Source organism: Metopolophium dirhodum, chromosome 4 (assembly GCF_019925205.1).
Source record: "Metopolophium dirhodum isolate CAU chromosome 4, ASM1992520v1, whole genome shotgun sequence".
Taxonomy (NCBI): domain Eukaryota; kingdom Metazoa; phylum Arthropoda; class Insecta; order Hemiptera; family Aphididae; genus Metopolophium; species Metopolophium dirhodum.
The window spans coordinates 9,518,151-9,637,439 of record NC_083563.1 but is presented as its reverse complement, the minus strand read 5'-3'; the positions used below and the strand labels follow the sequence as shown (position 1 = coordinate 9,637,439).

General features: G+C 29.2%; 6 protein-coding genes across 12 annotated transcripts; 3 read left to right on the top strand and 3 right to left on the bottom strand.

Moving 5' to 3' along the window:
• Positions 1-2,022: 2,022 nt before the first annotated feature.
• On the bottom strand, positions 2,023-61,141 carry LOC132942679 (unconventional myosin-XVIIIa-like). Of its 5 annotated transcripts, XR_009664306.1 has the most exons (24): positions 60,787-61,141; positions 48,631-48,733; positions 48,068-48,298; positions 47,322-48,002; positions 47,192-47,260; positions 30,442-30,642; positions 28,051-28,227; positions 27,769-27,975; positions 27,388-27,687; positions 27,157-27,304; positions 26,867-27,086; positions 26,264-26,679; positions 26,023-26,182; positions 25,769-25,952; positions 25,485-25,694; positions 25,191-25,412; positions 7,660-7,932; positions 7,495-7,584; positions 6,617-7,018; positions 6,360-6,514; positions 5,941-6,064; positions 4,417-5,877; positions 3,929-4,016; positions 2,023-2,212 (listed from the first exon to the last, which is right to left on the bottom strand). XR_009664306.1 is itself a non-coding variant. In XM_061011277.1 (23 exons), exons 3-23 carry the CDS (start codon positions 48,269-48,271, stop codon positions 3,996-3,998), a joined length of 5,925 nt encoding a protein of 1,974 aa, XP_060867260.1. In that variant the 5' UTR covers positions 48,272-48,298; positions 48,631-48,733; positions 60,787-61,141; the 3' UTR covers positions 3,589-3,995. The 5 variants fall into 5 exon arrangements, 4 of the variants coding, with proteins under 4 accessions (XP_060867260.1, XP_060867261.1, XP_060867262.1 ...); XM_061011277.1 differs by lacking the exon at positions 2,023-2,212 and having other exon boundaries at positions 3,589-4,016; XM_061011278.1 differs by lacking the exons at positions 2,023-2,212; positions 47,192-47,260; positions 47,322-48,002; ... (1 more) ...; positions 48,631-48,733; positions 60,787-61,141 and adding an exon at positions 36,232-37,309 and having other exon boundaries at positions 3,589-4,016.
• A 236-nt stretch (positions 61,142-61,377) lies between these two features.
• LOC132942681 (protein phosphatase 1D) lies at positions 61,378-64,458 on the top strand. Its single transcript, XM_061011281.1, is given in 6 exon segments — positions 61,378-62,100; positions 62,102-62,177; positions 62,240-62,374; positions 62,448-62,866; positions 62,932-63,254; positions 63,324-64,458. Coding segments are annotated over 6 exon segments (1,737 nt in total). The 5' UTR covers positions 61,378-61,875; the 3' UTR covers positions 63,883-64,458.
• Positions 64,459-67,664: 3,206 nt separating this feature from the next.
• Positions 67,665-77,887, top strand: LOC132943302 (myotubularin-related protein 6). 3 transcript variants are annotated; one of them, XM_061012235.1, is made up of 11 exons: positions 67,665-67,972; positions 68,257-68,473; positions 72,718-72,997; positions 73,075-73,232; positions 73,345-73,470; positions 73,524-73,658; positions 73,725-73,857; positions 73,947-74,179; positions 74,246-74,496; positions 74,569-75,073; positions 76,531-77,887. In XM_061012235.1, exons 2-11 carry the CDS (start codon positions 68,303-68,305, stop codon positions 76,675-76,677), a joined length of 2,139 nt encoding a protein of 712 aa, XP_060868218.1. In that variant the 5' UTR covers positions 67,665-67,972; positions 68,257-68,302; the 3' UTR covers positions 76,678-77,887. The 3 variants fall into 3 exon arrangements, with proteins under 3 accessions (XP_060868218.1, XP_060868220.1, XP_060868219.1); XM_061012236.1 differs by lacking the exon at positions 67,665-67,972 and adding an exon at positions 67,984-68,189; XM_061012237.1 differs by lacking the exon at positions 68,257-68,473 and having other exon boundaries at positions 67,666-67,972.
• A 3,623-nt stretch (positions 77,888-81,510) lies between these two features.
• LOC132943185 (forkhead box protein K1-like) lies at positions 81,511-93,184 on the top strand. Its single transcript, XM_061012051.1, has 4 exons — positions 81,511-82,344; positions 83,896-84,046; positions 91,749-92,059; positions 92,698-93,184. The coding sequence occupies exons 1-4, from the start codon at positions 81,618-81,620 to the stop codon at positions 92,835-92,837; spliced, it is 1,329 nt and encodes a 442-aa protein (XP_060868034.1). The 5' UTR covers positions 81,511-81,617; the 3' UTR covers positions 92,838-93,184.
• A 10-nt stretch (positions 93,185-93,194) lies between these two features.
• Positions 93,195-96,784, bottom strand: LOC132943184 (T-complex protein 1 subunit beta-like). Its single transcript, XM_061012050.1, has 6 exons — positions 96,609-96,784; positions 96,173-96,488; positions 95,301-95,633; positions 95,012-95,240; positions 93,561-94,117; positions 93,195-93,496 (listed from the first exon to the last, which is right to left on the bottom strand). The coding sequence occupies exons 1-6, from the start codon at positions 96,609-96,611 to the stop codon at positions 93,324-93,326; spliced, it is 1,611 nt and encodes a 536-aa protein (XP_060868033.1). The 5' UTR covers positions 96,612-96,784; the 3' UTR covers positions 93,195-93,323.
• A 1,613-nt stretch (positions 96,785-98,397) lies between these two features.
• Positions 98,398-102,254, bottom strand: LOC132943031 (uncharacterized). Its single transcript, XM_061011801.1, has one exon. It carries the CDS (start codon positions 99,765-99,767, stop codon positions 99,237-99,239), a length of 531 nt encoding a protein of 176 aa, XP_060867784.1. The 5' UTR covers positions 99,768-102,254; the 3' UTR covers positions 98,398-99,236.
• Positions 102,255-119,289: the final 17,035 nt, after the last annotated feature.

Here is a 119,289-nt window from a genome sequence, read left to right as displayed (position 1 = left end):
CACTTATACCAATATTACACTTTAGTAATTATTTATCACAATTGTATTTCAAAACAGAACAAGAAAAATAATATCATTTTAGATTCTGATTTCCGAGCAGAGCGAGTTGGTACTATTAAGAGGTAAAAATTGAAAATTCCCAGTACTTTTCATAATAATAATCGGGAAATTAAAAAAGAATAAGAAAATACAAGAATTTTTACGCAATACCGGTATTTGACAAAATAAATATTGTTTTTTTGGTGTAGTCGATGCTAAAATTTTGTTTTAACTAGGAAAGGGTTTGAAAACAGTTTTAAAGCGACGTTTATGTTACTTGGATTTTTAATAGCAAGAAGCTTATTTTTATATCTCAAACTGCGCTATACTAAATTATTTAAATGGCGATCTATACGTTGATGGAAAAAAAAATTGGAATATGTTAATTTTTTCGAACCAAGGTATTGGTGACATACCTGTTGATGGCTTTTTTAATACAAATTTTACTTTTAGGAAGTCTGTGGTGGAACGATTTCCGAGCAAACTTCAAAATTAAACTAGATAGTTTACATCACCGCCGAGTAACAATTTTACCCAAAACAATTTGTAAAAATGCTTGATCTAACTAGGAAAGGGTAATAGGGTTTGAAAACAGTTTTAAAGCGACGTATATGTTATTTAGATTTTTAATAGGAAGGAGCTTATTTTTATATCTCAAATTGTGCTATACTAATTTATTTAAATGGCAATCAATAAAAAATCGATATTTTTTTTATGGCTATAAAGCTCGAAAAGTGTCAAAATGTTATCAAGTATAGTAAATACTGTTATTAACATCTGGGGGAAATTTAAACGATCGATGGTCTATCATTTTTGAATTACACCAAAAAACCAAAATAGATTTCGTCAAAAATTGGTATTGCTTTGCTCCGATTCTATAATATCAAGAATCAAAATATGTACAGTATATGTAGCTATTATTTTGATTATAATTTACTAGTTGGATAATTAATATAAATAAGAAAATTATTCTTCTAATAAATATTTATTTTAAAACACGTATTCAGTATTGTTTTGTTTTAAATTACGTTACACTACTTGGTCATAGTATGATAAATTATCACCCAACATCCAACCACCCACCCACCAAATAGTGTATGTGTTGCTAAAGCTAGGATCGCCGTCACTGGGTGTAGGTTATTCAAAAACAAGTAACTGTACATTTCTTAACCTTGTCTTCCGTCAGTTTTACTTCCCTTCTATGCATATGATTAGAGTACCTGCATAATCGATAATATAATATATACTCTTACATTATAGCGATGCCAGACCTACATAGACCTGTAGACTTACATAGCTTACAATTTAGCTGTTTGACAAATTCAGTGAAATGTTAAATCAACAACAAATTTCTAACTGTATGGATGAAGGGGCTATATAGATCTATTTGTACAATTTACCAAAAAAAATTTACAAATTCACAAAAAAATAACGCATGTATCGTTATTACTTGTCAGGAAATTAAACCGAGTGCGACTTTCGTGGTAAAAATATAATATTTTTACTGAACTAGAAATCAAACAACACCGTAAACACGAGGGTGATTCATCGACCATACTCGCCATCCTTTTATATATTTATAATAATGTATTCTATGATAACATAGTTGAACATATAAATATCAAAATAATAAAGAATTTATCAAATATTCAAATACATTTTGTCTACCGAAAGTCTGACAATACAATTACTGAACTACCTATGTCATATACTATGACAGTAACCAAGAATGTAATATTAAGTAATCGTTTTCAACAGCAATAAACTTTAAAGTTTAAATAGCTTATCTAAATTTGTTTTCTCTTTATGTGTGTCTTCATTATTAAGTCCATAATATTACAGAATAAAATCAGTTATTGTCTAAAGACATTATTTTTATGTTTGTCTTGTTAGTTTTTAATAACAGCATTTATTAAACACCAACTACAATCGCAAGAACACATGAATATAAATTTGAATAAAAATATGACATAATTTAACGCGTGTTAAAAAATGTAATTTGAATATTTTATTTACACAATTCTCTATTTAATTTGGTAAATATTCGGTGGATATAATAAAACGCTGAAATATTTTGATGGCTTGCAACTTTTTCAAATTTTTCGTTTTTTAATATTTCAAAACTCGTGTAGTTTTCTTATACGCGGATACCTGGTCGCTGGTGCTTGGTGCCCTACATAGAAAAGAAACATAATATAGTATAATAGTACGCCAATGTCAATTGAAATTTCTAAATATCTGTGAATATGATTTGTAAGGTTCGGATTTCGATGCATTTGCATATTTTTTTCTGGAATGCTTGACACGATGTTTTCCAAGATACAAATGCGTTTCAACTTAACAAGTACTCACTATATGCTAACAACGAATTTTTTTGCAATTTTCGAGTTTTTTGACGTTTAAGAGCACTTTTAAATTTTTAGGGCATTATTATTTTTTTTTTTAGAATTTTTGAACCGATTTCTAGTAATATTACCTATATAAATAAATATAATCATAGGCGCAATTTCAGTTTTTGACTTGGAGGGGCTTTACATATTAAAATGAAACAGACGCGTGGGGCGCTCTGTCCCCCACACCCCATGTTAAAATACCTTTAAAATATATTACTTAATTATAATAATATACAACATAAGTGTAATATATAATTTTTCTCAACCACTTTTCTATATGTAATGTATATATTATAATTATACTGTATACACTATACATCTATCTATTACTGCTGATACCTATGTACAATATTTTTTAAACAAATTTACGACATTTAGTTACTTATAAATATATTACAATTGTAACCGAAATTGGAAATTTATAAAAATAAATACTTTTATCAAGTATTGACTATATTTTTGACAAATTTAAATGTTTTCAGTAATATATATGGTAATTACTAATTTGCAATACTATTATTAAACCTTTATTATAAGTTCTGAGGGTGGATCCGATTATATACTATCAAAAACACGTGAATATTGAATCGTTCTTTAAACTTTATATTCTTCAAACTGAAACGTTTACTATATTAGTAGATTGGGTAGTTATTAAAGGATTTGATACTTCAATTAAAATACATTTTTTTGGAGAGGCTAAATTTAGTATTGGAGGGGCAAGCCTCTCCAAGTCCCCCCCCCCAAATTGTGCCTATGTATATAATATATAAATATTAAATACACATGTTGTACTCAAACATGTAACAACATAAGGTTATCTGTTTTTTAAATAAAACAATTTACAAAAATATTTTGATTTCTGAAGAACTCCGTGGTCAATCGCAGGGATTCTTTTTTAGGATTTCTTTTATAGTAAAAAGTCATAAATTAATTTTTTGAAAGGGCATTTTTCGTTATTTTTAGGTCATTTAAATCCGAATTCTAGTGATTTGTAAATGGTTGAGATCGAGATACATGAATCAATTAGTCATCAAAACTAAACCATTATCAAATCAAAAGCGCACTGCGAGTGTATCAATGTTTTTCTTTGAGCAGGCACCTAACCGATAGAGCATGATTCGGGAAAGTCACGTAAATGCATTACTACACACGGTAATAAGAAAAAAATTATAACATTTTATTACATAATACAATACAAATTTTGTAAAATCAGTACAAAAGATTATAAATAGGTCAGTGAACATAAAAAAATCTTTTTTTGCGTCGGTGGACGGGTTATTAACGAATAAGATTTTAGCCACGAGTGCGTTCACCCATACGATTGATGGAAGACACTGGGAAAGGGAATCATTAAGTAATTAGAGAGCTACAGAGGGATAGTAAAAATCAGTAAATCACAATCGTATTTATGTATAGGGCACTTAAATATAAATATAAATAATAATAATAATAATAATATAACTCACAATTAACTATTAAGTAACTGTTTTACATACATGATTTATAATAAAATTGTATTTAAATAATACTTTGGTGCAAACTCTTCAGGAAATTTACTAGTCATCAATTATTTGAATCCACGTTCTGTAAAAAAACAATAATAACGCACGTAAATAAACACACATGTTACAAATTTAATTTTATAAATCAATATTCAATACCCCTGCAGTACATAACGTTTTTTTAACAACAATAAATTGAAAAATCGTTATATTTAAAATTTCCAACATGGCTATTATTTTAAAACACTAGAGGGATAAGTTTACAGTTTTAATATTTGACGTGAATTGACTTGCGAAATCGCACTAGGAAGAGTGGATAAGAATCCACTACATACACATACGGTATTAAATTATGAAAACTGCAGTTATTATTTAATTTTTGGGAAAAAAAATATAAGAAAATGAAAAAAGGAACTCAACATATAGGTAAATACACATAAATATACATTCTGAGTCCTATGGCCAAAATAAAAACAACTCACTTTTTGCTGCTGTAGGATCGTGGTGTTCCTCGCGCCCTGGTTGGCTAAGAACGTGGTTACCGAATCGTCGCTATCGCCGTCCCCACCGTCGTCGTCGTCGTCATCGCTGCTCGACCGGAATTCGTCGTCATCGTCATCCAGATCACCAGTCATTGCAGCCTGCAGGTCGTCGATGCGCTGCAGCGCCAGCGCCAGATCAGATTTAACGGTGCTCACCTCAGACTCTGCCTGTTCGGCTCGCTTTTCCAGCGCCCGTTTGCGGTTCACGTCCGCGGACTCCCGGGACTCCCTCTCGGCCATCGATTCCCGGGCCTCCCGCAACGACCGCTGCATTTTGCGCACCGCCTCCTGAGCGGCGTTCTCCTTGCACTGAGCCGTCTCTCGTTCGGACTCCAACCGGTCGACGGTCTCCTTCAGCCGGGCTATCTGCACCTCCAGTCGGGTCCGGGTGGTCAGCTCCAGCTGCAACTTGGACTCGAGCTCGGTGACCCGGAGCTGCAGCCGCTTCAGGTTCAGCGATCCGGCCGGGTCACCGTGCGTCTCCATGTTGTCTAACCGGAACGTCAGCTCAGCCAGCCGCTCCTGCAAGTTGGCCCGGTCCGTGTCCAGCTCGGCGATGCGACTTGCCTGTTCCTGTTGCACCGTCTGCTCGGCACTCAGCTGTTGCACCGTACCCCGGTACTTCTTCAGTACCTCGGCCAGCTCCTCTTCGTTCTCGTCCAGCTGGCCCTGTAGATGGTTCTTGTCTCGAGCCAGACCGGCAGCGCGCTCCTCGGCCGTACGTTTGGCCACTTGCGCTTCGTCCAACGAAGCAGTCACCTCCGCCAGATCAGTTTCAGCTAGGGACCGGGCCTTGAGTGCCGAGTCCCTGGCGCTCTCCGCGTCCTCCAGCTGATTTCTTAACTGCCGCATAGCTATGCGGTTCGCTTGGCTGTCACTCCGTTGTTCTTGCACCGTCTGTGCGTCTCTTAGCAACGCCTTGAGCTTCTTCATGTCCCGACGGAGACGAGCAATCGATTCCTGGTCGTTCATGCTCCGACATCGTTCCCTGTCCTCAGAGTCGACCAGCCGTCTCTCTAGGTCATGACGCTCCCGGATCAGCGCCGTCCTCTCTTCGTGCTCGTTTTCGATCTCGCATTCCAGCGCCTTGATCTTTTTTGCCGCCGAACACCGAGTCTCCTCGTTCTCTTGTTCGCGTTGAGCCAACTCTCTTCGATGTTCCTTCCTTTCCTGTTCGAGTCCCATCTCCAGACGAGTTTTCACCTGCTCCAGTAACTGCACCTGGCCAGCAAGATCGTCAAGTTCTTCTTCTTGGTCTTTGAGTTTACTCTCCAGCTGGTGTTTGGATCGCTTGAGTGCTGCGACTTCTTCCTCGGTGTTGCCGCTAAACGTTAACTCCTGTAGCTCGCGATTCAAGCCAACGACTTTCTGTTCCTTAAGCTCCAACTCCAACTTGACACTCTGAAATTGAAAAAAAAATTATTTATTAATTTGATTATTATACGTATTTCTAAAAAAACGTACACTTAAAGTTTGCTCCATTGAAAATTTATCCGACATGGCCATATCTTTTTCTCTGGTAATTTTTTCTCTTTGAGCTTTTTCTTTTTTTAATTCCTCTTGCAATGAATGCAACTCTGTATCGAATCTAAAATAGTTATTCATATAAATTTTACAATATTACACGATACATGTTGTACAACTAAATCAAATCATGCGATTGTATACCGTTAATCCGATAAGAACTCAACTAATTAATATTAATCCACACACTTTTTTTTATGAATAAATTAATCGTGTAACGCGCAGGTTATAATCATAAATGGGCATTTTAATTTCAATCTATAGAATTATATTATTGTATATAGGTATCATACCCGGCACATAATGTCCAATTTTATTTCTTTAATTATTTATTCGTTTGATAATATTTTTAAACTTACTTCTTTTGTTTCTTTTCGAGTAAATTATTTCTTGAGTTGCTTTCTTCCAACATAAGTTTGAGGTCGTTTGATTCAGAATTCAGCTTATTAACCTTTCGTTTCCATTGGGCTACAATTTGACGTTGTTCTTCTACGTCTTCGTAAACACCAGCCAACTTAAAAATTATCATTATTATTATTAATGTGTTATGTGCAAAAAATATATTTAAATATTGACTTGGGTGAAAAATAAATCAAATATATGTATAGGTACTCACTTTTTTTTCAAGCTGTTTTTTCATGGCCAATAGTTGCTCCATGTCGTCATTATGCTGTTGCTGTAATCGCTTCTTAGCATACTCTAATTCACGACAAACGCGTTCATATCGTCGTCTATAATACTGGTCACCCTTATCGCTATTCACTACAGCACTATCGTCATCACTCATTGTTCCGGCTACGGACGACGACGATGACATTAACGAAGGATCGGTAGACCTCATGCATAGCAGCTGCATTTCCAATTGTTCATTAGTTTCAGCCAACCGGGTCTTGACGGTCTGTGTCTCTAGTAGCTCTTTTTCTAGACGTTGTCTTTCAGCCGATTCAAACTGTAACCGCTCAGACACCATAGTTACTGTGGAATGCTCCTCGGCTAAGTCACCAGTTGTTTCCGCCAACTAAAAACACAACGCAAGGATATATTTTAAATGCATGTAACTTACTGAAAACTGAAATGGTAACCGTGGACCTTATTCTCGTGGAGAAGTTCGAGAAGTTTAGCGTTAAATTCTGACCTATGTTCTGTGGTGGAGTGACAAGACCGGTATGATAATGGCGATAAAGAACGCGAAACCGATCGCGACGGCGTTACGCCGTATCGTCTTCTCATTAAAGCCGGCGTGAACATTGTTGTTACGGGAATGTATGAGAACGTTAAATGAGCAATGTTTGAGGAAGTGTCGGTCAGTTGAATGAAACAAGAGTTCGTCTATTGTTGTTATACTCGGTCTCGTCTTAAAATATCGGTCGCATAAAAATAGACCGGCCCCGGGAGAGGAAATTAAATGCGTTTGGCCGGAGACCAATTACCAAACGGCAAATACTTTAATGCAAAAAATACATGATCGAAAAGTTTGAAGAATTTACTACTTACTCTCTGTTCGAGTCTGTCGTTATCCATTTTCAACTGTGACCGTTCCTGCTCCAACTTGTCCACTTTATTCCTTAGTTGCTCCAGTTCGTCCTAGAACATGAACGGCGATTTCAAATAATAAAAAACTTACAAACAAAAAATCTCATTTTTAGCGTAGATACTCACAGATTTTTGTTTCAGTTCGTATTCAGTCCGATGAACGTTAAGCAAGGGTGTGATTCTGACCAGCAGCCGCCACCATGGCCAATCTCTTACAACCATAAATTTTTTAACATTTCGCTGTATGCACCGTACAGCGATGTCGTTTACTTTTCGTTTAGCGTAGTCTTTTCGAGCAAGATATCCACGACAACGGGCTTGTAACTGAGTAAAGATGCCAGATAACTTTTCGTCTCGCTGAGTTTCGAGAGTTTGTAAGACATTGGCACGGAAAAATATCTGATAAAAATAAATAAATAAATAAATAAATAAAAGTTAAACGATTATTACACATTTGATAGTTTCGATTGTTTCAAACACACAAAGAAATATTAGTTATTTTGTAGTATAATGTAGTACGTGATAATTTGTGTTGCATTTATTATTTGAAACCTGTATCAAGAAATATTCGTGATTTTTTTGTAAAACAAAAATTGTTTTAATCTCTTAAACCAACGACGTTAAATCAGTCATAAATAATTGTAAAACTGCATATCGTGCATTCAGCACATTTATGTAAACGAATAGGTAACTACCTACAATATTTGACATGATAAGAATGTAAACCATTAAATAAATTAAAACCAAAAAAAAACATTTATCTGATTACAAAATTCCTAGTATAACACTTTATGATTAATGCATACTGAATAATGTATGTAAATTTATATGCATATAATATATAGGTACCTATAAGAAAAAAAAATATTCGTGTGATAAAATATTTTTAGACTTTAAAACTACTTTTTCCACGTGTTTCACATTGTATAGTGAGTGTTGCGAGATAATATTTTCAATACTTAACCAGTATTTGTATGTAAATAAATAAGTATAATAAATAAATTAAGTATACATGATTAAATTGTGGACATAAAAATCGTACCGTTGAAATTAAAAAAAAAACCAAATTCAATGATCATAAATGATCAATAGAAATACATATACTTAATAACATCTTGTTTATTTTATAATTTATAATTATTAAAATGTTAAAGTTTTAAATAAATAAACTTATGTTTTAATCAAACATTTTCAGTGAAGTAAAACAAATATTTTGAACATGTATAATGGTCTTATCTATACCCGAGGAAAATTAAATATCTACTCAATGTTTTTGTGAATTTGAAGCATATCACAAATACGTTATTATACATATACGTTTTTAAATAACTATTACGAGAAATGTATTGATTTTTGATTATTTTTTGAAGTATTCGTTGAGTAAGAAAAAATTACTAACGGATTAAGAATAAAAGTGGTTTTAACGTGATACATTTTGATCATTTACCTTGACTTCAGTTATTTATTTAAGACGACCTTTAAAAATTATTTTCAAACTAAACATTTATAAACTTGGGCATTTTATGTTTTCTTTCTGTTTTATTAATATATAAATTACAAACCAATTGAAATAATATTTTTTAGTACGATTTTATGTCAAAAACATGCAATTTGAATTGAAGATTGACCATAAATTACTGTTACTATATAATAAAATTTTTTACTTTTTTTTACAATTTTGTTTAGATGAAACAAGTTTTATCTTTCAGGCCTTATTATTTAAACGGTTGACATAAGTTATTTTAATCATAATAATTCAAAATGATAAAATATTAGGTAGGTATTTGAAATTATTTTATATTTACATTTGATCAACAGAGACATTTTTTATTGTATGTCTGATTCAATTTTTTTAAATGTCTTCTAATTGCATTTCTATAATAGCTTTATGTACCTATTAACATTTAAAACTTGTCATTCCAATATGAATTATTATTAAATTCAATAAATATTTAAAATGTTTTATCATTATTATGATTCATTAATTCTTGTTATGCGTAACTTTAAACATTCTAAATAGGTAGTCAGAAATCACATATCGGGTACAAACATAAACTCAATAATAATCTGAACTCAGTTTTTTTACTACGACTACTTTTTATTATTTCATTCAAATGTAATAATTAATAACACACCACAATCGTGAACCGAAGTGAACGAAGTGGGCCGAGTGCTCAAAATCAGGTCTCTGCATATCCTGTCCGACTTTTTTAATAGGTGGATATATAATTAAGTACAAAACCAAGTTGTAATAAATAATAATAATATTGTATTAATATTTACCATACCAATAGTGAAGTATAAAAATATATATTTATACAAATAATTACGTAAAAAAGGTATTGAGCCAATCATTTTTTAAGACAGTAATTACATGTTTACCGTCATAATAATAAAATTTTAAGTTTAAATTTAAGATGGATATTTATTATTATTTATTATTTATTATTTATTAATTAATTCACGGAATAAAAAATTCCTTATTTAGTACAGTACATAACAATAATTCAGTAAAATAAGATAGCTAACATATACAAGGGGTGATGGCCTAAAAAATACAGCAGAATTACAGGCACAGTAAATATATACTAAAATAATTAGGACAGATATTAGGTATGTGTTATAAATAAATATGAAGTTTTTAGACAGGCGTATAAAGAAACAAATATAAATTGAACTATATTATACCATTCAACATAAACTCTGATTTGAGCATTAAATTAATATTTTAGTCATTCCAAACTTAAGGGGATCGGTGGAGGACAGTTTTTAAGGAGTTAAATATAGGGAATTTTCAAATTGCATGCATGCAGGTCTTGTAAATGTGTGCGTAGTAAGTGATCATTAGTGTGTGTCGTGTGACTATATATAAAAGAAATAACGGAGCGCTCCCACACGCACATGTACAAGTCACCACCGTGAACGGTCAACAATTTATGTTAATTTGTATGAAATTTTGTCCATCCATCGAATTAATAATGCGATAATATTTCAGAAAACTGATATGAATTCGTTATGTCTACTTGAGATCGGTCAGTCCACATTTTAAGATCTCTGATTTAAAATCCGAATAATCAACGTTTAAAAATTCCGAAATCGCAAAATATTCAAGCTAAATTTATAGTTGTTGGGAGGGGAAGGGGTGAAATTGGGAACAGTGAACTGACCGAACTTAAGTAGACATAAGAACGAATTTAAATCAATTTTAAAAAGTATTATCGCATTACTAGGTTGATCAGTATGATGGACACAAGATTGGTATGTTTTGGCTAAAATAAAAATAAAAACGGTTATAATTTCAGGGCTACAAAATATTTTATTGACACAAAGACACGTGACATATTATAGTATGACAACATATAAAATAAATATTATACACGTATATGGGTTTCTTGTGTGTTAGTTATGTACTTATGTATCGGAATGAACAACTATAATTTTGTGTAAAAGAACTTCAAGAACAATATAAATGAAGAATCCAAACCCCTAAAGTCTCTTTAAATTGTGTCTCATCGTTATTCGTTACTAAAAAGTTTGAATGTATCGTTGGCAATCACAATACATTCACTGCACTCTGTGTACCGTATTATAGTAGTGTGTGTTATTATTATATTCGTATTGCTACGCATACTAAACAACTAGTAAACACAACATACGTAATTTATCAACGTTAATAAATTAAGTACGTCATCTATTTAACACCAAGTTATACGATTTGCACGTAGGAATATGGCAGCAATATAAGTATTTTAACTTTTAAGTGATATTTTGTAAACTGATGAGATGTCTTATATCTTTCTACGAAGTTATAGCTTAACATGTATGACGTATACCTACGTATGTTTTTTTATAGCTACAGCTTAATGCTTATCATTGACTCATATTGACTCAAGACTTCGTACTTATACCGAATAATGTTATTTAATGTCAATTTCAGCAACGTAAATGTTACTATCATCTTATGGTTTTCTACTCAGAATATAACGTAGAAATCGAAATATATATATATGTATCAATTTTCTAATTCAAATTATTGGGAGTATATTATGATATAATAGGTACCTATGCATTGTTCTTTTGTCGATGGAAATTATAATATTTAAAAATTGATTATTTTAATAAAAATTATTAGATATATATTTATAATAATTTCTACTAAATATTTTTATAGACACAATTTAAAATGTTGTTTAATTCTGCGGTGTAATAGTACATTCACATATTGTGGTTTAGAATTGAATATTATACATATTTTGTTACTTCAATAGGTAACTGTAGAAACCTAATATTTATATCGATTATCATAAATAGTTTGCTCAAAAGGTAGGTAATCGATGTATGAATCGATGTATGTTGTGTACACTGTGTGGTGGTACAACCTACTACATTAATTGTAAAACTTAGTCTGTCATAAAGGACTATTTGTTGAATGTAATAATAGTGTTTCAATGTTATTTATGAAAAAACATAATTATTTAATGCAGTAATATAAAACGATTAAAACGACACGGATAATGGAATAAGCGATAATAGTATAATATGTACACTTGACTTGACTTTTTAATTGTTTTATTTATAAATACCTGTCAAAAGAGTAAGTGCCTATAGGTAATTAAAAAAAAAATACTCACAAGCCAGTATTTTATATTTTTGTAATTTATTCATTTGATTTTATCGTGCTTATTTTATATAATAGGTATGACAAAAAACAAAGTTAAAATTCAATTTTGAGCTAATAAATAAATAATAATATATATATAATATAATGGGGTACGTATGCGACACCATATAAGAGAAATAAGAAAATAATATTATTATTAATTTCTACAAGAAATCGTTGAAAACCGCTATATTAGTTTTAATGTACCTATTATATGTCCTAAACGTTTCTTCGTCGATTGTAAATTATGTAATATCATATTATCGGCGATTTACCATTCGAATCGTTATGAAAGATATACCTAGGTAAACTTATCCAATAACAAATCGATCGACCATGAGAGTTTTTATTTTAACGATGCCTTTTCCCGCATTACCGAATGCTCTCAACCTAAGCGTTCATAATATACAAAATTGGCGTTGCAGTCGGACAACCGTCTAGCACAATTATTTGCATTCCGTCTCACAACATACACGCGAGCCCCGTTATATGCACTACACATATACGTTATACGATTATTGCATTTTATCCTATATATTGTAAAATATGTGTTTTCATGGTACGAGCTGTGAATAAATTATAAGCGACGGCCGCCTCTTCTGTATTATAGTGCACGTCTTTTAAACAGACCGGCAAACCAGTTTGTATTTTTTATTTTGTCCAGATTAATCCAGCCGATGCGGCATAACGGGAAATCGCATATTTGTTCTGGCACGCGAATCGATAAAAAAAAAAAAACAACGGACACCAATATCAATCTGCACGCGTATAGAATAATATATGTTTGCGTTTCCGTCAACATTTTGTGCGTATTTTATTGTAATAAGATATCATATAAAGAGAGCAAATATTAACATTTCAATGACCCCAAAAAATAAAGCGTCATTTAGGAACGCATCTCGCGCACGGAAAAATCACATATATTCGCATATTGACGCGGGAGTAGTGCTGCAAACTGCAATGATGTGCATCTCCCGTCATAAACATAGTAATATAATGTTTTTTTTTTTTTTTGGTACATTACGCTACACGAGCAGCGGGTTTGTACACTTGTTCTACAAAAATGCTAAGACTACACTCGAAACTAAATACTTATATACATATTAGATACGTAGAGATGCCTCCAAAGCGTCGCGGACGCAGAAATTTGCTTTTTAAAAGTTCGCAGTGTTTTATATTATTAGCAGAAAGCGAACGTTCACCGAATTTAGACACTATAGGTCTATAGAGTGTAAGAAAAAACAATTTTAACCGTATTATGTATTGATTGTAGGCATGTTGCCAACTAACAAAATCTTTTTTTGTAATTTTTTTTTTTCCGTACACGTGCGAATAGAATAGACATTAGTCTCACACACACTTTTAAGGGGTAATATATAGGCAATTTTAAAGAAATTTAAATAATTCGAAGATTTTTAATGCTAAGGGTGTCTTTTTTCGTTCATTCAGACCGATTAGCAAAAAAAAAAAATATGTACCTACTTTAATTTTGAAAAAATTTTAGAATTTGTTTGTTTTTTATCTGTGTAATATAAGAAATTAATTTTTAGATCATTACAGTAAAAGTAAATTTTTAAAAACGAAAATTAATTTGGTACTACAGTAAGTTTTGTCTTCTGTGTCATTTACATAAATTTGGTTTCTAAAATGTGACTAAAGCGCTCACCGAGTGGTTCTTTTTCGCGAGAAACGGTTTCAACAAACAATTTATATAGAGGCGTGTGGCGGCGTCCTCTTAAGCATGCACATATAATATTATACGGGGTTTTTTCATCCCCGTTCATGTTATTGGTCACGAAATACCGAGTAAAAATACGTTTCATATATCGCCACAAAACGGGAGTCCCAACCTTGTCGTCGTCGTAACCGCAACAGTCCTCGACGGTCTCCACGCTGTTCGGTTCAGTGGACGAACACTCTGGTATCGGTGACAGGTATCCAGCCATGGCAGCGACCGGCTTCGGTCCGTCATTTCCTCCTCCGAAATGACGGCGAATGACCACCACGGGCACGTCTTCGTCGTCGTCTTGGTCCGGCTTTGCGCGCGTCAAAGCGGGACAAGACTTCGCCGAGGCGAACGTCACCAACCGTTCGAGTCGGTCTTCCGGTGCCGTCAAAATGTCGTCTTCGTCGTCGTCGTCGTCGTCATCGTCATCGTCGCCTTCGCAACAGCCGTCGGACGACGCCGACGACGACGTGGACAACGGCGGCGGCGCTAGCGGACTCGTGACGGACAACAGTTGTGACGGTCCATCGAAACCGTCGTGAGGTTCAGGGGCACCAAACACCCACGAGTAGGGTACCGCCGCGGACGTGGATATAGTCATCGTCTCCTCGACCGACTCGTACCCCGAACTGTGAGGCGAGCCGGGCTTGTCGTCCGGTTTGTCGATCGACCGTCCGCCGCAACAAACCGATTTCTCCGAGTCGGAACTGCTCCCGCAATCGGAAGACACTGCGCTGTCCCCGCCACCACCGACAGGAAGTCGGCCGGAAGACAACGATGCGGTTGTCGGCCGATTTCCCTGGAGGCCGCGGCGGCGGTGCAGTTCACCCAACAGTTTCTCCTGTCGCCTCTTGATCTCGTACTTGACGACAGGCGGCGGCAGCGGAGGCAACGGCGGCGGTAGCGGCTTGACCACCACTCCGCGATCGGGCACACGCAAGGGTTTTGGTATCCGTGTTAGGGTGCGCGGAGGCGGTGCTGGCGGCGGTTGCGTCTGAAACTTTTCGGTAATCTTGGACACCGTCCCTTTGACCACGATCGGGACGACAGCACAAGCAGAAGAACCCGCGGTGGAGGCGACGAACGGCGAACGCAACTGCGCGGACGTCAACCGTGACCGGCCGAGCAACGCTTTTTTCGTCTCACGCACACGGGAACCGCCTCGGCCGCCAGCGGCCACATGATCGGGAGGCATAAGTGCGTATGCAAGCAGCAACGGGACGACGCGATCCAGCGACGACGGCCACTGCGTCAACAGTACCGGCACCACGAACAGCGACGAACAACACCACCACCACCACCACTGCCACTGACGTCGCGGTGACACTACCGGCATAAGAAGGACACAGGCCGACGACGGCGACACATCATACAACAACAATAACAACAACAACAACAACAACAACAACAACGATAACAACAGCAGCGGCACTGCAGTATATAGTGTCACATACGTGACATATCACGCGTATTCGACACGAGCATCGACAACCACACATCCGGCGCGTCCGGACAAATCGACATAACTGTCCGTGTGTCCGGCGGCCGCGGCCAATGTCTCTCGCTGGACGTCCGCCGCCGCCGATGCGCCGTTTCGGTCCATTCACGAGCGCGCGTCGTACACACGTCGAAAACTGGTTTCGCGCCCGAACGACGACCTTCATACGCGTCGTGCGAGATAATGACCAACGAGTGCGTATAATAATAATAATAATAATAATAATAATAATAGACGACTAAAGGTATTAGGTATATATATATAAATATAGTATAATTGGTACCCGCGACGATTGTATATAATACTCAACAATCGTCGTGCCAAATAATAATAATAACGCGTGGAAAAAAAATCGTGACATTCCTGTAGCGAATATATATATATATTTATCATATTTACCTATATATAGGTACGCCAAAAGGTGCTATTACACGTTGATATATAATGTCCGCTGAACATCCCCCCGATGTTATAAGCTTACGAACGGGCAGGGGGGAATATCCACGCCTTGAGCCGCGAAACGAGTTATTTCGACGACCTAAAGTCATACTCGTCGTGCACGCACACATATTATAAGAGGTAGAGGTGTGTAAACACAGTTGGAAAGTCGAATATTGCCGAGGAATGCGCGTTTTGTTTTTCGTAAATCTAGTACGCGACCCGAGAGTAGGTACGCCGGCAGTATAAATAGGCATTATACCTCGTATAGTCGTATTGGCCTGTACACTTATACATACATACATACATACAACTGCAGGTGGAACATCATTAAAGCTCTTTGCTGTCGAAATCGACGCCCCACGATCGCACACGATTTCCCTCTGACCCAAAACTGACAGAAGCTTACGGCGCCGTATAACGTTTAACCGAAGCGTCGTTGTTATTAATATTTATTTATTTATTTATTTTGAAAGACGACTTCTTATTATGTACATGAAATACGCTATATGGGTGATCTTGAATTCGTTAAAAATATTTTTGGAATTTTTAAATATATAATATAATATACTCAAGGACCATTTATTAAAGTTCTTGAATTTTTTTGTACTACTTAAGGAGTGACTGTAGTGATACAAACTTCTATTTTTAAAATATGCATGAAAGTAGTACAAAAAGCCTTAATAATTTTAAAACAGGGTCTTTAAAGTTTAAATACCTATACATTTAAAAATTCCAAGATTTTGAATTACTGCATTACTGAATAAGAAAAGGGATCAGCATGATTAGTGAAACACCCTGCATAGAGAATAAAAAAATCATACTCCTATCAATATAAAACCTATCAAGTATGTCTCAGCCTGCGATTCTTCATTTGTAGATGTAAACTATTGTAATACATGGGAGAGTAATAAATAATAATTAATATGAACACGTATGTCCGAGATCAGAAATATTAAGGTAGACAATAAAGTATAGTTGCCGGTTCAAAGATCTAATTTTTATTTTTGGATTAATAACCAAGAACATTTTATTGAATAAGGGACGGGAAACGGTTAATGAGGGCGCGTTTGTTTCTTCTTTGGTTTTTGTCAAAGTTGTTTTCAATTTGTCTTTGTAAAAGACTAATAAATTAGGTATAAATATAATTAGGTACTATATAGTTGATAAAAAAAGTTAAACATGATTTTAAATTACAATTGTTTGAAACGTAGAATATATTATAATAACACAGTGGCTGCATATATATTTATCGACTGTATTTAAATCAAATATTTTTTTTAAATGTATTTATTATAAGAATATTTTTAAATTGTTAAAATTAACGCCTTACAAATATAGTAAAATATACCTATGGTTGTAATAACGTTATACACGAAATAATCCAAGAAAATTGCTTCAAAATTATATTGAAATGGAAAATTTGTTTCGAACAAAATTATAAACATAAATTTATTCTGCTTCGATAAAAATATATGTTATTAATATAACTATTACTTATAGGTAGTAATAAAACATTTTTATGATGTCAATATCTAATTAGGAGGAGAAAATATCAACCTGCTGTTTGTATAAGCAATTGTAGAATAAATTATAATAATTATGATTCACACAACTAACATTCAAAATTGTCAAACTGTACCAATATAGTACATTATGTCTAATGTTATCTTATAAAATAATTATCTTGAAAATTAATAAATATTCTATAAATTATAGTGGTATTCATACATTTTATTTGAAATGTTTTTATTTACTCTACTTTAACACTAGGTATATATTTATGAGCTAATGGAATACACATAAAAGAAATTTAAAGGAAAAAGTCGTCTAATTTAAAAGATATAGTACGACAAAAAAGTAATTTATTTTCATCGAAGTTTTTTTTATGCATATATTATATTATATGTATTGATTATTTGCAAAATTTAACCACGAATGATAAAATCATCGATGCTTAACTCTATACGGAAATTAGAACTTGCTAATTTGTGCTGCCCGGATTTTACTACCTTACACAAACTTAAAAAAGGTGGATAAGTGAATGTCGCTCTGCTGTACAGTAGGGTACAAGTGGGTCACTGTAATGGATGGTGTTAAATTTGAATTCAATGATATAATATCATTGTATAAGAAAAACGATTCTGAGCGAAAACGGTCAGTCAGCCTATGATATTACCAAGTATATTTGATGATATTATTGTGAATAAAGTAATTTATATATAACCTATTTACGTGGAGCCTTGTTTTAAATTTTAAATCCTTAGCCATAAAAGTTAAACATTTTATACATTTTTAACCACAAAATAATTAATAAATTATAAATTTGATAAATGTTGTCAAAATTTGAACTTTAAATGCTTATAAAAAAAAATTGTGCCTATGTATTTTTAATATTTTTCAACTGCTATTAGAACGATATATCAGGAGCCTTATATTAAATTTTCACGCTTTTTTACCCAACAAATAAAAATTTATTGTTATTTATAGAAAAAAAAACTAAAAAAATTGAAAACTGACAATGTCCGTAAACAGCTCAAAAAGAGTCAAAATATTTTCAACATTTTATGGTGTATAGAAAATACTAATATGAACATTCAGTGAAATTTTCAAGTATCTACAGTCATTTGTTTTTTAATTACAATAAAATAAGAAAATTGTTACATGAGAAATCGAGTAAATATCAAATGTTGTAAAAATATAAATTTCAGACGCTCATAAAAATTTAATTTAAGTTTCTTCTAGACATTTTTTTTTTGATAAAGGTAGACAAACTTATGAGTAATCTTATATTACATTTTCAAATCTTAGATTTAAAAAGAAAAATTTTTATGAATTTCAACTCAAAATAATTTGCTATTTTTCGTGATTTTTCCGTATTTTGTCAAAATTTGAACTTTAAATGCTTATAATTAAAAACTGTGACTAAGGATTTTTAATTTTTTTCATCTGCCTTTGAAACAATAACCTAGGAGCCTTCTATTAAATTTTCAAGCTTTTTTACTCAACAGATAAAATTTTATTGATATTTATAGAAAAAAAAACTAAAAAAATTGAAAACTGACAATGGCCGTAAACAGCTCAAAAAGAGTCAAAATATTTTCAAAATTGTATTGTGTATAGAAAATGCAAATATAAACAACCAGTGAAAATTTCATGCATCTACGGTCATTTGTTTTAGAGTTACACCAATAACCAAAATCGATTTTGTTAAAAATCGATTTTGCGTAAAAATTCCCGTTTTTCCTTAATTTTTCTTTTGTTTTTCACATCGCTTTTGAAAACTACTGGGAAATTAAAATTTTGACCTCCCCAATGCACCAACGATATTCACTTTCCCATCGAACAAGATACTGAAGTCGAAAATCGAAGCATTATTTCGACTACTTATCGTGTACACAGACACAAAAATAAAAAAATAAAAAAAAAAATAAAAAAAAAAACACACATCATTGTAAAATCAATACATTCATCGTTTCACTCAGAATCTAAAATAAGCGTGTAGCATAGCAAATAGTAATGTTTTTAGGACGGATATAAAACAATATGATAACAAATTGCTAATACGGTGAAGCTAATTAAGTGCCTGATGAATCAGATACGTACAATTTTCTAAAAGTTATGTATTAATAACAAAATCAGTACGACAAAACGTAAACTGTTGGATATTATTATCTTTTCAAATTAATTTATATAATATAATGAGCACGTTTAAAATAATTTTAAAACCATTATTAGCTAGTCTACTGTACAAGAAATTTTTTTTCATAGTAAAAACAGTACCATAATTTGTTAGGGTAAAATTTAAAATTGAGTTGAGTAAAAATCATTATTTTTTTATTATTTAATTATGTTTACAAAGTTATTATTTAGTATTGTAAATAAAATATTGAATAAACAAAATCATTTTATTAACATATTATGATATACAAGTCTATAAATTAGTAATAGCATTGAGTATAATATATTATACATACTCTCTGCCCTATGGTAATAGTTAATGATTACTGATTAGTACATTATGATGAAATAAAATAAATATAAATTAGGGCACCTAGCTACAGAAGTAAAATATATTATCTAATACTCAACTTTAAAAGAAAATAATAATGTCTTATACAAAATATATATACAATTCTTTGGTGTCTCTGTCTATACAATTATTTTTACTTTTTTCATCTCATTGCTCAGACGTGCATGACTGTGGTTATGTCACTTATTCATATAATAGAGACAAGGTCATCGTCTCTTCTTTTTTTAGATACATAAAAAGTTATCAATTTTCACTCAAAGTATTTCCATTGCTTTTTACGATTACGAATTCTATACGTATTTTTTTATTTTAGTACACTCATTCCCGTAATAAATTGAATGAAAACGTCCACAAAAGTAAACTAAACTCGAATTCGTCGTATTTAATAAGCTGCATCTAAGCTTGAAAATATTATCCACACTCGTTAAATACTAAAATGTTTTATTTGCAAAGATAATATCTCACGGTGTCTTTAAAAAAAAATGTATAGGTACTTAGAAAAATTACTTTAGGTGTTCTAAACACTAATCTATACTAGTACAAACACATGTGTTCATATTAAATTTAAAAGTGTAATGTTCTGTATTTTCTATTATTATATTTTAACACAGTCTCACACGTAATAAAACGTGGGAACGTTAATACCATTATTGTACATCCAACAATGTATACAAATTATTATGTGTTAATAGCACATCATTCTCTGGCAGAATCATCGCGGCATAATATAATGGTTTTATAAATTTATATTGGACATTTAAAACGGTTGTCGGGTAGAGTAAGAAAAAAATATAACATTATAATATTAAATAGATCCGTGAGGCGGCACAGATAGGCATTACGGAATTTCTGAAATTATAATTGTATTAGTAAAATAGTAGAATAGAATGCATACGCATAATATAAAATGGGACTTGAACCCGAGTTGATGTCGCAAATCAACCAGACTCGTTACTGATGGCGGGATCATCTAATGCAGTGATGGACAACCCTAAATTACCAGTGTCAGTTTTTCAAAATTAAAAGTTCAACAGGTTAAACATTGTATTCGAATAATTTTTTCCTCATATTTTTAGATAAAACAAAATTATCAATTTTAAAACGCTGCACGAGCCTTTCCAGCTTAGGTATGTTACACGAGGCACCCAATGTCGAGAATAAACGGCAATTGTATATTTTAATTGTGTGTATTATACTATGTACCTATTGAATATTTTACATACACGTATAAAAGTAGGTATGTGACTTTTATGTATTTCGAGTAGTGAGTATTGTATAAATAATATAATAATATTATATACATAGTATGTACAGGATTCACAAGTGTGCGGTGTGCCTATTTCATATTGTCAATATAAATTATTGCATAATATTAAATATACGATTGTCAATACTCGATACACATAATAATTATTAATGATTTATCTAAATCAACTAAACAAATATTTGCAATGTGACAAGTACAAACCGACAATACATTTTGGGTTATAACTTAGGCAATAACTAACATGGTATGTACTACCTACATACATTTCTAAGTAAAGACGTGAAATATTAGATAGTTATTAATTAAAATTTGAGTACGATTTGACTTTAAATTTGATTATTTTCAGAGTTATGGGACAGTTTCGCTTTCCGTTCACCGACTTACAACGAAACCATCATCAGGCAACAGGTATGTAACATTTGTAACCTTCTATATAAAAAAGTAAATATCTGAGAATCTACATAATTCATCAAGAGGTTGACTAAAAATTAGATTTAATTATAAATTGCATATAATAATTTAGTATTATATTAAATAGTTTTAAATAAAAAATTTTGGAACTCTGAACAGTTCATAACTAATTAAATTAATAAGTAATGTAGGTATTCAAATATTCAATCGTTTCTAATGTGTATGAAAATTCTTCTATAAATACACATACAAGCTACAACTACAGTTAATTTAGATTTCATGAGTATTAGAAGAAGTATTAGAAGTATTAGAAATACAATGATTGATGGATACAACAAAATAAAACACACGAAACAACATAATAAAATAACTGGAGGACTCGGAAGGAACATCAAGTATAATTGTATATTTTTTTAGAAAGCGGCACATTCAAAATTTTATACGATACAAATTCGTTTCATGATACTAACAACTCAACTAAAAAATTGTATGTTGCATATTTTTGAATAATTTACTAAATGTATATGATTTTAATTATTAATGCATATTTTGTTTATAATTTATTATAAATCAACAACAAACAAATTTCAATACTATACCTACCGAGTATTAAATGTTATTTTTTTATTGTTGGCCAGGTATTATTTAACATTGATTTAATAAAAAAAAATTATTTTTACAAACAGATCATAGCCTCCATAGTTTCGGAGGAAGTAGGATCTAATTAGATACTATTGATAAACTGTAGCTAATATAAAAAAATATTAAAAAAGCACAATCACGTAAACAAATTTTCAAAAATTACGCACCGGAATCCCTTTACCTCCAGATGCAATCATAACTCATTGGGGTACCTGGATTAATGCCGTATTTAAAGAATAATTATGCTTTTTCTCTAGTATATTCCTATATAAATACATATTATACTATCTTATAAATAAATAATTGCATATTATACTGCATATATTTGGCACTTTTTTTAGTGCATACGTAAATATTTTATAGATTTTCAAAGCCCATAAAGTTCCGAGCCCTATAGATTCATGCAATAAAATGTTTAATTCAACTACTGTACGCATTATTTTTATTATTATTAAATATATACAGACTGATATTATAACTGTACTCGGAAATATATTCTAAAACATTTGCCATCAACTTTTAACAGTTAGCCACCAGTGTTATCAATAAAGTGCCAAATACAAAGACGTGCACATATTCCTAAGGATTTTAATATATCAAATAATATTTATTTGTATACAAATTATGAATAGGTACACCCATTTTATCATTATAATACTTGGCACACTTCGCGCAAATATTATAAAAAGTAACATGATATCTAATCAAACCATAATCAATCACCAAGTATCGCTGAATTTTTTTTACGAACATAAGTAAAATATTATAATAATTAAAGACCGGATTCTCGTGCAATTGCAACATTTTATTGAGTGTCCCAAAAAGTATAAAAACAAGTTATAAATCCGAATCAAGTGAAGTAGATTAATTTAAACGAAGTTTAAAGATAGATAAATAAGATTTTATCAGTTTTTGAATTAAAATAGATATTAAAATTTTTTTCATTTAAAATGCACGAATTCATATTTTATAAAAAAGGTTTTTGGTTCATGATCTATTATTACAGGTATTATACATAATAAATATTAATATAATATTTTAATTTATAATTTCTGTTACCTACGTTATCATTCTTATTGAACTTTTATGTTTAATATAATACGATATAATAAAGATAACGACGATATTATATGTCTAGTATGTAAATTTAACTCAAATAGCATATATAGTGGAAAAAGTAGGAGATGGACTTGGCGTCTTAAACGAATTGGAAATGAAAACGAACAATAAATACTTAATGAAAAATGTAATTCATTGTTTGATAAAAATCCTGAATAGACGATATACGATCTTTTAAACAATACAATACTTCATTAAATGGAAATTACGTAAATGTAAACATATATCTTGCTATTATAAGCTGCTACAAACCAAGTTTAAAGCGTGTTTTCACAACTAAAACTCGTATTGAGTGAAAGAAGACACAATTTCACAGAAAACAACTTTGAAATGTTAAAACACATGATAATAAATTGTAATGAAATGTTGTAAATCAGATTATTCTTTATATTATACATACTACTTATACACAATAATAAATAATAATATAAAAACCAAATAGTAATAACCTAATAAAAGTCAAATTTAAATTATCTTCACAAAATTATTGTTAGGTATATATCTAATTCTTAATACAAAAAAAAATTTAGTTTAGATACTTGTTTTTGCACAATTTAGCATTATTTTTAATTGCATGTTTTTCAGGTGTTAGCTGCACAAACATCCGGTAATTATAGTCAAGCTTTTTTTAACTCTAATGAATATGTCATACGTTTGAGGCTACTTTAGTACTTTTAATGCAGTTATTTGTAATTATTTCCTTTTACTATGCAGTAAAATAATATAACCAACTTATGGTTTTAGTAACCATTTAAAGTTTTACGCTTAAATGTCATAAGCAGTTTGTACAATATGTTAATATAAAATTGTCGATTTTTACAAAATGTTATTTATTATACATATGCTATAATTCTGGAATGGGTTTTAGAGTGAGGCAATAAAAAGTAAGCCATTCACCACATCACTGAATGTAAAAAAAAACATATTTTTAAATATTTATGAGTTACTCTTGTCAAAAAAGTTAATTATTTAAAAAATGAATAACTACTAAAGAAAGATAAATTAATTGTTATTCTTTTTGGAACCGAACCTGAATCGGAACTCATACTTTATTAAGGCCCATCCATAGTTGTTATTATTTTTAAATATTTAAAAAATTAACACTTTTAAATTGAGTCTTGCTAATAATAATTTATTAATAATATCCCTTATTTATTAGAATAAAGCTATGTATGATATATATTATATAGTATGTATTTTATCTATTGTCTTAATTATTATTTTACAAATATTGCAAAATGTACACCTAAAAATTAGCCTCAAATATGAAACCTGGTAAAAGACAATACAACCAGAAACTACAAATATTTTACACTTGTCAAGTAATTGTCGTTTTTTTATGGTATACAAATTTACTTTTAAAACAAAATATTACGCATCAATATAAATTTAAATTTCATGCTTTTACAGACATTTTTAGATACATGTACCTATTACGTATAAATAATAATTAGTAAAAATTAACATTCCACATGTATACGGTGTTTAGTAAGAATACTCAAAACATTCATATTATTTATGTTATGACTAAAAATAAAACAGAATAAACATAACAATTAATAATATAAATAAAATTGTTAGTACTCGGAGTTTGATTATGAATTTGGCTGATTCATCATACTATAATATAGTCTTTATGTGATAATATTTCATACTTATATTTTATATTTTATACTATTCAAACATTAATGTAAGCAAGGGTGTCAGGGAGTATCTAAAAATAACAATTTGGTTAATTCAAACAAATAACCTATATTAACAATCGACAAGTAATAACTAAAATATAGTATTAATTTATAGTAACTAGACCTTTAGATTTTACTAAAATATGTATAGGATATTAATAAATAATATTTTACTTACTTGATTAATTCCAATTTTGTACAAAGATTCATCTATATCAGCTTTGCTCATAATCTCAGAAACACATTGTCGATGATCTTTAATTGTGTTATTTGAATCATCAGTTTTTAAATTAGTAGGCAGAAATGCAGCAAACTTGCGAATAAATTCAGCAATAAACATAGAAATTGGAAATCCTTGTTTATAAAACCGAATAGTAGGTAAAATATCAGCACCACGCATCTAAAAAATACAACATTATTGTAATATTTACATAATTCAAACAGTTTTTCAAAACTGAATAGTAAAATGTACTTGTTGTCTTAGAAGTGGTATGTCAACAGGTTCTGGATTTGGCTTATTGGAATTAGGGCTCAACGTGATTGATTGCAGTTTATTATACATGGAATTGAAAACTCTAGTAGCTGCAACATCAGTGCGGTTAGTAAAACCAGCTTCATGTTGTGCAATAAAACAATGAACAAAGTGCTGTCCAGTCCTTCGCAAGGTTTCAACTAGTCCATCCTAGCAAATTAAATTACAATACATAACGCAATGTTAAATGTATAACTCATTCAATTATTTATTATAATACTAACCACCGCAAATCTTATTTGAACACATGTTAACTTTCTTTTCAGTGTTGCTGCAGTACTGAGACTACCAAATGTAGCCCGTCGAATACTAGACATGCGTCTTAATGACTGGGTTCCGTCTACAATTGCTAGTGTACTCGTAAGACCAGCACCTCGATTTTTGGAGAATACAGTTGAAATATCAATACTGTATGAAAAAAAGTAATTTACATAAAAAAAATCTATACAAAATTATGAACTGACATTATTTTACTAACTTGGATGAGTCATGGAGTAGTGCTATTGCTGTCTTTGCCATACCATCACGACACATATTTATCCATCCATTAATATTATATGTAATTGGAATGGTTTCACGAAAATGAACCAAAGTGAATTCATTGGGTTTATTACCGTTCTTTAGAATATTTGAAAATGCTGAAATTGTAAAAAAAAGACACACATTAATATATCTTTGGACCAACCTATAAAAGTAATCTATTACAAATTATAACTAACATTTATCATTAGATATGTTTTGGATTTTTTCAATAAGATCTTGATCATTTGAATTAGTATCACCAGCTGTATCATCAAGAATTCTCAATAAACCAGGGCATGGTTCAGGCTTTAAATCTACCATTGATGGACTGCGACCAAAACCAACAGCTCCTTTAGCTCCAATAAATAATTTTAACATGTGATCTTCAGCACAAAACTCAGCTTCATAACTAGCAGCTGTTTCCACCTTTTCTATCTTATATTTTTCTAATGGAGCAACAACAGCATAATTATGATAACTCGATAATAGTCGCTCGTGAAGATAATTTGTCCAAAAATCAAACATGGTTAATGCAGACTTTGACTTAACAATATATCCTGGATAATCTGGAATTATAATAGAACAAAGAGAATGGATGGATGGAGCTAGTTTACTGAAAAAAAAAAAAAAAATAATAATAATAATAATTAATATTCAGTAGGTATAGTGAACAAAAATATACAATGTATGTATAAGGTTTTATACATTATAAAATATTTTCATAGAAATTGAAATATACAGATACATTTAAATATTATATGTATATTAATATAATATACATAATTATAAAATAATTTTACCGATTAATAATTGATGCTACAAGGTTGAATGTCTCTGTATACAGTCCAACAATCAAAGCATTTAGTTGGTCGCCAATATCACATTCAATAAATATTTCCACATCTGGAAATACCAAGCTAAACAAATCATCAGCATTTCCTGCGCCAAGACATTTTGCAGCTCGTTTTGCTGCATCAGAATTGCTCCAAGTCCATTGTACTTTATCTTTGAATATACTATCTAGATAAAAACATACAATGAAAATGTAATAAATATAAATTATTCATTTTAGATTTACTATATTTGTCACCTTTTTTAACTATTTTTGTGTGACTAAGATGTATAATTGCAGCTAACACAGCATAAATTGCTTTGAGTTCAGTGTTTGAAAATCCAAGAATCATCATAGCAGATTGAAGATTAGTGAACTCTACAGCTGCTTGACTTTTATCAACTCCCTAAACAAATAATTTAATTTTACAGTAATTTAAGTAATTTTTTAAAATATTTAATACTTTATTATTTATTACTTATTACACACCTTCAAATCATCATTGATTTGATCTAAATATAGTTCTTTACGTAGTGCAGGAATATTTTCTATACCAGCTAGTAAGTAATAGAATACATGAAAAGAGAATTCATTAGGAGGATGATCAATGAGCCTCCATTTGTCATAAAAATGCATTTGAATGGACATTGATGCAATTTGTCCACCTTGATCTAAGTCAATGCTATATAAATGTACAGATCTAGTAGCATTTGGATTATTTGTCGTCGCCGCATTTCCAAAAGCTTCTAAAACTGTCCACATGGCTTCAATCTTTTCAAGAGTAACAACCTAAAAGTATATTTAGAAAATGAATCGCATAAAATCAAATTACTTTAAATATTTTAAAATATACAGATTATCCTCTATTACCTTATTAGGAGATACTGCTGTTTGTACAAGGTATTGTAGTAAATGTTTACATGAAGTTGATTTTCCACTTGCTTGACATCCCATAGGAATTAAAGACTGATCGCGACGTGTAGTTACAGCTGCCATGTATACAGACTGTGCCATAGCATAAACATGAGGTGGTGGTTGTTTATTAATCTTATGAAGATTTTTAACCATATGCATAACCTCAACCATTACAAAAAATATTTTAACTATAGCAGTTAATTTCATTTTATTTTAAGTCACAAGTAATGTGTTTACCTTATCAGTGTATAAATTTAATGGAGATCCGGGATTAACAACTAGCATTGTGGGTCCAGCATATGAGTGGATAAGATTTGAAGTATATCTACTGCGTATTACATTTAAAATACTAGACTCATTTAAATAATTTAACTGTGATAAATCTTCAGACAACTGCATTTTTACTGGATTCATCTAAAAAAAAAAATCAATAAATGCACTACGACAAATTTATGAGTTCAAAATTATCTTTAAGACAAATAGTTGTTCCTGGCTTAGTTATATACTTTATACTTTATAGTCTAATGTTTGTCCACATGCATACCAGCTCACTTACTAAAAATATTATATGCTTCTTTCGTACATTTCAAAGCGAATATAACTATTTGAATGCTTAATAGAAACTAAACATTTAACTTTTAAAATTGTACTTAAATCAGCCTTTAATTTGGATTATCTCAGATGTTTAAGGAACACATCAACAATAATTAAATTATTGAAATTTTAGATTTAGGCGAACAGACAAATATTAGTTTATGTTTTATTTTTAATTGCCCAGGAATTTTCAATGAGGGAGGGGGGATGGATGTTATAAGTAATAATACATTTAAATTAATTTTCATGGTAATACCAAAATAAGGGTCTTCATGTTTCAAGCCATCCAAAATCATTTCTAGCCTATAATTTTGTACATTTGTGAGTTGTTCTATAATTAATATTAATTTAAATTATAACATACTAATACCAAATTATTTAAATAAAATAACACCATAAAACTGAAAAAATATACTGCATCTTTAAAAATGAACTAATAAAAGAGGGTATTTGGAAGTCGCTTTGCTGTATAGTAGGTTACAAGTGGGTGACTGTAATGTATGGTGTTAAATTTGAATTCAATGATGTAATATCATAGTATACGAAAAACGATTCTGAGTGGAGACGGTTGGTCAGACTAGGATATTTAATATAATATTTACGGTAGCCGTATTTTGTGACTAAGGATTTTTAATATTTTTTAAACGCCCTTGTAACAGTATATTAGGAGCCTTGTATTAAATTTTCAAGCTTTATTAGCGAACAAATAAAATTTTATTGACATTCATAGAAAGAAAATCTAAAAAAATTGGAAACTGAAAATGTCCGCAAACAGTTCAAACAAATCCAAATATTTTTAAAATTGTATCATTTATAGAAAATGCTAGTATAAACAACCAGTAAACATTTCATGTATCTACGGCCATTTGTTTTAGAGTTACACTAAAAACAAAAATCGATTTTGGGTAAAAATTCCCATTTTTCCTTAATTTTTATTTTGTTTTTCCGGGGCTTTAGTAAACTATTGGGAATTTCAAATTTTGATCTCCCGAATGCAACAACTATATTCACTTTCCCGTAAAATAAGATACTGTTGAAGAAAATCGAAGCAGTTTCACTGCCCCAAACGGTGATGACAGACAGAAAAATTAAAAAAAACACATAATTGTAAAATCAATACATTCATGATGAGGCTCCGCTCAGAACCTAAACTAAAAAAAGTATAGGAATTGATAAAATAAACATATGGTGTATATTTCAAGTATCTACGGTTATTCGTTTATGAATTACAAGAACATAAGAAAATCGCTATATAAGAAATCGGGTGAAGAATACTCAACGTTGCAAACTTCAAATGCTCATAAAAATTTAAATTGACTTACCGGTAAACATTTTTTTTTTTTATGAAGATAGACTAACTTATGAGGAATTTTGTATTAAATTAAATTTTTCTAACTCAAAATAATTTGCACAAAATTGTAACGATGTATTTTTAATATTTTAAACTGCCATTGAAACAATGTATTAGGAGCCTTGTATTAAATGTTCAAGCTTTTTGACCCAACAAATAAAATTAATAATTAATAAAAAGTAATGACTCTAAAAGAATTGTAATATCTAGTTGTTTTCTGTATAGGTCGACAAAAAAAACGACAATTTAGGTGGGGGATCTAACCTCCACCCCCCCCCCCCCCCCCCAGAGCACGCTCCTGCATATATTAGGTAGTCCTTTATGAAATATGAACACATTTAAAATTGAACACCAAATACATATTATAATATTATACTATATGTCAATATCTTTATTCTTTAGTTTACCAAAATAATAAGGTCAACTATAAAATTAGTATTTAATTCGTTATTCTAAAAAAAATGTTCTATTTAATTAATTTCAGTAAAGTAACAATTTTTATTAAAATAAACTTTGTTTTAATACCGTAACAATGAAACTTTTCTAGAAACCCAACGTTTTTTTAGCGATTTTTAAACGTTTTTACCACATTTTTTAGTGCTTTAATGTCCGTTTTTTAACAAATTTCCAATGGTAAAACAATAAATATACCAATATATTAACCAATCATACTTTCAACTTACCTTTTCTAGGCTTTCTTCGTCCACGTTATATTCTTTACCACCAAACACTTTAACCAATACTTTTGATGAACCGTCAGAAGTTTTTTTCCTTGTGTATTGTACAGGCGAAAATCCTTCATTGTGGACTAACCAATAAGCATCAGTATCAGGTGAATTTAATTCGGTTGGTGAATCATTTGATTCCGGTTCCGACTTTGAAACCTAAAATAAAAATATAGGTATGTATAAATGCATGGTTTTACTATGGAAATATATACAAATTATGTTGATGAATTATGATAGAATATTTGGAGTAAAATAAAACGTAAATAACCACTTCGGGTGGTAACATTCTCCGATAATTAAGAGAAAGTGAAAGAAAGTATTGAAAGTATTTGAGCCATTTGGGATTATAGGGTAACTATATTTGCGATTAATAATTAATCAAACACACACATTTCACATATACGCAAAGGTACCAATATTATACAACTGTTAAATTGTTATTATCAATGGTCAATGGACTTTGTTAACTTAGACAAACGATTATATCATTTAATTATAAACAAATTATATATATTATAATTATTTAAAAGTTATACAATAACACAAAATGTATTAAAACCAAAATGCATACAACAAAAATATGTCTCTATAATAAAAAGTTGTGATTTTATTCATACAATTATTAATGAAAAAAAAATATATTACGTTAATAATAAAAAAAAACACATGAGATAATAGTGAATAAAAAACAGTGTCAGTATGTCTGGCCTTAATGGTCAATGACCGCAACTGCATCTGCTCGAGAGATAAGAAAAATATTATCCTAAAAAATTTCTTAACATTAAAATAACAATGTGAATTAAAAAGTTCTCGGAAAGGTAATATTGTTAACAGGGCACACTGGTATAATTTTTTCTACTTTTTACTCGCGTATAATATAGTTTTAACCTCTCACCGTATTTCACTCATTATTGTGATTACATTATTGAAATTAAGGTATTAAAACCTTTTATAACAATTAAAGAGGATAACATCATCTGTGTTTTGTCAGAAGCTTTGTTTAATATTTTTAATTTTAAGAAAGTTATTAGTACTTAGAAAAATAACTAACAAACTAAAAAAAAAAAATATCTATAACTTTCTTAAAACTCAAAATATAAAAAAAAATGTCTGGATAAAACATACACATCATCCTTTAATCATATACTTTGTTAAAACAGGTAAATAATGAAACTTAATTTACTGATAGAGGTTTTTACTATTATTATACGTGTGTAAGGCAGTGGACAGTTTTAAAGACAATCCATCAATCCACTTTTTTTTAATTAGATGCGTACAATATACTTTTTGAGAAAAATTAAAAATTGTATTTATTTAAATCCAAATTTTGTTGTTATGATATATTTATCAGCAATATATCATCGTCAATAAATATAAATATAAGTAAGTACTAAGTACCTAAATGTAAAGAAACTATATATCATAGATAAACAATTGCTCAGCTACTAAAAGACAAAGGAAAAAAATATTTCAGATGTTTTAATTTTTAGCAGTTGTTACAACACTATAATGTCAGTTTTTTAATACAGATGCAACTGTATATTGTACAGATATTTTTGACCCTGGGTGAAGTACAATACAATTGTGAATAAACAAGAAACTATAGATTAGATTACCATGTTAGATGTATTTATGATCCTTGTTTACGTTATTATTTAAATTAAACTAACAAACGTATACATACTCGTATACATATTACGTACACTATAATATGCCAAAACATAAACAAAAATTAAGCGGAAAAAAACATTTGTTAAATTATTAATACATTTGTTAAATAGATATAATACATGCATTTTTGAGCTTTAAACTTAAATTATTATTTTTTTTTATTTCTTATAATCGTTTAACAGACACGAAACAAATGTTATTCGTAATACGTTATTGACTATTACAAAAATAAGACGTAAACAATAAATTAATACATTGTATAAAGTATCAATGATATATTATATTAGAATAAGTACCAAAAGAATAAATAAATAAATTATAAGAATAATAACATAATGACTAAATAGTGTATATCATGCATGGTACCTATGTATGGATAATATGTAGGTATATATTGTATATTGATATTATACAGTCGAATCGAGATGACTTAAACCTCGGTAACTCGAAACATTTTTAAGTCGAATTTATTTTTATTTCCTTTGGATTCGAGTTATCGAGACTCGACTGTAATCGGAAATAATTGATCCATCCTTAACTCATTAGATAACAATTAAAAACGGAAAATAAACTTTATAATATTTTTAGATAGTACGTAATATGTACCTAAACTCATAGGCGTAGTTAGGGGGGTCTTAGCCCCCAATTTAAATAATAGCCCCCACGAATCGTTACATGTCTGCCCCCGAAAAGACTAAATCCCCCCAAAATATTTAACCACCCTACGCCTATGCCTATACTGTGGCTCGTCTAAATAATTATAAAGTTAATTTTTACCACAAAATAATAAATACCTTTTATATTGCATTAAACTGCAATATCATTTACCATAGTTAAGTTAGGTTAATAAAAACAAAAAATTGTAAGTACTTATGTTACTGATGCATACTATTACTACCCCTCTTATGGATTTTCCAACTTTATTTGAACCCTTGAATCCGCCTCTGATTACTAACTAATTTCTTTATTGTCCCTTGAAGTACTATTAAGTATAAGTTGTATTTTAGGTGTATAACTCGAAACATTTTTAAGTTGGATTTATTTATTTCCCTTGAGTAATCGAGACTCAACTGTATTATAGGGAATTATATAGGTAATTATATATTATATAGGTACATATAAATATGGTTGTAGATAAAATAAAAAACGCCTTAGATTCATTTCGTTTACAATGTTAATATGGTTTAAGAAACAATGTAACGTTTAAACTTCAGAATACGGTTTTGGTTGTTTTTTTTTATCGGTTCGGTGATTTTATATTTTATTCCAATAAATACATCTTCCGAAAAGCATAAATTTAAATCAATGAAGCATTCACTAAACAAATAACTCGTTAAAAGGATAATATATTAAAGTATACCCAACTAGTAAGGGAAATAAATTTAAAAAACCAGATATATACAACATTAATAACTTGTTTTAACTTGATTATTTCAATTGCAATATTGTAATGTTCAACAAGTTGAAAACTGACCAATTGACAAATTGACAAATTAATTTACTTTGGTGGCAAGGAAAAAAACTATAAAAATATTTAACGCTGTTTCAATAATAATAAACCAAGATTTACCTATCAATTAAAAATTAATTGACTAGGGTATTGGGTATTACTTATTAGTTATTATATACCTACACTATGTTATAAAATAATCAATTTTAAATGTATAATAATGCAACAGCCAACGAGCGCATTCAATAAGTGCGTTGACGTGTAGTCATGTATAGTTTGGCTTTTTTAACGGTTCAATTGAACCGTATCCAATATCTTATAGGTTTCATCAATATATCAAACATTTAAATCCATAACTTTTTTTTATAGCTAAAAATAAACATAGTCATGTATTGGATATTTTATCGAGCACGAAGTAGAATTTAACGTTTAAACTTATTGTAACGGAAAACAATATAATTTAAGAAAAAATGTCTTTTAAATATTTGGATAACACATGTACACAAAGAATTAAGATTTTAAAAGATAATAATTTCGACTGAATTTCTTATACACACTCGAAAAGAGATTCTTAAAAATCAATCCCAATAATATGTTCGCCTAATTTTAAAAATTACATCATTTTAGGATATCTATGTTTTTATATTAAAAAACAGGTTTTTAAAAAAATATAAAAGGATTAAAATATTAAAAATAATATTTAAGATAATTTAAGAATAATATCGGTTTATATTTTATATAGCTAGTATATATATATATGAAATATTGAGTTGATAAATATAATACCACATGTCCAAAGGCCCGTGGAGTACGGATAACAACTATTATTTGGGAAATAATAAAATAAAATAAAATGAGAAATATAGTATATACGGTCCATGTAGTCATGTGGCATGTGGGTATAATTTTTCGATTCTGTACGAGTATATTATATACTAGCAATAAGGTATTTGAATGATTTAGGTTTGATCCTTTTACCGTGATAAAATCGAAAACCCAACATAATATAATAAAGTAAATGAGCGAAGAAAACAAAACTGGTAAATGCGCGTATTACAAAATTATATACAATATAATATAGGACATAGATACACACACGAGGTACACGACACACACATATTATATATATTCTAACAAGTGTGAGAAACGGGAATATATTATTATATTATGTAACATAATCTTTCCAAATGGTCAATGAGGTCAATAAATTCTTATGACAGCAGTACAATAATAATGGCGACCCGTCCGAAACAATGCATACGGCTTTTCATTAACATCAACGAATCCCGTTATATTAAATCGTACGAATGTAAGTAGGTGTACAGTTTTTAAAGTCGCCGCGGTTTGTGCGAACAAAATTAAAAACTAAATAATATAACCTAATGAAGCGATAACTTCCGGAAAGCCGTTTTCGAATTGTAAATTGTTAAACGCGCATAAAAAAAACAAAACGTGCGAGCATAATTTTATATCATAATAAATGTATTTGTGAGAAATATATGTCTATTATTATGCATTTATGGCGAGTGCGATGGTCGAAAGTCTGAAAACGTGTATTTATCATGATCGTAAAGTGTCGTTTTTATTTATTCCCAGACCGACCGGAAAACGGTCCAGAACCAGAGAACATGCATAATAATACAATATATAATATATACCTACGACGCAATTGTCGCGGGCACGACAGAAACGGATCGCAATAACGCCCAACCACGTGTAGGCATGATATATTACGAATATTATAATAACATATTATTATCACTCCACATAATATAATATATACATTCCCTGCGTACGCCGTTGCGGAGACGTGTCGAATACGATTCGATTTTTAGTTTTCAAAAACCAGTCGCACACACCTATACCTACAAATGATATATTATAATAACGCTCTGTATGTCACCCTCAACAACGATGCAAACTGAATAAAGTATATTATTATTATTATTATTATTATTATTACTATTATTATTATTACTATTATTATTATTATTATTATTATTATTATTATTATTATTGTTGTTGTTATTATTATTATTATTATTATATTAGATAGGTGACTTTTATAACGTTTTTCTCACTCTCTGACAATTTTTGATGCATGTCACATGAAATGTGTTTCAATAAAGTCGGAAAACATTAATTAACACTACCATTTTTTAAAAAAAAATTCATTACGCAGCCGCAATCAGATACTATGTAACTTATTTAAAAATGTGTATGTACCGTACATGAACAAATATTAAAATTTCCAACTATAGTTTAGGTAGGATTTTATTTAATTATTATAATATTTTACATGCTCATAACTGGCTTAAAAGTTTAAATATCGCAATAACCCACGAGGAAACACCGATAATATTCTTACAATCTCATCTTTATGGTTGATAGTAAGGAAATTCACTTTATTTAAAAAGATTATTACACAAAATTGGAACTGTTGAACACAAACTTGCTATTTCGTTAGTTCATAGGACGGAGACAACATGTTGTCATGTGCACATGCGGATGTGACGTTCTCTTAAAGTTTATATATATAAGAGTGATCCCTATACTCACTACAGATAATATCTATATCACCCTGTATATACCGTATATGTAAGCGTTTACAGTGGTGTATATACCTTAACACGTTCGGCGGACGTGGGCCGACGACACTTGTTGGACGGCTGCGGTTTCCTGCTGGAGCCGCCGACGACAGTCGCCACCGTTTTCCTGGATACTGAGGGCGGGACCGGTTTTGGTCGGATCGAAATAGCTGCCGACGGCCGGGTGGCTCTGGGGCAATGCGAACCGGCGGCGGCGCCGGACGACTTGCCGCGGCCGGTGGCCATGTCTTTGGCCAACACCATGGCCGCGGCCGCCGGCGCCCCGGACGGCTGTTGGCGCTTCCGACCAGGGCCCGCCGTAATCCCTTCGACGACGGTCGGCGCAGTTCCGGCCCCGCGTTTTAATATCTCGCCGACCACTTTGGGCGGGCCCGCCGACCGCTGACCTTGCAGTGCGCCCGGTGGCATGGTCAACATGTTTCGTGGACGGCCGGGGAAAGACGACGGAAACGCAGGTGGACCATCCGCGGAACGACGCGCAAAAACGCGAAATGACGTATAATAATATGATATATTAAATTAAATACATCAACCATGCAGGTATGTATTTATAATTATATAATATTTTTTTAACGCACGATTATTGTTTAGGTAAATTTATTATAGACGCATATAATAACAATATTATTGTAATATCGATTACAAGACACACTATGCGCGCTTTTATTTGCGAAAAATGCGCGACGCTCGACCGGTAAACACCACCACGATACACGCACGCTGGCTGCCGGCTCGACAACGGTCCCCAGAGCGACTGGCACGCGGACGGAACGACGGCGACGACGGCACGCCGCGAGTACGTACTGGCGGCCCGCTGCCGTATATTATATAGGTGTTGTGTGTTACTGCCGTGTTCCGTTTGATTTTTTAGATTAGCGCGGCCGGTTGTGTGTACATACGGCCGCCGCCGCCGTCAATGAAACGCACACTAGCAGTGGGATGGTTGGGGGGAGGGCGTGATATTCCACTCCCGGTGACGACGACGGCGACAACACTAGAATCCTAATGAAACGATAAACGGCAGCCTAATTGATAAAATATTAACTGCACCCGAACTCTGTGAAGAACCACATCCGAAAGCGCGTCGCCGGCCGCCGACCACCGTCGCGGTCTCTAAACGTATTTCACAGTCGTCGTCGTCGTCCATAATATCGCTGCACTCATTATATACACAGCATAATATTATTATACGCCCTGAACAAAACGTTATTCATTCCGTCCGACAACCGTCCACACGTTTTCTACTTTACGTTGCGTGTGATTCTGCTTCAGACACGCCAATAATTATTATTGCCTTTGTTTTCGGTTTACATTCAGGCTCGGTGACATACAATGACATTCTAGGCGCATTCAATGACTTTTAAATACATTACCGATTTACACCAATTATACATTTATACCGAACTGTATATACTCGGTAATAGCGATTATATTATAAACTGGCAACTATTTTAACAATAATTGCACGCAATACTTTATGCTAATTACAAATACATACCAAGGTTTTTCAATTATTATTGGAATATCTGTACCTAATAATTGAAGACTAGAACTATAGAGAACCCGAACAAGCTGTCGTTATATTATGATTAAAGCAAAGTGTACCTATGTATATATATTTATATATCAAAATTAATTAAAATAATGGATGAATGTAAAAATTGTAATTTTTTGACATTTTTATTTAACCTAACAAAACTGTAAATCTATTATAATTTATATTATAACAATTTCTAAATAGATGCAAACATATACTGTATAGGGCTATTACTGTAGGGACTTCGATTTTTTACAGAGATTTTTATATATTTAGGTAAATTTAATTATTATACGTATTATGTAACCTTAGTAAGTTATGATCCTACTCTAACTCTTCTTCTATAATCATTAGAAATTAATTTTTACTAGCTATAGGTAATAAACGTATGTATAGCTTACCATACTCATCTATTGAACATTGAATTTAATTTTAACTAATTATTTTTATACTTTCTTTGAAAATAACAAATTTGAAACTTTGTACCAATTCACAGTTCACACTATTAATGTTAATGAGTGGATGATGTAGCGAAAACGATTTGCCCAAGAGTTGAACAGCACGAAAAAGAGCGGTAAAAAGAGACAGGCCGACAGAATGTATACCGAGTGGTTATCCGATTGCTTGTGAATACGGTATACAATGTGGACCACGGTCGAGGCGGATAACTTTATGCCAGGGTATATTCCATTGTTGAGGGGATTGTCATGTGCATATGGGTTAAGCCTTGTTTCCACTAACCGTGTTGTATAGAGTTGAATACTATGAATATAATATTCAACGTGTATACATTTAGTATCTACCCACAAATTATTATTAAATATACGGAAAATTACACGACATGGTGTAGTAGAAACCTGGCTTTACGTTACTGACGATCGGATAAATACAACAATTTACGTTGGTTACTGGTCAGTTTTAAAGGAAAACGGTGGCCACCCAACATCTGAATCGTTCTTAATGATTTTATAGGATTTCAATCAAACCGTTAACTTATCGTCCGTTTTTCAAAGATTATACGAACCGAGTTAGGCGTGTTGAGGTAAGAAACAGTCATCTACATTAATCACGGGTTCCGTACTAATAAAGGACGCCTCTAATGTCTATGACCATTATTTAAAATATATTGATGGTAGTTGCCTATAATGTTGTAAATGTGTTTATGGGTCGCGCTCGTTTTAAAATAAATGGTTTGTTAGTTTTTAACAAATATTATTATCTTGTAGGAAAACTTTTTTTTTAAATTAATCTCATTATTTTTCACCGAACATGTAGCAATAAATACGTAGCGAAAAGTACTGTATCCTGATGAGGACTGAGGTCATGTTGTTAACTAAATTTATTTTTCTTACCTATTTAATTATATATTTTGTAGGGGGGGGGAATTATAAGCTCTCATAGTCTGATTATCTCATGAATGTATTTTTTTGGATAAAACATCTGAGAACTATATTATAAGATTGCAATATCAATGTTGAACCTATTATATTCCCACCACGATACCACGTCATGCATCACTTTGTAATTCTCAGTCAAAAATTATTATACCATTACTGAATATATAATTTATTATAATGACTAATGCAATCCCGTAGATAATAATTTGAACATTTATTAATATTATAGATTACATATTATCGTTATCGTTAAAATGTACCTATCACTAAATAAGCGATTGGTATGTTAAACTGATTATCCTCAACAGTGTAAATAGGCAACATAATACTAAAACGTATAGATGACGCATTTAAATTTATACATTTCACTATAACTCTTTATCTCTATTTATATTTTCATTAATTATAATAATTTATCTCGAATTATTCATTTAAAACATAAAACGTTTTTTAACTTATAAACCCAAACTGTAGGTATCTAACTATAAATAAATAGTCTCTAAAGGCGTAATAAAAAGTTACAAAATAGAAACATTATATTATGATGGATAATATTTTTAAATTTATTTTTTTGTCAATGAACACACATAAATATTTTCAGTTTTAATTTTGTTTAAGAGGATGCTACCCATGCATTTGTTGTCTCCGTCTTACACATATACGACATACAACATTTTCGTTCACTATAGTTTCAATAGCGTGCTGTTAGTTTTTCTATTAGAGTGATTTGACCTATTACCAATATTTTAGATAATAACATTATCTGTGTTTAAGCGTCGGCTTTTATTCGATAATTTAATTTTCCAGCCAGATATGAGCATTTCAAATTTTTGATATTTCACATACCCATATCTCGCTTGAAAATGAAAATTTCAAAAAATCGGCGACGCTTGAGCACAGATAATGTTCTTACCTAAAAGTCTTATAATAGGTCAATTCACTCTAGTATCAAAACTAACAGCACACTATTGAAACTAGTGAACAACAATTTGCTTTGTCGTGCGTGTGTAAGACGGAGACAACAAATGTATGGGTAGCGTCCTCTTAATCTATGCGAATATAATATTATATATTCAATATATACAATTATAATACCTATGTATATACAAACGTATGTTTTGTAACTTCATTTTATTTAAAATATTAGACCAATAACTTCGGGTTTATTTTTCCGATGGATGAAAACTAATATATAAATATTATAGTTACAAATATTATTTTTACATTTTTGTATTGGAATTCTGTAGACCTACCAAAAACATAACTTACAAGGTTACACTTAACATTTTTAAGATAATATATCATAAATAATTGTTAACTGAGTAAATTATGAGTCGTCCAAATGGCATTTCCGTAAATAGAGTTTAAGACTTAAGTGGATAAGGTTAAGGTATAAGCAGAGCAATTCAAATTTTAATTAATATAATAATAGTAATTAATATTAATATATTTGTATAATATACGATATACCCCTGTATAATTGTCTATTAATTTGTTTATTTATTAATTAATTCAACAAAACATTACTATAGTTAGACAAAACCCAAAATTTTTTCAGTAATATGACTTTCAAATTATTAAATTAATGTAATATATTAATATATTGCTTATGATATTGAATATATTTATACAGTCATACCTATGCATTTTATTACAATAAATTCTAATTTAATCGTGTTTTTAAATAAAAACCAGTTAAACAAAATTACAAGATTTATTTGCAAATAAATAATATCTATATTTTTATCTCTACACAATGGTAAATAACCGGCATCTTATACATTGAATAAGCGCACTAATGATAATAAAAAGAACTTTTTTAATTGTTATCCTTAAAATTATTGAAATAATCCTACCTATGAACAAAGACAACATTGTTTCTTTTGAATTTTATAATAGCACGTCAATTCGCTTTAATATAAAAATCTAATAAGACTAAACATATATTTGCTATGTAGCGCGCTTATAAGACGTATGTGTAAGACTCATATTAATTTTATAAGTATTTTGTTTCATTTATTATTATTCAAAAGTTGTAATTTCTATAGAAAATTTACTTTCTCAACACCAATTATTATTATCCAGATAGCCATACTAATAAGATTTAGCCATACTAATAATTACTAACCGATGTAATTAATGTTCTAAAGGTAACATAATATAATGATTTATATGTCAACAAATAAGAATATTCTGATTTCTGATTTTACCTACCTATATTATTTTTGAATATTTGAAAATGACAACTAAGTTTTTCCTATAATCCACCAACTCTACCCTAGTACCACTATAGTGTGCAACCTTTTGTGTACCACGATCCCCATCATTCCAACGAAAATTAATATATACCTTGGTATATAATACAGTGTACATATTAATATATATTATTTATTTATATTAATTATAAACGGGCTTGTGTCCTATAATGACCTAATAAGTACAATCAAAAACTACAAATACATTGGAAGAAGACATTTTTAAATAGAATCTTTGTTAAATATCTATTAAATTAAAACTATTATCTAAAATATTTGCTGCACTTTTTACTTTTTAGCACCATATAAAAATACACCAACAAACTCTCTAGATCCAGTCCAGAATCCGACCATAATCTCAAAACGTTTGGTCAAAAGTGATTATAAAAAGAGTTATTAACTTGAATAAAGAACACTATTATATTATATTGACATATTCAATCTTTATTTGATGAAAATAATTTAAATTTATATTTTAGTAACCGTTAATAATTTGTATATTGTTCATCTTAATACATAAATATTATTAGTATAATATAATGATCAATAGAAAACTAAGAACTATACAATGAATGTACGTAGGCAAATTCTATGACCTTCAACTATTTTTGAATACCTGCCATAATGCCATCACATTTCCACCAAAACAAACAACATTGTTAAATATTTGCTTCTTTGTGTGGATACATATTATTATAATATTATTATATTTATAGTGTATATTGAGTGTATTATTATGTATTATTTTAATTAAAATTAAATGGAACATTTAATACAACAAACAAAGAAATTATTATTTGTTTATTAACCTTCTGTTAATAGAAAAAGTCGACTAAAATTTAATAAAGTAAATTTATTCACAATAGAATAAAATGTAATGTCTATAAATAGCACAAAACATGCCAACATTTTTTGAAAATTATATATAATGTCAAAAAAAAATTTCTATTGTTATCAAAACTTTTGGATCAGCAAAAATCTTCCAGTTTTCAAATTCAATATAGTTCTGGCAGAAAACTGGATTTAGCTAGTAGACTTTGAGCCCCAGGTAAAAAAATCCTGTTCTTTTCTTTATAATTGGGAAAAAAACTAAAAAAAAGGTGGATAAGTGGATGTCCAGTACAGTAGGTTACAAGTGGGTCACTGTAATGGATGGTGTTAAATTTGAATTCAATGATATAATATCATTGTATAAGAAAAACGATTCTGAGCGAAAACGGTCAGTCAGCCTATGATATTACCAAGTATATTTGATGATATTATTGTGAATAAAGTAATTTATATATAACCTATTTACGTGGAGCCTTGTTTTAAATTTTCAATCCTTAGCCATAAAAGTTTAAAATTTTATACATTTTTAACTACAAAATAATTAATAAATTATAAATTTGATAAATGTTGTCAAAATTTGAACTTTAAATGCTTATAAAAAAATTTGAGCCTATGTATTTTTAATATTTAATATTTTTCAACTGCTATTAGAACGATATATCAGGAGCCTAATATTAAATATTCACGCTTTTTTACCCAACAAATAAAATTAATAATTAATAATTATTGATATTTATAGAAAAAAAAACTAAAAAAATTGAAAACTGGCAATGTCCGTAAACAGCTCAAATAGAGTCAAAATATTTTCAAAATTTTATCATTTATAGAAAATGCTAGTATAAACAACCAGTAAAAATTTCATGTATCTACGGTCATTTGTTTTAGAGTTACACCAAAAACCAAAATCGATTTTCTCAAAAATAGATTTTGCGTAAAAATTTCCGTTTATCCTTAATTTTTCTTTTGTTTTTCACGTAGCTTTTGAAAACTACTGGGAAATTTTTACTTTTGACCCCCCAAAGTACCAACTAGATTCACTTTCCTATCAGAAAAGTTACTGTTGAAGAAAATCCAAGCACTTTTACTGTCCTAAAAGGTGATGACAGACATAAAAATAAAAAAAAGAAAAAGAAAAAACACACATCATTGTAAAATCAATACATTCATCGCTTCACTCAGAATCTAAAAGTACGGGAAAACAGGGAATTCTTTGACAAAATTAGTTACTTTATTTTGTTGCACATAAAAAAGTATTTCAAATTCAAAACAAATAGAATAATTTAAACATGCATTGAATTATTATTTACCTTCTGTAAGGTGGAGCTGTGGGGAAGTTGGAGGACTTAGACCCCCAAATCAAGTCCTCATCAAGTACAAATAACGATTTTTTACAATTCTAAAAATAGACTTTTAAATTATTACTAATCTTTAGCTTTTGTTTGGTTCTGATTTCAAAGTTCTAGAACAAAGTGGGGGTGTCAACTTTACAAGCTCAAAAGTTTATAGCGGCCGCCTGAAAGATTTGCAAATTTCAAAAAGGGGCTTTCAAATACTTGCAAATCATTAGCTTTCGTTTGATACCGATTTCCAAGTTATCGGTCAAAACTGGTGGGCTTCGTGAAGTTGGCCCATCTTAAAATTTTTTGATTTCACGGTGAAAGTTTGAACTTGCAAATTCTAAAATAGGCTTTCAAAAACTTGCAAATAACATACAAAATAATGGCATGGATTTTCAAAAAATTGCAGTACTTGGGTGGGTATGGTACCTAATCAGTACTTAATTTCACGACCGTTTTTACTACCCAAAATGTTAATGACAAACAGAAAAAAACACGCATCATTATAAAAACAATAGATTCTTTCACTCTGCTAAAAATCTAAAATAAATTCAAAATTTAAAATGGCTATGAATATTTAATTCAAAATAATTTTCATATTTTTGTGATTTCAACGAATTTTGTAAATTATTATGGATTACTTTCAACTTTTGACCAAGCGAAAAATCTTTTTATTTTAAAATAGGAGTCTATTAGTCAATTATGTATTTGTACAGTTGTACAAATAAAATAATAATTAGGTTGATTTAAATTAGGCACTGTGGATTAAAAGACAATTTAGTCTCATTCGGTCAGTTTATAAATGCATGAAAACTAGAAAAGTGTAAAATGTATTTTATTGCGTTTATACCATTTTAGTTGACAGGGCTCCAGCGTATTATGTTTAAAGGAGGCAAATTTAGGCAATTCACATGACAACATTTGGCTATGTCTATGTGTAAGTAATAAATTAACATTAGTGTGTGTTTCCGAGAATCGCTGTAATTCCGCGTCAGGCAACCGCGGCGATATATTGTTACAATGACAGTTGAAAGATGTTAAAAATACAATCACAATTTTTTTTTGTAAGTATTTAAAGTTCAAATCTTAATAAAATACGTAAAACTAACGAAAATGTGCAAATTATTTTGCGTTAGAAATTCATAAAAACAAGATTCCTCCACATCGTTTGAAGTTCATATTTTTACAACATTGGATGTTTACTCGATTCCCCATGTAGCGATTTTCTTATTTTGTTGTAATTCAAAAACAAATAACTGTAAATACATGAACATCTCACTGAATGTTTATATTTTCATTTTTACACTATAGTTTTGAAAATATTTTGACTCGTTTTGAGCTGATAACAGAAATTTTCAATTTTTTTTTGTTCTATAAATGTCAATAAAATTTTATTTGTTGGGTAAAAAGCGTGAAAAATTAATACAAGGCTCCTGATATATTTTTCAAATAGTAGTTGAAAAATATTGAAAATACATAGGCATAATTTTTTTTTATAAGCATTTAAAGTTTGATTTTTGACAACGATTATCAAATTTTAAGTTTTAAAATGATTTTGTAGTTAAAAATGTATAAAATGTTCAATTTTTATAGTTAAGGATTGAAAATTTAAAACAAGGTTCCACGTAAGTAGGTTATTCTGTAACCAAAAAATTTTAAAAATATAATTGGTATACAATTCGACACTGACAAACCGTCTCCGCTCAGAATCGTTTTTCGTATACAATGATATTATATCATTGAATTCAAATTTATTACCGTCTATTATACAGTGGCCCACTATTGTAACTTACTGTACAGCAGAGCGACATCCACTTGCCCATCTTTTTTTTTAATTTAAAATTAGATGTGCCCAAAATAAATACAAAAGTAAAACAATTATTTCATGTGATTTTTGAAAAATATTTTATCAGAGTTCTTCATACCTGCATGTATAAAAATAAAAATTAGATATTCCGAAATATGATTAATTTACCACCGATTATTGGCATAAAACGTATGAAATATACGTATGCTGCGATCCCCTTAATATGTTATATATTAATATGTTCTACGAACAAATAGCTAGTGATATTTTCCAAATTTACCGCAATTGTATACAATTTTAAATTTTAGTTGTTACCTTAACTGTAATACTTTTTCACTAATCTATTGTCCGATACAGCGATACCTATCTATTTTGGGTGTAATATGTACGGTGTAATAAATAAACAAAAACTACTTAATAGGAAAAACTCTCGGGTCTAGCAGAATTATTTGAATTTGATAACTGTTTTTATCATCTGAAAGAATTAGACTTTTTACAGTCTGCATTAAACTCCAATTGTTTATTTCAAATATTGGTATAAAATAATTTGTAAAAAATTCTTAAAATTGTCTTTTTTCCAAAAACATTATAAAGTTTAATATTTAAATATTGTAAAACGAAGTTCAATGCAATCTGTAAAAAATTAATTTAAAAAAAAATAATTAAAGTTGGTTGATTCCACAGGGCAGGATCATTATTCATGTAGAACATATATTTGAGGATAAAATGACATTATCACAGAACGCCTTGGAAAGACACCACATACTCGCTTTTTTAAGGGGTTTGATATAGGCAACTATTTTTACTAATGATAATACTATACTACATGGCGACATAGGTACATCGTTTATCATGCATCAATGTTATGTTACTTAATAAAAGCGATTTTGTTGATTCTTAGTTTTTTCTTTTATGATTGTCAGTACTCTATATTTGGATTTATCGGTACTATTGACCATTCACTTCTCCCTATTAATATGACATGATAGTTGATAAGAAAACCTACCGGAGGTGGATCTAACCCAAAAATATCATCTCAAATCAAATTTTTTAATTGTGTGCTAAACCGAATAATTTATTGTAAATTTTTTTGTGGTTAGAATAAATTATAGGTTTCCAAATTATTTGTTAGTTGTTTTCGTTTTTTTTTTTAAACTAGGTTTGACTTTTAAACTGAAACTGAATACCTAAGATTCGGTTTAATTTTTTGAACTTCAAACAGTTCTACACCATAGATAATATAAGACTATATAACCTAATTTTGTATTGTAACATTAATAACTAATTTGGGTAGCCTTATTATTTTTGAGTCATTTTTCATCAACATCTATGGCTCTAAAATAAAATTTGACTAAACAAGAATCATTAAAAATATTATTATTATTATTTTATGTACGTTTTCAACATTTTTCAAAAACAATAAGTATTTATGACTACATTTTGAATGGACTAAATAATATTGTCGTGTCAAGTTTGGTACCAACATGTTTATCCAGATGTGGACTTAATACATAATATACAAGTTACATCACCGATGTATTTCCATAGATAATATAATATAACCTAACCTAACCTAACATAACATAACATATCTTATATTATCTATGTTCTACACTTCTATCTAATACTTCTTTAAAATGCACATAACTTTATGTGCAAATAACAGTTGTTATTTGTATTATTAAAAAATAATCTTAGTTCCAACCCTCATAAAGAAGGTTTTTAACTAAAATAATAGGCTTTTCTACTCGCAGTCATATTATAAAATATATTGTTTATTTTAAATGATTACAAAATAACTGTTTACTTACTAAATTATTTCCTTTTTGACTGCTTAAATATGTTTGACTTAATTCATAAAGCTCCAAAGCTGGCTCTACCTACAAGTAATATAAATAGTTAATAATAACAATGCCAAATGATAATTCTCATTTAATTTACCTTAACAGTTACACTTGTTTCTGATGACTTGATCATATCAATAATTTCATCTCTATTTTTATCAGAAACAGGACTACCATTTACTTCTAGTAATTTATCACCAGGAAGAAGTCCAGTGTAATGTGTTTTATCTTGTCCTGGTTCAGCAAAAATCACTGGTTTCAAACTTTTTGCTGCATTTTCTGATACAAGACCACGTCTTAAAGAGAACCCAAAATCACTACCAGGGCCTGCTCTTCTATTAATGGTCAATATTCGAGGTTCTATCTTTACAATTGGAACATATGGGAGTTTTAAGTTTTCATCAAACTCATCAGTTAAATAATCATTGCCAGAAGGACTAAGGTTAAACGGTGTAGCAAAACTGCTATTTGTTGTTGAGTCTGTTAGACTGTCAATACTTAATACTCTTGGAACATTTTCATACACGATTAATTCATTTTTTAATGTATTAGTTTGTAGAAGAGAATCTGAATCAAGATCCTGTAATGGTCCATGTTCTAAAATTGGTGGAGGTTTAAGAATACCTCTGCGAGGTGGAAGAGGAGGGGTTTGAACAGATTCATCAGTCTCATCACGATTTAATGGAGCAAAAAAGTTGGCACTGTAATCTGCAGTTATTCCACTAGGCAATTTTTGTTTTTCTTTACGCCTTGTACGTAGTTTTAATGATTTCCTCACCTGAAAAATTATACAAAATAATATATAAATCTATTTTGAAACAATATTATAAATGTTTTTCTCACCTCATCCAATCTTAACAAATCATCAGAAGACATGCTGAAACCTTTTTCTTTTTTTTCCTTGTCTTTACGCATTTTTTTCATTTTTTTTCTTTGCTCTTTTTCTTCAGATTGGTTATTGGATGAACCCTGTGACCCATATCCAGAACTACTTCCATTATTCACCACATTGTGGGAACCAGAACTTTTTTTCATAAAATTGAACATCACGATTGGCACTGGTAAATTATGACTCTAAAAATGTTTTAAAACTTACATTAATATCTTTTGGTCCAAACATAAATTATTTGAAATGTCTATAAAACATGTGGCTTTCTAAGTAAAAATGAATTTTAGAAAAATTTTTAAAATGTAAATATGTAAGAAAAACACTAAGTTAATTTCTAACACTATCATATGAATCATTTCTTCACATCTAACACTATAATATATTCAATAATAGTTAATAGTACTACATAACAAATACATATCTTGAGTTGGGGAAAACATACAACAAATATAAGATTTTATAATATGTATATAATACGTGCACATCATTATTATTTTCTACAGACAACAGTTCTTACCTGAAGCTACTCTGTTATTCCAAAAAGGCATTGAACCAACATTCTGGTAAGATCAGAAGTGCATTTAAAATGAAACTAAGCTTAGTAATCATGATTTTTTGTTCTAAAAAAAAAATAAAAAGTTATATTTCATGACAAGTTAAGTTGATTATTTTTAAATATATTAAATATAATACGTATATATACAGAGTGTAACAGGACTATTTGACAAATATAGCAACGTTTGTAATGGCAATTTGTTAAATAGTCCTGTTTCACCTTATATATATATATATATATATTATAAAGGTACATATGATAAATATTTTACATTTATAGAGCAATCCAATGTTCGGTAGTTATCAAATTAATTAATTTATAATTATAGATTTACAATAACTGAAAATAAACTGATCATTGATTAATTATTAAATACTAATGGTAATTAATAATTATTAAGATACTGGCACAACAAATTATTTTCATCCAATGAATACTCATAGGTTTAGAAAAAAAATTTAAAAACTACATTTAACTTTAAAATATTATTATTATTTTATTTTTTAGATATCGTTGAATACAATATTGACAGGCATTATTTCAACTTACGTTTGTAGGAATTATCAACATGCATAAACCTTCTAAACAAGTCTTCATAAAAACCGAAATTCAATCACGGTTTAATATTTAACTAAGGAACAAATAAATTGTTCTAGTAACTACATAAAAATAAAATAAAACCCTTTATAATGCCTATAGTATTATAACAAGAATTAAAGCATTATATACAATTTTTAAGAACACGGATAAGTCACTCTGTTGTATGGTAGTTTTAGAATAATATACCATTGAGTAGGTAGGTCACAATAATGCATGTGTTAAATTGAATTTCGATGATAGATCATTGCATATTATACAAAATGCTGATACTTTATTAGCCTTATAAAGAATATTTTATAACTTATTTATTCATAATACTATCAGTAGGTTGAACTAATTTTTTCCAAAAATATAATTATTCATATAGATTAATTGTTTTAATATTAATTATTTTAAAATTATATCTAGTAAGTATCTCACTAATAATATATAGTGATATTTAAGAAAAAGAAAAAAGTAACTGATACATAAAAGTTGATAAGCAATAACAATTGTTATCAATAATAATGAAAGTTATACACAGCTGTTGAACTGGATAATTTTTTAAGGTTGTTTTATAAATTCAGATCAAGGTCTCGTATCCATTCGATAGTGTTTGTACTTTGTAGTCAGTAAAGTTAGTTAAGTCCTTCTAACTATCATTATATTTTCTTATTTGTCTTATTTTTTTGATTGTCATATCCAAACAGAGTTTAGGGGAATGGTAGAAGACGGTGGCTTAGCCAGGAATTTTGTATAAGGGAGAGGGGGCTAAGTCTCAGAAAAAAATACAAATACTACAAATTTGTCAAAATATGTCTTTTAAATACAACTTTTATTTTTTTAAATTTTAGATTTATTTAGATAAAATCCTAAGGTCAACACAGTCAATGTGAAGGGGGCTATAGCCCACTTAGCCCCCCTCTCTACGCCACTGGTAGAAGAACCATGTGAGTTAAAAGGTTGGATGATGTTGATAACAGTATATTTTTTTAGCAGGTTTTTTTTCGTAGCAAGTATTGGTTCTATTTTTGAGCTTAGCAATCTTTACTAAAATAAAGTATTTTTTAGGGAATCATTTATACCATACTTGTGTGTAATTTATTATATCCGACAAGAGTGTATAGTGTAACTCTCGGAAATCGTTTGGTCTCACATTATTTATTTCCATTTTACCACGAGTTTTAGTTAGTTTAGACAGTTATTTTAAAAACACTGAATTTTATACTTCATACTCCCATCTCACGACTTTTTAACAATTTTAAAATTGCCACCAACATTAAAGATTGAAGCATTATTTTTCTCCAAAACATGATAACACATAAAAAATGTATTAATTTAAAGTGGGCAAATAGGTATAATCAGTCTGCCTTACTATGGGGTCGTGTGTACCTTGTCAGTGTAATGCAAGTATTAAATTTGAATTGAATGACAAATAATTGCATATGAAAAACGATTGTGAATGAATACAACATAGGTCAAGTATATTTTATAATGGTAGTCTGAACCGGCTAGACGCTAAGTCTATTTTGACTAATCCGTAAATAAACGATGTCTCATTAAACAATTTTCTTATTTTGTTGTTCTTCAAAAAAGAAAATGTATCGACTATTTTTGAGTTATTTAATATTCATAAACATTTGAGATTTTATCTACCTACAAATTTCAATATAACATTTTTTCAGTTAGCTTGAAAGTTGAATACAAGGTACCTACCTGATACCCTCACCCTCATAAGTTCAAATATATTAAAGATACATAGGTAGTCACGATTTTTTTATAAGCAATTAAAGTTCAAAATTTGACAAAATTCATCAAAAACACGAACATTTTTAAATAATTTTGTAGCTGAAATTTAAAACTGTATAAAATGTTCAATTATTATTGCTAAAAATTGAAAATTATAATACTTGAAACTTTTTTCAAAAGTGTATTATTATATTTTATACACAAAATAACATTTTCAAATGCAATTTTTTCAGCAAAAATAATTCAACCTCAATTTTTTCATCAAAAATTAATTCAACCTACCAACAGGATTATTAATGTCTAATAGTAAATTAAAATATTTTAATAGCAACAATATCTTCAATCAGAATTAGCTTTTAGTTTACACTATATCATCAAATTCAGTTTTAACACATCCATTTAAGTGACTTACACGACACCTTAAGTACCTACGAGCGGTACCCACCTCACTTCGCCACATTTTTACGATTAATACTTTTTGAATTAAAACAAAAAAAAACTCTTATATCTTTTTTTACTTCCTTTATTTTTTTTAATTCCAGTAATAACGGCTACTTATATTATAAGGACCCTTGTATTACATTTTTAATCTTTTTTACTGAGTGAAAAATATTTATTGAAATTAATAGGACAAAAACTTTAAAAACAATTTCAATTGTCTAAATAGCTTAACTAAAGTCAAAATATTTCAAAAATTATACCATATACAGAAAAAGCTAATATAAACATTAGATGAACATTTTAAATACATGTTTTAGTTATTCATTTTTGAATTAGGTACAACAATGAACAAAATAAGAAAATCAATTTTGTTTTACCTAATCTGGTTTTGCTTAAAATTCCCATTTTTTCTTCATATTTTAGATTCTGAGCGAAGCGATGAATGTATTGATATTACAATAATGTGTGTTTTTTAGATTATGAGCGAAGCGATGAATACATTGATTTTATAATGATGTGTGTTTTTTTTGTCAAATCGCCAATTAGGATAGTAAAAATGCTTGGATTTTCTTCAACAGTAACTTTTCTGATAGGAAAGTGAATTCAGTTGGTCAAAAGTAAAAATTCCCCAGTAGTTTTCAAAAGCGACGTGAAAAACAAAAGAAAAGTTAAGGAAAAACGGGAATTTTTACGCAAAATCTGTTTTCGAGAAAATCGATTTTGGTTTTTAGTGTAATTCTAAAACAAATAAACGTATTTTCATAAAATTTCATTTGTTGAGTAAAAAAGCGTGACAATTTAATGCAAGGCTCCTGATATATTGTTACAATATAGTAGTTGAAAAATATTAAAAATACATAGGCACAATTTTTTTTTTATAAGCATTTAAAGTTTAAATTTTGACAACATTTAATAATTATTTTGTAGTTAAAAATGTATAAAATGTTTAACTTTTATGGCTAAGGATTGAAAATTTAAAACAAGGCTCCACGAAAATAGGTTATGTATAAATTACTTTATTCACAATAATATCATCAAATATACTTGGTAATATCATAGGCTGACTGACCGTTTTCACTCAGAATCGTTTTTCTTATACAATGATATTATATCATTGAATTCAAATTTAACACCATCCATTTCAGTGACCCACTTGTAACCTACTGTACAGCAAAGCGACATCCACTTATTTTTTTTTTTGTTTTTCCCGATTATTTTGAAAATTTTGAGTTATGAATTTCACCGGTCAAAAGTACTAACTAAATTCAACTTTCTACCAGAAACCATTCTATAAGCGCCAATATACCTAAGTGTTTTATATTATATATTTTTATATTTTTTCAGTATTAAAAAAAAAATGTATTGTACTAATGTTTAATTTCCAAGAATGTCTGATGTGGTTTTATGGTCCCACAATATTATAATTGATAAAATTATAACACAAACATTGTGAAGAAGGGTACCCATAAAATAAATTTCTGATTTTATTGAGCAAGCTATATTATATATTTTGAGTATGCAGGGAGAAAATATGTGAAGGTTAGGTTCGGTTAGGTATTTTATTATAAAGGTGTTTTATACCCATACATTAATTTACCAAGTAAATACCACTGTACAGTATACACTGGTATACACAATATAAAATAAATACATTAAAAGTACCTACACATAGTATGTCAAAAATAGTAAATATATTGTAATATTTTCATATTAATATAAGTGACATATTAAATAAATTATACAATTAATATTCTATAGTTTTTGTCACCACTTGACCCCCCTCCCAAAAAAAATGTTTTTTATGTGGCCTGGTAATAATCTGAATAACCTGCAAACATTTTGGCAACAACAAAAAAAAAGATGAAACGACGCCACTAGTGTGACCAACCAACCGTAACCCCTTACAATAGCTAATGGTAGTTTGAATTTCGAAGACATTTTTTTTTTTTATAAAAGTAGACAAATTTATGAGTAATCCTGTATTGCATTTTCAAATCCTAGATATAAAAAGAAAAACTGTATGAATTTCAAACACAAAAAAATTCGCAAACTTTCGTGGTTTTTACGAACTTTATCAAAATTTGAACTTCAACGTTCATAAAAAAATTATTGTGGATAAACACTCAACTTTTTTTTTTATATTTCCACTAACAAAAACTTACGAGGAACCTTGTATTACATTTTTTATCGAAATTAATTTTTTTCAAAACTAATAATAATCAGACATTTCATAAGCCTAAAATAGCTCAATATGAGTCAAAATATTTAGAAAATATTACGGTGTATAGAAAATGCTAATATAATATTTTAGTATAATATCATATATCTACGGTAATTTGTTTAAAAATTACCCAAAAAACCAAAATCAATTTTGCGTAAAAATTCCAGGGTTTTTTTATTTTTTATTTCGTGTTTTCAGGCGCTTTTGAAAATTACTGAGAATTTTTAACTCTCGAATGCACCAAGTAGATTTACTTTCCCCCAGAAAAGACATTGAAGTTGAAAATCGAAACTTAATTTCGACAACTAATCGTGTAAACAGACACAAACAAAAATTGTTTAAAAAACACATATCAATGTAAAATCAATACATTTATCGCCCCGCTCACAATCTAAAATGTTCGACACGTTGGAGTCGATCGCACTTTAGATACAACACTGAGCCACTAAAATAAATTATATAGTATTCAATAAATTAGATTCAAAGAACAATAGCCATCATAATATGAATTATAATTGAATAAGTACCAATGTATCAATATGTTAATATTGGTAGGTACTTATTTATAGACCAAGAAACATTCGACCTCTTTAATTTTAGAATTTTTTTAACTTTTAATTCACAAAGTTAGTAACTCAAATCAATTATGATAGTGTATTGTATTTAACTAACTAAAATTATTATAGTCCCCAGTGAATTGTTTAATACAATGAAATTATACTTTAATTTATTCAATTTTTAGATTACTTTCCTAATATAGGTAAAAATGTTTTGATCTTTGAAAATAATAAACAACTATAATAGTTACTGTTATTATATTTCAATAAAAAAAATAAAAAATACATAGCTCAGAAGCTCAGAAGCTCAAATAAAAGACAATGTTAGTGCATTATGTAGTTTCTCAACAATTCAATAATATTATCTATAGAATTTTTTTTAACTAGGAACAAAAATTAGAACCGAATAGATAGGTGTAACGGTACTAATTACAAAGGACCACCGGAAAGAAAACTAACCAACGCTCAACTGAAATATGTTGTAGAATTAACAATGAAGACGATGTTATAATTTGTAGAAGACATAATAGAAACAGAAGCGTTATGTAGGTACACAAAACACAAAATATCGTTTTCAAATATAATATAATATTAATAACACTAACATATTTTACAGTTTTTAAATCCTAACCAAAAAAAAAAATAAAAACAGAATTAAAAAGGTGGGTAAGTGGATGTCGCTCTGCTGTACAGTAGCGGTGACAAGTGGGTCACTGTAATGGATGGTGTTAAATTTGAATTCAATGATATAATATCATTGTATAAGAAAAACGATTCTGAGCGAAAACGGTCAGTCAGCCTATGATATTACCAAGTATATTTGATTATATTATTGTGAATAAAGTAATTTATGTATAACCTATTTACGTGGAACCTTGTTTTAAATTTTCAATCCTTGGCTATAAAAGTTGAACATTTTATACATTTTTAACTACAAAATTGAAAATAGTTATTAAATTTTTAAATTTGATACATTTCGTAAAAATTCGAACTTTAAATGCTTATAAAAAAAATTGTGCCTATGTATTTTTAATATTTTTCAACTGTTATTGGAACGATATATCAGGAGCTTTGCATTAAATTTTCACGCATTTTTACCTAACAAATAATATTTTATTGATATTTATAGAAAAAAAACTAAAAAAAATTGAAAACTGAAAATGTCCGTATAAACAAAATAAGTTATATAGCTTTTTTTATGGCTCAAAATAAGTCAAAACATTTGGAAAAAGTTATATGGTGTATAGAAAATGCTAATATAAACATTCAGTCAAAATGTCATATACCTAAGGTCATTTGTTTTAAAATTGCACTAAAAACCAAAATCGATTTTCTCCAAAACAGATTTTTCGTAAAAATTCCCATTTTTCCTTAATTTTTCTTTTGTTTTTCACGTCGCTTTTGAAAACTACTGGGAAATTTTTACTTTTGAAATTGTATAAACGGTAGGTATTATGAAAAAAAATTAGTTTCAATTAATAAGTTAAATTTGTATTAGAATCACTATCTATATAAACCGAGATATAAACTATATACTTAAGTATACATTTTAAATAATCAGAATTTACGACCGTTTTTCATAGTTTTTGAACATACTTCAGTGTGTAAAAAGGTACGTAATATAAAGATAACCAATAAAAGTAATTAACATTTGACTTTATTATGAAACGTTGAAGCCAGAAATACATAAAGCATTATAGTTTATTGTTCACTATCTTGAAAATCGTGTAACTATATAATTTTTTTGTCACACATGTGGTTTTTTTGTTAATGTGGTTCATCGTGTAATATTTGCTTTTTTTAAAATTAAAAGTGCGAATTAGTTAGTAATAGAAGTAGATAAATAAATAGAATAAATAAAAAATTGAAACCTTAAAATTCTTATAGGTACATTTGTACAATATTCAAAAAGAAAAAATATGTGTAAATATGATTCGTTTCAGATGTACCTACAAACTACAAAATCAAGTTAAATGAAAATATGTGCCTGCATTTTAAAAACGATTTGAATAACTATAATTTGTTTTTAATTTCTATTGAATATAATAACGTACATACTACATACCTACTACATTAGATGCAAACTAAAAATATGGTCTATGTTGTAAAAATTCAAAAACTTGTAAACTATTCATAAACAAGATAGCTTAGATTTTTTGCCACTGGATAAAGTTCTAAATAGAATGACGTGATTGAAGAACACACCACCTTATGCAGAAGACCTATGATTTGATTTTGATTTTTATAATGTAAATCGAACATACGGGCGAGTAGGAACCTCCTCGTCCTTGCATTTGCGAAGAATACCTCCTATATTTAAACATTTCACATGGAATATCCATGCAATAACATCAAATGGTGGGCATAACAATATAAGACGTACATGTCCCCGTACCGATATAATGCGATTTTTGACTTTGAATTCATTCAGATTTTTTATAAAGTTAATTTGATATAATATAGTTGGTGAATTTACTGGGCATTTCAAATTCCATCAGAACTTAATTCTTACAATCGCATTATATCGGTACGGGGTGGGGCTGGCGACATGTGCAAATTTCGGAAATGCGTATAACAGACGAAATATTGGTTTGCAAATTTCGACAACTACCTTGCAAATCGTTGCTAATTGGCTGCTAAATGATGGTTCAAGAAAAATTTAAAAATGTGTTTTCGATGATATGGGTGGGGCGGGAGACACATGTCCCCAGCCCCACCCTTAGTTTTTTTTGTTTTATGACTCAACTAAAGGCTTGAAAATTGTGAAAATAGTCTTGCAAATTGTTGTTAATTGACTGATAAATGTTGAGTTGAAAAAAATGTTAAAATTTTTATTGGGTGGGGCTGGGAACATGTACGTCAATATAAGAATGAATTGGAATAACTGCTTTCCAAAGCTCTGTGGCCACAAACATCTAACAATTTGGAATTTAATTTTAAAATGCATAGCTCCGCTCAAAATTTAAAAATAAAATGGAAGTTTCTGCGTAACAATCAAAATTAGTGTTAAGTAATATAGGAGCCTATGCAAGTTTAAAACTTTGTCAGAGACATTTTATTGAAGATCGCTTAAAAATGTATGAGTACAAATTAAAAATAATATAATTAGTACTATAAATTTTTGAACAGCAGTAAGCCAAAACATTAGAAAACAATGCTATTCAATTTTCTTAAATTATTTATGTATATATCTATGTTTTTTCATTATATTATTATCTAATATTATGTACCTACTTATAACGTATAATTTATACTTGATTTAAACATTATTTATGGTGTCTGATTGTCAAATTTTAATTAATGACAATATAGAATGCGGATTGCAGCTAAACTTGTATAATTTATATTTATATAATAATAGTAATGTATAGTAGCCATTAGCCATAATATTGATTAAGTATATTATTGAATTATTTATAATTTGTAAACATTATTAATATCAACAATGTATAATAAATAATAATATTAGGCATTTATCTAAATTCGAGCTTCACTTAAGAGGACGCTACACGGATATTTGTTGTCTCCGTCTTACAAGTGCATAACATAGCAAATATACGCTCAGCAGATCACGTTTAACTCAGTTAGCTTAAAAATAAAAGTAAATCGACCTATTAAGAAACTTGATGATAAGAGCATTATCTGTGTTAGTGTTTGGGTTAGGGTGTTTTACGATAATTCAGTTTTTAAGTGAGTTATGAGCATTTTTAATTTACGCTATATTGTTTACGCATAACTAACTAAAAAATTGAACTATCGTAAAAACCTACATACAAACACAGATAATGAACTTACAATCAAGTTTTATAATAGGTCGAATTTTTAAACTAACGGGTTCTCCTAAGCGTAAATTTGGTATGTGACGCACTTGTAACTTGTAAGACGAAGACAACAAATGGCCGTGCATCGTTCTCTTAAGCTTCATCGCATGGGCATAGACAAGAGAGGGAACGGATCCCCCTGACCTTTTTATATATTCTGAGTGGAACAATAATTTTAAGATTTTACAATGTCTATTTATTTAATTTTTGTTTGTCATCCTCTTTTGGAACAGTAAAAATTCTTCAATTTTCTACTTCAGCATATTTTCTGGTAGGAAAGTGAATCTAGTAGGTATTTTGGGGAAAAGTTGACCAGAAGTGAAAAAAAAAATTTCTTCAAAATTTTTAAAAATAATAATAAATAATTACTAAATAAAACCTAGTATCAAATATAGAAATACAGTTATATTTTAATAATTATAATCAATAGAAGAAATAAATATTGTTTTTATTTTGGATTTAGCATTAACCTCGGTATTAAATATTAAGATGAGTAAAAAGAAAGGTTTAAAAATAAAAGGTGTATTTACCTTTGATGTAAATATGACTAGTCGTTAATTTGATTTTGAGACCATTTAGATCAGTGTTTCTCAACCTGGGGTTTGCGACCCCCCTTATGGCTCTCCAACTTATTATTTAGGGTTGTGTAAGAATTAAAATTCAACATTTAATACGTTTTTCTAATTAAAAATAATTATATTATTATTTTTTTTTTTTTTTTGTTTTTCAATTATATTATTATACGTATTTTATGTTGTGTACAATGTACTTAATAAAGGTACTTTTACTATTGATTATTAATAAAAATCTATATTCTATGGGAGTAAATAAAAAATATATATGAAGGGGGTTGTTTAAAAATTTTAATTCAAAAAGGGGGTCGGCCACAGTAAAAAGGTTGAGAAATTTAGATGACGTCAGCAGCAGCTGCACACTATTTGTTTTGTAATATCTCTGACCTACACGCGACATGCCTAATTTGTGTTAAGCAGAACCAATCTTGTGTTGTTAGCTTTAATACTAAAATAAACCATTATCAGACTTAGTTAAAGGTAGGAATATTATATTGGGCACTTCTTAGGCTTTAATTAAAATTTTAATTTTAAAGCAAGTTGATATTTCAGATTATTTTAAAATTATAATATTTATAACATAACATAATAAATTTAAAACATTAATAAAAGCCTATGAAGGTCCCTAGATAATATTCTATCTTTATGTTTTATAATAGGTCAATTCACTCAAATAACAACATAGGGTTGGTTCTGTAGAATGCATATTTTCTATGTTGTGTATAGATTAAAGAGAAAACAAATAGTGCGCTTACATTATCTTAAGAATGATTTTAAACTTAACAAAATGTAATATAGAGAACAATTAAGAAGAAAAGGATGCAATGGTTAAAGCATTGAATGAGGAATAACACAAGGGGTGTTACATAAAAACTTATTAAGTCCTTAAAGTAGCAGTTTCAGATGGAGAAGAATAGGAGAAAATCAAAATCATCTATTGATTGAAAAAAAATAATAAAGAAGTAGGTAATATCCATATTTAACCATGCACAACACATTACTCATTTCTACAGCTTCAAATGTTTCAATAAAATATTACAATTTGTCAATAAATTTTCAGGTATCTGCTTAGCTTCTGGCTTTTGTAAATCAATACTATATTAATTGCGTTTATAAAAAACCAAAGTAAATGTTTCACAAAGTAAAAAATTAAGACTAATTTTAACTTCTAGTTTCCATTTTTATAAGCAAATAATCTTAATTTTTCATTAGGACTTTAGTAAAATATTATTTTCAGAAATTAATTTAAAATGTTTACAACAATAATTAAAAGGGCTTACCTATTAAATATCTTCTTTGAATTAATTAATAAATGTAAAGGTAATAGTAGCAGTATGTTAATAGGTAAATTTAGACAAGCATACTTGATAGGTAGTAATTTTTGTTTAATAAATCACACAAAATAATTATATATTATATTATATCAATAATTAATTTTGCGGATATTGATAAGGCATATCATTAACAATAATTAAATTAAACTAATTGATTACCATTATTTAGGTGTTTACTATTTATAATCCCATGTTTAGTTTAAGTACAAACTAATTCAGAAATAGATAATTACCTACCGCATTATATTATTGATTTTTATTATATTTATTATAATTACTATAAAGTATTTATAATGAATAGGTATAACGGCTGGGATAAATTTAAATTATTTGAATTAAAAATGTTGAATAAATCCTGAACAAATGTAACAAACGTAATTAATCACAGAAAAGTAAACACTTTAAAGCAATGAAGAGTTATTAATGTTTACCTACCTACATAGTTTTATAATAAACAGAATATATGAAAATACTAATGGCAAATGACAACCAGTACATATTAGTAGGTACGTAAAGTAAACAAAATCGAGTTCATGCATAACAAAAATATATGCTTTGTCAGTGATATAAAATAAAATCATACTTTAGTCATTACTCGTAATAGAAGTGTCGAACGACGCAAAAAAAAAATTGTCGAGTACTAGTCATACGTAAATACGTAATAGGTAGTTCTTAGAAAAAAGACGAGATCGCATAATATTATATATTTATTATTTATATTATGCTATGATGCTATATACATATTTTGTACCTATACATATTATAAATTATCACCGAATGTATTCAGTACTGTGGATTCGTAAATGGCAAAAATAAACCAGCGAATACTTGTAAATTACTTACTAGTTACTCGGATATTACTGCAGGCAGTGAGATGAAATCCTTTTGGGGACCGTAAACTGAACGGGCCCTTACACACATTATTATAATATATAAATAAATATATTGAGTGTGTGTTTACTATTATAAACAAAACAAGTAGATATAACTATTTAAATTAATTAGCGTAATGTAAACAGAGGAATAATATTTAAAAAAAAAAAAAAACAAAAAACAAAATAAACGAAAATTGCACTAAGATGAAAACAAAAACAAAACACTCGGACCGTGAAGCGTTATCACGTATTTGTAATTTTGTTCCGAATAAAATACGTGCCGTGATTGCGACGGACGGAGGTGTGTGTACGCGCGCGAATGCACACGTACGACGTACTATGGTACGCGGGTCGACACTCGACCGCCTTGGAAGGAGGCCACCACCCGGCGGGGGTACTCGGCACCGGACGACGACGAAAATCCATTCTCCCGCACCGCCACTCAACCGCGCCACTATAGGCACCGGTGTTGCCAACCTGCTGGGTACCGGGACTTTCGTGGTCGCGTCGTTTGCTAGACGTACGGACGAATGGTAAATGGTAATGTACTTCAAAAAACACAAATTCGTTATTAAACGCGATCTAGATTCTAGCGCTCCAACACTTGTAAACGCAGTTAAATGTTAATGTGTTACGGTCGTCGTGAATACGTTTTACTCCTTCAACCGTATTTTAACGATAAATAGTAATAGATTTTTATTATTTTATTCGTATTTTCCGTCGCCATTGTGTCGCGCGCACATTCGTCTGGTGTACCGAAGTTCGAAGTGAACGTCCGGTCCGTACCGCCCGAACCGTCGTTGTCGTTGGGGCTCACTGCGCGCCATTTGTCTCGCGTTGTGTACTTGTGTGTTGACGACGTAAAAAGTCGTTGCATTCTAAATCCTGTGATATTTGTCTTGGACAGGTAATCCCGCTGAAAAATTATATATTGTGTGTGTCCCAGCATCAGATTGATCAACCAGGATTCGCCTAGGTGCGTCGCGATGTCGACGTAGAACGTTCGTACGCCGACTTTTCCCCAGCTCAGTACTGTTAGCCTACACCAACCGTCGCAATGCCAAGCATCGGTGTCAACCTACGCGTGACCGGTTACTGCAACCAGGGTGGTAGGAAGTACATGGAAGATATGTTTTCGGTGGCCTACCAGCAGACACCGGACATGAAAGACCTGGAGTACGCCTTCTTTGGCATATTTGACGGACACGGTGGTTCGGAAGCAGCTGCATATGCCAAAGACCATTTGCTCGACAACATCATTAAAGATGATGCATTCTGGTCAAAAAAACGATGATGATGTATTAAGAGCTATCCGTAATGGCTACGTAAATACTCATATTGAAATGTGGAAAAAATTAGGTACATACATAGCATGCATTCACTTATAGACTAACTCATGAATAACATATGTAATTGTTTAGAAAATTGGCCTAGAACTCCATCTGGTTTACCTAACACGTCCGGCACCACAGCAAGCATAGCATTTATAATGAGAGGAAAAATTTATACAGGTCACGTTGGTGATAGTTGTATAGTACTTGGTTATCAAGACGAAGGTAATAATTTTTATATATTTTGGTTGACAGTTTTTTTTTCAAATTTATTTACACTTATCTTTTAATGTTTTAGAAAACGGAGAGTGGAAAGCTAAACCATTAACACGAGACCATAAACCAGAGTCATTTGAAGAAAAACTAAGAATAGAAAAGTGTGGAGGCAAAGTTGTTAATAAATCTGGTGTTCCTCGAGTAGTATGGAATAGGCCACGCATTGGTCATAAAGGTCCTGTACGCCGTTCAACTACAATTGATGAAATACCTTTCCTAGCGGTAGCTCGTGCTCTTGGTGATTTTTGGAGTTTCAATTCTGAGCATAATACATTTGTTGTATCTCCAGAACCAGATGTTGAAGTTTTCAATGTTGATCCTTCTAAACATCGTTGTTTGATATTTGGTACTGATGGCTTATGGAATGTGCTTTCAGCAGATGTAGCTATTTCAAATGTGTATGGAACAGAAAAACATAATATTGAAATGAAATCTTTAGAAGTGAGATACCTGTACATTTTGTAAATAGATTTAATTTCTTTAATTGTATTTTTTTTCTTTTTTAGAAAGTAGATTGGTTAAATCCATCAAAAAATCTTGTTGACAAAGCAATATTACAATGGAATAAAGTAAGATTGAGGGCTGACAATACTACTGTTATCACATTAATGTTAGATCCACCTGGTCCACCTGCTCCACAAGTGTTATTAAAACATAAAATGCAGACTGGCAATATGAAATGTGAAGATAAAAATAGTTGCAAATGTGTTGATGGAGATCCACAAGTTCAAAGATTTGGTCGAGGTTCAAGTAGTGGATATGCCATATTCACTAGATATCCTACAGACCATCTAAGAGCATCTAGTGCTCTTGCCAGCACTTCAAACCCGTAAGTGACTTAGTATTTTTACTTTAATATTTTTCCGTGTCTAATGTTTTTACTTTTTTTTATATACAGATATCCTAATACTCCTATAGAAACACCACCTTTAAAAACAAATAAAGTACTCAGAACATCTGCAAAAATTAATAATAATAATAATAACAATAACAATAATAGTGCTAGTAAAAAGGATTGTCAACCAGCAGGAAAACGGTGTACACGGACAAGCAGTGGAAGAATTGTCAAAAAACAAAAATTAAATGAAAAGTCTACAACTAATGATGAGACTTCAAAATTTGGAAATAGTGATTCTGAAAATGAGCAAATGCCACGTGAACCTTGGCTGTTGTCTCCAACTAAAACAATTAAACCTGAAGATACTAAAGTGGGTGTTGTATTAAGAAGTTCTGGAAAAATCCAAAAGGTATGGAAATGTAATGACACCAAAGAAGATTCCACTCCAACTAAGATGACGACAATATCAAAAATTAAGACTCCTTTGACAGAACCAATGACTAGAATATTAAGGTCACACAAAAAGAAAGATAGTAGAAGATTCAAAAAAGTTACATCTAGATCATCTTGGTCCGCGGGCATGGTAACTCGTAGTCATAGGAGAAGTGTTAAATGTTAATTATATTGTCCCTATGTTTATTTTAATTAATTTTACCACATTTTTTCAACTACAAGAATCTTTCGATATGTTTATATTTTGTAGTACCTATTGTTTTTATTGTATGTTGTTTGACATAGCTTTGCTTATAACACAGAAATTATTATTGTGTTTTCCTTTTCTTATTTGTTTTACCTAACAAACAAAAATATTTTTTCAAACATAATATAATGTATTCTATTATGTATTTTTTAAACTAATTTAAAGCTTTTTGATTAGGTAATGAAAATTTATAATTATTTGTTCAATTCATTAGTCATGCTATTGATTAATATGTACATTTTATAAAATCAACAGTTTTATTATATTATTTTTTTTCTTTTAGAAAAATTGTTACATGATAATATTATAAAATTTAATTAATAGTTGTGTATAAAACAATTATATTTTTTTAAATGTGAACGTTGATTATAAACATATTAACTTTATAATTGTTTACAGGATGTGAAATGTAAATGTTTGTTGAAACTATTAAGAGTAAAATATTAAATCATACAAATTTATATTAAAATTTATAATTTTTTTCCAGAGACTCAATTATTCCTATTTGATGACGTTGAGTAACCACTAACTACAAAAAAAAATAGTAACCTATAGTAGTGTAGTGTATTTTATCTGAAATCATGGCTTTGTGCGTTGTTCATTGTACACGGCATAGACAAGTATATGGTCACAGACTAAGATATAATTGACTGGAAACAAGCAGCTTATCAGTGGTCACATATGTATTTTCAAGATGCAACAGAAGTGGGTCACTATTCGCTATGGGGGCCGAGGTTTACAACGCCATCTGTATAAAACACTGACTAAGATACAAAATTTGACGCCAAATAAAACCGGAAGCAAAAAACATTCAGTTCTCAGGTGTAGGAAACCACTTGGCGGCCGACCATGTCGTTTACAGTCCATAGTCTTGTACACAAGGGCATCCGCAGGAATTTGTCAAGAGGAGGGCAAAATGTTTCCCTTTTTACATTTTTTGTCTAACTATCCTATTAGTGATAAAGAATTTTTCCGACATGTTTTCTTTCATATAGGCAAGGAATGTAAAAAATATTTATGAATTATACATAGATAGTTAATTAAAACTTAATCGTACAGCATTAATTTTAATTAATTGTTATGTAATCTTAAATTAGCAAAAACATTTTTTTTAATAAATAAAATGTTTCTGTTGATTTTATAATTTTAGGTAATTTTTTTAATTAAATATTTCTAGCTTATTCAGTCATTGATAGCACAAACTTGAAAAGCTGAAACTATTGTAGGTTAACTATTCTATGAACATTTAATTTTTTTATCAAAAAAAAAACTTGGTTGACACCGAAGTATTGCACTACTAGGCCCCACCACTATATCTCATAATCTATAAAAGTTCATAATCAAGTGTAATAAAAATCACTGAAAAAAAAAAAAAAGTGCCATATTTTATATTACAGCGGTAATGATTGAGGTTGGGATTTCTATGTACTTTGCAATGTTTTCCAAATCTAGACGATACTTGTTATATTTTATGACGATTTTATAAGTCATATTTTGTATTTTAAAATTTGCACATGTTTTTACATGATTTTTATAATAAATATATAATCTAAACCTATAGGTATATAAAAAAAAAAATAGTTTATTATCAGATTAAATAAGAAGTCCAAAATGATAAGTTCTGTCTGTAAAACTTTTATACAATCCTAAAAAGTTTAAAGTGTATAATGTAATTTATACCGAATTTATATTAGAATTTATTTCTTTAATATTAAAAATAAAATAAAAATAATTTAGTGCACTATTTAGAATTTTTAGGACATTGTAATCATCAATAATAATTATGATAATCAACACAGAAAAAACCAAATAGGGGGGGAGGGCATCTGCCCTTACACCCCTTGTAGTTGTACAAATAACATAATATATTACAATGTGATATTCAATATTCACCTGTTCTGTGGAAATAATATTGAAAATATGATTTATTTAGTTGATAGTGTTTGCCACGCCCCTCTGGAGTCTGCGCGTTCAAGGCCTCAAGTCACCCGATTCAGACATGACACGACCGTTTACAGTCAATTTCACAAAATATGGCACTCGACGATAGTGCGTCTAGTGGACTTTTTTACGTAGTGCTAAAACATATTGTGTCAAAGAAGTCGCGGCAAATTTAAATTTATTTTTTAAATACTATATTTATTTATACAAATTATCAACAGTTCTGCTTTTTTTCTATCACATTTTATTTTGCGATTACAAATACTTCAGAATTAAAAATTAAAAAATAATAAAAGGTGGGCAAGTGGGTCACTATAATGAATGGTGTTAAATTTGAATACAACGATTCTGATCGAAAACAGTCAGTCAATCTATGATATTACCAAGAACATTTAGTGAATAAAGTAATTTATTTACCTTTTACGTGGAACCTTGTTTTAAATTTTCAATCCTTAGTTCTTAAAGTTGAAAACATTTTTATACATTTTCAACTACAAAATAATTTTTAAATTTTTTCAAAATTCAAACGTAAAGTGCTTATAAAAAAAATGTTTGCCCTATTTATTTTTAATATTTTTCAACTGCTATTGTAACAAAATATCAGGAACCTTGTATTCAATTTTCACGCCTTGACCCAACAAATAAAATTTTAATGATATTTATAGAAAAAAAAACTAAACAAATTGGAAGCGAAAAATGTACGTAAACATCTCAAAATATTTTGAACATTTTATCAAGTATAGGAATTAATAAAATAAACATATGGTGTACATTTCAAGTATCTACAGACTACAGTTATTCGTTTTTGAATTACAGCAAAATAAGAAAATTGCTACATGGGAAATCAAGTGGATATCAAATCTTGTAAAAATTTGAACTTCAAACCCTCAAAAAAAATGTATTTTAACTTTCCAGTAGACATTTTTTTAGAAAGGTAGACAAACTATTACGAGGAATCTTTTTTTACATTTTAAAATCTTTGATTAAACTAAAAAGTTTTATGAATTTCTAACTCAGAATAATTTGCACATTTTTGTAATTTTTCAAATGTTGAACTTTAAATGCTTACCAAAAAAAAATGATGACTGTATTTTTAACATTTTTAAACTGCCATTGTAACCATATATTAGGAGCCTTGTATTAAATTTTCAAACATTTTGACCCAACAAATAACATTTTATTGACATCTATATAAAAGAAAACTAAATAAATTGGAAACCGAAAATGTACGTAAACAAGTCAAAATATTTTCAAAATTGTATGGTGTATAGAAAATGTTTTTGAACTTTTCTTCCAATTATCCAGTCACTTAGTCACGGCTTCAACGCTTCATTCAAAAGTCTTTAATTTTGACGTCCGAAATTTTTTATGGTGACTTAACCTTTTACTTGTGCCAAATTAGCTCAATTAGATTGGATTTACAAAGGATATGGGGATATGGCAAGAGACGCACGATATCTAGTACCATTTCCATTCCAATTTGATCGAGCTTAATATAATTTTTTCTACTGTCAGTCACCATTTTTTTTATTTTGGATCCCCCCCCCCCCGCCCTGTAGTCGCACCAGGTACTATCCAAGGTGGATTTATAAATCCATAATCTTTAATCGTGGGGTACAATATTAACGATAGTATTATCTAAAGCACGGACGGTTGCACGACGGCCCATATTGGATCACAGCGCTGAGCGGCGCCGAATGTTCTTATCAATCTGACAAAAAGTAGACAACAGCAGGCTGCTACCACAGAAAACTGAATAGATTATAAATGCTATAATCAATGCTACTACCACCTAATAGTAAATAGTTTTAATACCTATTCAGTATTCGGTCCCAGTGTTATTTACAATGTACTTATGTTTGCTTTACTTAACCGTGGTTTAATAGTTATTAGTTTAAAAATTAATTATGGGCCGAATGCCTAGTCAACTTTTTTTCTGACAACTTTATGTTCTTAATTTTTTTAGTTATTTATTTATATTTATGTTAACCTATTTTTAATTCTCTAGTCACTCGATTTTATTAATGTGCCTTAAATTGTCAAGATGGAACATATAAAAACTCCAAAAGTAATTTATATAATTCCTAGTCGCGTCCTCATAATTATAAATATTGAAAATATACTTAATAAATAAGAGTTGGATATTTTGTTGGGTGCTTGTGGCTGAGGTTAACACATTATGCATGTGTGCTAGATAACTAGATTCCTTCTTAAATTATCTCAATCTACACAATCCCTAACCTACCCACCTGTAGTGTTTTATTATTCTATCCGGAGAGGTTATGGCAAGTGGTTTGTATTCTGTAGTTATTATAGTAGATCTAACCCAGGTTGTTGTGCATGCTTTTGTAGGACACGCAGTGAGTTGTGTGTATAAATCTTTAACACATGCAGTTGTATGGCCGAAAAAGACAGGTTCGTGTCACCGGCTGGCTTCCGTCTGTATCGTTTGTCATCGGCTCCCGGATCGTACTCTCTGTTCTGCCGCTTGAGGTCGTGGCTACAGCGTGAAGCTGCCATGGCCAAAGTGGCCAGGCAACAGCAACAGGACGGTTCGGTCATTAAAAAGGTACAACGTGTTATTCAGTTAAAAAAGAATGCTGATTAATAATTAAAATTATTATAATAAATATAAAAAAATCTACATTAAATAAGATTTTAAATAATTTATTCAGCTAATGACTTAAAATGTATCAAAATATAGTTGATTTGTCAGTTATTAATTAATAATATTTAATAAACACTCTTAATATTTACTTTATTTAAAAATAAATGTACTAATATACTTAAATAGGTATTTTTTAAATTTTAAAAAATAATATTGAAGACAACCAAGTTAGCATAATTATTAGTATTACAAAGATAACATTAAAGGGAAAATCATATCTAGTTTATATTATAGGACATTTATAAGATATTTCTATTTTAAACTTATTAAACATTTGAGTTTCAAGTTACCAAGTTATCACCAGTGGCGCCGACCCTATGTCCAAGTATGTGACCGAAACACTAGTCATAAGTGGGTTGTGGTGGTATACTACTAGTATTAATGGGCTCATTAAGTTTGATCTTTTAAGATGATAATTGTGGGTATGATAAAAATAAAGACCAAAAAGAATATAAAAATAAACAAATTAATAAGCATTACTTGCAAAGCTAATAGGTACAAATAGAATTGTATTATAATTATGAAAAGCACATTACAATCTAAAGCTTTAAATATTAAATAATTTTGATTAGAAAATTATAATTATTATTTTTATGGTTTGTAAATAAAGTTTTTGTTAGATTCACAAAGGTTTAGCTAGACATTTATGCATTATACTTAAACAAATTAAAGACCTATATTTTTAGTTTATTCATGTTCCAATTTAATTAGTACCCATAATTAATAAATAAGTGAATATATTAATTGAGGAGTGTGGAGGCCTCCACTCGGATCTGTAAAGATTTTGCAACATAACTTAGAATGAACCTCGGCACCACTGGATTCTACTGTACTTCATGGTCATAGTGATAACTTTTAAACCAATTTTTCTAAAACAAAATATTCATTAGATTAATTTTGAATTGTTCAAAGTAAGCAACACAATATAAATAAATAATTTTAAAACCCATTATTATAAAAGTTTACCCTATAACTGCATGATTTTGCATACGTCATATATGCATGAAATTATAACCCCTTATCCACTAATTGTGTATTCACATATTATATATTTTAAAAACAATTTGTCATAAGTTATATTTTAAACAATATTAAATTTAGGTGCCATGTTTTATTTATTTATTTTGTTAGACCTGATTCTTATGTAGTTTAGAATATTAATTTAACTAATTAATACAATTAGCAGAATAATTATATATAAAAACTATTTCACTAAAGCCAAAGTTTTACGTATAATTTAAGGATAGTTATTTTGAAAATATACTATCATCTAAATATCTAATACATACTATACTCGTTTTCACGAGAGAACGGGACCGTTTCACGCATGTAAAACGATTCGATTGGTACGTGATCACTAGGGGCCGGAATTATATTCTTTTGCATATTTTTTTTGAGGCTATGCAAGACGGGGGTTTGAAATCTTTACAAATCATAAAACCGGTTAATTAATGGCAAAAGTTTTTTTAGCATATTTGAGAATATTTCAAGATAAAAGAATATTTCGTACAATAAAGAATATTTGAGAATATATCGATTAATTTGTATAGACATTCAATATTTTTTGTTGCAGTGGCGTAAATAATATAAATTATGTGTCCGATACTAGTGATGTGATATTGATACATTATATACGTATTATAACCATCATATAGCATGCCTTAATTAGTAATGTACTGTAATATTCTGTAGTAGATAAGAGACTTATAAGTCAGTCAGTACTTAAATGTAAAGCAGTTTTTGACATAGAAACCATAGAAAAATCTAATGTGTCTCTTGTTGATTCGATAAATCTAAATGAAAATACAATTGGTCAACTTCAAAAAATACCCGGAGAAAATGGAAATAAAATAAAAATAAAAATTGATCAACTTCAACAAAAAAATAAAGGGCTCATCTTTATAAAAAACGTAGCTAAAGTTTTGAATGGAAATAATAAAGTTCAACTTATAGACAATTTTTCACCGGCTATGATTACTGATTTGCAAAATGCTCCCGTGACTTCAGTTTACGTCGAACGTTCATTTGGCACGTATAAAAATATAATAACAGACCGTCGTACAAATATGACACCAGAACACATGGAGCAAAATATAGTTGTTAACTGTTTTCAAAAATGTTCGTGATTAAAAATACCTTATTGTTATTAATATAATTTAATCAATTTTTTTTTTAACATGTATTATTTTGCTTACTTTTTGCATATTATTTTTTATCATATACTTTTGCATATTACTTTTTATCATATACTTAATTATATCAGTTTTTTTGTATTATTTTGCATATAAATGAATTTTTTTATCTCAAGAGAATATTTAAATAAAAAAGCATATTTTTTTGCATATTTTATTATGATTTTTAAAGAATATTGGAAGAATATTTTCAACTTTTTAAGAGAATATTAGCATCTTATTTTGGCTATTTTAAAAAAATATAATTCCGGCCCCTAGTGATCACACTTACAACTAATAGTTGGTGGGGGATGCAACGATCCTGTTCTCTCATGAAAAAGAGTATAGATATAATTCTGTAATGACTAAAATGATTTATCCTAATTTTAATACCAACTTAAGTGTGAAATATATAGATTTTAGAATAATTTGTTCATTTCCCTGCATTTTTTAGGACAGTATGAGTGATCCAAAACAAAAATATTATAGATCAAAATTAGAGTTGAAGTGGTACATCATAAAACCATTATTATATTTTGCTCTGAGGTGAGCAAATGCGAATCTGGTGTTCAACATTTGGTCCCGGTTTTTTGTAGTGATTATTTTTTTAAGCAATACCTTAATATATAATAATTGACAGAATATATTTATTAAAAATTTTAATAACATCTATTAATCACTAAACATGGAAAGATAATTATTAATTTGATGGTTTGTAAAATATTTTAATCCTATATGGAGGTGCCATTACACCAATATGATGTGAATATATGCTACAATGTAAATAATATAATCAGTATCATTACAATTTATATTATTAAACAGTTCTATGATCTTTAAAATAAGTTCAGTTAAGAAAAAGAATTTATTAATTTAACAGCATGTAATGAAGTCATTTTTGTTTAATTATTTAATTTTTAATAAAATGTTTAGTATTTAAGAATCAATTAAATGTGATTTCCCAACTACAATATTAATATGTTAATCTTAAATTGGAAAAATTGTATATGAATAAGAGAAAAACAATTTATGAAACAAAAAAATATATTTGAACAATTTATCAACATAATATTTATGTCTACTCTATTGTAAGAAATATTTAAAATTGTTTAAAAACAAACCTTACTTTCTAATTTCTTAAAAATAATAATAATAACAGAATCCATATTATATATATTACCATAAATTTCTCTCTAAGCGTTCTAAGTTCTAACATCCTCACAAGAAAACTAACATTATTAATCCTAGGTAAAATATTGAAAATAAAATGTAGTTATAATCTATGTATTGAATAGTTCTTAAAAATGAACCATTAATAGTTTTGTCAATGAGAGAAGGGGCCCCCTCTGTCATTCAAGACTTGTTGACCATAATTTAATTTTATATTTTAAGCTTAATACACCTTAATAATTTGGATTGTTTGCTTAATTCTAATGTAGTGAACTAGAAATGTTATAAAATTATTTATGTACAAATTTCAAATTAAGAATTCACAAATTAAAAAATAATTTAGCCACTAAACAAAATTTATCTCAAAAATATAGTTAGTAGTAATCGTCATTTTAACTTTAAAGATAAAACATAATAAATTAATATGCTTTTTAAAAATATGAAATGCATGGTATAAAATTTGAGATTAGAAAAAATCATGTGTTTTCAATAACTTTGTGTATTTTTTAAGAACTAATGTGGTTTACTTTGGAATATTCAAGATGGTATTTTGCTTTGTGACTAATAACACAATTATTTTTAGCTTAGGTATTGACATCTTTTAGATATAATTTAGATATGTATAAATTCAAATTAACTTTAATTTATACTACACATAGGTCAAAGCTGCCCTTCATAAAAATAAGCTTAAGTAGCTCACAATTTAAAATGCTATTTACTTGTGCTTAAAGTTCCATAAAGTATTAATCATTATATATTAAATCTGAGTTAATTGATTAAAATGTATATTTTTCTTAATTTCAGATAGAAAATGTACGAATGTTAGACCGATATAATTCCAAAAAAACGTCAGCTGGTACATTATATTTAACAGCTACCCATTTAATATTTTTCGATACTGAAAATAATAAAGAATCGTGGGTGCTGTTAATGCATATAGGCAATGTTGAAAAATTACCTATTACAACTACTGGTTGTCCAATCTTAATACGATGCAAAACATTCCTATCAGTCACATTTGTCATACCAAAAGAAAGAGATTCTCACAATATATTCACATCACTGCTTGTTCTCTGCCAACCTGGTTTGTATTTACATTGCTATTTAATTTGTAAATATGCATTAATCTAAAGATAATAAAATATTCATATACATTTTCAGCAAAAATCGAAGATGTTTACTGTTTTTTATATAAATCAAACTCTGATAAGATATCAAAAAGTGCTGGTTGGGATAGTTTTAATCTGGAAAAAGAATACCAAAGAATGAATGTACCAAATGAATCTTGGAGTCTTACTACATTAAATCAAGACTATCAGGTTGATATCTTTAATTAATTGTATTTTTATAATCCTGATATGTGTAGGATACATGATAATAATTTTATTACAATTACATACAACTGCCCATACAATTAATACATTATTTCAGTTGTGTGATACTTACCCAAAGTTCCTTTTTGTTCCATCGTCTGTGAGTACATCCATTTTAGTGGGCAGTTCAAAGTTTCGTAGCAAGGAACGGTTACCAGTACTTACATACTTACATGGAAACAAGGTATTATTACAAACATTTTTTGTTTCTTGAAGTATTCATTTTTTTACTTTTAGGCGTCAATTTGCCGCTGTGCACAACCATTATCTGGATTTAATGCTAGATGTATGGAAGATGAGCAACTTCTCACATGTATACTATACACAAATCCAGGTAGCGAGTACATGTATGTTGTTGATACCAGACCAAAGGTAATTTTATTGGCAAAATTATTAAACAAGGCTTATTACTCTATGTTATTATATGTACATTTTTAGATAAATGCCATGGCAAATCGAGCAACAGGGAAAGGATATGAAAATGAAAACTTTTATGATAGTATTAAATTTAATTTCTTAGGTATAGAAAATATTCATGTAATGAGAAATAGCTTGTCCAAAGTTGTAGATTGTGAGTTCCATTGTTGTACAAATTATAACTTAATAAATAATACTTACTTATCTTTTTGGTTTTGTTTAAATATTAATATCTTTTACTAGTATGTGAACAACGAAATCTATCTATGTCGCAATTTATTGGAGGATTAGATAGTAGTGGTTGGTTACGGCATATCAAAACTATTCTCGATACATCAGCTTTTATATGCCAAGCAGTTAATAGTGGGAAATCTGTTGTGGTCCATTGTTCAGATGGATGGGATCGAACAGCTCAAGTCTGTTCACTAGCTTCTCTAATGTTAGACCCATATTATCGCACACTCCAAGGATTCCAGGTAGAATTAAATATTTTACTAAAAAGTTGAAGTTATGTTCTGATTTTTAATTTTATTAAATACTAGGCGCTTATTGAAAAAGATTGGTTAGCATTTGGTCACAAATTTAGTGATCGGTGTGGCCATATAGCTGGTGACTCTAAAGAAGTCTCCCCAGTATTTACACAATTTATAGAAGCAACATGGCAACTCACAATGATTCAACCTACTTCATTTGAATTCAACGAACGATTTTTATTAATTTTACATGACCATGTAACATCCTGTCAATATGGGACTTTCATTGGAAATTGTGAAAAAGAACGCGTTGATCTCAAGTAATTTTATTTTATTTTATTTCATAAAGTTAGTTAAATAATTTATTTTTTTAACTTAAAATAATTATTTAGACTCAAGGATCGTACATTTTCTTTTTGGGGTTATGTTGAAGAACATAAAAAAGAATTTTTAAATCCTCTTTATAGTGCTCAAACAGAAACTATGAGCCCTGATTTATCACCACAAAATATAAGATTTTGGCGAGGAATGTATTGTCGTTTTGAAAATGGAGTCCATCCACGGGAGCATGTATATGATATTTTACTAGCGACTAGTGAACAGACAAAATCCATTGATGATCACGTAAAATTCCTACAAAAAAGATTATCATATTTTAAACGTAAAATAACTGATGGTGCAGACATGGTCAGAAACAGTTTGTTCTCAAAAGAAATATGTGTAGAGCCTATGAGCTACAATAAAGAAGAAAATATTATACAATCTATGAATGATGCATTTGATAATTTAACTGTTATGGAGCCAAAACTAGATGAAGCCCATAAGGTGGCTATTGAATGGAAAAGTTTACGAGAAGCAGTTTCTTGTGAATGCTCTACTGATTCTTCAACAAAAAAAGTAATATATTATTGTTGTAATATCAATGATTTAATTATATTGAAATTTATCTTATTACAATAACAAATAATGACCCAAAACGGGAACATTACCAGTAGTGCTTAAATAGTGTGTCGAGATTATGAACACAAATAGATCAGCTTAATAGTAATATCTATACACTTAGGGCTGTTCAGATTGGTGGGGGAGACAGGACATTGTTAGGGGCCCCTTTAAAGTATTGATGTATAATAATTAATAATAACCAACTGTCACCGTTATTGTTCTTATTGAGCTTTCTGTCCCGACAAAAGACTAAAATATCCTTCCTATTTTTATCATACTGTATTATGATGGTGAAGGGCCCCCACATTAATTTGCCCCTGACCCCCATAAATTTTGGGACGGCCCTGGATACACTATTTATAAGTGTGTTATTAACATATAAGACACCTATAGACACCTATTAGACCTCAATACACGACAAGGAAACAGGTGCCAAGAGAAGTCTGTCTTATGTCTTGTTGTATTCCTGCTACAGTTATGTTTGTAAACATTATCATTTAAGGACCCTGAAAACGTATCATTTTTAAAGAGTTGTGGTTAGGCGATTATTTTGTTTCTGCTGTCACTAATTGTCTTAGTGTGTGTAGTATTAGTAAATGATCATTAATGTGCATATATTCCCCACCAATCACCCGCATCAAACATATTACGCACCTGCGTACACATGTCATTTAGTCATTAGATAAAAATATTCAAAATCAATTTATGGACGTGAAATTGCTATACGCCTTACAACAATTTAAGTACTTCCAAAATTCTGATTTAAAAAGTGTAAAGATGTTTGAATGCATAAACAAGATTACTTTGCATCGGTCAGAGCACTTTTTCAATTTTAGCAAATTGTTGACGATAATAAATATTTTAAATTTTATACATTTTTCAATTTATTATATTAAATATATTAAAAACTATTAAAAATATTGAATATGTGCTCCGACCAATGCAACCAATGCAAAGTAAACTTTTTTATCAAAAATCTATACACATTTAAAAACAAACAACTAAAAGTACCATAATTGTTGTCAGTTGCTAAGGTCATTTGAATGAAAAATTTATAGATGGGAGCTCGGAAAATAATAATTATTGTTATATTTTAATTATTACAAAATTATACCCAATGCAGTGGTATTCTAATGGAGGGGGAATGCGGATATTCCCTTACCCTGCCCCCCTAGACATTTCAGAAAGAATTAATTTCTTATGAAATGTATTTTTTTGTCAATAAAAACTCCCAAAATTCAGTTTAAAGTATGCCACTGACCCAATATGATTCAACTTGTTTCCCAGTTCCAATAATTAGCACGTTTTTGTTGTTAATCTAAATAATTTCACAGCGCATATTATACATATTTTAACTATATTTTATTGTAGATTACAATAATTTAATATTTATATTTATACTTTATATTTAGTATCACTGTTGGAAATGTGGAAATGTGTTTTGCACTCGTTGTATAGATATGAATGTTTCATTACCTGGACACCTTAGTCAAGATCCTGTGCCTGTATGTCACGGATGTCGTAAAATTGTTTCAAGATCATCGACAGAATCTTCTTAAGTTCATTGTGTTATTATTCAACTAATTATTAGTTAATTTTACTAACATTAAGACCAGTTACAATATTTATACTTAAATCTGTAAATATAAATACTTATTCCAGTTATAAATTAATTATATTATGAACATATATATAGCCTAAATTATCTCATAGGTCTCCAATTTTTTAATAGTACCCAATTTGTCTTTTTTGTAAGAAATAAAAATGATCGCACAATATTTTCTTTATCACACCAAATAATATATAATTTAAATAAGCTAAAATGTAATGTCAACTTTAACTATAATATTCTGTGCAAATTGAGAAAAATATCGGCACAAATTGAATAATAGTTTATATTACATATTAAAAATTATTTTATTTTAATCATACTATTTATCAAAGTTTAAATAATTTAATTAAGTATTTAAATTACATTTATATAAAACAAGATCAATAATATTCTAATATAAAAATAAACATATATATTTAGTGTTTACTTCCTACATTCATTTATACATAAATATAAAACAATATTGATTACTGAATGATAATATTTTAATTGTGTTGTATGCCTAATAGTTTCAGTTTTAGGTATTTCATAAAGTAAGACCATACAACTATATTATTATTAACTTAAAATTTGAGTAAACCAGTAATGTGAAATTACTCATTATAATTTATAAATAACAAAATATATTTATACTACATGTTAAATTAAAATTAAAATTTCAAATTTGTTTGAAAATATTATTGTGTATAGGTACCTGAGATAATTGATAGTATATGATTTTAATGAAGTTTGTTTTACATTTATATTAAATAATAAACACTGAATATTACATATTACATATTCTGGTTGAAAAATTGGATCAAACCTATACAATTGAAAAGTGATATTTTAAGTAGGTATATACCTACAAATAATTAAACTCTAGTTTTTAGATTCAATAAAAATTTAAGTTTTAATAATGTAAATCCATTTCCTATACCATATTACTATATATATTATATTATATTACATTACATTACATTATTATAAACTAATAGATGTTGATTCCAGAACAATTATAAGTTTTTTTTTTTAATGTATATACTAAGCAAGGTCCTCGACATTTATTTTCTGTGCATAACTGTATAAGAAATGTAACACCACGTGTTGTCTCCGTCTTACAAGCGTAAAACATAGCAACATTTATTAAAAAGCGTAAAATATATAATTGAAAAGAATATTGATCGTATTTTTTAAAAACTTGTAAAATTTCCATGTTGTTTTAATAAGTATGTTGTATGTGTATAATCAGTAATCTATGTATTTACAGATTTCAGTACACTTGCCATTGGCGCAACTAGATGAATGCAAAAGCGTCTTTTAGTGCCCCTCGTATTTTTAGGTCCAACTATTATTTTTACAGTGAAATACCATACATTTTATGTTTTTTTAAATTATGATATATTTACTGAAAAAAAATTTAAACTATTTTGGCCATTATATTACCTAATTTATTATACATTTTTACATACTCCTGTTTAGACAATACATATTACGAAAAAGTGAATTGCTTATGAGCTATTATTATAGCCAATAGATCACATCATAAAACACTAAATATATTAATGGTATTGTGGACTGTGTATTACTGATAACCCTCCATAATTTTCAGCTGACCCACAGTTAATATTTGCTGATCAAATTGGCCTCTTTTCAGATCTTGGACACTTGGACCCTCAAATAATTACGCATATACCTACAGTATAAATTAATTGTTTTTGTTTTATATACCTAGTTACACAAGTTTAGATTTCTAATCTGGTTTTAATAAGTGGCCCCTTGAAATTTCCTGACCGACAGTTTCCTAACTCTGGATCCACCCCTGATCAGTCATTAGTGGTATTTAATATTTAAACATCATCATTGTTTAACAATAATGGTAAGTAAGTGTAAAGAATAGGAAATGTACGTAATGTAAAATAATATGGCAGGTCGCCAGGCAGTATATCACGATTATAATGCACTATTTGAGCGAAGCTAAACATTTTTTTAAGTAGGTGGGTCTAACACCAGCATTTTTTTTTCCCATAACATGAAATATAGATCGGCGCCATTGGTTAGATGGGAGAGGCGCCTCAGCTCTCTAAATTCCTAATTACAATTTACAAGACATTTTCAGATTACCTGCCAACCATAAATTTTAACTAGCTATAAACTAGCTTTAAAATTAAAATATAACAAAACGGCAAAATCCTATGAGATATTGAGATGCCCTAGATAATAATCTTACCTTTAAATTGTATAATAAGGTTTAAATTCATCCTTTTATAAAATTGCTCGTAAGTTTTATTGATAGAAGTTCAAAAATATCGATGATACATATACAGGCACGGTAATTTTTTATATGCATTTAAGGTAGAAATTCATCAAAATCCCGAAAATGTGCAAACTATTTTTAGTTAGAAATTCATAAAAGTTTTTCTTTTGATATTATCTAACATAAGACATTTTTATAGACACAAGTTTATCTACCTTTATTAAAATAAAAGTTTACCGGAAAGTAACGCTACATATTTATGGCCATGATATATTCTAAAATTTTATTAATTTTTTTTTTAATTATTAAATTTTATTTTTTTTACACATGAATATAGGTACTAGCAGGATGACACACTGTAGTCTCCTGTCAAAATCGTTTATCGTATGGAATTATTTATCATTGAATTCAAACCTAACACATCTATGATCTATTACAAATTACAATGACATAGGTATACTATACGCTTTTTATACATTACAGACTGCAGTATAGCATTTACATTTTAATGTTCATATTTTTACGAAATTCGTCAAAATCACTAGTTTTGTATAAAGTAGGTACCTAAAGTTATTTTAGTTATAAATCACTACTCAGTACTTATTTATTTATTTATATATAGACAATAAGTATAGTACATAAAAGCTATAGTTACAATAATTACAAATTACAATTAAATGGTATATTTAAACTTGTAATTCATATATATGTTCAGATTTGCGTGCTGCCGAGTTTTAAAATGTTAGATCAACACCATTTACTTACACGACAGTACAACCTACCATAATTACAATAAATTTCATCAATTTTAGTATACAAGTGCGATAAATGATTATCTATGTATTATGATTGTTAATTATTATTAGACAACTATATTGATTAATACTTTAATTGTTTTTTTTTTTTTTTAGAAAACAAGAATACCTATATACAATCTGTAATAATTTATACAATGGGTAATATGGGGGGGTACAAGTATACAATATGGGACGGCATGATAAAAAAGGGGGTCCAATAACCCTACTTCAAAATTCTAAGCTGGTTTTTTTTTATTAAATGTTAAGGAGGTATACTTTAATTGTATATAAATAGAATATAGATTGAATAGACATTTGAATGTTCTTATTTTCAAAAAATATATATACAATTTATATTAAATGATATAATTTCATTGAAAAAAAAAATTTTCAGAAATAATTTTTTAAGGTTTTTTTTTTTTGAAAAACAACATACATTTTTTATTTTATATTCCGAAGTGGAATATTTTTCAGAGTATTTTAATAAGTAGATAAAAACCAAATGTAGATGCGTATAGAGTATATAGTGAATATATATCAATACAATGGCAGTATGGCACAAATATATAGATGCCCAGAAAAATGTTGGTTCACTAATCTGCAGCTTACATAAACTTAATTTTTAAAAAGTAGGTATGCCTACAAGTTATAAGTTATAACAATCATAAATAATTAACTACTCTCGATTGAAATTCGATTTTTATGTATCAAACAATTCTGAAAAAATATTCTTCTTTAGAAATTAAAAATAGGTATACCTATATGTTTTCGTTGAGTCTTTCAATAAAGTAAAAAACTTTAATAATGATAAAAAATTAAAAGTTAAAACCTATTGGAGTTGGCAATGAGTGTAGAATTGACATCGATTACCTAGTACCTATAGCGTCCTATACACCCCAAGCAATAAAGTTTTTCACTTTTTTAAACTACGACTTGTAAATATCTATATCAACTCTAGAATTTTAACAGCTGTTAAATTCATGTGACTGTATATAATTTTTGTCTATAGCCCCAAATCCTATCTCCCTAGATAGATATGTACAGATTTATAGTCATAAAGGTCCGTTACTCCGTTATTCCTTTTATTATGAGTAAAAATAATTACAGCGTATTGCACGTGGTAGTAAACCATAGCCTTATACGTTATAACTTATAAGAGTATATATTATAAGGTCACTATGCAGTTGTGATAACTAGAGAGCGGAATTTCAGGTTCTTAAAAGTTTAAAATATGATGCTATTATATTTATGCTCTATAAAAAAACCTTAAAATATTCTTTTGATATTCCTTAAACATGTAAAATATGCTAAAAATATGTTTTTTTTAATTAAAATAATTTATAAAAGTTACAATAAGAAATATGTATTTGCCTTCATTACGTCATTTTACAATATTTACATTTAACATTAATATTGTACCTCATGTTATAATAATATACTAATATCACTGATAACATACCTTACATACCAACGTATCAAGTTGGAAAGTTGGATATTATTTAATATACATACGCATGGAGACATGGAGTACATACTATAAGCACGACTGCAACTACAATACGTCTGCGTAGGTCTATGCGTATATATAAACTCCGCCCCGGCGCCACGGACTCGTCGGTTGGTCGAGGCGAAAAACTACATGTTCCCTGCGGCCGTCCACCGATGTGCGCCCCACCCTCAAAAAGGGTCGTATACAACAATTTCACATGAACAAATTATACGATTCATTGTTTTATTATTATCATCATCATCAGCCGCGGAGTATAATATTATACTTGTCTATATGCGCGCAGCTACCCGTGCGCACGGCATTTCCGCACCGACCGCCGTCTAGCGCTACACACCGATCGACCAATGTCGTCGTCGTCTTCGTCAACCGCGGTCACTCAGCCCAGCCCGCTGTCGGACGGACTGTCTTCGTTGGTGTTGTCCAAGAGGTACCTGTCGTGCGCCAGACCGCCGCACGTGTACAAGCTGGAACGCGAGAATAATCTACTGGACGGTGGCGGCGGCGGCGGCGGCGGAGGAATCTGCGAAGACTCTATCGCCGCCGACTGTTGGCAATCCACCGCCTGGGTGCCACCGCCGACCGCGGCCGCCGCGGTGCACGCCCGCTACGAGCCCTCGGACGTGTTCACACCGCTGGTGTTCGAAGAGATGCAATCGTCGCCGCCGCCGCCGCAGACTCATCCGCAGATGTCCATGTGGTTACGGCCGGTGGAACGTAACAATCAGCAGCAGCCGCCGCCGCCGCCGCATCACCACGTGCAGGCGACGTCCGGCACGGGTAATATGCAGCAAAGGCGCCCGTTACAGCATTTGCCTCCGCCAGCACAATCATCGCTGCAGCCGACTACTAAGTCCACGTCGGCCACCGAACCACAACACCAGAACGGCAACAAACCCGGCGACTTGAGTTGGCTGGTCAACTTTCAAGTGGCGTCCATATTCGAACCAACTTGCAACGGTAATACCACCGGTAGCGGTGGTGCTGGTGCAGGAATTAATATCTTGAGCAACGAATGGCTGGAGCCAGAGACGCTGAAACAGAAAAAGAAAGCCACCAAGTTAGATCAAAAACGTGAGTATATTTTCTACATAATATTTGATTGAAAATACCAAATAAAATTAATTTTCAAAAAAAAAAAAACGAAGCAAGTTAGTAATTTAAGACGTTAGGGGAGGTAATTTTGCGTCTTCATAGGTGTCCTAAAATCTCACTAGTTTTACTGTTACGGTCAAGTCAGTTTTATATCATCGTGTTTCATGAATTCTAAGGCATGATAAATATACACATTCCACACTACCTTAATAGCTTTATGTAGAACATCATAAATTATAATATTAATATATACTATATAACTCAGTGGCGCCGAACTTTTAAAAAAGACCACAACCAATTGTCCATACAACTAACCTAAACTCGTAATTTATACAGTCATCCATATTATTTTTCACAAAGATTAGTTTTTTTGGTTGCTTATATTTTTAAATAAAAGTTTAATTATAATAACCATAAAATGTAGTTCGTTGATGTATATTAGATTATTCAAATAAATAATATGCCTATTATATTATATTTTGGTTTTCCGGTATTAATTGTGAGTTCAATGATAATAAATTTGATGTTCGTGTGTGTTGGCGTGCATTTTAGATAATATTTTCTATTTAGTATTTACACCTCCAAAATTATTTTCTATAATAAGACAATAAATAATTAATATAATAGCCGATAGGTTAACTTATCTTATATTGTAGCTTTAGCAATATGGTATATGTTATTACTTATTTACTTATTAGCCATTAAGTTGTTACCTTATTATCATACCGGTGTCATACTCTTATAGGTAGGTAGGTACGTAGATAGCTAATTAATAATAATTATTAGGGACTAGTAGTGGGGTAGGGCGGTAGGTACCTGTGTGCTAGATAGTAGATGTATTTTGTTAGATATTAATATATAACTATATGATCATATCAATTATAATTAATATATACCTATCTTAAGTTATACATTTATATTAAATTATTAAATAATACATTTTACACATTTAGATCACAATAAATAACAGTGTGTATTTATCATCTTAAATAACCAATTGTTGTAAATGTAATATAAAAAAAATAATGTACCTATTTAATAATCTGTTAAACAAATAATAATATTTTGTGTAGCTGCGTTTTAAATAAGATAATTAATAATTGTACTATAGTCATTGGTATACTCAAACAATACTATTGATAATTATTATTATTATTATTATTATTTAATGAGTAGAAATATATAATATACCTACTCTATTTATTATATAATCAATGGATGTTTTCTCAAATAAATGTTATTAAGTTGAGCAGTTATGAACAAAATTATCGGATTATGTAGGTACTTACAGTGGCGTATCCAGGGGAGTGGTTAGAGGGTTGTAACTTGTAATCTCCCCAGAAAATTGTTAAATAATAACAACATTTCGTTAGTAAATTATTTTCAGATAAAATTCGTCAAAAATTAATTTTAACTCGCCCCGAGTTTGTACTTACTCCAAACAACAAAATATCTCAGTTGTTCATTAAAATAATATTATTTGAAAATTTGGTATAAATATAAAGCATTTACTTAATTATATTGTTTTAGCTCCGTCCAAAACCAATCGAAAGCCATATAGAATGCCACCTTCAAGGCTAGATAAAGCTAATAAACCTGGATATACCTACACAGAAATGATTCATCAAGCCTTGATAGAAAAAAAAGAACTACCAGTGGCAGAAATTTATCAATGGATATCGTAAGTATAAATTATTATGTATATAACTTTCTTCTACTTATCGATAAGATAAATCCTAAATTAAATATTGTAAGTCCTAAACACATGATGATTTATATATGCCAAATTAACTTAATTAATTAAATTAAGATATAAAATATCCTTTGATTTGAGGACCTTTTAAAAAACCATTATTGTTGTGCATCACATAAGCGGTAATAGGAAAAAAAATCCCCAAAGCAAATACTTATATTATTATATAATTGTACATCTTAAAATACTCATAACTCGATTCAAAATTAAAATATAATAAAAAGCCTATTATATTGCCTAGATAATAATCTAACCTTTAAATTTTATAATATACACTCTAATTTTTAAACTATAACGTGATCTGCTGAGCGTAAAATTGTTCGTTAATTTAAATAAGTATTTTTATTTTTTTATATTTAAAATTATTTAAATATTTATATATTATGTTACTGTGTAAGTGTTTTTGTGGACACACAGCATATTATTTACCGTTTCCACTTCATGAAATGGACAACTTTTCATGAATAGATCAATTATTTCGTATACGAGTTATTATAGGTACTGTTTCCGATCAGACATCAAAATTATATTATAATAAATAATTATTAAATATGTTTGACTAGGTATTAAAAGTATACAACTAATACTTTAATTTTACAATAAAATCTAGACAAATATTTTGTTACTTTTGGAGTCGTCAAAATTACCTGCCATTAAATATAAATAATTGTACATGTAAATAATTTTTTTTTTTTTTTTTGTAGTGTTATTACTTTTTCTCGTCTAGATAATGTTATTACTTATAATAAATTATAAAATTTATAACTGTAGTATATTATATAGTAATACTATAAGTTAAAAAAACAATTAAGATGTTAGAAATCATAAACAAGAATACGATTAATTTTAAAAATATTAACTCATTTAAAACATTTTATGTTTAATTTCACTGTTATATTTGTCAAATTGAGATTCTACTTTCTGTATTATTACCTATCACTAAAGGGTACCTACCCGTTTATACATAAAAAATTAAATAAATATTTATATAGCAATATCAATATAATAATAATAATATAATAATTATTATTCAAATTTTATATTTTTTTATTATTATTATTTTTGACATCTGTATCCAACAGTTAGGCATAGGTTTGGGGATTTTTTTTCTGGGAATTTTTTTTCCTAGACTCACATAAGCACATTGGTATTTGTAAACTGCTAATTATGTGGAGTTTATTATTTAACATAATAGCCAATAGGGCACCTACACTAAGGCACTTCTAAAGCCTAATCTAAGTAGCCCTGCAATGAGTGCGTCTTACATAAAATAAATCACTCATCAGTCATCACTATATACAATAATATATATATACATAATACATTGTGTATACATATTTAATAACCTGGGTACCCTAGGTATCGCAACATATCAAATATTTTTTTTCCAATAAATTATACAACATCTTTATTATTTTTCCACATTTAATCGGCTGAGTTGGTTTTACAAATGGGTATGTAAGATTTTTCGGAGAAATTTTCTCCACACAAAACAGGAATACATTATCTATAAAACATAATGTACAACTGGAAATGGAATATATAGACATAGATGGTAAATTTATTATGGTTATTTCTGGAATTTCTCAATACATAGTTTTCTAGAAGCAGTCATATTATATAAATTGTAATTTTACATAGTAGTTTATAATGGGTAGCGTAAAAACAGCGAAGACAATTATTGACTAAGCCTACCTGTTTTAATTAGCAAACTTAATTCGGTATTGATTTTCAATGGAATAATTAATTTATAATTATTTTTATTGCTTTTATATTATTATTTTTTGGAAGATAGCAGTTACTACTCTATACAACTATAATCTGCCTAAACTATTACTCTTAATTTTGTTTTACATTTTTAAAATAATGTTTTATTAGAAAAAAATTCTTTAAACAAATATTTTAAATTGTATTACTTAACGTAATTTCAGTGAAATACCTATAATGGATACATGAACCCAGTCTGATGACATCTGCTGTAATAATAATATAATAAAATATAAATGCATTCATTACCTAGGTTAGGAGGTATATTATTAAATCATTATGTGATTTGCACATAAATTCTGCAGTGATTCAAAGTTAAACCTTTTTCATTTATGTTAACATGTCTTCACCACAATATTTGTGTTTAATATGGTCCCGTTGTGTTTGCTATGTAAATATTTTACTTACATTGCGTATAGTCATCAATTGACAACCACAACAGCTAAAACTCCCACACCCGTATATTTACAATAACGTCCCTCGAGCGTGCTAACACCAATTTTACGGTTCAGTGGCGGTGGAATCGCTGTTTATGTATCGCGTGACATTATGAGAACAAAATATATATATACGTACGACGTGCGTAATATGTATACGCTAGACAAGTGCATTTAGGGCTGTATGCCTGTAAAGTTATAATACTTAAAACGAAAATGAGGTACAAACTACAAAGTACAGAACCCGCGAGTATGAGAATACATTTTCAGTTATAAAATAAGAAATAATATTTGCTGGTAATTTATAGGTGTTATATGCAGTGGGTCTAGGTGAAAACCCTGTAAAAATAGTCAAAATAATATATTTTTGTAAATTTTGATAAGTTTAATTTATATCATTAATAAACAAATTTAATTTTATGCAAACTTTATATTAAGGCTTTTATAAGTTATAACCTGTAATTTTTAAATTAAATAGCAGACGTTTATTTAAATGTATTAAAATTAAAATCCAAAAAATTAATTCCATGCCTTGGTGGTAAATAATATAGATGATAATAATATGATTTTGTATCTAATTCATTTTGACACAAAGAAGAATAAAATTTACATTTTGTTATCACGTCTAGTCAATTGTAGCTGAATCAGGGCCGTATAAAAGCGCAAGTTTCATAGGCTGCAGCCTACATAGAGGCCTGCACCACAAAAAAGCCCGCAACAAAAAACATTTTTTTTTTTAGAATTCATTAAAACATTTGTGTGTTTTATAAAAAAAAAAATAGCGCGCACGCACATTACTCACCAATTCCCAATTTAACACCCGAGTTACACATATAGGTACTATTTTATAGAGCGAAAGCATCGTTCTACGATGTGCCCTCTCTGGGTGTCATAAGCAGCTCTTTATTGTATCGAGTTTTAAAGCTTGCAATTCTATGCTAAAAGTATACCGATTGGCCACTAGTCCATTTACTCGATGATTATATTTTTGTTAAATAGGTATATAATAATAAATAAATAATATATTAAAAATGTCTATGTATATTCAATATATATTACTGTACCCATGGTAGGACCCGCACTGTATAGGCTAGCCTATAGGAGCCAATATATTCTAAATAAGGCCCTGGCCCCTGAGCTGGCTAATGGCTATAGCTATATAATAAGATACTTACTACCTACTATTATTATAGTCATCATCATAATGTACATTAGTACATTATTATTGCATTTCAATACGATGATCTGAGTGAAATTTGAATACATGATATCTGTGAATATTTAAATATAGGTATTATTATAAATTATAATTTCCCATGACCCACACCCTCAAGTTAATATTAGCAAAAAATACTTCTCCTTTAGTTTCACTTCACCTGTCTATAAATTTCCCTTGCCACGTGTTAGTGTTTCCTGTGTAAAACTGTTTTGGAAACGGGGGTTATAAGGGTTAATAATGGTTTCTGTCTATTTGTTTCCGTAGTCAACCGGCCGTGAAACTTTTTACCTATTCCCACCCTGATGTATATGGATGATATTATAAACAATAATGTCGATTATAATTTTATTTAAATTATATCGTTTAAAGCCTCTAAACCTAATACGTATAATTATGAAGGTAGGCACCTATATTATACTGTGTAAAAACGACCATATATTATAATATGTCTATAGGTAGGTACACGGTGAATGTATACTGCAGGGTTTGATTGCATTTATTTAAAAAAAAATATATATTTCCATACACTTTTGATATTTTAAATTTTAATGCATTTAATAACAAAAAGTTACAGCCAGTAAAATATCTTTGAGTAGACTTTGACAAAAAGAAAAACTACAACAAATAAACAGTACAACAATTAAATTATAAATAATCGCTTGCGCTTAAATAGGTATAATTTAGACAATTTCTCCATTAAAAAACTAAACTAACACCCCTTACAAAATTAAACCTTTACACAATACTTCTTAAACTTATCTCGACTGGCCGCATACAAATTCGGGGCTCAAACTTAAATAAATTATAAAAATAATCTTAAAAATAATCTTTCGACTAATCACAAATAGTTGCACCATTTTATGTCTCAAATCTTATTTACCTCACGCATAGACTTACAAATTAAAACTTTTATAGATACAGACATACAGTCATGAAGTCTTGCACCCGTTACTATAAGTCTTTAAACTATACATTAAGTATTAAAAACCTCACAAAATATTGATCTTGACCAATTCCTGAAACTCTTCCCCGTAAATTACACCCAAAGAGAGTTAATTATCGCAATTTTTCCCGGGTTATTCAGCTAGTAAGTATATATATACCTTATACAGTACATAGGTCAATCATTCAATCAGTAAATCATCCATATAAGTACCTACTGTACCATTATAGTATAATACTGTAGTGTCTGTACGTCCATAGACGTTCTGTACATGAATAACTATAGCTCTATAAGTGCTTACACCTACTAAATTTGTCTAAATAATTTGCATGAGATTCATTCGCAGTGATGGGTAATTGATAAAATCGTATTGGTACATAATATACACATCGCCTATAGGTACTATTAATAATATTATTTTATATGTTTCATAATTTCATACACCAAGAAAAATCCGTTACCTAGATTTTATTTATTATTGTAAGATATTCAATCATATTATCATTGCCAGCCGTATAATAGTTATGTAGGTATGAGGAATTTGAGTGCCGACCGCTGAGTAGGTAATTGTTGTGAACAGTGTCTTTTAAAATCTTAAATTCTTCAATACTTTAAAATGCCTAAAGTGCAATATTTAAATAGTTTGCGTTTAAGAGCATTTAATTTGGAAGTAATAGGTATATATTTGACAGACAACACAGTCTTGTTTTATTTATTAAATTTAATTATGTTTCTTATTATTTATATTATACCAATATACCTATACTATTAATTTTGTGTCGTATTTTTAAACATTTTTCTTCATTGTATAGAGTTTTATCGTGCATTTTTAGGTTTTCAAGTTCCAGACCCTATATAGTTTTATACTTTTATAGTTCATAAATCATAAGTCGTGCCTCGTGCATACATAGTAAGCATAATATATCAGCTACATCCTACACGACTATACTTGAATATACATATCGAATAACTGTATGAATATTGACGATATCTGACCACAAATGTAGATTTTTTTTTTATTCTTCAACGCTACCAGTTTTCAAATAAAAAAAAAAACGATTTTGTTTATGAGTATAGCGTGTGTATGTTACCTATGAGTGAAAATAACTCACCCCTACATACGTTTATTGTGTTCGTACCACCCTGGTGCCAGGCACCCATTTGTGTTTCTTATAGAAATTAAAGAATAAGGTTAACTTTACCGAAGTCACGGTCCCCCTTTTCAACTTGTAGTTTGATATTATCCTACAACAATAGAGACCAGTAGACCATACCAATAATATTAGTAATTCTAATATAATTTCGACAATTCGACGTAGATTGTACAATTTATCAGATTAAAAATACATTTGTTTGTTCAAAAATATGAATTATAAATTATAATACCTAAATAATATATTATATACATAATGAATAAAGATTACTAAATTAGATGGGTAATAGATATTATATATAGTAGATAAGTATCTATAATATAATAGATCAAATTTTTTAGTAAAACAAACAAATACGATTTCTGATTAATTGAGCAGATCCTAAATTAGGGCAGTTTGCGTTTAGGCGAATTTTTAAAAATTGCAATGTGTCCGGGCCAATTGGCATAATGCGTATTTAGGCGAGTGATCTTACTACAATATTGCGTAATGTGTTTGGGTGACCTTTTTTTTAATATCGTGAGATGCTGTATTTTATCAATCCATTTTCTCTCTCATTTTGAAAGACTTATCTTTAAGACTGTTCGTGAACTCCACGAGTATGATTAAAAGTGGATTGTTTTTTTTGTGTGTGTGATTAAAAATTTAAATGATTAAAAATCAAGTTAAAATATTATTAAAATTATAGAAATACGGGAGTGAAATATAAGCGTGTGTGTAATTAAAAATTGAAATGATCTGCCATATTTAGATTGATATAAAATTCCCTATAAATTTTATGGAACCTTAATCTTCACAATTATTGTGTCTTTTATATTGTATCATAGCTCAATCAAATTTAAGAAAATCGCCCAAACACATTATTTTTATTATGTGGGTAAAAAGGTAATTCATCCAAACGCGTGACGCCCCCTAAATTACCTAGACACCTAGTTTAGATACTTAACCACTAGGTAGGTAAATATTAACTTGTATTTTATATTTTGGACAAGGGATGTTAGTATTGGTTTTACAAATTACGTGTTTGTTTTTGACTGTCATCACTCATCATGTTTTAGAGCAGAAAAAGCTTCAATATTCCACATTGAGAGTGGTTTCTGGTAAATAATTTTATCTAACTGGTATCATGGATGATCAAAACAAGATAATTCCCAGTAGGGAAAATTCGCTACTTTTTTAACAATCGGGAATTACTTACCTTTTAGTAACAGTAAGCAACAGGGTAAAACAAGGATACTTACACAACACCAGTTTTTTGTTATTATTTTGTAATTCAGAAAGAAATTTATTGGATAGGTACCATATTATGGACTTGCCATTTTTACAAGACATATTATCATTTTGTACCTATACGGCTATACATATTTAAAATATTATCAAAATATTTAGACTGTTTTTAAGCTGTATAAATAGGTATAGAAATTTCAATGGAGCCTATGAAGTATGAGTATCTATGGCGCGTGAATTTAGAAATATATTTTTTATTTTCTATTATGAAAAAATTAAATGAGTAGTATAATAATTACCTAGGCATCTTACTTCACAAAGAAATATAAACTAATATTAAATTGATTTATAATGATTAATGATTTAAAATACATAGGGGCGGATCTAGAAGGGGGGCCCTTCAGGAGGTCAGCTGACCCACAGTTAATATTTGCTGATCAAATTGGCTTATTTTCAGATCTTGGGTAGTTGGACACTTGGACCCTCGAATAAACACACATACAGCATAAATGAATTATTTTGTTTTATATACCTTGTACACAAGTATAATAGATTTCTAATCTGGTTTTAATAAGTGGCCCCTTGAAATGTCCTGACCCACAGTTTCCTAACTCTGGATCCGCCCCTGATTAGTACCTCGCAGGGCCCCTGACAAACGCGTAATTTTTAAGGAGTTGTGTTTAGGCAATTAATTCGTTCCTTGCGGACACTTTGCGGTCACTACTTGTCTTTTTGAGTGTAGTAGGTAAATTGTAAGTATTAAACCTTGTCAAAAAATTTGAACTTTAATTCTTTTGAATGACTGTATTGAAAAATAGAAATTAAAAAAAATAATAAGTGAGGAATTCTAATGCTATCAAAAATAAATATATTTATTTTGCAGAAGTCATTTTCCTTATTTCCGTGAAGACGATGAACGTTGGAAGAATTCCGTACGTCACAATTTGTCCATTAATCCTAATTTCCGAAAAGGTAGAAAATCTCAAGGGGCCGGTCATTATTGGCGGCTGTGCAATACCGAAGAGAGTCTGGGACAACGAGAGTATTCCATGGCCACCGAAGACGACACATCTTCGCCACAAGAGTCGTCTGAATTAGAACAAGCTTGCAAGTATTTAGAAGGCGAGCTACATCGAGAAGATAGTTTGGAAGATGTAAAAATGATTCAGAGTATCAACACAGAATTAGAAAATGGTATGTTTTTTGGTGTCTAGTCAACGAAAAAATTGTGTAATTGATTATTTACATACATTATTTTGTCTTAAAATTATATTAAGTAAAAATCAAAATTTGTATAAGTACCACTTTATACAATACAATATATTATTTCCTTTGTTTTAAAACAGCTCTACTATACTAAAAACTAAAAAGGGATAGTGGGTATTAAAACGATTGATAAATATATTATGTATGTATAAAGTTATCATTATTTACTAATACTATTCAATTAATTTTGATAAGTTCATTCAGCCATAACTAATTATTGATATTAAAAAATTATAACCAGATGAATTTATTTGTTTATTTACTTAGCAATATATATTTTTTTCTCTTGGTAAAATAATGTTTTAGTTGTAAAACATATTGATTAAGTATTATGTTTATACAAAAATACTTACTTCTAAGAATATTATAAAAATATCATAAGATCTCAAATGTTTAAACTTTAAAGTATAATATGATTTGTGGTTTTAACTTTAAAAATTATGTTGACACCAAATTAAAAATAATTATGTTATTGTTTTCCTAATGTACTTGTTATTTAATTTAAATTTTATTATGTTTTAGTAAAGAATAAAAGTCAATTTTATACATTTTTGTTTTTGTTTCAGAAATATATACCAATTCGTTTTTGATTTCCAGTCCGTCAAAGTATGTAAACGAACAAATCAGTTTATCAAATAATGATTTTCATTCATACAGTGAGAACCTGTTGGAGGAGTCCATTGACTTTCAATATTACAATTTATAAATCTTCCGGCTCAAACTACTTTGGTTTCCAAAATTCCAATTTTTTTTACATATATATTTAAGACTGACCAACAGGTGACCTTTTTATAAAATTAATTTTATTATATGATTGATTAATTACATCAAACATTCATATTTGTTCAGTTTGCGTTTATGTATGAAGCTTTTTTTTATGTTACCATTGTGTAAAAAATGTTTGATCATCCTGATTCTAGTCAATTATTTATTATTTAAAATAATTTTTGCTTACTTTTTTTTTTGCAAAATACACTTATTATTGAATAGATTTAAATATTATAATTATTGAAAAGCATTTTTTTTTATAGATATTAAGATGTTTAAAATAATATCTCGTGAATAGTATTTCATATTTTTATATATTATAAAAAAAAAAATGTATATAAAAAACATGTGAATTAAAACAACCTTATGTGTTTGGAGTTAGTTTGTTATGAATATTATTAAATTAATTTAAGATAGTTAGAAATTAACAGTGACCACGATCTTCAACTCGTTGTCTTGGTGCAGCTTTAATGATACAATCGACACGCAAAATCATTTCAGCAGCTTCAGCGGCAGACACTAGAACTTGTCTTTTGACAACAAAAGACTCAGTTATTCCAATCTCTTGCATACATCCTAAAGTACCTTTTTCCATATCTAAAATAAAATGTTTGATGTAATATAATAATAGAAAATTAAATATTAAAATATGATAACTTACCAAGACCCATTTTACTCTTGCCAAGAGCATGATTAGCTCTCAATTCATTGACAAGCTGTGCAGAATCCAAACCAGCATTGTCGGCAATAGTAGTGGGAAGAGACTGTAATGCCCGTGCAAATGCCTCCATGGCTACTGCTTCTTTTCCAGGTGTCTTAGCAGCTACAGCACTTACTGCATTTGCCATTAGCATTTCACTGCAACCACCCCCATACACAATGGTTGGTTCTCTGACAGTAGATGATAATACACATAAAGCATCGTGCAAAGAACGGTCGGCTTCATCAATGATTTGTTCAGTTGCACCACGGATGACAATGGTGCATGCTTCACCAAGAGCTACGCCAGAGAAACGTAACAATGTGCTTTCCCCAATCATTGTTTCTTCAATAAGTTTGCATGTACCCAACTTAGCTATGGCAGGAGAATCAAATGTTGATAGAATCTCCCCACCAGTTACAAGGGCTAATCGTTCAATACCATCAAAATCGGCATGTTCAATAGCCATAATACCAGCATCAGCAAAAAGTTGTTCAGGATAATTGTAGATCAATTGTCTGAAATAACAAAACAACAACATTATCTAAATTATAAATTGAAATTTGATTACTCAAAAAGTAGAATTGTACTTTAGTTTTATTTAACTAGAGAACAATAAATTAATATTTGAAAAATTGCTATAAGGTAGTTGCTATATTGTATTTTGAAGTTTAACCAAATTAATTCAGGATTAATTATGAATATTAAAGTAATAATAGTAATACCAATACTAAACAGTTTAGTAGAGATGTTCCGGATAATTTGTCAAAAACCGCTTACCGAGTATTGAACGATTAGAAATTTTAATACTAACCACATGAGGAGAATAGTAGAATGATTACTAATAAGTTATACCTAACTGACAATTGTAAAGTAGTAATATATAATATGTTTTGATTGCAGATTGTTATCATATAACTTATTAATAAACACGAGATTTATTTTTGTAATTCGTCAAAGAAAACACCATTTGTTAACAATAAACTGGCTATTGTAGATAGGTTCAGTTATTCCAAAATGTACCTACCTAAATAAATTATAATTTATTACATTAGATTTTTCCCGTTATATTAATATTTAATATTCTTTGGCCATCGAGAAAGTGCTACTCCGTAGCGATCCAAATTTAGCGGTGAGAATGCGCAAGAACAGACGATTTTTGGTCGCCGCCCAGAAGCACTGTCTCTATGGCTGGATTATGCATATATTTATGTACAGATTATCAGAATTTGCTAGTTAGGTACCAGATATGAGGTGAATAAAAAAAATATAGTATTAAGGTTCGGTAAAAATTTAGTATTACAATATGATAAAGAGTAATTTTTAAAGGTAAAAGTTTTTTCAAAATTAATTTAATGTAAGAAAGAAATGATAATGTAGTTACCTATCATATTAAGACAATTTTCTATTACCTGTTAATGAAAACATTACATTCATGAGAAAGTATTTTTCCTATTTTGTCTTTCATTTTTTCTTTTTCTGCTAATTCAAGTTCAGCTACTTTAGCCATAGAATCAACTTTTATACGAGATCCAAATACTTTAATTTTATCTGTATCCATAGGAGTATTGGCAATAAGTATACGGGCATTTTCAATACGTTTTGGCTGATGTTGGCCAGGTTTTTTGTCCAAAAGGAAACCTATTGAAATTAAAGTTAAAATTAAAGTTTTATTTAATGATGAGTATTAAATGTACTTACCTTCATCTAAAAATGAATCTTCTAAACATCCACCTTTCAGCTTTATAATCTGTATGGCTGATAAATTTCCAGAACCTTTCAGACGCAAAATTGCATCAACGGACAATTTAGCGAAATGTTCTTTGTGCTGAGATAAAATTTTAGAACTTAAAGTTGTACGAGCAATATTTAATAAATCTTCTCGGAATTTAGCTTCATTTTTACTGTTATCCATAGTAGAAGCTTGTAAAGCATCATGTGCGATGGTTGTTGCTTTTCTCCATCCAGATATAATTACTTGAGGGTGAATTTTTTGATCAACTAGTTTTTCTGCTTCACGTAACAATTCAGCAGCTAAAAAAAAAATAAAATACATTCTAAACTCATTAATAAGCAATAGATGGTTTTGTTTTCAAGTTTTAATTTTAATTGCATAAGATTTTATCTTCTTAACTAACATATTTATTATAATGTTTATACTTATTTTTCATTATTCATTTTAAATAGAATAAACTTACATGTCCAAAATAACTATCATTGTACCTAAATAAATAGTTCGAATAAAATATTTAAAAATTAGACTAACCCAAAATAGTTTAAAAGAACATTTTTTTTTCATTATTTTAAGATATAAGACTAGGAATTAATCAATTACCAGTTAAAATACAATAAATATATCATTTATATCAGCCCTTGGGATAAAAAAAATATTAGCTTTGGCTAAAAAGTAACACTCTAAATGTTATAAGACTTTAGTTGAGTTTATGTTTTTCATAAATTATAATCAAATATAAAAATAATAGATAAGTTGGCCCAGAACATTAATTAATTCATAATTCATACATATATTTATAATTACATGATAATAATTGTAAAAATGTAAATCATATTACCTAGAACAGTAACAGATGTGGTGCCATCACCAACTTCACCATCTTGAACTTTAGACATATCGACCAATATTTTGGCAGCTGGATTATCAACTCCAATATTTTTCAAAATTGTTGCACCATCATTGGTGACTTCAACTTTAGCATCCATTCCTCCACGTCCGGGTGATATAAGTATCTTGTCCATTCCTTTTGGTCCCAATGTGCTTTTGACCAAATCACCAATGGCGATGGCTCCAATGAAACTAGACAAGCGAGCATTTTCACCTTTGTCTTCTTCGGCTTGATGTTTCAAAATACGAACTGGATTTAAAGAAACCTTTGTTGGAAGAAAATAACCAAATAATATTACTATGTAATCTTAAGAGAACGCCTACATAAAACACTCTGGTTTTAGTAGGTTAACTGAACACACGAAATAAAAAATATTGTTACTTACCATTTTGACGATCTATAGAACGATATTAATACTGTAAACGTATACACTATGCCGAAATTACGGTGATTTTGGTTTTAGAAAAATGTAAAAAATGCAGTACTTTATTAATTGCTCATAAGATCACAACGAGGTATTATAAATTATAATATTGTATGGGTTGACCGGCGGTGGGTGGTTACTCATGTGTATGGTTGGTTAATCTATAGTTTATCACTGGTGCCTTATCAAAGATTGCAGTTGATCAGTGGTACCATCCTAACACAGCAACGTAAAGCACTGGGAAATTCGAAAACAAAACGCGCCATTTTTAAATTATTGCATTTTGGTAGCCGGAATTACGATTCGAATTATTCGAATCCAACATCTAAATTACCAATTAGATTTCTTCATTAAATATTTATTTATCTTTTTAGGCGCCATAGAATCCGTAAGTAATTTTGTCTGTGTTGTATATATAATACAGAAATATTATTGCGACCGGCTGTGAGAATCGTTGGGCGTTGACTAACAATCTGAGCAGCATAGGTATACTGCAAAGGTATATATATTTTTATTATTATATAGCTTGAATTTTGCAATATTACGATTATAGTTATAATTTTTTCATTATTTATATGTTTATTTTATTATTGTCTATTTTTTCCTACTCGCACTTGGCTGGTTTTTTTTTATAATAGTAGGTAATTGACTTTAAATTTGTGATTAGTTTTAAAATTTTACTTAAAATTGATCAATTAAAAACGTTATTATAAGCCTGCTATAAGAAATAAAATGATCCTTGTTTATAAGAAAAATAAGGTCTAAAATTGAGGTGGTCCGTGACGCATCGAAACTTCTCCAAGTGGTCCCGTCATAGTACCTATCTTACAAGTATATTCAATATATATAAATATATTTGTTTTTGTTTATACATGTTAAAGTAATACGTATTATATGTAATAGGCACTATACTATATACAAGTTTACATTACGATTTACGAGTACCTATGATTAAAAAGTAAAAACAATTAGGTATTTTACCCAAAATAGAATTATTGAATTTTTTCAATAAAAATTACTTGGTATTATTTGTATATAAACACTGAAATGTAAATATATAATTCTATAAAATTATTATAATATAATTTAATAATATGCTCAAAAATAATAAATAGGAAATCGTTTTTTTCCTTTTCGTTCACGATCCCCCCCCCCCCCCCCGACTTTAAATTATTGAAGTCACAACCCAGACAACGCCCTGGCTAGTATTATATTAATTTATATGTTTATATATTATATATCTTTAAGGTCATGTATAATTAATTAAATTACACAGTGTCTGAATTGCTTGCGAAGGTTTATCATTGTTGCTACTGATTAAGTTCATAATTTCAAAGTTGTGCTCTGTGCAAAATGCCAAAATGCACCTTGCTGTGTGCATTGATCAAAGGGTTTATCAAAATGCATGACTATTTCATTAAGTGTGGCGTTATACCTATACTCTTTCAAAATCGTAGTAAGAGCTGAATTATTGACTTAAGTCATATTTATACTATCACTATCCTGCTGCAACCATTGCAGATGACCGTCTACATAATTCTTATTGATGCAATCTCCGTCACAGTTACAACCAAATACATTACAAGAGCCAGTCGCGTATATACCCCCCCTATTTTTAATATAACCGAGCGAACACAGAGATTATGAACATAATCCAGTAAGCAAGTCCTTGATTATGTCCATTGACGACGGCATTCCAACTTGTCTTCTTTCGTAAAATATATATGAATAAATAAAATAAATGCATATGGTGAAATAATAAGGATATTTTATTCTGATAATTTGTAAAACCATTAATTTTGAAATAATTTTTGTATTTACCATCTAGGTCCTAGAACTTTGAGGCTTTATTGAATATTGTTTATCTATTAGAAATTGGAAAAATAATTTTTCCACTTTCTGTATATAAGACTGGCAAGACAATGGTTCACATTATTAATAACAAAGAATTATACATTCTATGGTTCTATCAATTAATTGTAACCTATTAATTTACTAATTAAATATCGATCATAAAACTATAAAACAAAGTTTAAAATGTTCTATTAGTACTTAGTATAGTATATTTAAAATTTTACAATAAAATAAACAATTCTACTAACATAGCATCTCCAATACACTAAATCAATAATTTTTAAACAATTTAGAACAATATTTGTACTATTAATAATAATAACAAAACACATTTACTATTTTTTTTTATAGATTATTTAGTGTTAGCTCGAAAATGCCGTAAATTAAATTAAGAAGAGTGAAAAATAAAAGAACAACCTAATTCGTTAAATTTAATTAATTTAAAAAAACTAAAATTTATTTTATCAAATTACAAGTACTATTAGTGGCTTTAATTGCCCGACATTTCCTATATGATTTATATAATATATATATTTTTTTTCCGGTTCAGCCATCATGCATCATTAATTGAATTACGCAATGTCCGAATTGATTCCGTAGCGTTACCATTGTTGCTACTGGTTAAGTTCATAATTTGTGCTTTGAGAAAAATTGTGTCTTGCTGTGTGCTATTTAGTTGATTAAAGGGTTTACCGTTGTAGTCAAACAGATTCTTATATTTATTGTGATCGTACCTTATTGATGGACCTGCAGACTAGCCTGGGAATATGTCGTAGGCGTATGTGAGTCTAATTTTCCATCAGTATAAATAGTATTTCTATATCGTGTCTTATCAACTATAGTTGATCTCCTAGCTCTTGATAAATTTGTATAAGTCAAATTTTTATTATCACTCTCTCGCCGCAACCGATGCAGATTACTGTCTACATATTCGTTATTGATGCATTTTCCGGCACAGTTACAACCAAATATATTACAAGGGCCAGTCGAGCAATATGACCCCTCCTTTAAAATATAACCGGGTGCACACAGAGAATAGGAACATAATCCAGAAACCAAGTCCGTGATTACGTCCAATGACGACGGCATTCCAACTTCTCTTCCTTCGTCAGTAGGTTCGAGTTCTTGTATTTCTGCTACAGATTTAGATTCAATGCCACATGGTAATGACTGCATATAAGGTAAATGGCAACACAATGAAGTCGTTTCAGAAACAAACAAATATAACACAACAAATATAGCAATCTGATATGCATATAATTCCATTTTATTCTTATTATTTTCTTTACGGAGATTCTCAAAAACAAACGAAACCTGCAGCGCTATTGAACTCGGATGTGTAAATTTCAGCAACTCACTCCAATGATTTTTCCAGTTCCCTATTTAAAATATATTTGTAATATATCCAAAGTTTTCAGCAAAACTAAATTGAAAAATTGTAAATTCTAAATTGTGGTTAGCAAGCTTATTGAATTCGTTGACCACGCGTTATTAATTAAAATGCCCAGATTGATGCTCTTACTTCCGAATTTAATTACATTCACTTCAGTAAACCGACTAAACTATGTTTTATCATTAATAAATAAGAATATTTAAAGATTTTTGTATGAAAATAATTAATAGATATTATTATTTTCAATAATAACACACACTTTAGACACTCACAATATCACGAAGCTCCACAGAGTAGTGATGTGTTATTCATAAATATTGTTCTTAATATAGTTTGTAAAATAAAAAAAAAACTAAAAATACACATGTTTACTGTATCGCTGTTCGGCCTTATCCATCGATAAAAAACCCATAATTTAATGCGTTATTATTTCGCATTGCTGTTATAAATTTATGTTGAAGGTATACAAAGGTCTATGGTTGTAGGTTATTTCTTATCTTGTCCATTATTGGGTTTTTTCATAGATAATATATTTATGAAATGTATTATCAATGGGTTTTATTTTGATAACAGACAAAACAAAATATACATTATTGTAAGACTAATAGGCCATAGGTGCATTTATTGCTCCCATCAGAAACTAAAAAAACACATAAATATACCAAAGCAAATTAATTCTTCGTTACAGATTCTATAATACAAATTACAAATTCTATAAAATTTGAAAATTAAATTTTATATCTCAGTTACTACCTTAATTATAATACTTTTCCACTAATCTACAGCTGACATCTCGATACGTATTTAGGGGGGGGGGGGAGTTGATACAGTATATTATATCAACGAAAATGAAGTACGCCTTAAACATTTTGTTAATACATAACATTAAATCATTAACAATCTACATACATCAATATTATACGTATACTGCTATACAATTGTTGTGTTTATAAACATGGTTTTTGTAATTCCAAAAGAGTGTTTATGTTAGGTCACTTAGGCACAGTTAAATTGTAAATTTCCAACTACCTAGGCACTAGGACTATAGCTTACTTATAGGCGTTTGTGTTTATGGACTGGCTACTAGGCTAATGGGCTAATGTAAAGCAGTATAGTAGGTACCCTTAAAATAAACTAATAAATACGATTTTCAGCCATAGCCCTTTGTAGTTCTTTATGTAAGTTTTCATTTCTTATGAACCATGGTGGCACAGTGTATTTGCTATTTTTTTTAGTAGGTACCTTACTTTGAGATAAATGTAAGGCAATCGTTAGTGAGTAATGAACGTAAAAATTACATAATAATATCAAGGGCGCCCGAAGAGGAGGGGTCAAAAGGGCTGTTGCATGAGACATTTAAACTACATGTACTTTAATACTTTTTATTATTTTTATGTATTGACTACTGATTTTAGATTCTGAGCGAAGCGATTAATGAATTGATTTTACAATGATGGGTTTTTTTATTTTAATTGTGCCTGTATACACAATAAGTATAGTCGAAATAATGCTTCGATTTTAAACTTCAGTATATTTTTCTGTTGTAAAGTGAATCTAGTTAGTGCATTTGAAAGGTCTAAATTTAAAATTTCTAGTAGCATCCAAAAACATCGGGAAAAACCCGAAAAAAATTAAGGAAAAACGGGAAATTATATGCAAAATCGGTTTTCTATAAAATCGGTTTTAGTTTTTGGTGTAACAAGAAAAAAAATTACCGCAGGTATATGAAATTTTCACTGAATGCTTATTTTAGCATTTTATCTACGAGGTGCATACGTTAATACGCGACTGACTTTGCTAATAAGGTATGATAGACTCATTTTCAAATTTCAGTGATTTTGGTACTAAGCAAGCTTTATATTATATGACTGTGCTCTTGGAAATGTTGATTTGTATTTTTCAGTTATTACGCCATAGAACATTTAGGTGAGCTTGTAGCCTAGGTTTAGGTATTACTACCTCGTTTGGCGTTGACTCGTTATAAAAAAGTATCGTACTAAAACATCCAAGTATCCAACTACTGCCTATATTATATTTTGTATTATGTTTGGGACTTGTATAGGCAACACATCGTACACATTTTTATCAATGTCTGGCTTGGTAAATCTAGGTTTATCTTTAATAATTACATAAAGCATTCGGTGAACTCGCGCACACTAATTATCATTCACTACATACACAGTAACACATCACACATAATCGATACAACCTGTGATTAGTGGCTAGTTTTAGAATTTACTGGTTTATAGAAACTATACGACACACGTAAGTAAGTAAATGTCTGAGATCTCTGAAATGTAAAATGTTTACTAAAAGTCATGGTTTACTATTACTGTTTTTATAGTTCACACAATATCAGGTCCATTTCAATGCCCCCCCCCCCCCACTTTCGAAATTTGAACTTCTGACCACGCCAAACGTTTGTGCATCGTTTGTGCAGAAATGTGCACCAAGTCCAATCGTTTGTGCACAAAAACTGAAAGCTCTATCCCTAAAACAAAATGGGGGGGCCATTGAAACGGTAGCCCCCCCACATTGAATATTTGGATTTTTGAATGTGCCAAACGTTTGTGCAACGTTTGTGCAGAAATGTGCACCAAGTCCAATCGTTTGTGCACAAAAACTGAAAGCTCTATCCCTAAACAAAATGGGGGGGGGGCATTGAAACGGTAGCCCTCCCACATTGAATATTTGGATTTTTGAATGTGCCAAACGTTTGTGCATCGTTTGTGTAGAAATGTGCACCAGGTCCCAACGTTTGTGCACAAAAACTCCCAGCGCTATCCAAAAAACAAAGTGAGGGGTATCAACACGAGGGTCCCCCTTTTTTGAAATTTTAAATATTTGTCATATTAATAAATGTTGTTTACGTACCTAATAGGTTTAATAGAATTTTACTATTGCCATGTAAACGTCTATAAATAGTAGGGCAGTAGGTTCATAATATATTATATTTAAATATTGTATTATAATAATATGAATAATAAAATAATATTATGTTTTAAATATTCCTAGGTTATTTAAAAATTAAATACCAGCGTTTCTAAAATACAAATACAAAAATCTAAATTTAAAATATCTAAAAACATAACTACCGCTTATAAATTATAACCACAGATTAGCAATACTAACTTAAAAATAAAAAGTTATAAATTAATATAATAATTGCTTAAGTCGTATACAACCGAACGCAACTTAACCTAATAACTATTAGTTGTTACATCTTATAATACGTATTTTGGGTATAACATTTAATTTTACACTTTTAATTTAATTCTGAATTGAAAATGTATCCCTCATACAGTTTTTTACTGTTACTAAAATAAACATTATTGTTTATATGTAATATTATACCCACTCAGCACTCAATATTTTTATAATTGGCAAAAAAACATACATTTGCACCAATAAACACATTATCTTTCTTTAATTACTGTTAGAAGCAATCATAATAAAATATACAGCAAGTTTATAATTTAAGTTAATTTTTTTAAAAAATATTAAAAATATTATCGATTTCTTGTGTTAAATTAACAAAATTGTTTTAATACTATATTAATTAAACAAACAAATCTGAATTCTTTCAGTACACACTATACCAGTGGTCGGCAACCGGCGGCCCGCTTTAAATTCTACGACAACGACATTTAATCGAATATTATATCAAAAAAATCATATTGTATAAAATATATAATTGAACGTTTCTATCAGTCATATTTTATAATGGTAGATATACCTTGACAGTTACCGATAAGATACCTAGAGTAGATACGACGAGTGTATTTGGATTATAATATTAATTTTCTATTCTGTTCAGTAAAGTAAAACGTTGCGTTTTTCAACTACTCGCCAATCCATTTAATATTGATCATGAAGATGTTGATGTTGAGCTTCTAATGGAAATAATAAATTTGCAGTCACAAGATATCTTAAAAGACTCATTCAAAGCATCTCCTTTACTTATTTTCGTTGAACTTCCGGCATCATTTTCAAAAATTAAAAATATAGCTGCAAAATACTTCAGTATGTTTGGATCCACTTACGTGTGTGAACATGCCTTTTCTCATATGAAAAAAATTAAAAATCCATACCGTTCACGTTTAATTAATGACCATCTCCACCATGTACTTCGAGCCAGCACAAGAAATTTTAATGTGGAAATTTAAAAAATAATAAACAATATCCAACAACAAAAATCAAATTAAGCCTAAAGCAGTTGTAATTTCCATACTTTTATATTATAATTATTATATTATTAAAAACTGTAATTTTTATGCTCTATTATTTTAAAGTTTTAAACAGTTATTTTTTTCTTTTTACCTTCTTCAAAAGGTTGCCGATCACTGCACTGGATACACGTCAATTGATCGTAAACAATTGATCGTGCGACAATTGACCGCAAACAATCGATCGCAAGCCAATTGACCGCAATTACAATTTACCGCACGACAATTGATCGGAAAATCAGGAATCGGAATCAGTAATAATTTTTAATTTGAATATATAAATATATTACATTAAGGTAGATATTTAATAAAAAATGTTGGTATATAAAAATGAAACAAATAAAACTAACAATTAAAAATTATACATAATATTTTTTTAAATAAAAAGATTTAATGAACCTACATTTAATTGAATATAAAAAATAATAATAATAAATACATTAAGGTAGGTACCTATATAAGTCACGTATAATATATAAGAATTAAACACTAAATATTAAACTTGCAATTGAAAATTGTATGCAATGCCACGAAGAAAATCTTCAATATTTGTATAATTGCTATAATTGGTACATATTTTTTTGATTTTAGCCGCTCTATCTCGGTAATTTTTTTTTTTTGGAGGCTCATTGCCACCTACGTACTGCACGATTTTGAATCTGTTTATGCTCTCTTCTTTTTTCAATGCATCTATAAACCGCCAAATTGAAGGATGCTTACCATTTATAAGTGATGTGAAACAATTGTGCCACCCTTCTATAGCATTATTTGTTGTAGCTAAATCTTGGATTACTCTCGAAAAACAATTCCATAATGTGATTGCATATTTTGGCGGTTTTCTTTTTCCTCTCCTATCTAATTTTCCTACCCATGTATTTTCGAAATAATCCAAACTGCACGTACTATGGTTTTAAATTTATATTCTAAGTTATAAATGGATATTATATAATATGAACTTTTGATTAATTAACAATGTTTAAATAATACTACCTATATGGCTATATAATGTTTTTTCATATAAATAAGGAAATATTTTAACACAGACGTTTAACGACTACATTAACAATGAAGTATAATTTTGACAATTTTATTTTAAATACTACTACTGTTAATGTAAATTTTGAAAACAGTTAACAAATAAGTAATAACAATGGTTATGATTTATTAACATAATTTCAAATTAACTCTGTGAATACCTAATTTATCCAAAAGGTATTATTTGTTGACTATAATAAACAAAAAATCAAATAAATAAATATAAATCTTGTAAATATATTTTAACTTATAAGTGTAACATAAGTCGTAAATGTATCCATATATAATACACTATATATTATATTCTGTATTCTGGAACACAGTTGTTAAATTATTATTTAAATCTATAATCTATTAGAATGTTAGTTTAACAATTAATATAATACTTACTAGAAAAAATACTTTTTAAGAGTATTCAAATACAGATACCTGTTTTGAAAAGTATGTAAAATACGCGTATTCAAGTGATTAAAAAGTATTTGAATACTTTTGCTCAAGTATTCAAATACTTTTTAATCACTTGAATACGCGTATTTTACATACTTTTCAAAACAGGTATCTGTATTTGAATACTCTTAAAAAGTATTTTTTCTAGTAAGTATTATATTAATTGTTAAACTAACATTCTAATAGATTATAGATTTAAATAATAATTTAACAACTGTGTTCCAGAATACAGAATATAATATATAGTGTATTATATATGGATACATTTACGACTTATGTTACACTTATAAGTTATAATATATTAACAAGATTTATATTTATTTATTTGATTTTTTGTTTATTATAGTCAACAAATAATACCTTTTGGATAAATTAGGTATTCACAGAGTTAATTTGAACACATTTTTGAATTTATCATGTATTAAAAAACTAAAAACCCAACCAACTATACCAACATTCCCTACTAATTATACGAATGGCGATAACAATATAAAAATTAATTTATGTAGGTATTCTATAAAAAAATATCTATTTCCATATTCAAATATTATTGAATAATTCAAAAAAACTTCAAAATCAATATTTAATATTCAATATTTATAAAGGCACCTGCCTTTTAGGAAACCAAAAAAAAAAATTTGAAAAAAATTAACTGTAAGAATACACATTACAAAGTACAAACTAAAATGCCCAGAATCTTAAAAAGAAAAAACTATTTAAAATATTTATATCATTAAACAAGGATTATTCAAGAGGTACTAGATTGTCAATGTTTAAAATATTTGGCTAGAGGTTAAATCCTAAAAAAAAAATTGAAGGAGGGTGTTGGCGCCTGCAAGCAAATGCATTTTAGAAAACAAAAAAAAAATTTGGAAAAAAATTTACAGAAGAAAAATACATTTCAAAGTTCGAACTAAAATGCCCAGAATATTAAACAGAAAAAACTTTTAAAATATTTATTTCAAAAACAAGAATTATTCAAGAGGTACCAGTATGTCGATGTTTAAAATATTTGGCTAGAGGTTGAATCCAAAAAAAAAAAATTGAAGGAGGGTGTTGGCACCCGCAGTCAAATGCATTTTAGGAAACCAAAAAAAAATTTTGAATAAATTTAACTGTAGGAATACACATTACAAAGTACAAACTAAAATGCCCAGAATCTTAAACAGAAAAAACTATTCAAAATATTTAGTTCATTGAAGAATGATTATTCATAGGGCACCAAGTTATCAATTTTCAAGTGAATACAAAAAATTCAACTAGAGTTACATTACTAAAAAGAAAAAATTGAAGGAGGGTGTTGGCGCTGGAGGCAAATGCATTTTAGGAAAACAAAAAAAAATATTGAATAAATTTAACTTTATGATTACACATTACAAAGTACAATCTAAAATACCCAGAATATTAAACAGACAAAACTATTTAAAATATTTATTTCATTAAACAAGGATTATTCAAAGGGTACCCGATAGTCAATGATTAAAAAGTTTGGCTAGAGGTTAAATCATAAAAAAATAGTTGAAGAGGGTGCTGGCGCCTGCAGGCAAATGCAATTTAGGAAACCAAAAAAAATTTTGAAAAAAATTAACTGTAGAAATACACATTACAAAGTACAAACTAAAATGCCCAGAATCTTAAACAGAAAAAACTATTCAAAATATTTAGTTCATTAAAGAATGATTATTCATAGGACACCAAGTTATCAATTTTCAAGTCAATACAAAATATTCAACTAGAGTTACATTACTAAAAAGAAAAAATTGAAGGAGGGTGTTGGCGCCCGCAGGCAAATGCATTTTAGGAAAACAAAAAAAAATATTGAATAAATTTAACTTTATGATTACACATTACAAAGTACAATCTAAAATACCCAGAATATTAAATAGACAAAACTATTTAAAATATTTATTTCATTAAACAAGGATTATTCAAAGGGTACCAGATAGTCAATGTTTAAAAAGTTTGGCTAGAGGTTAAACCATAAAAAAAAAAATTGAAGAGGGTTGTTGGCGCCGGTTTGTCAGTGTTTAAAAAATCTATATAGAAAGATCTAGATAGGAATTAAATAACAGAAAACAATTCTCTGAAGACTTACAAATTTAAAAATATTCATATAAAAATCAATTGAATTAAATTTATGAAAAAAAATTGAAAGGGGAACGTGGGCTACCGCAGGCAAACGCATTTTAAGAAGCAGATAAAAAATTTTTAAAAAATCATATTGCACCAGGTTGTTAGTGTTTTAAAAAAAGATATAATATATAAAAGAATCAAAAAAAGTTAAATATATAAAAAAATAAATTGAATGGGGAACGTGAGAGAACCTAGCCAGTCTCTTTTCAAATTATATATTATGTACACAGGTACTCAGCGTACTCCCAGGTATAGCCGGTTAATCTTGAAAAATATTTATACAAAAAAATCTACTTGAGTTCAATGAAGTGAAAAAAAAATTGCTTAAGAAATCTGGGTGAAATAACACTAAACAAAAGAATACGCTGGAAGCTAAATACTGCAATACACATTAACTATACAATCCAAAAACTAGGTGTTGTTTACATTATAATAATGCGAACAGTTATTATGATCAGAGGTGTATCACGGTAATATATGTATTAGAAAATGTATAAAAATGAATGTAAATTATAAAGGATGCAAAGAAATTAAATGAGAAAAGGTCCTGCACGGACTCTACTATGTGATTGTAATTTATGAAGGACATAAGATGTTTAATTTAAAATAATATTGTGTTTGGTGTGTCTACAGTCAATATTAAATTACAAACTATAAAGTCTAAATGCAAATAAAAACATAGTCAGATATCTGTTTTAGTCTTTGTAAATATGTGCGGAAAAAAATTGTACAATGTAAAAAAATGTGGAAAGGAAACCCTGAGAATTCTTTGACAATAGGATATTAAAACACAAAACCATATATTAAATTAAAACTATTGATTTTATACATTTTCTATTTAAAAAAACTCATAAGTATTGAAAACCTTATAAAACCCTGATAAAATAATATTTTGTTATATTTTAAAATACATTTTATAATTTGTTGTGGTAAAAAGTCATTATTTAATGTTGGCTGTATTTAAGTTTTTAATAACTATACTGGTACAACTCTTGCTGACAGTCTTTAAGACCGTGTTAAAAACTATGATAATTAGTTAACATCTAATTTCCTGCCCTATCCTAACCTAACCTAACCTAACCAAATTAATAATATTTAAATATTTCCTTTCATTGTTATGTTTACAATATCGATTACCTTGATAGTTAGTAGGAAAAGATCATGGTGATGGTAGTCGTCTATCATTACCATAGCTTCAATTAACCATAGGTTTACCTAACTAACCTTCCTATGACTTATTAGGACACATTGAATAAAAAGATCCTGATTTGCAGGTTGCTGAACTAAGTGTTTGATTATCAAGTTGATCCTTAGATTGTCGACACCTTAATCCATGCTATGGATGAAGCCCATAGATAATAAAGATATGGATAGTCCACGCCTATGTTAAATACATTTTATGCCGCGTTCCCGCGGAAGGCAATTGAGGCTCCTTTATATTGATAGTCGATACTCGATATAGGTATACTTTATTTGGCTTCAATTGTTCCCCTCGAAGACCGCTGATAAGACCATTATGTTATATCTTTATTATCTATGATGGAGCCATACCAAGCTCACTCGTTTAAACAATTTGAAACACATAAAAGCGATCAACGCGTCTCTATTAATGATTTATCAGCATCTAAGCCCAGCCCACCTTCATATTATTCTCTATGCAAAAAGTAAATTTAAGACAAATTTGTAAATCAATGCACAGTCTCTCTATTGTACCTACTAATATTTGTAATTTCATTAATTTTCAGTATTTTGTATTATTAGATTTGGAAAACATAAGACAATATAATTTACACAAGACTGTGGCTAACACAATCATACTTTGATACAAGTATATGATATAAGTACCTTCTATATTTGAATAAATCGTTTTTTTTGGTGGACGGCACTTTAACTACGGTCCCTCAACTTACTGAGGCAACCTTGAGGCATTTCCTTTTAGGAAATTAATTAAATCCTCAAACATAACTCTTAATTCAAGAGTTTGTAACTAATACAATCATAATATAATATGAGTATAGTACATTTCGTAATATTTTTTTATAATATTTACTGTTAGTGAAATATTAAGTTTGTATTTCTAATATAATATATTTTATTATATTTATGGACGACACTTGCACCATGGCACCTCGATATAGTAATGTGGCGACCCGGCACATCTCTTTTAGATAAATGATTAAATACTTAATCAAGTCTTCCAATTTACTAAACATTTATATTTTGTAGATGATTTGAAGAAAAATTTAAAATTGAAGAGAGACGTGTGAATTAACAAAATTTTTGGTATGAAATGTTTATTTGAACACCTGTTATAATGTGTTATATTGAACTTAAGTTAATTTTTTATAATGTACTATAGTAAACATTTGAACATTTATTACAATATACGTATATTATACATAGATTTCAAGTATGATTTTTTTAGTTTTTTTTTTGAAAGTTACCTACCTATTACAATACAAGACACTTTATTTTTATATTTTGAAGCAATATATGTTTTGGATTGTTTACATCTATATAAACTAAATTTCAGACCTATAGTTTAGTATTTAAAGTTTGTATGATCAAAGTCGTGGAACCAAATTTTATCAGACTCTACTAGAATGTTGTAGTTAAATTAAACTATAATAAGTATGTGGAATAAAAGTACCTAACCTTCTATGATAATTTGTTATGAATATAATATTTTAAGTAATAGCTCAAATTTAGCACTTTTACGGTACTTAATACATTTTCCTAATATTTTAACAGAAATTATGGAGCTAAAAATATAGAAATACCTATATTATTTCACGGTCCATTGTTCATAGTTTTGTTTCATTTATAATAATAATGCTTTTTAATATACTTTTTCATAAATTAATATTTATTACAGTTGGCCTTTATGATTTGTTTGAACTATTAGTACGTATTTTTTTTGGGAGATCCCTATTATTACAACACCGTTACCAATATGCGTTTTTTTTTGGTTAGTTAATATAATTGCATGTTTTCATGATTTCTTCGTATTTATGCTTATTTTCTTAAAATGTTTTTATATTTTCGGTTCATCCGTTATCTACCTACATACCTACCTACCAAGTGTGTAAATAAAGAATTTTTTTTGTAAACCAATTTGAATTATAATTTATTAATTTAAAAAAATATTAATAAAAACGTTTTCATTCAGTATTTTTTTGAATTTTAAGTGCATACTTTTAAATATTTCAGTGCATATATTTGTCTGTTTTTAGTGCATACATGCAGGCAAATATTTAACACTTTTCCATTGCATTAAATTCAAAGCCCTGCTAATTACTTTTACTTCCAATCATAATACCTACCACAGTTAATGTTAAATGTCAAATTGTCAACAATCAACTGCTTCTTCAACTTGATAACACTAAGAGGATGTCAGATTTTTAGCGCACCTTTTATTTCTCTCTCTGACCCAACCATTTTAGTGTTTTCTTAATCGTACATTTGGTATACTACGCGTGGGTCAAAGATGGAAAACAAATAGTGCGCTGACATCCCAACCGGCAACAAGTTTACACGAGTGAGCTGGGAAGGCTCCATCATAGATAATAAAGATATGGATAGGACATAATGGTCTTATCAGTGGTCTTCGAGGGGAACAATAAATTGAGGCCAAATAAAGTATACTACAATCAAAGGATCAACTCGATAATCAAACACTTAAGTTCGGCAACCTGCAACTCAGGATCTTTTTATTCAAAGTGTCCTAATGAGTCATAAGAAGGTTAGTTAGGTAAACCTATGGTTAGTTGAAGCCAAAGAGTCAATAGGGCCTTTGCAATTCAAAATCTTTTCCTACGTATTCGGCATTGTCAACATAACTATTTTACCTTTACACTTTTTCTTCCCCCGTCTCTCACAGCTATATACAGGTCCAGCCACTCTCATTCCACACCTCCATATGATCGGTATTCTGTCTATCCATCTCTTCTTCAGTCTTCTCGTCCATCATTTCTCCCCTAAATTAACTTCTATAGCCACTCTCACTATCTCTTATCATACAGTGACCGAACCACCTAAACCTATTCTCTCTTGTTTTCACTACAATATGTACACTACCCTACACTACCCTTAATTCATTAATTTCTTATTCTATCCTCTTTTGTACCTTAACACCTTACTTATTATTCTCATATCAGCTACTCTCACTCCACTTACCTACCCTAACCTTACATTTCTTTTTCATCTTTCCCTTTCATACACCAAACATTCTGAAATCCTGTTGACCCATTTCCTTATCTTCGCCATATCACACACTTCCTAATTCCTATTTCACTCAGTTACCTACAAGTCATCGTACTTGATTATCGGTGAAAATATTTAAATATCATTGAGTAAATTCCCTACTCGAAAGAATTGCTTAAAAAAATATCATACCTTACCAATTTTCTAATTTTGAACACGACTTTATTGATAGCCTGAATAGTGTTATACCAGTATAGTTACAATACAAATATTGAAAATTTTCGGGCAATACACCCCCTGATCAATTAACTATAATAAAAAAAAACCTACTGAGAAATAAGAAAATACATACCCCGTGACGGAATCAAAATCTGCTACGAAACTTAGTCTTCGAAACACTGAAACGTTCACACATTTCAATCTGCATATGATATATTATTCCCAGTTTGAAAATGTTCACTGACGAATACCATTTCTGAAATAACACGCATTTTATGCAGTAAAATGTTCTACAATATTCTAATGACCTAGTTACAGTCTACAGATATTATATAAACCTACCAATAAATACCTAATATTAATTTTTATTACACAGAGTTTGTATTTTTAAATGTTGTATTCAAGGATTTATTAGATTTACTTTTATACCTAACAAAAATTACATTTATTCACAAGTCAGTTATCAACTAGAACTCGACTACGAGTAAGACAGCGTTTGGATTGTTCGGACTGGCGTATAATTTATTATTATTATACATTGCGCCTTTGGTAGGCAGTAGTAAACATATATGCTTCTACGTTACTTAGTTAACAGATTTTCCGAGACAATAAATATTTAATTCAAGTCTAAAAAGTAAATGTAAGACCAAAATAATATAAAAACAAACTTACGCATAAACATCGACTCTTCCAGTGAAACCTAGCTGTACTGCGGGACACGCTGTCGTCGAAGAAACAGCTATCTTCATCCGTCTACATCTCGCTCCATCACCATCTCTCTCTAATTGAAACTTATCTAGTATACACTACTAATATCTTTATGATCTGTAATATATAATGGTGTTCGATGAAAAAGATTGAAATAAGATAAAAATACATATTTTTTTGGTTTTGAATATGAAAGCTGTGAGATGATTGATATGAGTTTTGTGAGAAATCTAGAGGTACTAGAAAACTGAGACGAGTGTGTTGAATGAAATAAATTAAAAAATTGATTAACACAACAATCGCTTAAAAATTAATTTAATTCAAATAATGAGATGAACCTTATTAGATCATTTAAATTTTCCAGAACAAGCCCCCAGTTGTTGGTCGCATGCCAATTTTAACCATATACTAGACCACAAGTTTATAGGCATTCTATAATGCATTCTGCTGCCGGTGGCCCTAGACACTGTTGGGGAAATTATAATATTTCTTTAGTAATTAAATTACGATACGAATTATAAGTTACGTAGGTACTTGTCCAATACTCGACTACCAGAATTTAAATTAAAGAATGTGATATACCTAGGTAACATATCGATCGATTCTAAAACAGAAACTTAACCTAGGTACAAATAATATCACAATATCAAATAGTGAAATGTGAAAATTTGAAGAAAATTTCCTATAGGTATATCCCGTAAAACCCCCAAAATAAAACGTACGTTTGAGGTGTTCTCTTAAAACCCAAATATTTAATGCCCGTATCCCGTATGCATAGAAAATGTATGTTTCACATTTAACGAAAACTAAAACTATCGTGACGGAACTGAATTACGAAGAACGTATAAAACAAAAATAATCGTCACCAAGTGATAGGTATAATCTGCTATGTACTTACAAATCATATTAAATAACATTAATCATTATGTATTTTCTTATTTTGTTAGGTAGGTATAAAAACCTACCTTCCTACTTATAAAAGCATTACCTAATCATTGATTTAAAATTTTAAAAATTATTCTACTATAACAATAAATAATTAACAGTTGTAGGCAAAGTATTATAATTTAAGCCATATCCTCCCCCCCACCCCTTGACAAAATCATTTGACTCATTCAGCTACTTTATGAATTAAGAACAATACATTGAACGTACAAAACTGTACCTACCTACATAATAGTTATCAACCTATTAATCCATCAATAATATTATATTTTTTATTGTGTACACTAATCGATTGGTATATACAAAATAACGTTAAGTTATAAATAGGACGTGGATTTAAATGCATTAAAAATAAGAAAAATGCCTTAAAAATACGATTTAATGTACTTATATTACAAAGCTTAATAAAATGGCCAGAAAAATTAAAATTCCAATTTAAACGATTATAAAATAGAATTTAGATAAGTGTATAGGTAGTGTATTCGTTATATTTTGAATTTCATTATAGCACATCAGTCGATCAGATGCTATTTAATATTTTAAAATAAAAAAATTCGACAGTAATTCCATATTGGCAAGTGTTGTTTTCTATAACTGAAGACTGAAGTTATAGTATCGAACATAATGGGTACGTAAAAAAATAGAAATATAAGAAAAAAAATTACCTTTATTTAATTGTATTTAATTTTTTTCTAATAAGTTTTTATAAAATTGACTTTATCCCATATAAATGTTCTAATTTCATTTTTCAATTCGTTGATAATATATAAAACTACTTCTTTACTTGGAAAGCAATGTTTTAGAAATTTCAGAAAATGCAGTTTATATTTAAATATTATAAATAATAATTTCTGATGTATTGATGCGGAAGAGTGAGGGGGTGGACAATCAGCCGAACCGAAATCTAACATCTTAAACACTTAATATAAACAATTTTTCACACACGCGTCATGGTATGAAAATAAAAAAATATTTATAATTCATGTTTACACCGATTTTCTACCGAAAAAATAAATTACTTTAATCTCAATATTATTTATTAGTCAACGATATCTTTGCTCAGAATCGTTTTTCGTCTGTTCGTTTTGTATTTTAATAATTTATACGTGGATATATTATTATTACTAATAATTATAGTAGTTGTGTTTGTTTTATTTCATTAATTTATTTAGTACTATACCAATAAATTATATATTAATTAATAATTTTTAAAACATTGTGTTCAAAAAAATAAAAAAAAAATGTGATTTTAATTAGAGTCTTGTAATGTACCTACCTATATTTAAAAAATAAATAAATATAATAATAACTGTTGAACTTTTAGGGACATAATAGGTAACACATTCGTGTATGTAGTATTACACTATTTATATAGGTATATTTATATACCTATACGAGTATATGAGTAGGTATATTATTCATAAGTGCGCACACGTCAGGATAGGCAGTTGACCATTCCGTGAATATATGTACTTTTATGTGTACATGGTTATACATCCCTAATCCCTATGATATAGAATATAGATATTAGGTGAACAATAGAAGTTAAGTATGTGACACTAAATTAATAGTTACCTATAACTTATAACGTTGTATTTGGAAAAAAAATTACCAGTTATTAATTAAAATTGTATCTTATGACTATTATCAGTCATAAGTCATAACATATATTTCTATAAATTAAACCAAAATATTTATATATTTATATTAAGTACCCTGTATAGGTATGCACCTATTAATTATAATTATTCTACAAACAGGGACTGGAAAAACGACGACGGCGTTTATATCTCGCGTATTTTATACATTTCTAGTCCGGAACTAAAATATGCGCCTACAACACTTGGATAGCACATTTTTCGTGACATTAAACATTTGTTTTAAGTCTTAAAAGTAAATTTAAGCCCCAAAAGAATATAAAAACAAACTTACCTTAATTATCGACTCCTTCGGCGGAATCCGTGACGTGTGTGAACTGCAACGCCCATGAGGAAACGCTCTAGAATACAGCCAGAACTTAGAATATTGTGATTTATGAAAAATAAAATTATACGAAACGCAGTAAGTTTTTTGCTCATATCTTCTTTGCTTATTGAAATTTTAGAATTTTTAATCGACTGTGTCTTCTGCAACGACTTTGAGATTTGCCATAGATTAAATAAATAAATGATAGATATTATACTAGGTACGTCAATATGATGAATCCACGGATATAATATAATGCAACTTTTTATATCAAAGAGTTCTGTGTTAAGGACCAATTTGTTCATTGAAATTTGATATGACAATAAACCAAAATACATAGTTTATAATTTTGAATTTGAATTATAATAATATGATATAGGTATTATTTAATTTTATTATTTTCGTTTATCAATTTAATTATTGATTAAGGTGGTGAATAGATATCAGAAGCACAAGAATATTTTTATAAGAGCATATTGTATTTTATGAATTATTAAATAAAAATGTGATTACTGGATTTTAGAGTTAACATAAAGCCATAAACGTATACAGTAAATTCATCAAATACTATAATACCAACTATATTTTTACAATGATGTGTGTTTTTTTTTTAATATTTTAAATTATTTTTTCTTGTGGTCTGTGTAAACGATAAGTATTCGTAATTAAGATTCAATTTTCATATATAATATTATATTATAGGCACTCAGTATGTAATCATATGTTTATTTTTAGTTTAATTTAATTGTAGGTATTTAGTAAATAATAATAGGTATACGAAATTGTGTTTTCGAATAGCAATTTATTGTTTGTATTAATACCTACACCATAATAGGGAACTAAAATTGTAAATGATGTACAAATGTATCTTTGGTATTTTAAGGCTGCTGTAAGATCAATTTATGAGAATCCTTGCCTTAAATTGTTAGGATTATTTGATATGAATAATTATTTTATTACATATAGGTTTATTACATATTGGTAAGTCGATCAGAAACTATATTTACACTGAATGTTAATAGTAAAAAGCTATTAAAAAATCTATTATTTTATATTTTATTTTATGTTTTTAATTTTTTAAATGCAGTCTGCACCTTGTGTCGGTGATTTTACACGTAATATAATAAAATTGATACTAGTGATGAGTAGGTAAGTACCTTATTGTTTAATCAAATTATTTACACGATTATTAACTAAAAAAATATCTATGAAGTATAAACATCCGCATTTCCATTAACTATAAATTCATAATTGTATGAGCTATACATGTTACATATATTTTTCGAAAAAACTATTTAAAAAAACAAGAATAATTTCTATTTGATGTCACACGGGTTGATCTAGCAACTGACTGCTACGACAACTGTGCAATTTTTTTTAAGCATAATACGTTTTGAAAACGTCCAAAAAAGAGTTTGTTTTAAGACTGTCTATCTTGATAACAACTAATTTAATTTAGAGTGTATTGTTATATTATATTATAATGAAATTAATAATTATAGTAAAATATATAATTGCAAGACATTTAATACCTATATCTATAGCCATCTAGGGTATAAACTACACTAAAAAAGGTGTAAGTATACTAATAAAATATATGAGGTGTATAATGTATTTATGTATATAAAAATATAAAATATAAAGATTTATAACATTATATTGTTTTAAATTCTACGCGCAAACCGAAGGTGATACCTGGCGTATAGTATAACATGCAAAAAGGTGCGTATTAAACTTGACGTGGTGAAACGAAGACGGTCTCGCGTATTATATACATTGCGCTATTGGGATTAAACTTATAAATGCTTCTACGTCGCCTAGTTAACAGATTGTCCGTGGCAATAAATATTTAATTTAAGTCTAAAAAGTAAATGTAAAATAGTAGGTAATAATTATATGAAAACAAACTTACTCGTAAACATCTACTCTTCCGGTGAAACGTAGCTAGAGTGCCGCCATCGCCGAAGAAACAGCTATCTTCATCCATCTTCATCTAATCATCTCACTCCGATGAGCTGAAACTTGAAAGTATCGAAATGTTTTATGAAAATAACCTGATCCAACGAAATTTGCGAGTTTTTGTTACAACTAATACGGTTTAACGAACTGTTCGTTTATATTTGTGGCCTATTATTTTTTTGTTCACTGAAATCAAAATATACAATATATTATATTTATAATACAATAGTATTGCTGAAATTATTAGAATTGTTAACCGTCGCCGACGAATTTCGACAATTGACGATTGCCATAGATATCATAAAATATATTATTTACTATGATAAATCCAAAGAACTTATATATTATTATATAAGTACTCAGTAAACCTATACGGTATATTTATAAATCGTATGTTCTTTTACAGAAATATCTTTGTGATCTGCAATGCATCTATTCTGGTTTTCTATTTCAATTATAGTTCGCATGCCAAATTTAACTATACAAACTGGTCCGCAAGTTTATAGACATTCTAATACATTCTCCCGCCAGTGCCAATAGACACAGTGTTTGAGAAGTTATATTTTTTTGGTACCTAATTAATTTACAATATGAATTATTATAAGTTACCTATGTAGGTACTTGTCCAAAACTTGACTACATGCAAATCATTGGTTTTTATGGTATAGCCTTACGAAGTTCACGATTTTCGGTGTTTTACGCACCCGTACAACGCTTAAAGTTTACCGAGCTTAAGTATTACAAATTAATTTTTTTTTTAATCTAGGTAAATCAACGTTTTAAAATTGATGATGCAAAAATAATTCTTACACCCACCCATGGTGGTTTTACATAACAAGTCGAGGGATGTTTTTGATTTTAATTGTTCGAGCAAGCGCAGTGTGGTACACCGGGTACATAATATGAAAATACCAAAAATTTCAATTAGTTATAATACATATAACTTAAAAATAAGACTGACCGCCAAGTTCAGACTTCCCTGTTGTTTTCAGTTAAAAACTAATGATTTCCGGCAATTATTTTTTGCAATATCGTTCTTAATTCGTTGTTACTTGTAATATATACATATGCCTATTTTAAAAATATTATTCGTGGGTAATTGAAACGTCTAAAATATATTATCATATTATACAAATACGATAATAAACAAATAATAATAATTCAACTTAACCGGTTACGGTATTAATAATATTTAATAATATCAATATAAATATAGTATACAATATCCTAGGCTGACAAATCGTCTCCACTTAAAATCGTTTTTTGTATACTATGATATTATATCATTGAATTCAAATTTAACACTATCCATAACAGTCACCCACTTGTAACCTACTGTTCAGCAGAGCCACTTCCAATTTTTTTTTTTAGATTCTGAGGGAATGTATTAATTTTACAATGATGTGTGTTTTTTTTTATTTTTTTTTGTGTCTGTCATCACCTTTTAGGACAGTAAAAGTGCTTGAATTTTCTTTAACAGTAACTTTTCTGATAGGAAAGTGAATCTAGTTGGTACTATGGGGGGTCAAAAGTAAAATTTTCCCATTAGTTTTCA

Excerpts from the sequence above, each read along its gene's own strand:
- LOC132943185 (XM_061012051.1), top strand. The coding sequence starts at position 81,618 with ATGTCGTCGTCGTCTTCGTCAACCGCGGTCACTCAGCCCAGCCCGCTG. Across the intron at positions 82,345-83,895 it reads CACCAAGTTAGATCAAAAAC|CTCCGTCCAAAACCAATCGA; the intron begins GTGAGTATATTT and ends ATATTGTTTTAG. Across the intron at positions 92,060-92,697 it reads CAACACAGAATTAGAAAATG|AAATATATACCAATTCGTTT; the intron begins GTATGTTTTTTG and ends TTTTTGTTTCAG.
- LOC132943031 (XM_061011801.1), bottom strand. The coding sequence starts at position 99,767 with ATGGAATTATATGCATATCAGATTGCTATATTTGTTGTGTTATATTTG.
- LOC132942679 (XM_061011277.1), bottom strand. The coding sequence starts at position 48,271 with ATGTTCAATTTTATGAAAAAAAGTTCTGGTTCCCACAATGTGGTGAAT. Across the intron at positions 7,585-7,659 it reads ACGAACTGAAACAAAAATCT|GACGAACTGGAGCAACTAAG; the intron begins GTGAGTATCTAC and ends TTCATGTTCTAG. Across the intron at positions 6,515-6,616 it reads AAAAACAGCTTGAAAAAAAA|TTGGCTGGTGTTTACGAAGA; the intron begins GTGAGTACCTAT and ends ATAATTTTTAAG.
- LOC132943184 (XM_061012050.1), bottom strand. Across the intron at positions 95,634-96,172 it reads CACATCTGTTACTGTTCTAG|CTGCTGAATTGTTACGTGAA; the intron begins GTAATATGATTT and ends TTTTTTTTTTAG. Across the intron at positions 95,241-95,300 it reads AGATTCATTTTTAGATGAAG|GTTTCCTTTTGGACAAAAAA; the intron begins GTAAGTACATTT and ends TAATTTCAATAG.
- LOC132943302 (XM_061012235.1), top strand. The coding sequence starts at position 68,303 with ATGGCCGAAAAAGACAGGTTCGTGTCACCGGCTGGCTTCCGTCTGTAT. Across the intron at positions 74,180-74,245 it reads GCACACTCCAAGGATTCCAG|GCGCTTATTGAAAAAGATTG; the intron begins GTAGAATTAAAT and ends ATTAAATACTAG. Across the intron at positions 75,074-76,530 it reads CTGATTCTTCAACAAAAAAA|TATCACTGTTGGAAATGTGG; the intron begins GTAATATATTAT and ends CTTTATATTTAG.